This window comes from Lemur catta, chromosome 4 (genome assembly GCF_020740605.2).
Source record: "Lemur catta isolate mLemCat1 chromosome 4, mLemCat1.pri, whole genome shotgun sequence".
Taxonomy (NCBI): domain Eukaryota; kingdom Metazoa; phylum Chordata; class Mammalia; order Primates; family Lemuridae; genus Lemur; species Lemur catta.
In genome coordinates, this window is record NC_059131.1 from 83,084,595 (window position 1) to 83,228,773 (window position 144,179).

Below are 144,179 nucleotides of genomic sequence, written 5' to 3' on the forward strand. Positions count from 1 at the left end.
TAGTTGCTGTGTGAAGGTTATTTCCCTGTCTCTAAGCTTTCTCCTTCTTGGAGCTATGATTTAGTTTTTCAAAACAGAGTAACGTGATATTGTGTTCCTTTTATTGGAAATCCCAGCATTTCTTTTTCCATGGAAACTTAGTAATTGGTATCATTGGCAGGCAAGCATTATTAAAAATATATATTTGAAAATCATGCTGTGACCGTCAAAAATGTCTAATCCATGTTCCCTCTCAGAATGGTATCATCATTGCAATAGCCCTGCAGCCTGACCCTACATTCTTCTCCAACATCTCCATTGTCCAGGACCTCCCCCTTTCCATAGACATAGCATTTTAATTATGTCCATCTCTGCTAAGATCTGAAATTTCTTTCCCCTGATTTCTGCCCGTGGATTTATCCCTGACTCCTTGGGGACCCGCATAACAAGTCTGACCTCTCCCCCTAGGCCAGCCCTTAGCTGCATCCTCCAGCTAGCCTGCTGCCCGCCCTATTTCATCTCTCAAAGGAAGGCTGTTACTTGCTCTGAGGTTTGGAGCAAATTATTTACTGTCTTTGGGTACTCTGTTTCGTTAGCTAAAAGTACAGATAATAACATCTACTTTCCTTGGCTGTGAGGAATAAATGAAATGATATATACTATTCAAAAATATTTATTAAGCACCAATTACATGTCCAGCATTAGTCCAGAAACCAGAGTTATAACAATGAGCATAATCTACAAATATCCCTCTCTCATGAACTTCCTTTCTTGTGTGGGAGGCAGACAGTACACAGTCTATGGGGTAGGACAGTAAATAAGCAAAATCGATAATAGTAGGTAGTGATACATGGCAAGAAATACAAGCAGAGTAATAGGACACATGTAACAGTGGGTAAAGAAGTATGAAACTTAGAAAAGACATAGAGGGAAGACTTATGAGAAAAGTAGTATTTGAGGAGACCTGGAGCACTAAGGGAAGTAGCTAGATGTATCTGGGATAAAGAATATTCTAGGCAGTTCAAACAGCAAGTATAGGGGCCTTGAAGTAGGACCTTGGCAACCATTTCTGTCCTGAAATAAGAATCAATGTATACTAATATCTATTTTTCTACTGCAATGTTTTGAATTTAACCTAGTACTTTCTATAAAGTTTTCCTCTTTTTCAGAAAAAAAAAGAAAAAACGTTTATTTTCTCACCACAACAGTACCCATAAGGAAACTAGTAGCAATATCATCTTAAGCACAACACCCATATGAAGAATTTGATTTCGCAGTGCTCATAAACAACAGCTTGCATCCCCAAACTCACCAAGTTATTTGAACACTAACCACCCAAATGATTTTTCACAATAAATATTTTTGGATATCTATTTAGCTTTCAGAGACAATCACCATAATCTTTCATCTTCAAGTATCCTGTGTCTTCTAATGTGACAGAAAAGAAATAAAAACAAACAAAAAAAGGAGCAACCACTTCTCTGTTTCCTCCTTGGAGAAATTTTCCCCCTGAGATTAATTGTAAGTGGAATATACTAAGATTGCTTTGCCAGATGATTAACCACCTACTGCTTTTGTTCTGGAATATACACAGATGTGGTTAAACTTTTTCTATGGCACACGGCATTGAAAATGTTAAACATACGTAAAAGAAAATATTAAGGCCCAATTTATTATTAAACCTCAAAGAATACTGTTGTATATTTCCTTTCCTTTTCCTCCATATTGTTCATGAATGTTTTAAAACTCAAAATTTTTAATATTTTCCCAAAGGGCTTAGGATTGTTTAAGGTTGTATAATAAGAGGTGTCCAAGCAAGTTGTATGTTTTTATCATGGGTGATGTATCATACAGGGGCCAAAGTGTGCTACCTCTCCTAGGAAGATACCCTTCTCTCTAAGATTTAGCTAGTGTGCTACATATCAACCCATAATACAGCCAGAATGTCTCACTCTCAAGGGGACTTCAGAGACAGATAGACAGACAGACAAAGTTGCAAATTGCCAATAAAACATTCTTAAATTTGTCTACCTGGGGCTTATGTTACAATGACCCATTAGGTATAAAAAAGCCTCTTTTACTATACTTGTATTTTAGGATTTTACATTTTCTAGGCCATTCTTGCTGTTGGTTGTTGTAGTTACACTGCTGAATGTTCCCTCAGGATTCAGATATCATCAGAAATAAATTCAAAAGTTGCAGGTAATCAAGTAAAATGAAAATGAAAATTGAAAATATAAAACCTTCAAGCCAAAATCTTAGCCTGGATATTGTAGAAATGGCTAGATCCATGATTATGTGTGGATAATTTCAATGAGCTGCAACAGTAGTGTGCAAAACTGCTTAATGTTTCCTAAAAATTTAATTATTTTCTAAAAACTTAATTCTGTCAGAAATCTCTGGGTGAAGAGAGTTTAATTGTCTCCTAAAACTCTGGTAACTTTAACCTGCATATAATGCTACCATGATGATTTTCTTTCCTTTCCTTTTCTTTCTTTTTTCTTTTCTTTTCATTTTCTTTTCTTTTCTCTTTTCTTTTCTCTTATTTTCTTTCTCCTTCCCCCTCTTTCTTTCTCTCTCTCTTTCCCTCTTTCATTCAACAGGTACTGAGGTATAACTAATATCCAAAAAAACTCCACAAAAATCTCTGCACATGTTTAATGTATACAATTTGGTGAGATTGGACATATACATACACCCATGATACTATCACAACAATCAAAGTAATAAATGTATTCGTCACCTCCAAAATTTTCTTTTCACCTTTTTTGTCTTGTGGTAAGAATATTTAACATAAAATCTACCCTTTTAACAAAAATTTAAGTACCCAATACAGTATTGTCAACTATAGTTGACAACATATACTATGTTATACAGCAAATCTCTAGAATTTATTCAGCTTAAATAACTGAAACTTTATGTCTTTGAACAACAACTCTCCCCACCCTAGGCCCTGGTAACCACTGCCCTCTGATTCCATGAGTTTGGCTAATTTAGATACCTCATGTAAGTAGAATCATATGGTATTGGACTTTCTGGGACTGGTTATTAAACTTAGAATGGTGTCTCCCAGATTCATCCATGCTACAGCAAATGGTGGAATGTCTTTCTTTTATAAGACTGAATAACATTCTATTGTATATATGTCAATATTCCTTTATCCATTTATCACATTTGGATTGTTTTTCATACCTTGGCTGCTATGAATAGTCATGAACTTGGGCATTCTATTATAGCAGCTGTCTGAGATCCTGATTTCAGTTCTTCTAGATATTACATATATGCCCAGCAAGGGGACTGCTAGATCATATGGTAGTTTTATTTTTAATTTTTGGAAAATCACTATATTATCTTTCATAGTAGCTGTGCCATTTAGCATTCCCACCAATATAGTGCAACTGTTACAATTTTTCCATATCCTCACCAACACAGTCTGTTAATTTTTTTGTAAGAGCCATACTGACAGGTGAGAGGTGATACCTCATTGTGCCTTTAATTTGCATTTTCTTCATTAGTGATGTTGAGAATTTTTTTCATATACCTATTAGCCATTTGTATTAATATATTTTATTTTGAGAAATGTCTATTCAGATCTTTTGCCATTTTAAAATCAGGTTGTTTTATTGCTATAGATTTGTTTGACTTTCTGATCTGTTTTAGGTACAAACCCCTTATTAAATGTATACCTTGCAAATATTTTTCTCATTCTGTAGATTGTTCGCTCTGTTGTATCCTTTGCTGTGCAGAAACTTTTTAGTCTTATATAATCACACTTGTCTTTTTGTTTTTGTTGCATGAGCTTTTGCAGTCAATTCTAAAAAATCATTGCCAATGTCATATGGCTTTTTCCGTATGTTTTCTTATAGTAGTTTTACAGTTTTGTGTTTTATGTTTATGTATTTAATCCATCTTAAGTTGATTTTTTAGTATAGTATATGTTAAGGTTCCAATTTTATTCTCTGGGATGTAGATACTCAGTTTTTCCAAAACAATTTGTTAAAGAGACTATACTTTCCCTATTGTGTGTTTTTGGCACCCTTGCTAAAGATCAGTTGACTGAATATGCATAGATTCATTTCTGGACACCAGAAACATTCATATATTATGCTAAGTATCAAATTTAGAACATGTATTCTAAGGAATTTTATTATGAAATTTTTACTTGTTTATAAATTATATAGGTACTATCACCAATATATTATATACAACATAAAATAAAAGCAAAGCAAAATAGAAATAAAAGAATAAGTAAACAAATATATATTGTAAATATGTAATATTTTATTGCAAACTCAGAAACATGTACTCTAAATGCCAAATTGTAGCTCATTGTGTGTAATTAAATTCTTATTTTACCACCTTTGCCTTTTTCTATCTTTTCATGTTTTAAAATAATTTTTACACATTTTTCTTTCCCTACATTTCTTAAGATTAATTTTCAGAAATGGGGAAACTGAAATGTTATCAGACACTCCCTAGATTAAAATTCAATTCTCAATCCTTTACTTTTCTTCTCCTGAAATACAAAACAGAACACCATATAAAGAGTGAGTCTTGCCTTCAAGACAGGATTTTTGAATTAGATTATTTAATACAGTCAACCTTTATTCTACTTATTGGAACTCCATGTGCATGAGATACCTAGGTAAATGGTACAGAAAGGACATCTTGTTTTCTCTTCACTATCAAGTATAATAGAATTAGATATAAAGTTGATGTTTCTCTTGTCAGATTACTTGATGGCAGGAATTGTGAATTCCTGTTTCAGGAAGAGTGACAAAATATGGATAAACCAGCTTTTTCCCAAGGTCACCTTTTGAGTCAGTAATAAAATCCAGGTGTATGGATTTACTGGTCTGTGTTTTAACCCTCCAAATAGATAGTTTTATAGAAATACTATCTGCAGATAGCCAGTAAATTTAAAGAAGTAAATTCTTGTATTAATGGCTAACTTGAAAATTGTTTCTTTTTTAAAACTTGTAAAACATGTCAGAGAAGAAATTGAGAGACACTGAGAAAAGATCCTCCCAAGTACCCTCGTGGTGGGGATGAAGTTCACTAGGAGGGCATTTCTCCTTGGGCACTCCTGCTATCCATCTTGTAACCAGACCATGACTATACACTTATTCCCCCAAATGTTCTGATCTTATTTTTATCAAATTGGGAATAACTAACTGAAAAATTTAAATGTAAATTATTTCTATGCTTTGAGATTCACATATAAAAGATCAGAACTACTTTTCTATCTCAGAATTGATAGACAGAAATAAGAGGCTAACAATTTCTGATTACTGGCACCAAGCCTATTGCATGTGTAAATTCTTTTAACCATCCAAACAAATTTGAAAGTAAAATTTTATTATACATACTTAGAGATGAGAAAACTAAGTCCAAAAACTGATGTGCATTGTGCTCACATTCAGATAATGACTATGTGGTTTCATGCCCAATGGTCTCTTTGTGTCCAAAGTATTTATACAAATAGATCTACCTATTCTTATTTTTCTCATATATGCCATACTCCTTTTTAATGGTGTGTATTTAGAGTATACAACAAGATGTTTTGATATACATATACATAGTGAAATGATTACTATAGTGGAGCATATTAACATAGCCATCTCTTCACATAGTTACTATTGTGTGTGTGTATGTGTGGTCAGACAATCTAAAATTTATTCTGTTAGCTACTTTTCAGTATACAATACAATAATATTAACTGTGTTCCTCATGCTGTACATTCAATGTCTAGACTCACACATCCTACATAGCTGCAACTTTGTATCCCTTGACCTACACTCTCCATTTTCCCTATTGCCCTCCCCTGGTAACCACCATTCTACTCTGCCAATATGAATTTGACTTTTTTATATTCTACATATAAGGAAGATAGATCATACAGTATTTGTCTTTCTGTGACTGGATAATTTCACTTAATGTGACGTCTTCAGTGTTCATCCCTGTTGTCACGAATTCCATAATCTCCTCCTTTTATAAGGCTGAAAAACATTTCATTGTATACATATACCACTAATTTTTATCTATTGATCTATGCTACTTTTTAATTTAACATCTTTATTTAAAACTCCACCTCTTCCTGATAATATTTTTTAAAAACTGGCTGCCAAATAACTTCTCATTTTTGGATATTTCAGATGAAGTATTTCTCCCAAGCTTGAACTGATCACTACCAAACATTTAAGTATGATTTGCTATAGAAACAGCTCACAAACAGGAGACGGACATACCATTTTGCTAAATAAATTATATTTTAGGCTCCATTTTACTTTCGCCACTGTCCCGTAATAGAGTTCATCAGAGTAACCCAGTTGACATACTGAGATATAATTTAAATTGTTAATTTGTAATTCAAATTACCAAACATTTAAAAATCATAACATGTAATTGTCACCTTTGAACATGTACATATTATAAATTATGAATATTTTTTCTAAACTAATATATATTAGTTGCCCTAAAAACTCCTTATCATCCAAATGACAAATATTTGTTTATGGTTTATCATTTTAATAACATATGACTAGCATTCAACAACTCTCTCAAAAGCCACCATAAATGTCTATGCAAATAAAATCAACATGTATTGGTGTGTTAAGATACTATTCTATAGCAACAATTTGTTCAGCATGCAATAGTTTGCTTAGGCCAGAAAGATAAATTGTTTACCCATCAAATTCCTTTCTTCATTCTGTATTTTGGTGGGTAGGTTTACAAACCTGGAGTATAGATTTTCAAGAGATAAATTCTGGAATTGCTTGTCAGAGATTCACGAATTGTCAGTCTATAAAAGGAGTATGGCAATAGACACTTCAAAGTATGATAGCGAATAAAGTATCATTGACCCCAGAGCTGTGGTCCCCAACCCCTGAGCCATGGCCCAGTACCAGCCCACAGCCTGTTAGGAAACCGGTGGTGCGTCACCACCTGAGCTTTGCACTCCCCACCTCCACCCCCAACCCCCATCCCTGGTCCATGGAAAAACTGTCTTCCATGAAATTGGTCCCTGGTGCCAAAAATGTTGGGGAATGCTGGCCCAGAGAAATGAATGGTTTTCCAATGAATGGTATAGGTGGTCATTAAAGTAACTGCATTGATTTACTGGGACTATTTAATAAAGTTTCACACAGTGAATGAGTTAAACCATCGACATTTATTTTATCATGGTTCTGGAGCCTGGAAATCCAAGATCAGGGTGTTGGTGAGGATAGTTTCTTCAGAGGACTGTGAGGAAGAGTCTGTTCCATGGCCATCACATAGTTCCCAGTAGGTTGATAACAATGTTTGGTATTCCTTGCTGTGTGGGAGTATCACTCTGATTTCTGCCTTCATCTTCATATAGTGTGTACCTCACATATGTGTGTATCTTTATGTCCAATTTTTCCCCTTTCTATGAGGATGCCAGTCTTATTGGATTAGGAGGGCATCTTACCCCACTATGACCTCTTCTTAACCTTCCTAATTACATCTCCAATGATCCTATTTTCAAATAAGGGCACATTTTGATGTCATGGCCGTTAGGACTTCAATAAATGAATTTTGAGGGGAGACAATTCAACCTACTACAGTAACTTAATGTTTTACTCTATGGATGGCACTAGATTGGGCACTCCAGGGAATACAAATATAACAGAGGAGGCTTTCTTGCTGTCAATGGAAAAGAACCCAAATTCTGTAAAATAATTTAAAGAAATTTATTTTGAGCCAAATATGTGACCATGGCCTGAAAAGCCACGCCCAGTAATCCTTGAGCGAATGGTCTCACTGTCATTGGGTTACACTTTGATTTTGTACATTTCAGAGAGGCAAGAATTACATGTAAAGTCATAAATCAATACATGGAAGATATACATTGGTTTGGCCCCAAAAGGCAGGACATATCAAAGCAAGACATTACAGATGATAGATGGGTTTAAAGATTCTTTGATTTGTAATTGGTTAAAGAAATAAAGCTTTGTCTAAAGTGTTGGAATGTTTTAAGTCAAGATAAGGAAGTCTGTTAATCAGAGACAATCCATTGGACATATATGTGCAGATGTGGTTTAAGCTTTGTCTTGTAGAGCCTTAGGCCTGTTAATGAGCTACAAAGGACATCTCCAAGAAAGGAGGCGGGCATGATGAGGCAGGTGTGACCTCCCTTCTCATAGCCAGCAGAGGAGGTCCATTCAGTCATCAGGAGGGCTTAAGATTTTATTTTAGTTCTTATTGCTCTCAAGGAGGTTGTGTTGAGTTCAAGAACATAGAGTGATTACTTGGGAAGATGTAGGTTTACATGCAAAAGGAGAGTGGCTTTCATGTAGAAAGTCAAGGATTTAGAAACAGTTCTGACAATAGCTTCTTGTGACCTTGAACAGTTTACTTTACCAGACTTTGGTTTTCTCATATATTAGATAAAATTTTTCAATTGGCTGCCAAACCGTAATAAGCATTAGGCTGGAGTCTTGGAGATATGCTGTAATAGATGATTCCTGAGGTCTCTTTCTATTCTAAGAGGTTGTGACTTGGGTCTGGAAGACCCTGAGAATGCTTTCGGGCTATCTGTCAAGCTTGACACCAAATATCGACAAACTGGGCTGTGTCCCTCTTTCCTTGCTTCACTCCCTCTTTATATCATATGTGTCCCTGATACTGCATGCTTTTATAACATAATTGTTCTAGGCTTATTCCTCCAATTTTGATTTCTGTGAATCCTAATCTATATGAGTTGACTGATGCTCAGGAGATGAAGTTGTGTTCCAGAAATTATATTTTTAAAAAGTAGTAAAAATGGGGCTTATATTTAAGTATATTTTATTCTAAAATTACTGTTTTCTCCTCTACTATGCTGTCAAATATCTATAGTTTTTAGAAAATGCAATCTTTCTAATTTTTTTTCAGTTTGATTTGGAGTGTTTTAAATTTTACTATAGCTTCATTTTTTAAATTTTAATTATTCTCATGTTTCCTAACGGCGGCATGGAACATAATAAAATTTTGAAGTACTTTGTTTCCTCCTCATGCAGCTGGATCAGGACAGTTGCCTATAAAGTCTTTGGAGGAGAAAGAACAATTAGGTTGTCCCTATAACCTCTTGGTGTCAAAGGACAGTTTTATCCTACTGTTAAGTGCTGACGTTTTTGGTGTTAACTGTGGAACATTAAGGAGTTCTCACTGCTGGAGGCCTGAGAATATTAAATGTTACATTCTTGTCAGCCTCCCTAATCATAAGCAGCTTAAATGAGGGGAAAAAAATCCGGTGCTTCCAAATCTGAATCAAGTCTGCTATTTAAAGTGGGAAGACATGGTAATGACACTTGTCAAAGAAATATTCTAGTCAACAGTGATACAGTGCCCTGGATAATGAGTTTAAGCAATCACCTAGCTTGGGGAGTCATCCTAAATATAAAATAGGAAGATAAAAAAGAAACAAACAACAACCTTTAAATTATTGAAAAAAGCAATAGATAAAATGATATGAGGGCTATCTTTAGATCTTCCAATTCTGAGCTAAGCCTTTCTCTGCCCTGGTGTCAGGTCAGGCCGACAAGTTATACCAGATGACATCAAAGTCCTCATATGTTTATTCTGTTCTCACTGTGCAAAATAACTACTCTGAAGTAAATTGGATCCTTCATCAACAGATAGTATTAGTTGCACTAGGCTTTATATGTATGTATATCTGTATGTATCATATAACGTAAAGATGCAGTATATGATTTGGTTAGATATATGTGTGTATGTGCATATGTAATCATACACAATTAATGACATATATATAAAGTTTTGATTTAGAATGGCTCCCAATGGCTAATCAAATGATTTCTCTGTTAGAAATTCAACTTGCATGGGGCAAGCCACATGCCTGCTTTACTTCTCAATTTTCTCATCGTGGTATCTATTTGTCTCTCAGCTCTTAAATGCATTTTATAACATGAATTGCAAAGTGAATACACATATATCCAACAGCAGAAACACATCAGGACCCTCTTAAGTATCCACAATGTAATCGGTATTCTTTAAGTTGCAGGCAACAGAAACCCAATGCAATAAAATTAATCAAGACATGGGATTTCACCAGTTCACATCACTGAGAAGGATGTGGTAGATCTTATCTCAGGCACAGATGAGTACATAGATTTCAATGAAAGTGGTGTTGGGTCACCACTTTCTTATAGCTCTGCATTTTTTTTCCTGTTCTGGGATCTTGGTCACCTACTTCAGGCTGATACTCTTTGCATAATAGAGAATATATCCAAACACTGCCTGGCTTCATAATTTCCTAATTCCCAATGCAAGAGACTTTAGAACTGCTGTCAGTCCTGGGAAGAACTTGGATTGATCTGACTTGGGTCATGTGGCAATCTCTACACCAAGCACTAGGGCTGTATGGACAATGTTCTGTGAAAGTCTAGACCAGAACACCCCATCCGCTCCTGGAACTACCAGGATCCACCTGTGGAAAGAATTGGTATGAAGCCAGATCGGTCATGCTTCACACAGATTTATTCCTAGATACTGCAAGGAAGTAAGCCATTTTGCTTAATCCAATACAAATTGAGCTACATTGCTTAAAGAGATGTGATATAATGTCTTGAAGGCTTATTTCCCCTAAATCTTCAACATGAATCTTTACTTTAACTATTGTAATTCACTTTGAATTTCCTGGGTTTTCATACATTCTCATACATGCTTATCTTTTCAATTTTCTCTTCTTCCTAGAACCCTTTAGCATGCCTATCCTGTATCCTTCTCCACCCACATCTCCAGACTCTTGCCACACACAAAAAGTTAAAATAAATAAATACACCAAAAACCAAACCAAACAAAAAATAATATTTCATCCATCTCTCTGGTTAATATTTCCCCCCCAATGCTGGAATAGGGAATTATATTCTAAACTCCCACAGCACCCTAGGTTTCTCTCTATTATTGCACTTACTACAAGATACAGTGCATTTTCTTGCATAATAGACTCTTGTATAAATAAGGCATATTTTGATTAAAAATGGCAGAAACCAAAATTGAAGTATTTTATTTTAAAAAAGGGAAACATTTTGGAAATGTCCTAGAAATTCCAGAAATACCAGAGATTTGTCTAGTTACATCTCTCTTTGCTGACTTTGCATATCTCTTTTATGTTCTCCCTTTCCAGACGTGCTTGGATATATGAAAACTTCCAGCTCCCAAGTCACATGCCATGTAGCTGTCACTACTGCAAAGGGCTTGACTTTCTGTCCTTGGACCCACTTTGAAAATCAATGTGAGATCTTTTGGGTCAGATCATTAAGAATCAACTCCTGCCCCAAAGAGTCTGGCTAGTGGGATTAAGGATCATGTAGAAAAGAGATGGATGTTGGGGGTTCTATGTCATGTATTTGAAACAGTAGCTGGCACATAATATGCACGCAGGATATGAATACATGCAAAAAAGATATTATCACACTGATACTCTCTAAAGCTTAAACAGTGAAAAGAAGTTTCCATTTCAGACTCATCTAATCGTTCCCAGTTGGTGCAAAGCATTGGCTCCTCTGTCCTTTAGAGAATCCTTAGGAATAATTGACTTTTTCAGATTTCAGCTTCCTGCACTTTTCATCTGTATAAAAACGGTATGTATATTAAGGATATGTGGGCAAAAGGCCCAGATTCCAGATTAATAACACAAAGCTTTCTTGTGGGTTAACACTATAATTATTAAACTTTTTTTTCCCCTAAGGCTGTATTTTTTTTCCTGATATTTTTCTCCACAGCCAAAAAAGAGGTTTAAGACATTAAAGGCCAGCTTGAATGTGGAAACTGAACTATAACTACAGGGCAAAAAACTAATTCTTGTCATAATATTCATGAGTGGTTATTAATAATGAGGACTTGCAACACTTTTATCTAAATTATCTTGGCCATGGAATTAAAAATATACAGATTACTTTTCCATTAACATTAAGATACCATGAATAAAAGACCAAGTTTGTAATAATTAAAATAGGTTTCAAATGTTGTCCTGCATTCGACTTGCTACATTTCATTTTATTTTCTTTTTTTACTGTTGCAACCTCTATGCCTCCATTTCTTATTTATACAATGAGAATTTTAATAGTTTTCCTGCATAAGTCAAGGGAGTAATGTGAAAGCAACATACATTTTCTGCTGCTTTAATGCATACATTAACATAGTGCCAGGTCTCCTGTGTTAATTTATTTTCTCATCTTCAAGAAATGGTGGTTCCAGGATTTCTTTATAGCAGAAGCTAAGACTAAGCATTTAGCTGGACCAAAATTTGGGGAACTTATCTTGAAACTCTATGTGCATATGAAACACATTGCTTTAACTTATAATGTGAGTTATAGAAAAAAATATCAAAGTATTCTAAGCATATCTTTATGACCTCTACTCATAATTAAGAAATTGTTAGGTTTTTCTGTCAAAGGGTAAGTACAACAAGGAAAATTTCTGGATGGGTAAAGGGAGATTTGAGGGGCATGGCTAGAGCCTCAAAACCTTCTTCAGGATGAACATGAATCCCATATTTCCCTGTAGCTTCTGGTCCAAATTGTTGGGCTCTATCCTTGCAAAACTTTTGGAAAGAGTTGCTGCAGTTCTGATGTTCATTTTTTTCTCACTTCAGAACAATGATGCCCTTTCCAGCTAAATCATCTTCGTTAAACAGATGATACTTGAGCTAGACCTTAAAGAACAGGTAAATTTTGTCTTGGAAAAGCAGTGGGACATGAACATTCAATAAATGCTATTTGTGAACATAAAGGCATGGAATATAGATGTCTCTGACAAGGATAGAGAACAAGGTAAGTTTTGGTATGGAATAGATTAATTTACTAACTACCTTAATAGATACCATGTTTAGACACTAGAAATACAACAGTGGATTACACATGGTCTTGACCTCATAAGGTTCAGAGAAGGTTATGTTCCCTAGTCCAGTGATCCCCAACCTTTTTGGAACCAGGGACAAGTTTTGTGGAAGACAATTTTTCAATGGACCAGAGGTGAGGGGATGGCTTTGGGATGATTCAAGTGTATTAAATTCATTTTGCAGTCACATCTTTCTGCTACTGATAATCTGTATTTGCAGCCGCTCCCCAGCACTAGCATCACCACCTCAGCTCCACCTCAGATTATCAGGCATTAGATTCTCATAAGGAGTGCACAGCCTAGATCCCTCTCATGCACAGTTTCCAGTAGGGTTGAGCTCCTATGAGAATCTAATGCCTCTGCTGATCTGATAGGAGGTGGAGTTTAAGCAGTGATGTGAGTGAGGGGGAGCAGCTGTAAATACAGATGAAGCTTCTCTTGCATGCCCACTGCTCACCTCCTACTGTGCACCCTGGTTCCTAGCAGGTCATGGATGGGTACCTGGTACTGGTCTGCAGCCAGAGGTTGGGGACCTCAGCCCTAGGGTATACATGTGGTGGACATTGAGAGGTGTATTAATTCATTAATGTGAAGAGTCTTCAACGGCAAACAAAAGATTTTAGGCTTCATCTTGCCTTTTACATGTAAAGCCAAATGACAACCCTTGTATGATACTAATTGTATGTAAGGCACAATTCTGATAACTTTACATTCATTCACTTATTTTTTTTATTGTAATAACTTTATGATATAGGAATACACTTGTTATCTCCATTTTATTGATAAAGAAACTGAGGCATAGAGTAGTTTCTTAACTTGGCTAAGGACTCAGAGCTAATAAGAGACAGAGCTATGACTTTAGCCCAGGTAGAGTGGCTTCAGAGTCTATGGTCTTACTGTTTGCAATCACAGATATGAGGCTAAAGTGATGCTTTTATATATTAAAAAATCCTGCTGCTTAAAGATGGTAGGGAACTAACTTGAAGATATTGTAGTATGTGCCATAATCCAGACTAAACTTCAGAAGGCTGCAAGCCCAGCACTCCTTTTGCTATACATAGAGAGCACATCAGTATTGTGATATATTAATACAAAATAGTTTTAGTGAGATGCCTGGCTGAATTAAGAGAAATAGGTTTATAATAAAAGAGGTGATAATGCTGCTTTTCTTTGTACTGGTCAGACCAGTAGAAAAACATAAGAGGACCCAATCACCTGAAGTTCAGTGTGTTCACAAAAAGAAATAGTTTCTTATTGCTCCAAGTGAGTTTAAAATTTGGCAACAAAGGCATTGATTGATAAGGATGGCTTATATATTTACATGTGCTTTCACTAGGTATGATTCATGAAGTTGTATAGTCACAGGATATTCCACCATGAACTGCTTCATGGGGACAAACTTTTAATTTCTCCAGGATGTGATCTGTAGGAAAACACATACAGGGATAGGAAATATCAATGAATTCAGGAATCATTTCTCACTAAATGGCAGCTTGAGGTGATGTCACCCTTACAAACTCCAACAATTCAGTCCCATTGCCAGCATTGCCTCATTTCAGCCTGACACACAGGGACAATTGATGCTGACTCAGAGCTATTTCCAGACTGAAAGAGCATTCTGAATTATCACAGCCCACATGATCCTGGCCCCATTTCCACTCTGTTCTCTTTCCTTACTGTCCTGCAGATAGGATACATGCATTTCAGATGACAAGACTGGACTAATTTGGGGCCCTTTTCCTTCTTTGTAGGATCCTGAAATGCCTCCTATCCTATGGCTATGTATACTGGTGCAGATGAAATAATTCTCAAACATAAACTGGTTAATCATTAGGTGGAAGCAAAATATTACCTTTATTAATAACACAGCATACTTTGGAGGACACAGTGCATTTCTCAGGCAGGTAGACTCTGACCCCCTCGTCTGAATTAGAAAGACTTGTTGTTCCCTCTATAGGTATCCCTAGACTCCGACAAGCCTCTGCTCTCAGGGAGAGAAAATTGAACAACATATGACAGAAAGGAGCAGAGGAGAATTCAGACTCTCCCGTAAGGAAAGGGAGTTGTGTCAAGCATGTACAGTTTATTATTTCCCAAATTTCCAAGTTTAGTTACTAACTTTTCGGTGATGTAATAAGTAATGGCACAGAGAGAATCTAGGAGTGTTTGACTAATTGATCTCAACCCATGAGAGAGAAGTATTCTCCTGCCTTCCTCCATATTGTGTTCTCTCAGCACTGTGCTTTCCCTGCCCAGGAAGGAGAACAAAAGTTTAAACAAGCCAGTTCTTCCTGTTCCCAGATGGGGCCTGACCCTCATTGCTAACACTGGCCCTTGGAATGCCCTTCAGGAGTACCAATGATCAGTGCTGACTTCCCCCTAATTCCCAAGACTATAAAATGAGTCAGAAAGCAAATGAGTTAAAAAAAAAAAAAAACTCCAAGGCTGAAAATTTAATCTCTATTGGATTTTCTAGCTCATAATATTTTCCCCAGTAACATTGCCCAACATAACCCATTATGGGATCTCTTTTGAGCTTGAGTGATGACATAATGATATGCCAACAACAAAATGTCGATAGAGAGATGGCTCAAATTTAAATATAATTTCTATGTCACTATAACATTACTAGGGAAATATTAAAATAGAGAGATTAAATTCTTTCACAAGTAAAATATATTATTTCCATAGAATTAAGGTCAAAAATAATTTTTTCTAGGGCTTGTCAGTTGAAATTCCAAAGATTTTAAAGTCCCCCTCCTTTTTTTTGTCCACTCAGTCTCAACTGGAAATGTTTCTCTACATGTTGGTAGAGAAAGTGTTCTTTCATCATTTGAAGATTGGGCTCTTTCTCATCGGAAGGGTATATTTCCTTCTCCATGGCCTCAGAGGTTGTATTTGTTCAACACTGAATCTCTGATGTTCCTCACTATTTTAAAGATTCCAATGAGTTATTATGAAAGACAAGATTGTCACAGCACTGTCATTGTATTCTAAGAATTAGGAAAAAAAATCACTGCTCCTAAAAGAGTTATCTCAGAGAAAATTATTTCCAACCCAATCATTTGTGTTTCCAAAGACCATATTAGAGACTTAGCACTATCCTGAGAAAAAGATGAATATCTTGATCAGGACCTTGCTGGTATGCCAGTCAATGTATGCCAATGTCTGCAATGTAAGAATTTAAATTCAGTTGGCAAGAGTTAATTTTGGCATTATTTGCTGTGTCAATAAAATTCACTTATGAATGCCAACTGACAAATCAGAATGGGATTTGCTTGCTTTCCCACCCATTCTACGTACAACCTCGTGATTTCCTTGTTTGCATTCAGCCTTATGATTCGGACAAATGGTACGTAATTGAATGGAGGCTCTTCTATGTGACGTGGAGTCCACCACACCCTCTTATGAGAAACCATTTTTAGTCCTGAGATACTAAGGCCGTCTCTTCTTCATTTATCTTTGGAATTTTTAAAACCTAAAAAATCTTACTTCTTAGACAGAGTTTCGCCCATTATAAGTAACTAAGACGTACAGAGTCTAATTAACACCAGATGTTATTGAGAATGGGAGGATGCGCTGGTTGATACTTGACCCTGTGGAAAAGCCAGTGCTAGCTCCAGCCCTGAAATTTCCTTCCTTAGCTTGAATCTTTATTGAACTTGGAAACAGCCAATTCAGCCTCTTCCCTAGGCCTGGTGCTAACACTTTTAACCTAGAACTACCCTTGTGCTCTGTAACACATTCATAATTCACTCCTTTTCAGACTAAACACAGCACATACTCTTCATCCACTGATGCCTAAAAGTTCTATAGTGACAATATGCTATTTCCAACCAAATTCTTGCCTTAGCTCACCCTTTTTACTGAAGTCTCAGGGGCCAGCCCCTATTTGCACCATCCCTGCTTTTCATACATGTAAACTAAATACAGGTCAAGGTTGAGGTGTTATAATTTATACCTATACCCAGATCCAGTCTACAAATTTACTGGATTTCCAGAAGCCTTCTGCACATTTGCTGGGGCATCCTTCTAGATAAACTGTCTCAGAACCCTAATCACCACCACAGTAACCTGCAGTAACCTGACATGGTCAAAATAATCCAAAGGTTCAAGCCACACATTCATCAAACCAACTTTACAACTGAAAAATCAGCTGCATTGTGCAATGCAAGCTATAAATCACTAAAATTAAAATTTTTTAAAAGTCAGCATGGCCTATCCTTAGGAAATTACAATTTACAGGCATCTTTTTAAGCCATGCCAAAAGCCAAAATTATTCCATGCATACCTTGTTTTCCAAAATTTTACACCTTGCTCATTTCTCAAGGTCTATAGTTTACGCATTAAAGTTATTAATACTTGAAAGGGGCTAAATAAACAACACTCTTCCTTGCCCTAATCTGGGTCATAAAGTAACTGAAAAATAAAGTTTCCAGCAAATAAGAGCCAAAGCATTCATTCCCTTTATTAGTAATAAAGAGTAGATTAGAGGACAAAGCTTCAACATGTGCACAATTGGCTGTATTATCATTAGACTTCTGAATTAGATGTACTTACTGATCTAACCATAGATCACCTTATATAGTAGCAGACCCCAGACAAGGAGCAATGCATTATGAATGCATCAGCCACTGGATGCTCTTTGAAGGCACGCTGGTTGCACACAGAAAAACACTAGTTCTTCTTAGATGGGGGATGATGGTTGTTGAACTCTTAGAGAGAGATGGAAGAAAGATTATTGTTTGAGTTGGTTTATAAGGATGACTAAGAACTTTCCAGGTGAGAAAATGAATGAGTGGCAATCCCAGGATTAAAAGACACACTATAGAAAAACAAAGACACATGGTATTTTGGGGCAAGAGTAGGTAATTTTTCGTTATTGGAGCATAAAGCATGAGGAGAGAAGTGGAAGGCTACAAGGTTAAAGAGATAAGAAGATAAGCTCCTGAAACTCCACATTCATTAGTTCACAGTTAATTTACCCCTTGACCCAATAAACAGCTCAACTGGATATTTCAAAGCACGTCAAACTTAATCTGATGTATAGAGCACATTGTTGTGTGCTGCCCAGATGTCCCCTCAGGATGGAAATATTCATTATCCAATGCTCTCAGCTGAATCCCTCTCTAGAAGTGACCCTTAACTGAAGAGAATCCTTAGTGAGATCTGTCTTTACTTAGCTAATATATATTGATCTTTCAGGTATCAGACTACAAACCACTAAATCATAGAGTCCATTTCAAAACTCTCCAGACTATTTATGTCCCCTGGTTGTTCACCAATGGTTATTAGATATTTACCAACAGCATCACTTAGAATCCTTTATCTGATGTCTCTCCATGCTTATAGTTATAGGGGTGACACCTGTCACCCACTTACTTTGCATATAGGGGAGAAAAGCACACCAGCGTGGTTTATCACTGTGTCCCTAAGATGCAGCACTGTGCTCAGTATATACTAGAAATTTAGTAAGCATTTGTTGAACAAATGGAACCACAAAATTATTGCAGTGCTTGAATTCTAGGAAATTTTATCTTTGTTAGTTTTCCATTGAATGGAAGACTCCATTCACTACCATCTCATACCAAGTTGGGTCAAAAAACTCTTCACAGTTTTTATACTAAGCCCTCTTAGGGATGACAGAAAACAAACAAATGAAATAAAAACCAAAGAGTAAAAAACCTGACATCATCTATAGTAGTACTTTCCAATAGCAATACGATATGTGCATTAAAAATGGAAGCCTCATGTGTATTGTTCAGTTTTCTTGGAGCTCCAGTAAAAAAGTTTTAAAAGGTAAAAACTAATTTTACTAATATATTTTATTTAATCCAAAAAATTCAAAATACCGTCATTTCAACATATAATCAATAAAAACATTATAAGATACTGTACATTCTGTTTTCTATACAGTCTTCAAAATCAAATGTGTATTTTATACTTACCACACATCTTAATTTACACTACTAATATTTTCAGTGTCAAACGGTCACATATGCCTAGTGGCTACTATATCAGATAGGGTAGGTGTGTAAGATAATCCAATAGGGAATTCTAAGATACCTTTACCCAAACCTCACAGTATTATCTACTATCTTTCATATATACATGATGTTTTGTTTTCCAAAACGTGTTTTGTATTTCCAGCTGACAACAGTATCTGGGCCTCAGATTTCCATTTAGTTGCTTTGAGGTAACTAAAATGTTCTCCTGCATATATTAAAGAAATCTTTGTAGACAATGAAGCTATAAGCACTGGCTAATGTTTTATTACAGTCTTGCACGGGAGATTTTTTTTTTAAAGCCCCTAATGGGCCAATTCAATGATTTACTATACTCTTGGTAGGTATTTTTTAGGGCAAGAGAAGGAAAAGGTAACCTTGTTAGATTACCTATTAAACATAGATAATCATGTTAGATACAGGAAGAGAAGAAAATCTCCTTAAAGGTCACTGGATTCTTGACTGACAGTCAGCTGGCAGTCAACTGGGTGGGAGAAGTTTCCAGAATACAGCTTAATCCTATTAAATTTCAGCAGAAAATCACTTACCATTTTGTCGGGAATACTGATTTCTCCCCAGAAGGAGGGTGTTGTGAACTACATTGCTCAAAAGTGTTTTCTTTTTCTTTTCTACAGCATTGCCTCTTTTTCTTCTATAGTAATTGTGTCATTACATTCTATACATTGTTTTTATTCCAGATTAAATTTGGACAATATATATATTTTTTTCCAAATAGGACTACGGAAAAGTTTTAACTGTGAAAGCATGGGATGTGGGTGAGAAAGTTTTAGGAAATGAGGTGAGAAAAGGAGGCTGGGCTTATAAATTTTATATACTATTCTTAGAAGTTTGGATTACATGTTTAGTCTCTGGAGAGCCATGTCTACATCTGAAGAAGCTGAGCTAATTGAGGGCAATACTATGACAAACTCAGAGTGGAAATGTTGAGATTGCTACCCAAGTGTCAGATTCCTGGACATCCCCAACCTTTCAAGACTGGGTTTACCTTGAATGATGATACTTAAATAAAAATGAATCGAGTTTTATATACAAATGGTGGACAACCCAGCATTACTCACCATTTCCCAACATTTTCTGGCATTCTTCCAAATCTTGTATTTCTCATAAGCGGTTTGTACTCTAAGATTCCGCTTTCATTCAATTCTTCATATTTCTCCCCTCTTGTTCCTTGTAGCTCTTCCCTTTTTCTGAGTATAATATTGACCTAAATTTTAAACAAACATCCTTTGACCATGATTTCCTCAAGGCACTGCTCAGAGAGGAAAATTCCATTTTTCCCCAGTAGAATTTAACTGAATTTGGAAGTTAATGCTAACTGGGTAACAACAAAGAGCCATTCAACAAACAAATTATCATTAAACATTAGGTAGCTGAATCCTTCAAAGAATTCAACCCAAAGATCTAACTCTTAGATGACTTGTCTTCCAGAGTTCCTGTGTCTCATCTCAAGCACGGCCATTTCTATCACAAACTTTCTCATCTCTTTATTTTTGCGTACTCTTACTCTTCCCTCCTGGGCTGCCTGTAGCATCCCAAAATTCTACCTATGTTTATACAAAAATTAATCAAGTTCTTCTTATCTTAATCTTAGGCCACCTGGATCTTAGTCTAAAGATTCTCTTTCTGCATCAAGTGTTCCATCAAAGTGTCTGTTAAGCCACAGTTATATTCATCCAGAGGACTTGTACAGTTGGCTATTAAACCATCTCTTCCTCCCACAATTACCCCATGAAAACATTTCAACTGCCTCAAATATAATGCTAGAAAGTGTAATGTATAATTCTAATTAAGCTAAAAGGATAGACTACTCCACCCCCAGAAATGGAGGACTCATGTTGGAGCTGGACACAGCAAGCACTTTTCTCACACTTAAGACCAAGGATAGAAAATGAAAAATAAATAGTGGGCATCTCTTCTGCGGGAGACTGATGAGGCCATTCTAAGTCTTCCCAGTAAATGCAAATCATAATGCAAAATCACTGCATTTGTCAAGGAATTCTCTGAATGCCTTTTAGGTTCTAGTCCAATTATCCAAAAAGACCCCTCAAAACTACATCTCCCACTTATAAACAAAAACAAAAACACTGTAATTAAGTGATTCACTTAAAAGAGTTGCACCTTCAGAAGAGAGATTTCATTTATTACCTGTAGAATAGTCTGTTTCAAGAATTTTTTCATGGTTATTACGGCCCCAGTGTGAGAAAATGCAATTTAGACTGGCAGGTTCATCCAAATGCTGTCATCCTGCCTTTGTGCTCACAGCATGGAGACACTGCACAGTGTGGGGTGAGTGCACACTATCTATAAACAGGGTACAGCTAAGCAAGGGGCTCCTAAAAGCTGTAACCTGGGTTCTGGCACACACACAGTTCAAACTTCGTGTAATTAGTATCGTGGCACCTTCTCTTTGCAGCTGAGCTCTCTGTGAGCCTAAAATGAAATACTGTTTGAAAAGCCTTTCATATATTTTGGCTACTAGTCTTCTTTGTTATTCCCAAAGTCAGAAAGAAGAAAGTGAAACAAACAAAATCCCCTTCCAGTCAATCAATTCAAAATAATATGCCTGTGCATATTAATGTGTGTCTGAAATGCCCCATCCTGTTCTGCGTTTTATCACCACCTAACAAAATGGAAGGTGAAAGTGCTACAAAAATGTTTTTCTTCAAGTTGAGATGTTTTTTTCGGAAGCTTTTAGACAAGGGTAAAGAGTTTCCTATGTTGTAACAAAGGAGTGATATATACAGTATATAAATATAGCTAAATATCTTGACATTTCTTCTTTAAGATGGGTGGACATTGGCTGCAACTTTTTATTATACAGCACTTATCATTTGTTAGATTAACAAAATTATTCAAAAAGTTATAATATGCCAAATATGTTATTAGAAGAAGGAAAGAAGAGTGGGAAAATGATAATTAACATATATTGGACACGCATTTTGCCCAAACACAAGAATAGATACTTGACATGCTTTATGCATAGAAGCATGTAAAGCATGCTTCTATGACCTCATGACATACAAGTTATGTGCCCACTTCAGGGGTAAGATAAATAAAGTCTTAAACTTATAATTCCATGGAAATGGTACAGGAAGTTTAGACTATATTTTGTCAAGAAGGGGAATTATTATGTCCTATTCTCATTCAACAGGGATCTTCTAGGAGAAGGATAAAAATAAGAGAGAAAAGTAAATGTGCTTCCCACAATTATATATTATTCTGTGTAGCCAAAGGAGGCAATTAAGAAGAGATTTCATATGCATTTGCTCAAAGCATGTTGTGAACTCTGCGTTTGGCCCTGACTTCAGAAACAGGTTAGAAGCCGCAGAGAAAAATAAAGTCTCATTATGTTGTAGTCACACCGTGTCATTGATTCCAAGCCGTGTCCACAGTTCCCCACCAGCCATCTTCATTAGTATTGATTCCAAACGCTTTTGGCAGTTTCAGGATATTCAGTCAACTCTCAAAGGACCAAGATTTTGCCAAGAGTTGTCACTGGTTAGCACAGGGAAGAGTCAGCACCAAAGGCAGTTCCCCAAAACAGCGGTTTCAGAGATGTTTTCAGCAATGACAGCCTCATGGGTAGGAATGCAAAGCTCCTATAGGGACATTTAGAAAAGGGTTGCAATTTGAGTGCAAATGCTCATGCAAGTTGGTTAAAAATAGCGCTTTCTTCAATTGTGTATACTTGTGTATGAATAGATGTATCAATATATGTGTTTATTTCTGGAGTTTATTTTCATATGATTAAAATATAATTTAAACATCAAGTGATCATACTCAGTAATAGTTATAGATATAGATATACCATATAATAGTATCATACAAAAACATGAAATATGGATGTATATATGTGTGTATATATATGGATAAATATACATTTTTTGTGTGTATTTAGGTATCAGGTTTTAAACATGTGTGTATGCATAATGGGCATGTATGTGTTTCTCAAAGCCAGATGGTTATAATTCCAGTGATGGAGAGATAATATATCAATTAATTTGGCACTATAGCCCAAGGGAAGGAAATAAACAGAAGTCACAGCTCTATAGGGAAGGAAAAAGAATATTTAAAAACTTCTGTTTAAAATAGAAAGGTGAGATGATCAATTAAGGTGCCAGGAGTTCAGGAAGTTAATTGAGATCCAGTCCACTAAGAGCTTTCAATGTCAAAGTAATATCTTAATTATAAACCTAATACAACTTTCATCTGTTTGATATCTGCTGCCAAGGACAAGCAGTGTGTATAATTTTGTCTCATCAAAATACGCCAATTCAGGAATCAGAGGCGTATGTTATAGCTCAAAGAAGATTATTGTCTATAGAGGGGACACAATTTAGCTATTTGGTTTGTTTTTGAATAGGCATTTTTATCAGCAATGTGTCCTGTTTGTCTTTCTTCTTTTTTTAAAAAATTATTGCACATAGGCACTCCACATCAATGAAGAAATAGCAAAGTCACATAGCAAAAGCATGGAATTAAGCCAAGCTAAAGATTTGGATGCAATAAAACAACCAATCATTATCATCCCAATGGTAACTGTGTCTGATTTAAACTAATATTTTGATTTTGCCCAAGAGAGTAAATTGACTTTTTAAAAATTAACTTTGTTGAGGTAAAAGTTACATACAATTAACTTCACTCATTTTAAATGGTCAGTAAGTTTTTATAATGTATACATCTGTGCAACTGCTACATATGTATACATGTATATACATATATACACTATATATGTATACATATATGCACAAACACTACATAATAACATAAATATATACTACATATACACTATATATACAAATTGTTTATGTATTTGGTTATGTAATGAGTAGTAGAACTCTAGTTTTCAAATGACATTGTGATGTAGTAGGAAACATATTCGACCAGAAATCAGGAAATCTAAATATCGGTGTTTGAGAGAGCCTGTTAAATAGCACTCTTTCTCTCTAACCGGGTTCTGCACTTATTGAGGAATGAGGTAAAAAACTAAAGTAGGAAAAAGACAGTGATGAGCTGAATCTGTAGGCTGCAAGTTTACAAGAGTCTGTTGTGTACGTCTCTCGCCAACTCTTCATTCAATGATTTTCATGGTCGTAGCTGACATAAACTTAGGTGGAGTTATTTATATCACAGAAATCTTTAGATGCTATAAATCTGTTTTTTTTTTCCTTTTGGAATGGCATGCTAGTTGTTAAACATTTACCAGCATGCCCCTATTAAAAGATAAAAATATTATTACTAATAGAGTATGGGTGAAATGGGGCTTCCTAGTGCTGAAGTTTGGTCTTAGATTTCCCATTCTTAACCAGGCAGCCCTGGGGCAGTGCAGTCCATCCCTAGAGTAGCTGGGCTCTCGGATGAGTTCGTTGCACAGGCAAGAGTTTTAAAAGCTCATGTTGCAAACAGGCTTCCTCCAAAGAAGAAAAAAGGGGGTATCTTGGCTACACATGCCCTGTCCTTGCTTCTGCATGCACGAGTCAGATATGCAACTCATCTGCCAAGGGAGAAAAGAAAAGAAAAAGGAGTGAACAGGGGCAGAGGACTTATACTGATGGGCCCCCTTCACTTTGAAGAAAATCTCAAATATAGGGAAGAATCCTCTTCACCCTTCAGTGCACCCAACACTGGATCTAGGCCAGTTCTCTTTCTCAATAGTTCTTGGGCCCATCATTAATGCTTTTGTAAGAATAGTTTCTATCTCTTTAAAATAATTCTAAAAAATAGCCTCAGATAATTTCAAAGGGCCCACTGATGCCACTTTTCTATTATTTACAATTCTAGGTCTCTATATCCGTACTGTGCAGCGACAAAAGCTTGAATTCTATTTCAGTGCATTTATAAATTCTAAAGAACTGATCCTTTCCACTCTGCAACCCCACCTTTCATCAGGTCACTTATGAAAGCTTTTAACAGAGGGCAGATGGGAAGAGTGCTCTGACCTTCTTCTATATGAGACCAAAGTCAGGGTGAACAAATCAGCTGTTATCCTAAAATATATGTATAATGGATCCATTTCATCTGACCATCTAGCGGCTGAAGTAAAGCTCTCATTTCCCTTCTTAGTTGATTGTTGGAAATATTTGTCTTTTCACCTAAAGGAATATCTAGCTACAGATTCTTGTAGATTCTATATTATTCAGCGATTGGTTAGAAGTTCAGAGACCCCCTGGGCATGTGAGTGTCCATGTTCTGTGCTTCCACTTCTTTTATGGTCCTTAGGACTCTCTAATGTGACTTGTCATCAACCTGTGGGTTCCTTAAGGCAAGGGTGTGTCTTTCAACTGTATCCTTAAAGTCCAGTAGAGTGCTTGAGATGACAAGAGTTTGTAATTTTCACTAGAAGACCCAGAAAATGCATGACAAGTCAAGACTGTTCTGAAACACTTGCCTAACTCATGGTCTAAAATATATATGCATACCAAGACTAAGCCACATAGTTTCCATGCCTAGATGTCCAGGTGTTTCAGATGAAAAATCTGACAACATGAAACCAGTTGTCTTAATTTTGTTTTGCGTTGTTATCACAGGGTACCTGAGACTGGGTAGTTTATAGAGAAAAGAGGTTTACTTGGCTCATGATTCTGGCACCTGGACAGTTCAGGACTGGGCATCTCCATCTGTCAAGGGCCTCAGGCTGCTTCAATTCATGGCAGAAAGTGGAATGGGAGCTCAAGTGTGCAAAGACAGCACATGGCAAGAGAGGAAGCAAAAGAAAGAAACCCTGAAAGCCTGACTCTTTTTAACAACTGGCTCATTTGTTAAAATAATCCATTCCCAGTGAGAATGAGAACTCACTCCCATGGGAGGGCATTAATCTGTTCATGAGGGATTCATCCCCACGATCCAAACACCTCCCTCTAGGCCCTACCCCCCAACACGACCACATTGGGCATCAATTTTCTTTGCCAGAAGCAAACCAAAACATAGCACCAATCAAAAAACCAGTCATTGTGTGTTTTCACCAAAGATAACCCAATCCTTTGATCCCAACTCAGTTCCCTACTATGGTGTACCACCATGTATCCTATTAATGGAATTACTTCTGACATCAAGAGAAAACCAGAACTCAGATGAGCATGATTGCAAAAAACTGATGTGGAAGTCGTTTTGTTTGATCTTGTAAAGCTCCAGAGTAGGAGAGGAAATCCCCTCTGCAGGAGGCAGGACCTCTTTGCACGGGGGAAACTGCTGATGTTTGTACCTGCTATCAAGTGAGAGCAACCAGAGACAGACAGCACAGGGCCAAGTTTGAATTAGAAAAAGAAAGCCACATTGGAATGGTGATGCTTTTGTTATTCTAATGTCTTTTTAGAAACACTTTTAGAAGCAGTGTTAATTTAAAAAAATATTTGTTTATAAAATTACTCAACAAATGTTTGTAAATTGTCTTTTAAACGTTCAAATGTGTCAGCAGGGGGCGGGGGAGCTACACAAGATGGCTCATGTAAAAGAACAATTTTGCATTAATTAAAAACAGTAAGACAATTTTTTTTTATTTCAGCATATTACGGGGTACAGATTTTATTCAGGCTGTTGTAGTAGGAAAGATAGACTTCAGAGTAAACTGAGCTCAACTCCATTGAAACAAAAGACAAGTGGCTTTTTAAATGCTGATGGTCAGTGTGATTCAGGGAGCTGCGTTTGCTAACTGGTGCTTACTGAAGTTAGCTCCAACCCTAAGTAGGCTCCATCACAGAGACCCATTCTCCTAGTGGTTGGAGGGAGAAGTGAAGATGGACGGAGTTGTTTATGTGAAGAGTTTTGCAGTTTTCGCTAATAAGAAAGACAGTCAAAGATATGATCTCTTCTGTAAATTATACATGTTTTTTTTTAAGAAAAAATAGTTGCCACATTCATTCAGAATGATTGTAGAGAAGAAACCAGGAATGGAGCTGACACATAAGCATACTGTTTTCATCATGATTCTATGCATGTCTGTGCTAACAGTGATTTCTCTAAGGTCTTTGGCTTTACTCATACCTACTTGGGAATATGTATGATTTTAATAATTACTATTTTTATAGCAGCTTCAGATATGGACCTTCTTCTTATTTTAACACCATATGGAGTATGTTGGAGCTTGTCATTTCCCTTCCCTTGCAATAAATGGACAATCTGCATGATCCTGCCTGTGAAATGTTTTTTTGGGTTGAGAGCCCAGCCCTGTAGTCACTACCCCTCCCTGAGCACAGGCTCTGCTCTGTTCGATTGTTCCTGTTTTTTTTTTTATACCACTAGGAGCTAGTATGAGCTTTGTAGAGTTTAGCTTCAATTAAACTCTCTTGTGGTTCCCCATTACCTGAGAGGTCAGAGGATTCATTTATAAATCCTTCATTGAGCACCTGTTACATGCTAGATACTATACAATGCCCCTGAAATCCACACTGATGTAGCATAGCAATCTAATTCCAGACTATGTTTCCAATTATATTTTTTTGACAGTCTCAGCCACTATTGACCCTATTCTCTATTTACACTGGAATACTAATAATTTCCTGTATGCACTGAACCCCATCTCACTTAAATGTCTGCATATTCCAATTAAGCTGCTGAAGATGCAATTATCTAGTTTTTATCTGGTGAAATCTTACTCAGCTTTATGGCCCAACTCAGATATCAACTTTTCTCTATGAATCTATCTGACTACCTGTAGACTAACTTAATGGTTATATTTTCCAGGTTCCTGCAACCATTTGTACTAATCAGTGTAAAAGGACATATCTAATTACATAAGAAATAGAGATTCATGCCCCACCCCCCGCAAAAATAAACTAGAGTTCCTTTACAGTAGTCTTATCTGATTATATTTTTAATTTTACTATTTTATAATATCACTGAAATTAATTTCTTCTTTACCTTGCTTCTTCATGCAAAAAATGTTTACCAAATATGCCAGAGTAGACACTCAACCCATCTACTCTTCCTTGAATGTAGCATGTGAAAGAAAAAAATATAGTTCCTGGAACTCAGTAAGGATAAAGTTGGCTTTAAATAGCCTCGTTTAATTCTGATCTTGCCATATTCTAGCATCCTTTACCATGGAGAGCTTTTCTAGCCTAACATAGAGTTTCTTTGTTTGGTTTGCTTTTTAGCTAAACTATATAACCAATGCAAAACGTAGCCTTGTGCCTGACATGAAATAGGAACTTTGAAATATTGATGACTGAGTGGAGGATTTAACAAACTCTAGCCCACCAATTCTATGACTATGTCATCTTGAAAAGCCAAGTCTGATAAGCTACATTGTTTCATGTTTATCTCAAATACTTACAAGGAAAGCAAGCTGGTATCACTATACAAATTTTAGTTCCCCTCAGAAAGGAAAGAGAAGAGTAGATTGAGTAAACAATTAATATGAAAAGGGGATATTTTTCAGATGGAGTAGGCAATGGCTTGAATGAATGTGAGCCACCTGTCTACTCCCATATGGGGATGTTATAAACGATTCACTTAATTTTGTTTTTCTGTCAGGACTGCGCTAATTTAAAGGATAAAACCAGGTTGTGTTGCCCTCCAAAAACCACTGATTTGGTGTGTGGTCTGGTTTTCCTCCTTGCACAGTTTTCTCTTTTATGTCCAAAGGAAATGGATATGGACATTGGATCAGCATTGATTCCAGATAGCCAAGGGTGGATCTTACCACAGTGGAAGAGATTTACTAAACTCCTGGTTACAAATCAAAATATTTATTACTGTTTGACTGGGGTAAAGGTGTGGTGGCTTTATCACACTATTGCAGGCTTCCTGTGACTAGGGAGAAGGAAGCATTCTTCTGCATTTACTGTTATCATTAACTTTCTCTTTTTTTCTATGTGTGTGTGTGTGTGTGTGTGTGTGTGTGTGTGTGTGTGTGTGTGTGTTTTCTGCAGAAATACCAGAAATAAGTTGACCAGGCTTGCTACTCCTGGTTGATAGAGATCACTGTTTGCTTTAATATATCTTGAGGTCACTATAGTACATGACTCAGAATCACTGAACAAATATTTATTGAGTATCTTCTACATTCCAATACTGTACTGTGTTGTGTGTGGTTGAAATAGCAAATGTTAATGCAATATTTCTTACAGTCAAGAAATAATTGCTTTTATAGAGGAGAAACTATACACTGATAGAACATTACAATAGAACTTGAAAAAAGGATAGGATGTCCAAGAAAGGATAGAAAACATATACTCTGGAAATTCAGAAGAGATTTTTGTCACTTGGATTATAGTCTTTGATTAAAAAAAAAAACAGAAAAATTTAGCTCATACTGAATATTGACTTACAATCTAATGGAGTCTGGAGTGTCACATATTTCTTTGCAATTGAAATTTTAAAATAAAATAATACAAAGGGCAAGTTAAGCTTAAAGCAACTGTAAGAAAAAAATCAGAGCAGAAATAAATGAAATTGAAAACAGTAAAACAATGGAGGAAATGAATCTAATGAAAAGTTGCTTTTTAAAAAAGATCAATAAAAAATTTTTATTGACTACACTATTTTATTGACTGTTACCAGTATCAGAAACGAGAGAAGAGATCATCTCTACTGATCCCCTGGACATTAAAGGATCAAAAAAAAAGATACTATAAGGAACCCTATGCCCACAAATTTGGTAATAAAATAGGCTAATTCCTTTAAAGGTGCAAACTACAAAAATTCATAAGGAGAAATAGGTGATTTGAATAGGCCTGTTTATTATAATAAAATTGAATTAATAATAACCTTCCAAAAAAAGAAAGCACCAGGTCCAGATGCTTTCAAATTAAACCAAATGTCTAAAGAAGAAAATATACCAATACTCCACAACCTTTTCCAGAAAATTGAATTATAGAGAACACTTTCTCACTCATTCTATGAAGTCAGCATTACATTAATACCAAAATTAGATTAAGACATTGGAAAGAAAAAATGCAGACTAATATCTCCCATAAACATAAATGCAAAAATCCTCAAAAAATGTTGATTTCTGGAATCCAACCTTGTATAAAAAAATTATGCACCATGACCAAGTGAGTTTTATCTTGGATATGCAATGCTGTTTCAACACCTGAAAATTAATCAATGAAATTAACTTCATGGACATGCTAAAAAAGAAAAATCAGATGATCATATCAGTTGACTTAGAAAATACATGGGAGAACAGCCATTTATTATAAAAATTCTCAACAGCTTAAAAATAGAAGGGAACTTCCTTAACTTACTAAAGAAAATCTACAAAAGGGGTATAGCTAACATCTTACTTAAGGACGAGAAACTTAAATTCTTTCTCCCAAGATGGGGAATAAGGCAAGGATGTCCCCCTCGTCACTCCTACTTAACATGGTCCTGCAAGTTCTAGCTAGTGCAATAAAATGAGAAAAGAAAAGATAAGCAGATTTAAAAGGAAGGAATAAAAAATATTCACAGATGACATGATTATCTATGTAGGCAATTCCAAAAAATGGAAAAAAAAAAAAAAACTCCTTCAACTAAGAGGCAAATATAGTCAGGTTGCAAAATACAAAAGAAAAAAAAAGTTAATATAAATAATTTAATTGATTGCCTATATGTCAGCAAAGAATTATTTTGAAGTTCAATTAAGTTTGAATATGATTTTTAAAGAAGCCAGTACCAATGCCAATATCTAGAGCAATTTGAGCAACAAAATAAAGTAACATTGAATTCTAGCCCAAAGTATAAAATAAATATCTGTGAGTTCTCACTGATATAAATAAATGACTGACTAAATAAATAAACAGATAAGAAGCCAAATATCTCACACAGCAAAGTTCCAAATAATTTACATAACTATTTCATCTTGGTTGTAGGGGGAATATAACTCCCTGCTCTTTAAGTGCAGTTGCTCATCATCACTTCCTTCCAAAGTGCAAGGAAGAGAAAGGGAGAACAAAGATAGGACCTCAGCCAGGTGACCAAGGTCAACATCAACAGTCAAAAGTCCTGCTGAAGTCTGAGAATGTGTTATATAGCCTAGAGGAGCCCTAGGAGACTAAGTATAAGGCATTCTGGAACAAAAAAAGGACCTTAAGTAAAAACTAAGAAAATCTGAATAAAATGTGGACTGTAGTTAATAATAAATAACGTATCAATATCAGTTCAACATTTGTAATGAATTTCCAGGCAAATGTAAGATAATAAGGAAAATGTGTGGAGAGAGTATATAACAAACCCTCTGTATTACATTCCCAATTTTTCTGTAAATGTAAAGCTGTTCTAAATATAAAATAAAGTTTAAAGAAATATCACATGTTTCTGAGACATAATCATGGCTTAATGCTGCAAATGAGGTTTTGAAAGAATCCTTCATTTTGCAGTAAAGATATTCAGGTTCTTTTCCCTTTTTTGCTCCTTAGAAGCTCAATGACCTTGAAAAGTTATTTAACATTTGAAACACTGCTTTCCTCATCTCAGAAATAACTACAGCACTTCCTCCCAACCCCCACTGCACCAGATTGTTGTGAGGATTAACTTATTCAGTACACAGGGAAAAGCTAGATATTGTCATGTGCAGACAGAGAGATATGACAGAATACAAAACATTCAAGGAGAATTAAAAGATAAGGATATAAATAAAGCACAAAAGAATAAACAGGAATTAAGTAGAGAGGCACCCTAGTCTCCTAAAAGGGAAACAGAAAGAAAGTTCCATGCTGTTGGTTATATTTAAAAATCACTGAACTGCTTGGTGAGTGAGCTTGTTCTAATTTAACTTCTGCTCCAGACAAGGATTTATGACCTTCAGCAAATCACTTGCCTTCTTTTACTATGCTTTTCTCACCTGTAAATGAGACATGATAATATTTTCTCCCTAAGTTTGCTGTCAAAGAGCCAACCACATAGCATTTAGGTAGCAATGGTAGATCTTCACCCAACAGTTAGGTCTGTCCCCTCTTTTCTTACAAAAAGCTTCTTATCAACCCAAGTCTCTTAATTCCTGATAAATCGTACTCACTTCTTCAAGGTTATCTTTACTATACTTCAGTTGGTTGATAGATGTGGATCACCAAAGACTTTGCTACCAATTGTGGAGGAGTTGTAAAAATTATCTTTGACCCATAAACTTAAACAAAACTCTCTACCTTATTCCATTTAATCAAAATGCCCATGTTTTTCAGATGAATTATTAAATTTTAAAAACTTTTAAAAATAATATGATCTTACAACCTATTGCTTAGTGAAATTACAAGCCAAGAATATTCTCCTGTTTCTCTAGTGAATAAAACTCCATTTATCCTTTCCTGTTAAGCTTAAATATCTTATTCAGGAAGTATTTATCAACTACCCCAGTAAATTAAGACTTCCTTATTCACTGCCCATTGCCACCACATTTAATTTTCTAACCTGCTGCTGTATGCTGCAATGCATTGTCTGAGCTCTCCCCACTAGGTGGCAATTCAATAGCAGGGTGTTAGAACTATTTCTACAATCTCTTTAACCTCCCTTCCTCAGAAAAACAATGCCTACCACAATGCTTTCCCCATATTGGGTGTTGTGTATGTGACCTAAGTGCTTGTTGAATTTTATTATCTCATCACTACTAGACTGTCAGTCCTCCATAAAACTCAGTGACAGGAATCGTGCTTTCTTATATGTTTGTGTGTTTTATTTACCTATTGTCTTTTAGACTAGCTGACATATAGAAATCCCTGAACATACATCAAAGACATATAAGGAGATAAAAAGGAGGGAAGGGAGTAAAGAAGAAGACTGAAAAGCAAGGGAAGGTGATTACATTGGAGATGATCTTTCTTCTTCTGAGATAGGCATGACATTGAGGCATGGAGAACTAAGCAGAGGGGTCTGTTTTAATCCCCAGTTGGGATGAGGCTGCAAAACACTGACTTTCTGAATGTGAAGCTATAGTGGAAGAATTAATCTAAGAAAAAAAACAAGATTTAGGGCCAGGCATAGTGACTCACGCCTTAATCCTATGAATTTGGGAGGCTGAGGTGATAGGCTCTCTTGAGAACAGGAGTTAGGGACCAGCCTGAGCAACACAGCAAGACCCCTCTCTACAAAAAAAAAAAAAAAAAATTAGCCAGGCACATTGGCACATGTCTGTAGTCCCAGCTACACTGGAGGCTGAGGATCATTTGAGCCCAGGAGTTTGAGGTTGCAGTGAGCTATGATGATGGCACTGCACTCCAGCCTGGGCAACAGAGGAAGACTCTGTCTCAAAATGTACACACACTCCAAGATTTGGGAAATAAATCAAATAAGCAGGGCTGACCTTCAAAATGACTTGAAAAGCAAAACTGTCACACAAAAAGCTATACCCAAACGAAGCCATGATCCAGAAAAGCCAAGGAAGAGTGAATATTCTGACAGATTATATGGTACAAGGTCTGTGATGGCCCTGATCTGGTATACACAACCCTGCAATGGCACTTGCCATGACTCTTAAGGCCTGGGACAGGATGCCTTAAATTTAGTGGTACCGGGTGGGAAACAGCAGGGACATTGACGGAGCAGAATGTCAAGAGTGAGTGCACAGGAAGTGTATGAAGTAGTGGTTAAGGTGATTGGGGTTGGACTACCCATGGGGCCTTCCGGGCAGGGTAGCATATCACCACATAACTACATCATAGCCACGTGAGGATTGTAAAGAACATAACCTTCAAACAACTGATAATAAAATTTGAAGGTGATATGTCTCAAAGGTGATATATGTTTCATAGTTTGAGAAACAATACCTGAGGACATATGCACCTGTATCAAGCTGAAATAACTGCCCTTCCCTTCATCCCTGGAAAGTTTTCCAAGCTATATCTGCTATCTTCTAGGGGGATCTAAAATCAAATGAACATTCTAAACTGAAGTAGGGAAGTAAGGAAAGCCAAGAAGCTGAAGAATTCACAGGATCTAAATGTTTGATGTGTGGTGTTTGGAACCCCCGTTGAGCATGGGCAGGGTTTGTGTAGGAACTGGACAACTAGTTTCTCCACACTCTCAGACGCATCTGCCTGTGGACAACAGAAGCTGACAGATGGAAATTTAGCTTTGTGCCCTTAGTGGTTTTGAGACAAATTGTTTATGCATAAAATACTCATTGAACTCACCATGAAAACAGAGAAAACAGGAATGGTCTTGGGCCAGAAGATTTACCATCTGAATGCATTCATTCTGCTAATTAAATACTCATCACCAAAGTCTATGGAGATTACGCTTGGCAAGACTCTTGAAATATGCAAATAATCACTCACCCATAGTTAAAATGTTTACCCCACCCCAGCTTCAGCAGTGAAACCCTCTAAAAAGATAGTTCTAAGACATTCTTCCATTGTTTTCTCTATTTTTACATTCCAACAAATGAACAAATTATTCTGAGACATAATTCATCATGCTTGTGCAGATGTCCAAAATACAAGGCTTGTCTTTTCTACAGGTTGCTATGAAAAGCTTTACTTTATCTTCTTGTTTTTTTTCTTTTCAGCTTGATGAACACCTGTTTTCTGAGTCCCGAATCTGTAAGTCATAATATTCAGTCCTATTCCCTTCCAAATTTTAGACTTCAACATACAAATCAGAGTACAATCGTAGAAATTGACAAACAGATTCTTGGGCCCAAGGTGCAGAAAGATTATTAATTATTTCCCTATGTCTTAAATAAAATACCAAACACAGTTTTTAACCATTACGAAAAATTTATTTATTGCATGACAGCTTTGAATAAAAGTATTTTTGTGTGAGTTTAAATATTATGGCTATTTTTCTTCTTTGGACTGGTTTTATATTTGAAAGAAATCTTTTGGTGTTGTAAGAATGCAGGGGAAACTATAACACTAATAGAAAAAAATATAAACAATTTTTTTTCCACTGAGCTCAGTTTAAATAACAAAGCTGCCTCAGAAAATAGGAGCAGCATGTTATAACTCTCCTATTGTTATATGCACTGCTGTAAAATCCTTCTTACATAATTCAAAACACATGACACACAATTGACAGAGAGATATAAAACAGGCTAATAACAAGGGGATCACTAACAATAACAGGAAATATGGAAATCTCTCTCTCAAGCTTATCAAGGCACTTCTTTACTTTAGTATTAAGAGACTCCCTTGGAAATAACTGCAAAGAATTTTCAAGAAAACAAGCTTCAAAGCATAAAGTTGTAGGTTGTAGGTGATTTAATAAAGTGTGAGGCTCATAAAAAAGAGAAAGTAAAAAAGTAAATGTTTTAAGTAAATCATGGAAATTATTTTTCTGGACATGCTAGTGTCCTCTCATTTTACATGAAAAATAATTATCTGAGAAATATTTTTGACTGTTATATTAGCAGCATTCAGCAGCAAAATAAAGCTGGTAATATTTATTCAAAAATATTTACAGAACATCTACTGTGCACTAAGGCTCTCTCTAGACTCTGAGGATGCAAATGGGGAGAAATGTTAAATAACAAGACAAATGAATTAGGGATCATTTGTCCCTTTACATTCAACTCAAACCATTCAGTTGTTCCTGGTTAATTCTTACCCAATCCCCTTCCCTTTTTTAAAAAATCATGTGGGACATTTAGTGCATTGAAAGACAGATATTCAAATGCTTTTACACAAATGTTCAGAGTAGCACTACTCACAATATTTAAAAGGTGGAAACCACCCAAATGTCCATCGACGGATGGATGAACAGAATGTTCTAAATACATACAATGGAATATTATTCCGCCATGAAAATGAATGAAGTACACATGCTACACATGCATGAACCTTGGAAACATTATGCTAAGTGAAAAAAGCCACACACAAAAAGGCACATACTGCATGATTTCATTTACATGAAGTATCCGGAAGACACAAATCCACGGAGACAGAAAGCGGATTAGTACTTACCCGGGGCTAGAGGTGCGGGTGAGGTGTGGAGAGCGACTGCTTAATGGGTATGGGGTTTTCTTTTGGGATGAAGAAAGTGCTTTGCAAGCTGACAGAGGGTGGTTGCACAATGGTTGTGAGTGTGATAAGCAATAAGCTGTACGCTCTGGTGTTTTACTGCACAGCACAGTAACTGTAGTTAATAATAATGTGTTACATATTTCAAAATAGCTAAAATCGAGGATTTGAAATGTTCTTACCTCAAAAAAGTAATAAATATTTGAGGTGATGAATATCTTTAACCTGATTTGATCTTTCTACCATGTATACATGTATTGAAACATAACACTGAACCCCATAAATATATACAATTACTAGTAAAAAAAAATGAACTGCTTCCCCCCGAAATAAATAAAAAAAGAAAAAGAAAATGGTTAATTTCATGTGATGTGAATTTTGCCTTAATAAAAACATGTATTAAAAGTAATAGTGTTATCCTAATGTCTAAATGAGCTGAGAATATAAATTATTTTCTCAACTAAAGTAGATCATCAGATCATCACACAATTGATTTGACTGGGGCGACTGTCAAGAGGGCAGAAATCATTGAAACAGGCAAGCCGGGTTGAGTAACCTTGTCTAGACACAGTCCCAGTCCGAGGTTTCTTTACTTCAAAATCATTACCATGGCAGTGGTTTTAGGGTGTTGGACCTGACCGTCTGTTGACTAAATTTGCATGGTGAGGAGAGTATTGTACAGCAGCCGGGAGACAGCAGTTCAATTCTAATTTACCTGAAGACTTCAGCTTGACTTAGAGCTTGGTGAAAAGCAGCAATTGAAAGAGAGAAAGAAAGAAAGAAAGAGAGAGAGAGAGAGAGAGAGGGAGGGAGGGGAAAGAAAGAGCAAGCTATACCATAATCTAGGAGGTCTTCAAATCCTTAGTTTGAAGTAAATCAGTAAGTTATTCATCCTACGTAATAAATGGATATATATAAGAGATAAATAATCTTTAATTGCAAATTAAAAAAATCTGTCATTATCCACAGGAATCACATCAATTGTTGTTTCTTTTTAATGTGTAGAATTATAATGTCTACAAAATGGAGATAGTCGCCTTCCTCAAAGAGATTGGATGTATGTATGATAGAAATGAGTAAATTCTGTAAGAAGATATATTTTTGTAAATCCAGAATATGATACTTAAATTTTAAGTCTTGTAAGAGATAGCAAATAGGAGAAGGGAGGAACCATAGAAGTCAAATAAAATTTGAGAAGTAAAACAGAAATAGACCTCACTCTATTTATCTCTCCATTTTATTTCTGTTAGTTTTATCTAGCTAGAAATTCTATTTAAAATCCGTTTTTCCAGGCACCTAAGATCACAATGTAAGCATTCTCCTTAATCCCTTTTTCTTGAATACTCACTCTCATCTACCCAGAAAATCAATTCTAAAGTCGATATTTTTTAATTTCCCAAATGCATCTGTCATCCACTCCTATCTTTCTAATTTTGTTATCATCCTGGTAGGTAAACAATCTCTAATTGTAAATTAAAAAGTCAGGATGAAACATGTCATAATTCATATAAGTCACATCATCTATTGCTATATTTCATAATACATAAATTCATTTTGTCTGTAAACTGGTGGTACATGCTTCCTTCACAGGAAATTTGTACTAATATAATGCTAAAGTTCTTATAGCTTATAATCATGAAGTTTTTGGAAAATGACGCATATTATTAATTCCATGTCAGTACTAGCAAAAAAGTAAGTTTCTAGAACAGCAGTGGCTATTGTATTGCTGTGTTACAAATTTCCCCAGTCACAGCCACTGAGAAACAAAAAATTTTATTATTCAGTTTCTATGGATCAGGAATTTGAGAGTGGCTTAGCTGGATGGTTCTGGCTTAGGGTCTCTCATGAGTTTGCAATCAAGATATCCATCCTAGCTGGATGTGGTGGTGTGTGTTTATGGTCCCAGCTACTCAGGAGGCTGAGGGGAGAGGATCACTTGAGCCTAGGAGTTTGAGACCAGCCTGGGCAAGATAGCAAGACTCCACCTAAAAAAAAAAAAAAATTAAAGATATCAGCGCTAGCTACAGTCATCTCAAGCCTCCACTGGAAAAGATTCTCTTTCTGTGGTGCAAACTCCCTCACTTGGCTGGTAGAACGTCTCAGCAGATCTGCTTCCGAGTTCATTCATATGGGCCTCTCTATATCGCTCTCTCATGATAGGGCAGCTGGCTTCCCCCGGAGCAAGCATTCTGTGAGACCAAAAAAGAGCATCCGATATAAAAGCTATAGTCTTGTATAATCTGTTTAAGATGAGAATGCATCATTTATGCCATATTCTTTCTATTCATGAGAAGTGAGTTACTTAGTCTAGCCCACGCTGGAGGAGGAGATTGCACAACGGTGTAACTGTCGGGAGGCAGGGACCACTGGGGAGTATCTTGTAGGATACCTGCGGGAAATAGCAAATTCTCCTGATTCTCATAGCTCACAGTGAAAAGAAGCTGGGCTGTCTGTATAAGATATGGCCTCTTAGTGTCTTCTGAAAACTTGGGTAATGTTGTTAAACTCTTAGAACTTCAGTGTTCTTCTTCTCTTGTAAAATAGTATAAACATGCAAACGTTATAAGGTTGTTGGAAAATCAAATGATGATCTTCAAGGCAGATGCCAAGAAGTGATGGCAGGGGGTAATCTGAGCCAATCATCGCCAAACAGGACAGAGGCATCTGTTTACTGGAATCCCTTGGATATTTCCAATATGCAATAGCATCCTCCGGAGTAGAAGTGCAGAAAGCTGCCGCTGCCATTAGCTACTGGCTGCTGAATTATATAAGCCTTGAGGGGCTTCAATTCTCATTATTTTCCTTGATCCAGTCTCAGTGGATGCCCTTAATCTCCATTTCACTCAGTGGCTGAGGCATTCAGATGGGCCACTGATGGGCATAAAGATACACACTACGTGCGCACATACTGACAAATTCCCAAATTTGAAGCAAAGGATACAAGAGACATAGGTGTTGGTGGAAGAATCACCTTTAAAGATATGAAAAAAGCAACTGAATTTGTACTATATCATGACCTTTTTAAACTCAGAGTTTAGATCATTCTCCCGAAAACCTAACCATTGAATTAGTTATTTTAAAGGAATGTTTACAAACTCTATGTCTGCAAAGGCATGTCTTCATCTAGGTGGAAACCTTGTAGGGAAATGTGTGAAGAAACCTAGTTTGTAGGTAGCGCCGAAGTCAATTTAATAATATATGTCATTTTCTTTAAAGAATATCCTGCCTCTAACTTTTTCCCTATCACTAAAAAAAGCATCATGTTTTGAATTTCTCCTTATTCCCATATCCCTATCTCCATGTGATTTGGAGAGCTTATTTCCAAATAGCAGCCTTACATTTCAGAGATACTGTTTCCCAAAACTCTCCCACTTTTCCATGAACTTTAAAGGATTGCTATGCAGGTCCTTGATCCATATTCTGCCCAGCTTTTTGAAAAAATGCCTTGGCCTTGCCCAGAGAAGTAACACTTGTGATCCTAGTTTATGTGAACTATGAATCTCTGGGGCAGACTTCCAGTGAATCTGTAGATAAGGCTTGAGGTGGGGAGGTTTTTCTGCTCTTACTATTGTATTGATTCAACTGTTCCTGCAGGCAGGGGCAGCATGAGGAATCTCAGGCTATGTTGTTAGTGTACCTCTCTCTCCTAGAATCCAAACCTTCCTGCTCCAAAGTCTATGCTAATTCATCTCTAGATTCCCCATGATGGGCACTTAAGAAATGCTCAGAAAATGTTTTACTGAATGTAAATGTGTATTGAATACAATATGGCAAGTGAATAAGGAAGTACATAGAGAATTTTGAAATAAGGAAGATCATAGTAGGAATCATAAGTAAGGCACATAAAGACTTCCATGGGGACCAAACAGAAAATAATGAACATGCACCTGCCTACCACACAGAATTGTTGTAAAGATCAGTAAATGAATGCAGGAATGAGTGAGTCTAAAATTTGAAAATCAATGCCGTTAGTGATTTTTGAACATCAAAACTTGCAAGAGTTTCTCAACTAACATTTCCCAATATGACAAACAATATTAAGCCACATTAAACATCCACATTTATTTTATTTTTATAATTATTTTCCATTAATCAAAACACAAATGTTTGCAAGCACCCAATGATGCTTATAAATTCTCCTAGTGGAATAATAGACAAGAAGCATACATATAATGTAGTATCTGTGCTCAGGAAACATTATGTTGAGAAAGGATCACTCTTATCTCTACTGTAAAGACCAATGATGATGATGACAATGATGACAATAAGAAAAGGAGAGGAAGAAGGGAAAGATGGAGAGGAAGAAGAGGAAGAGGAAGAAGAAGAAGAAGAAGAGGAAACAAAATTTGTGGTAGCAACTGATTACTTGCATATATTGAGCTATATTGAATACTGTGTTAAGAAATTTATATGAATAAACTCATAGTTATTCTATGTGAAAGATACTAATTTTTGTTATAATTTATATTCTATAAAGTGAGTGAGAAAAGGATGGAGTATGGGCGAGAAGTAACAGAGGGGCCTAATCTCATCTGATCTCCTAAAAGCCACTACACTCTCAGGATTTGAGGCGGATGGCCTTTTTTACTGGGTTTTGGGGTTTTTACATGTTGGTTTTATTACTCTGTTTGTTTGTTCCTGACTAATAAATTCAGTGGTTTCTGGATAAACAACAATAATTGAAAACTTTCTCAGTAGAGAAGAATATCTTCTTCATACACAGCATTCTTTTTTTTTTTTCTCTGTTAGCAATGATTTTTTTTTAATTGACACATAGTAGTTGTACATATTTTGGAGGTATATGTGATATTTTAATACATACATACAATTTGTAATAATCATATCAGGGTAATTGGGGTATCTATTGCCTAACACATTTTTTTCTTTATGTTAAGAACATTATAAATTTTCTCTTTTAGCGACTTAGAACTATAAAATATATTACTGTTAACTTTGGCCTCCTATTGTACTATCAAACATTAGATATTATTCTTCTAACTGTATTTTTGTACCCATTAACCAATCTCTCTTCATTACCTCTCCCCACAACCTGTCCCAACCTCTAGTAATCATCAATCAACTTGCTATCTCCATGAGATCCACTTTTTTAACTCCCACATATGAGTGTGGGTATCTGTCTTTCTGTGCTTGGCTTATTTCACTGAAAGATAAGGACCTCCAATTCCATCCATGTTGCTGCAAATGACAAAATTTCATTCTTTTTTATGATGTAATAATATTCCACTGTGGATTGCATTTTCTTTATCCATTCATTTACTGAGGGATACTTAGGTTGCTGCCATACCTTGTCTATCGTGAACAATGCTGCAATAAACACGGTAGTACAGATTATCTCTTTGATATACCAGTTTCCTTTCTTTTGTATATATACCCATAGTGGGATTGCTGGATCTTATGGTAGTTCTATCTTTAGTTTTTTTGAGGAACATCCAAGCTATTTTCCATAGTGATTTGTACCCAGCATTTCTGTAAAAAAATAAAAATAAATTAATAAACATTTTACTTTTTTAGAGCAGTTCTTAGGTTAACAGCAAAACTGAAAGGAAGGTACAGAGATTTTTCATATACCTCTGCCGCCACAAATGCACACCCTCCTCCATTATTCACACCCTCCACCAGAATGCTGCGTGTTTCACAACTGCTGAACCTACATGAACATACTATGTATATATATGTATGTGTATATATATATATCCTTGCTCAGTCCATTCATTCCACCATATTCACCTGTTCCCAATTCCCACCAGCATGCTTCCGACCCAGGGCGCTGGCAGCAAACAAAGGAAGGCCCCATCCTCAGGGAACAGATATTCCCATTAGGCTTATAAATAATAATAAAAAAATACATTTAACATATACAGATGTATAAAAATAAAGAACTAGGAGTGAATGAGGGGTGTGACTTAAATACTAGGTGCCCATAAAGTCCAGTGATCTGTTGAGCCTAAGAATACTGAGTCATAGAAATGCCCCCTGTATTTCTGGAGACAAGATTTGATTTCAGAAGTCACATAAGGCTTTGCCTTAAAGAAAAAAGAAATGTGTTAGTTCAAAAGCTGCCTCGTCTCAGGAGGGCGTCTCCTTGGTCAGTAAAAGCTGCACTTCAAAGAGACAGCTGTAAACTGGGCCTATGGTTCTCACCTGTTTTGAAAGACAAGGCAGGCCTCTTCCTAGAGCCATGGGTTGCCAGAGCTGGCAAGGACTCCCGGAGATGAGAGCTGATCAGAGAGATATGCTAATGCCCAAGCTGGGCCCAGAAGGAGCCATGCGGTTAAAGTAATTAACACAAAGCACAGCTCATGTTGACTTCTGAGATCATCTCTGTCTCCAGAAATACAGGGGGCACTTCTATGACTCAGTATACTTAGGCTCAACAGTGATCCAAACATTATTTCATCATGTGTTGAGATATAATATTGAAATAAACCATTTTTGACATTTTCCTCTGTTACATATTTTTCTCTGTTTCCAGCCTTGGTGACCATCCTGTAGAATTGCCAGCTAAGATTTTTCTAGAAAGATGACAGTTGGATGGAAAAAGACTGTGCACAAAGTGATTATATGGGGGGAGGAGGGAGAGTAGGCCATTCAGAAGAAGCAGTAAATGCACAGATACAAGGAGTTTTGCAAAAAGATGTGTTTCTATGGCTGGAGAGTGGGGGGCTGGATAAAGGGGGCTGAGAAGAGTGCAGCATGAGTTCAAACAGCTGCATGAGCCCCAGCTGGGAGTAATGGGAAGTCACTGAAGGGTTTTGAGCAGGGGAATGGCATGATCTTATGTTTTGTTTTGTTTTTTCAATAAATGGTGATGGAAAAATTGGATAGCCACATGCAAAAGAATGAAACAGGATCCATATCTCTCACCACTCACAGAAAGCAATTCAAGATGGATAAAGGACTTAAATGTAAAGCATGAAACTAAAAGAATACTAGAAGAAAATGTTGCAAAAACTCTTCTAGATATTGGCCTAGGCAAAGAATTTATGAAGAAGATCCCAAGGGCATTCAAAGCAACAACAAAATAAATAAATGGGATATGAATAAATTAAAAAGCTTCTGCATAGCCAAGGAAATAATCAACAGAACAAATAGACAACTACAGAGTAGAAGAAAATATTTGCAAGCTATACATTTGATATAAGGCTAATAACCAGAATCTACAAAGAACTCAAGCAGACAAGCAAGGAAAAACAAACAAACAATCCCATAAAAAGTGAGTAAAAGAAATGAACAGAAGTTTTTCAAAAGAAGATAGACAAATGGCCAATAAACATATGAAAAAATGTGCAACATCACTAATGCAAATTAGTGCATCAGGGAAATGCAAATTAAAACTACAATGAGATATCACCTCAGAATGATAGGGGCTTGCTTTGCTTGCTTAGAATGGCCTTTATTAAAAAGTTCAAAAATAATAGATGCTGGCATGGATGCAGAGAGAAAGGAATACTTCTATACTGTTGGTGAGACTGCAATTAGTACAATCTCTATGGAAAACATTATGGAGATACCTCAAAGAACTAAAAATAGACTTACCATTTGATCCAGCAATCCTGCTACTGGGTATTTACCCAAAGGAAAATAATTTATTTTGTCAAAAAGACACTTGCACTTGAATGTTTATTGCAGTACAATTCACAATTGCAAAGACAAGGAATCAACCCAAGTGCCCATCAGTTCATGAGTGGATTAACAAAATGTGGTATATGTATGTGTACCATGGAATACTACTCAGCCATGAGGAAGGATGACTTAATGCCTTTTGCAACAATTTGGATGCAACTGGAGACCATTATCCTAAGTGAAGTATCACAAGAATGGAAAAATAAACACCACATGTAATCACTATTAAACTGAAGCTAACCAATGAACACACATGTGCATACAGGGAAGAAAAACTCAATGGAAATCAAGCAGCGGGAGGGGGCAGGAGGAGGTGGGCAATAATAACCTACTTAATGGGTACTATCTGGGTGATGGGGACACTTATAACTATGATTCAAGCATTATAAAAACAATTCATATAACCAAAAATATTTGTACCCCCATAATACTTTGAAATTTTAAAAAAGTGACATTTTACATGGAGATTGTTACCACCTATATTGGTAGAATCCATGCAATGATTATTTGAGATCAACTATGAAAAAAATGCACCAGTTACCAAAGTAGATTTCCACAAATATTAGCTCCTACCTGCTTCCTTTCCTCATTTAATACAGAGGCTTAGATTTCTGCAGCCAAGAGGAGGCATTCTTAGAAAGAGGACTCTGAGTAGTGCTGTTTCCTTGGAAAGTAATTCACTCTTCTTTGTTCTTTGGCTGCCAATTGAGCCTGGGTCTGAAAGAGTGGTCTTTAAATACTGGCTCTTGCAACATCTTTGGGGAGCAAACCCAGGGACAGAATAAGAACTAAGGATTTGATCCAAGTGGCAGGCAGGTAAATGAGTGGATGAACTCAGGTCAAGGGAAGAAAAAAGTGAGGGAGAAAAATAGGTGAAGTGGATGCATATTGGAATAACAAATACCTGAATGTGAACTTTCCTGCTGCAGATGGCACAGACAGCTAACATGGCGCTTTGCAGCAGGTGAGAAATCCTCCTGAAACTGCAAATCTCTCAGGAGGAAGGTGAGAGGGGCTTCGAATGCTGAGCACAGAGAGGTCTGCTCGGTCCTCCTATAAACAGCTGATGAGTAGCAAAACTTGCTTTCAGAGCTGTTAAAAACACCCCCAAGGGAGCTGATGGCTTATAGAATTACTTCCAAGAGGAAACTCACTCAAGTGATTGTAAATTGCATCAACCTGAACTTCACAAGCATCCTGCACTTAAAAAAGTAATTTTGCTCAGATAAGAACATTGCTTAGATCACAGTTTGCAAATTCATTAATTGTTTTATTTATTCTTTGAGAAACTACTATGTGTCATGAAACATTTTAGGTTCTAAGGAATAAATATTGATAAAAAATATCTGTTTTCTTACAATGGAATTTATATACTTTTAGGGGTGAGGGGGCAAATGATAAACAAAAAGTATGCTAAAGTATTCCGGGTGGTGGTACATGTTGACAAAAATATAAAGGGTATTAAGAAGATGCAGTGTGCAGGGTGCAGGGGAGTTGGAGAGGGCACAGGAAGGTGCTGTCTGAGGAGGTGACAAAAGAGCAGGGTGGGAGGGGGTTAGTCTCACGCTATCTGGAAAGAAACTTTCCTGGAATAGGGCAGAACAGGAAAGCCGCACACTGAGATGAGATGCACAAAGGTGGGAAGGTAGTGGAGGTCAGAGAGGGAAGAACCACAGGTCCTGAGGCCGGGTGGTGAGCTGGGAGTCCACCTCACAGTTGTGAGCAAAGCAGTGACAAGACATGACCTGCACCTGTTTAAAGGATCATTCTGGCTGTTGTGCAGAGAATAGACTACATGGGTTTAAGGGCAGCAACAGGGAGCTCAGTTATAGCACTCTGGGCTGGTGATGGTGAAAACTTGGACTCAGGAGTTGCAGTGGAAGCTGTGGAAAGTGGGGAAGATTCTGAATCTCTTTTAAATTTATAAGAAAAGGCAAAGAGTTATTGGTTTGAGACATCTATCAGACAGCAGAGTGGAAGTGTGCTGAAGGCAGGGTGGTATTCAGGAGAATTTCTTCTCTTATGCTGACTCTCATGCACAGGTAGTGGCTGATGACAGTGCTGGGGTGCAGGATTCTGAAGACCCAGCTTGGCTAAGAAGAGAGATCACTAAAATTGATTAGTGATGCTGATCACAGCTGGAGCAGTAGAGAATATGTGAAAACAGCACCCCTATGTTAAGCAATTTTGGTAAGTGCTGCTGTTTGCATGTGTTCCTCCAAAATTTATGTTTAAAGTTAATCCCCAGTGCAACAGTATTAAGAGCTAGGGCCTTTGCGCAGTAATTAAATCATGAGGGCTTCACCCTCATAAATGGGATTAGCAGCCTTATAAAAGGGTTCCAGTTTAAAGGGAGCTCTCTCTTGGTCTTCTGCCATTGAGGACACACTGTTGCTCCCCTCCTGATAATGTAGCAACAAAGCGTCATCTTGGAAGCTGAGAACAGCCCTCCCCAGACACCAGTTCTGCTGGTGCCTTATTCTTGGACTTCCTAGATTTCAGAACTGTGACAAATTTCTATTGTTGATAAATTACCCAGTGTGTGGTATTTTGTTATGACAGCACAAAAGGACTAACACAATTGGTTGTTTTTACACTCTTTTCTGTAGATTAGCTGTCTCCTATATGGTAAATTTCGAGTTTAATTTTGAGCTTGCTGTAATCAGAGGCCCAAGGTTAGCCTGTCTCTCCTAGCTGGCTTCAATAGTTCCCATAGCTGGGTTTAAAGGAGATCAGAGAGCTCTTTTCTCTTGCCAAGCAGGTTGCATGATGAACTCAGCATCTCCGATTCTTCCACAGGGTGTGCCCGTGGCTCCCTCACAGCACTGAAGGCGTTGGCCTCACACAGCACATAGAGACTTTGCTCACGAAGAAATCTATAATAACTGATTATTTATTTTTCCCTTAATAGAGGGTTAGGATAGACCCCATCAAGCTTATATTTGGGTTGATCTCAGATCAAACAGTAACCTCTCATTTCTCCTGCTCTTTGCCCTAGAGCTGTGGACATCTGTGGATCAGACTCAACCCCTCCTTAATTCTTCACTGTCTCATCAACTCTCTTAAGGTGACCTGTAAAAGTTATCATATCTCACTAGAAAAAACAGAAGGGAATTCTCTAATGTGCACATCTCACCTTTACTAGTCTACCTATATCTACAGCAACCTCCTCTCTGACCTATTCCTAACTCTTGTCCTACTGCAGTAGATTGACTATCCTCCCTCCTGTGGAAAGCAAAACCTTGATTTGTGCATGGATCCCACAAACTCTTACTCAGGTTCCTCACTTCTGTGATCACCCCTTTCCTCCTGCAGCACTCAGTTTTCTTTGCTGAAACATCTCTAATATTCCCCATGGAACAGTACAAAATATTTTGTAATATCTGCCTTGGCTTCCTCTATGTCTCTAGCTACTTCCCAATTTTTCTGATTCACTTAAAGAAAATTATGAGAAAAGTTGGCCCTACTCACTGTCCTCACAGCCTCACTTAACTATTCCTTCTTGAACTCATTTCTCTTCACCAAGCCATTGAAATTGCTTTGGTCAAGGTTACTGGTGACCTCCACACAATTAATCCAATGGGCAGTCTCAGTCCTCTTTTTATTTGAGCTCTCTGTACTGTTGAGCAGAACTGAACCCTCTCTTATCTTTAAAAATAGTACTCATTTAATTTCTTCTAAGTTTCCTCATATTTTACTGGCTGAACTTCTTCAGTCTTTTATATTTCCTGTCTCTTATAGACACCTTGCACTTATGAAATTAAAAGAGATGATGTCTCTAAACTTCCTAATAAATACATAACACTGTCAGAGATTCTCTTCCTCCATTCTCCTTTCATCCTATATGTGCATGTGTGTGGGGGGGGACTTGTTTTTTGTCTTTCAGAATCGCTCAACTGATTTATTTAAAGGTACTCCGGTGAGTACTTTTGCAGTAGCCTGGAGCTCATATTTTAAGACAGTTTTCTCGTTCCTATCATTCCCTAGATGATCTTACTGGGTTTCATGGATTTCCAAAACAACTGTGTATTTAGCACTCACAAATCATTTAAACCTATTCTCTTTTGCCTGAGATTCAGACTCAATGTATCACTTGTATGCCCATGAGTTATCTCAAAATTAATATAATCGAAGGAGAACCCTCAATTAAACCCTCCCCACTAGATCTTCTCCACCCCAGTGAATGGCATCACCATTCAGTCAATTGCTCAAACCCCAAACCTGGGAGTCACCTTCAAATCCCTTCTTTTCTTCAGAATCTTATCCAACACATCACCATGTTCTGTTAGCTGTACCTTCATAATATAGCCTATACCCAACCATTTTTTTTTTACAATTTCTGCTATCACACTATTCTTCCTACTAATTTTTCCATTTTCATTCTTACTTTCCTGACTATAACTCTTCATTTTCTCATTTTTTTGTTTGTCATCTTTTTTCAAAAAATGAACTAAAATGCAAGGTCTTTTGATAAAAGAGATGACTGATTTTGATTGTTTTTAATGTTTTAATTTTTGTGGATACATAATAGTTATAAATATTTATGGAGCACATGTTATATTTTGATAAAAGCAAACAATGTGTAATGATCAAATCAGGAAAATTGGGACATCCATCACCTCAAGCATTTATCATTCATTTGTATTGGGAACATTCTAAATCCAATCCTCTAGCTATTTTGAAATATACAATAAATTATTTTTGACTGTAGTCATCTTATGGTGCTGCCAAACACTAGATAGTATTCCTTTTATTTAACTGGATTTTTTTTTTTTTTTTTACCCATTAAACAACCTTCTTTATCCCTCCCATGCCTCATGACCCTTCCCAGCCTCTGGTAACTATCACCCTACTCTCTACCTTCATGAGACCATTTTTTTTAGCTCCCACATATGAATGAGAACATGAGATATTTGACTTTCTGTTTCTGGTTTATTTCACTTAACACAATATCCTCCATTTCCTTCCACTCATGTTGTTGCAAATGACAGGATTTCATTCTTTTTTATGGCTGAATAATATTCCATCATGTATGTACTACGTTTTCTGTATCCATTTATCCACTGATGGACACTTAGGTTGACTCTGTATCTTGGCTATTGTGAATAGTGTTGTAATTAACATGAGATCGCAGCAGATATCTCTTTGATATGCTGATTTCCCTTCTTTTGGATCTATACCCAGCAGTGGGATTGCTGGATTGTGTGTTATTTCTATTTTTAGTTTCTCGAGGAAACTTCATATTGTTTTCCACAGTGGCTGTACTAATTTACATTCCCACCAACAATGTATGAGCATTTCCCTTTCTCCATATCCCTGCCAGCTATTCATTATTTTTTGCCTTTTTGAGAAAAGTCACTTCATCTGGGGTGAGGTGATATAGCATTACGGTTTTGATTTGCCTTTCTCTGATGATTAGTGATGTTGAACATTTTTTCATACACATGTTGGCCATTTGCATTTTTTTTTTTAAGAAATGTCTATGTAGATCTTTTGCCCATTTTAAAATCAGATTATTTGTTTAATTTGTTTGTTTGTTTGTTTTTGCTATTGAGTTGAGTCTGGTTATTAATCCCTTGTCAGATGGGTAGTTTAAAAATATTTTCTGCCATTCTGTAGGTTGTGTCTTCACTTTGTTGATTATTTCCTTTGCTGTTCAGAAGCTTTTAAGCTTGATGTTATCCTATTTGTCCATTTCATTTTGATTTCCTGTGCTTTTGAAATCTTTTTTTTTTTTTTATTTTTCCCACAGCTATCTCAGTGTATATCTTATTCAAGAAATGTTAGTCCAGGCCGGGCACGGTGGCTCAGGCCTGTAATCCTAGCACTCTGGGAGGCCGAGGCGGGTGGATTGCTCAAGGTCAGGAGTTTGAGACCCCGTCTCTACTAAAAAAATAGAAAGAAATTATCTGGCCAACTAACTATATATATAGAAAAAATTAGCCAAGCATGGTGGCACATGCCTGTAGTCCCAGCTACCCGGGAGGCTGAGGCAGTAGGATCCCTGAAGCCCGGGAGTTTGAGGTTGCTGTGAGCTAGGCTGATGCCATGGCACTCACTGTAGCCTGGGCAACAAAGCGAGACTCTGTCTCAAAAAAAAAGAAATGTTAGTCCAGACTAATGTCTTAAAGCATTTCCCCAATTTTTTCTTCTAGTAGTTTCATAGTTTCAGGTTTTACATTTAAATCTTTAATCCATTTCTATTTAATTTTAGCATTTAGTGAGAAATATGAGTCTAGTTTCATTCTTCTGCGTATGAATATCCAGTTTTCTCAGCACCATTTATTGAAGAGACTGTCCTTTCCCCAATGTATGTTCTTGGTGCCTTTGTCTAAAATGTGTGCATTAATTTCTGGGTTCTCTATTCTGTTTCATTGATCTGCAAGTATTTTATGCCAGTACCATATTGTTTTGGTTACTATAGCTTTGCAGAATAATTTGAGGTAAGGTAATGTGTTGCCTCCAGGATTGGACTTTTCTGTTTTGTTTATCAGCATGTGCTCTCCTGCCTGAACTATACGGTTGACACATAGTACATACATAATCTGTAAGTGTTGAATAGATGCACAGTGAGAGAATAAATGCACATGGTTTGAAGACATATTATCAAACTTACCTGAAGAATAAAAGCACAACAGTATTAAGGTAAATGTTATTCTTCTAAGATCCTTTGGTCAATTCTATTCACCTGAGCTGTCTATGCAGTAAACACAGAACTTCCCATATATGTAGAGATTATATTCTTGGATATGGTAGAAACTTGCTCTGTGATAACAGGAAAATTATCTGGTACTCAATGTCTTTCTCTGAAATGGAGGATATAGATTTTATTGCTAAGTTCACATGTAGAGTTGATATCTGAATTTCATATCTAATTTAAAGCATCAACATATTGACTCTAAACAGCTTATATGTTTACATATGAGCTTTTGTCTTATGCCAGATAAATAAGACCAGGTTCCACTTATGGCTTGGAAAAATTCACATCCCTTTTTGTAGAAGCAGCTATGATTTGCTTTAAGGAGTATCTCTATTGTCTGAGGTGTTTTATTTAAATATATATATACACACACACATATCACACACACACACACACACACACACACACACACACACACTGTTTTTTTTTTTTTTCCCCCTAAAGGACTGGTTTACCAGAATACCACTTCCAGTGAAATTTTTATGTCACTACAGCAATTAAGGAAATAATCATGCCTTCTTCAGGGCAAGAAAAAAAAATGAAAGTAAGAGAAGGAAACGAGTAATGAGCAATAGAATGCCTGTAGCAGGTGCTTGCTAGACCCCACCTCCCTTGATTTTCATAACAACATTATACATTTCATGATAATGTGTCCATTATATCAATTGTGGAAACTAAAGGGAGGAGGCATGCCTCATTCCATTTCTTTCTTTCTTTCTTTCTTTCTTTCTTTCTTTCTTTCTTTCTTTCTTTCTTTCTTTCTTTCTTTCTTTCTTTCTTTCTCCTTTTTATCTTTACAGTGCCATTTTGTTTAGATTGGAGATCCACTGGATTTTTGTGAGTATGATGTCTATTAATCTGTAAAATTATAAATATAAAATTGAAAATTTTCAGATCTACAAGTACAAGTGGTAAATGAGGTAAGAAGGGAGCAAGCTCTTAGAAGAGAAGTTTTTGGAAATCAAGTGTGTAAGACAGCAAAATTAAGAACCATGAGGGGAGAGGTGGAGAAGGAGGGGGGATACCCTTATCACCGAGGTATGAACTAAGAAGAGAAGGAATATAATAAAAAGAAAAAAACTTGCTTCAATAGTTTTTATTCATTCATTTATTTATCTATTCATTCAATAATGCAATATTCCATATCTGTGATGGATCATATTGAAGACCTTATGGGACATTTTGAGGTGAATCAGCTTGCAACTTTTTCTTAAGTGAGCATATATAGCTAGAAAATATATTCAGTATGAGACAAACAGTATAAGGCTGTGAAATGTCATTGGATAATGTGATTATACAGGCTGAAAAGTTTGACAATGTGCACTCTGCAAGCTGGTGACCCAGGTGAGCTGGTGGTATAGACTCTGATCTGAGTCTGAAGGCTTGAGAATCAGAAGCACCCACCTCAACCAAGAAGGCAGTGTTTTTTGTTTGTTTGTTTGTTTGTTTTTTATTTCAGCATATTATGGGGGTACAAATGTTTAGGTTACATATATATTCAACTTTCCTCTGCCATTTTTTTTCTTTTAGGTCCTAACAAAATAAATGATGCCTACCCGCATAGGGGAGGGCCATCTGCTTTACTCAGTCCATCAATTTAAATAAAATCTCTCTGGAATACCATCACAGACACACCCAGAAATAATGTTTAACCACATATTTGGGCATTCTGTGGCAAGTCAAGTTGACACAGAAAATTAACTATCACAGATGGGTGATATTCTTTCATGATAATATAATACTGAGGACATTTTGCATGGAAAAAAATAGACTTTCCTAGAATTGGAATTTAGAGATCATATCTCAGAAAAAAGGCATAAAGAACTCTGTGTTATAGGTTTAGAGAAACACCTGATGTGAATTCCAACTGTATGCAAAATCACAGTAAGTGCCATTTTAGAAAAAACAATGGAACTATAATATTCTTGTACACAGGAGGGAGCACATTAAAACAATATATTCATTTTCTACTGCTGCTATACCAAATTATAAAAAAAAATAGCAGATAATACCAACACAGATTTTTTTTTAATCTCATATTTCTGCAGGTCAGAAGTCTAACACAGATTTTACGGGCTAAAATCAAAGTATCAGCAGAGCTGTGGTCCTATGTGGAGGTTATCAGCACAAATCTGTTTCCTTGCTCATTCAGACAGTTGTCAGGATTCAGCTCCTTGGGGTTGTAGACCTGAGGCCACTGTTTCCCTGTACTGTCAGCAGAAAGTTGCTCCCAGACTCTAAAGGACACCTTCACTGCTTATCTCATGGTCTCCTTCTTCCATTTGCAGAGCTAGCAACAGCAGGTTAGTATCTCTTCAAATCTCTCCTGCTATATCTTCTTTGTCACATCTCTCTTGCTTCAACCTGCAAAGATTCTCTGCTTTTAAGGGCTCATATGATTAGATTGAGCCATCTGGATAATCCTGGATAATCTCCTTATCTCAAGGTGCATAATCTTAATCACATCTTCAAATTCTCCTTTGGCATGTGTGAGGGTTAATTGTATGTGTCAGCTTGACTGGGCCTTGGGATGCCCACATGTCTGATTGAACAATATTTCTGGATATATCTGTGGAGGTTTACAGAAGAGATTAGCACTTGAATTGGTGGACTGATTGAAGCAGATGCTGCTTCTCACTAAGGGTAAGGCCTCAGCCAATCAGCTGAGGACCTGAAAGGAAAGTTGGATTAGTCATTTATCTGCCTGACTGCCTGGGGTGGAACAGCAATCTTCTCTTGCCCTAGGTGCTCCTGGTTTTCAGGACTTCAGACTTGGCCTGGAATCTACAACATCAGCTCTCCGGCTTTTGGAACTGCAAACTATATCACCAGCTTTCTTTAGTCTCTACCCAGCTTGCAGAGGACAGAGAGTAGGACATTTTAGCCTTCATAATTATCACATGAACCGATACCTTTCTCTCTCTCTCTCTCTCTCTCTCTCTCTCTCTCTCTATATATATATATATATATATATATTCTGTTTCTCTGGAGATCCCTGACTAATGCAGCATGTAAGGTAACATATTCACAGATATTAAGGATTAGGGTGTGGACATCCTTGAGAAGGGGGCATTTTTTGGGCTACTGCAAAGAGTTATTCACCAAGTTCAGGGGTATACGTTAAAAAGAAAAGAAAACAGACATATTGAGCTGATGTTGGATTTCTGGGAAGCCAAAAGGTTTGCTAATCTGCCCTACAACTATAAGAAATGAAGGAAATGAGACAGAAAAGATAGTAAGATGGCAGGTCCTTCTGTGTTTTCTGAGATGCAGGGAAGGTGTGTTCTACCAGTGATCAGGGAAGCTGAGCAGGTGAAAGTGGGGCTGCAGGTATGCTGGAGACAGCTGCAAACTAGGGAAAACAGGCCATTCAATGCCACAAAGGGCCTCTTATGCCCAGAAGAAACGAGTATGCTTAAATGTTCCACCAACAGGGCTCCCACTCGTGTACACTGGATCGATAGGAGATAAGCTAGAGATGCCAGAGATCATCGTAAAGGAGGCAGATACCTTATCACAACCACCATAGGACTGAGCATGTAAGGGGAGTTATTTTTCCCTTTCAAACATTAAACATAGAGAAAGGTGAGCAGATAGGGTGGATTATGCTCCCATCTATAGTCCAGGCTTTAGGAACTTCAAGTCAAGTCTGCACTGGAAATAAGAGAAAGAGCTTAGAATAGAATTAGTAGCCATTCCATATTTATTCATATTTATGTTACACAGTTTAATCTCCTCAACAAAACTAACTGAAATAGGAAAGAAGTGAGGAAAAGTAGATGGCAAAGGTGCATGAGTAAGAGTAGATTAATAGGACATTAGCAGGCGGAGTTGGAAGTAGTTAATAGAGGACCCAGTTTCTCCAGTTGAAGGAATGTGTGAGGCTGATTCTGTCAGGTACAGCACCCAGGATTGAAATAACTGGAGGAACAACTTTAGAAATAAGCAAACGAATTCCAGGAGGCCTGTGTTCTTTTGAGTTCTACCATAACTTGAGAAACTAGGAGTAAATCATTTTTTTTCTGATGTTTAAATTGCCTCAATTGTAAAAGAAGGAATGGTGTTAATGTGAATGAAAACATTAATACAGTTTCAATGTACATTGCTGAATGAATGAGCAAGTAATTGATGGATGCAGAAAGGGGTAGGGAATTGACTGAAGAGGTAGGTGATGGAGGTCAGAGATGAATTACGGATCCCTTTGCTTTGGTGTAATTTGGAGGAAACAAGCACCCACCCCAGCAGTAGTGACAGCAAGGGGAGGAAACAGTACTGATGGGGTAACTTTGATAATGGTAGCTGGGAATGTACAACATGACTCTGAGATCTAAGTTTTGGGTGCTCTTTTACATAATAATAGAAGTTAAACAACCAGACTTGCCCATTGAAAGCATCTTTAATCTCACTTCACCACCTCATGTGTTGTTAGAGAGACCACTGAATTATATCAGGAAGGAACTTTGCACGTTTTCAAACAGCCTATTTTTAGGAAGCATGAATAATTACACCAGATGGCTGTTTAAATCTGTTGGCATTGTGTCTACTGTACATTCATTGTTTAGAAACCCGTTTTGTTAGATTTCAAAGAGAAGTACAAAGTTGCAATATTCGCTACATTTAGCATTTATCTCTTTTGTAAGCCTTTGTAAAATCTTCCACTGAGAGAAGGTTAACAGAGATGCTGATGTGCAGATTTTTAATAAATTACATTGGCGATGAAGCCAGCGAGCTCCCTCCATAACAAAACAATATTTAACTTCTAATGGTTGCTAGGGTGTGTGTGTGTGTGTGTGTGTGTGTGTGTGTGTGTGTGTGTGTGTGTGTGTGTGTGTGTATGCCCTTCTATGGCTGTCTTGAATTAATTTGTTATGATTTTTCAAAATTACTTAGGATAATATTATCAAGGCAATCTGAGAAAGAGTCACTGGCCTTTTTATTTTCTTCAGCAAGTGAAACTATGTTGTTTTCTTTTTCTTGGTTTTCTTATGCTTTTTTCTTTCTTTATTTCATCTATCCATTGGTTTTCCATTGTTCATTCATTTATTTTTTTTAAGCTTCTCTCTTTCATACATTCTGATTATCAAACTGCAAAGAAAAGTACATCTCTGGTAAACTATTAAGTATATCACAGAAAGCAGGAAAGGCAGAATAGTTATGTCTTCCTAACTTATCACATGTATATACAATTCAAAAGAGTGAATCCCTATGCATTCTTTCTTCATTTTGAATTTTTGAGGGCACTTGTAACTTAGTGCAGATGTAGAAATAGTTATCATATTACAAGATCAATCTTGATACAAGATCTATCTTGAAAACAATGTTTCTCAGCTATCATCTACATGGAACCTCTAAGTTGTCTCTGCTCATATAATCACCTGTCCATTTGCCTGATGGTTGCACATCTGAGAAACATATCCACCAATACCGTAGCAGCAAATTAAGTTTAATTTATAAAGAATTAATATGAGCAGCAAATAGCTTTCAAATGTTCATACACTTGACTCTACATTAGGAGAGAGTCACCTTTACCTAGATAATTATTTGAAAGGGTTTAGAAGCAGCATAAAGAAATCACAGTAGGATTGTGACAGGTGATATTAAGTGGAGGAAAGAGTAATAAGTTTTCAAAGCAAAAAAGAAAAAAGATTACAAACTTACAAATTTGGAGACATTTAGTACAAAGCAAAGAGCTATATAGTCCTCAAAAAATAAAAACCCTGCAGATTTTAACAAATTGTGTGTATAATCTAGAACATGAATCAATAATAAAGTATTTCTGTATAATTCTGATCAGAAATGAATCTTTAAAAATGATACAAAATAAGACCGAATTAACAATTATAAAGGAAACCAGCTATTACCTCTGTTATTCAGCAGTTTTTCTTAAAAATTTAAGACAAACCATTTGAAAATAATATAAATACTTACCAGGAAAATACAATAGATTCAATTTTAAAAAGCTTGCACTGGCCAGGCGCTTTGGCTCATGCCTGTAATCCTAGCACTCTGGGAGGTCGAGGCAGGAGGATTGCTTGAGCTCATGAGTTCAAGACCAGACTGACAAGAGCAAGACCCCGTCTCTACTAAGAATAGAAAAAATTAGCCATGCGTGGTGGCATGCGCCTGTAATCTCAGCTACTCGAGAGGCTGAGGCAGGAGGATTGCTTGATTGAGCCCAGGAGTTTGAGGTTGCTGTGAGCTAGGTTGTTGCCATGGCACTCTAGCCTGGGTGACAGAGCAAGAATCTGTCTCAAAAAAAAAAAAAAGCTTGTACTAATAAGTAGTAATGATAAAATGACTAAGGTTTGAGCAAAAAGTAGTATTTCCTTCATTACATTATAGCCATTTCACAAAATAAGATTTTATATCCAGTGGAAACAAAAATTGAAAATAAATTGATCAAGAAATTTCCAGGAACACTATGACTATAATTTAAATATATAATATTAATAGAGATTTAGATTATAAACCTCAGTCAGAAGAATTAATGTACAAAATTTTCAATTCTACCATAATTAATAACAGTTAAAAATAGAATCACAATTTTAATGTCAATGGAATTATTGGACAAGTTTGACAAAAATATCTTCAAGCTTATCTGGAAGAGTCAGCATAGCATAAATGCAAAGAAATGTTGTAGAATTCCCTGTCTTACTATTGTTAACACTTGTAAAGTTAAAATAACTAAAATTAAATGATAATCTAGAAATAAATAAGTAAAATGATCCAATAGAAAGAACACTCAGAGACTGAACCATATTTGGAATAATGAGATTGCTTTTAGAAAAATAAGATTTAGTCAGTATCTCACTGTCTATACCAAAATAATGTACAAATGGATTAACATGTTAATGAAAAATATGTAAAACAACTCTAGGAGAAAATATAGACATGTATGAATATTGAGTCATAGGAAAGGATTTCATAAGTAGGACTCTAAATTTGGAAAGCAAAAAATAAAAATACTAATAAATTTCACAAGTAAAAATTTATGAAATATTGTATCACATAAATCATTACTAAAAAGTTTAAGGTAAATGACTATTTATGAGATATTTAAAAGAAATGTCTTGAAGAGTTAGTATTGCCTATATGAGAGTTCTTATAAGTAGAGGGAGGAAAACATGAATATCCAGTAGAATAATGGACTAAAGTTATGACCAGACAATGTACTACAGCGGGAACAAAAATGAAATGTATTTATTACAGAAGGGACTTATAGTTAAAAAAACAATTTTTCTAATATGTAATAAAAGTAGTTCATTCAATAATTCAGCAAGTGTTTGTTAATTGTCTGTGATGTGGCAGGAGTGATCAGGGTACCAGGGATGAAGCAGAACAGAGAACACGGACAAAGTCCCAGGGATTCATTTACAAAAGCGAAACAAATACAAATACAAGATAATGTCAGATAACAGTATGTGCTATTAATGCAACAACACAGGATGATCTGACAGAGTCACTGGAATTGGAGCAGAGGCTCCCTTGGTTGGGATTCTCAGGGAGGTTGTCTCTGGGGTGTTGATATGTAAGCTAAGACCTGAATCAGGAGAAGGGGCCAGTCATGCAACTCTCTCAAGAACAGCGTTCCAGGCAGGGATGAGAGGTGGGAAACAACCATAAGGAACCCAAGGAACAAAAAAGAACAACCTTATAGGAAAAAGTTAAGAGTACGGGATGGGGAAGCAGTGAGAAGGGGCTAATAATCAGAGTAAGAAATTAGATCAGGCAGGAAGGAAGGAACCCTAGCTAATAGGACCAATTAGGTTTTATTCTAATAGCAAGAAGACCTTATTGAAAGATTTTAGATGGAAGCAGTAATAGGATAGATACACTTTTTTAGGAATCCCTTGGCTGCTTTGTAGAAAATGGATTGTCAATGAAAAGAACTAAAGAGAAAGAGCTGGGAGAGTAACATTGGACCAGACAGGAGATGATTGTGACAAAATAGAGCAACATTGACATTATCTACTTAAGATGTTGACAAAGAGTAAAATAAATAATATAGAAATTGTAATAATGAACATTCATATACATAGGTATGTATATATTCATATTATTGCCATATTTTATAGACCTTTTTATTTGGCAACATTTAATATTTATCAAAATCTTGTTAAATAAGTGTATATACTTTGACCCAGCAATTTAACTTAATAAAGAATTAGATAACTGAGTTGATTCCCAAAGATTTTATACTATAAATTCATCTCAGATTTATTTATTATATGGAAAAGTGGAAGTGCCTGAACTAACCTTCAAGGGATAATTGGCACATTAATCATACTTTGTTCATATCCTAGAATGATTACTCAGAAGCCATTAAAAATAATGTTGCAAACATCCACTTAATAAAATGAACTAGCATTGAGTGATCAATTTGGTAATACATATATCTATACATACATGTAAAAACTATGAAACAGTACAAACTATAATATGAATAATTATAATTCATAAGTGTGAAATTATTATATAATTTTGGCACATTTGCATTTTGTTATGTTTCTATCCTGTAATAAAATAATAATTATAAAAAATATTTTAAAACAGACAAGCAAAGATACAAGCTGTGTTTAATAACATGGTATTATATTATTAAAGCCATATAACATTGCCACTAAAACTATTTGTATTTTATATATACTATGACCTTTTATAATGACTGCATTTAATAAAAATATAAGCTCATATTATTGGAAAACTAACTTAGATTGAATAGCTGTCATTTTTGTTCAGGTATCCTTAATATTAGTCTATGTTGACCCGTCCATCATCATCTCTCAGTGCATAGTTGACATGACATCACGACTGAAATATACTTGCAGTTTTGCACAAAGACCAGGCAGAAAAACCCAGGGCTCTACCTCACTCCATCAGCTGATAAACTCCTCTGGTTTATTTTAACTCAGATCTAGAATCCTTACCTTAGAAAGTTCTCTGATCCCATTAAGAAAGAGTTTGATATTGCTCCTGAGGGCCTAGCTCCTGCATTTCCTATTATTAAAGGTCTGTTTATGCATCTTCCCTTCCTGATAGACCATGAACTCCTAGCAGGAAGGGAGATTCTGTCTGAATCCCCTCTGTTTCCTTAGTGCCCGACCAAGACACCAGAACACAGTATGTGCTGAATGTATACTGGATGAACTGAAAGAATGGAACATCATCGTAGTTACATTTATTATGTGGTTGTATATTAGATAATATTATAAAAATGAGTCATTTATACATTATTCTTTTAAAACAAATGGATAGAAAATTACTCAAATTATTAGGGAGTTACAAATTAAAACAATGGAATACTGCTGCACATCTATCAGAATGGCTGAAATCTCAAAATACTAAATGTTGGTTAGTATGTGAAGCAACAAGAACTCTTTTACCACTTGATGATATGAATACAAATGGTACAGCCACTTTAGAAGACAGTTTGACAGTTCCTTACAAAGCTACATATACTCTTAATATAATTTAGGAATCATGCTCCTAGATATTTATCCAAATGTGTTGAAAACTTATATCCACACAAGCACTACACATGAATGTTCATAGCATCTTTATTCATAATTGCCCCAACATAGAAGCAACTAAGATGCACTTCAAAAGTGAGTGGAAAAACAAGCTGTAGTGCATCCATATAATGGAATAATTTTTCAGTGATAAAAAATATGAGCTGTCAAGGTACAAAAAAAAAAATAGAGAAATCTTCATTGTGTATTACTTAGTGAAGGAAGACAGCCTGAAAAGGCTACATACTGTATGATTTAAACTCTATGCCATTCTGAAAAAGGCAAAGCTGTAGAGACAGCAGCAAGATCTGTGGTTAGCAGAGGTTTGTGGATAGGGAAGGAAGGATATATAGGTAAAGCATAGGGAAATTTTAGGGCTATTTTGTATGATAATATGATGGTGGATACATGACATTCTGCATTTGTCAAAACCTGTAAACTGTACCACACAAAGTATGAACTTTAATGGTAATAATTATGGTAATAAACTGTACACGTTTGTTAATAATAATGTATCAATATTGATTCATTAATTCTAACAAATGTGCCAAGATGTTAATGGAAGATGTTAATAAGAACAGAAACTGGGAGGGGAGTATATTAGAGTTCTTTGTAGTGTGTGCTCAATTCTGTAAACCTAAGACTGCTCAACATGATGAAGTGTATTAATTAAAAGAAAAGACAAACCAACAACAAGTAGATTGATTGTTCAACTGAGGTTTGTTCTTCAGGTTTCCTGACCTCACCACTAATTTGAATAGGAACTTGAGTAATATTTTAACTGAATACAGAAGCTGGTATGAGGTGTTTTCTATAGTATCTGCTACTAGAATGCTCTGTAGCCTGAAAAATTACATGTCTTAGAATAGACTATGCACAATTAGGTGCTTAACAATCAGAGTCTATTGCTGCCTTGGGTAAATTCCTCCAATGTTTTCTGATTGCACTTAAAATAAAATCCAACTCACCAGGTCTTGCTTGAGCTGGCCACCTTCCACCTCTCTCTTCCTACTGTATTTTGCCATCTCCTTCCTCAACGGGTTGCAGCTATTTCATCCTTCTATTTATCTTCCTCTCTAAGCTCACGTAGACCTCACACTTGCTCTTTCTCCTACCTGGAAATATTTTTGGTGGCTTCTTTCCATAGTTGTTAGGAGTATGAACAGAAATGGCACATCTTTTCCTCTTAACCCTACCAAAAATAGCTGCCTCAGTCCAGGCACTCTCTACAACATTATCCCGTTGTATTTGTTTCATTGTACTTGTCTCTGGTTAAATGTATTTCATTTCTCTCTGACACTGACATTGCAAGGTAAGCCCCTTCAAAAGCAGGGATCTCGCTTGTCTTTTCACCACTGTTTACCCAATGCCTCCTACAGTTCCTGCCAGGTAGTAGGTGCTCAATACATTGAGCAATACATTGGATCCATTGAAATGAAGGAATACATAAAAATTGAATTAAGGTCACAGAGGATAGATGTCAGGTTAGGGTAGCCCTGAGGGCCAGATTCGAGTCTCAATTTTGCCACACATAGGTTGAAAAGCTCACATAACACAGCTTATCTCTCTGAGCCTTAACTTCTTCTTGCATAAAATGAGATTTTTCAGACTACGTGGGAACTAAAGTCCCTTCTAGCTCAACAATCTTACATTCTTTATGGTTCAAAGTGATTGAGGTCCCACTGGAGAGCCACTAATTCAGATATATTCTATTAGCAGTGCAATTTCTATGATGATATATGTCAGTTCAGCATACTGAAACCACCTTTCAGAGTGACATTGTTGCACATCTGGTCAAATAAATTAATATTTCCATCTGGATCAATGCTTTTGGCAGGAACACCCAGTCCTAATGCCACATGACCTCTCCATCATAAAACAGAAAATGTGTCATCATTTTGTGCCATCAAGCAATGAAACTGTTGGCTTTCCATTTTCCTTTTGTTTTTTTTCCATGAAATCATCCATTAACCTACACCTGGAATTCTATGTCATAAAGAGATGCAAAATCTCATGTCTTCATGGGGCTGTATGTGTCTTTTGGTTTATCCTGTTTCTGTGGAAACATCAGCATAGAGTAGATCCATAACTATTTAGGAAAAAATAGGTTCCAATATTACAAAAGCCAATGTCTGCGAATTGAAACCCTTGCAAATATTCTTGTTGGGAGGAGTCAGGAAGCAGAGAAGACACCAGCATAACTCCAAAGTTTTGCTGCCTCCAGGAAAAGGCTGCCTTCCTGCAGTTCTGCTTTCTATGGGGTGTGTAAACTTCCCAAAGGAGGATTATAGACTCATTTTTCTTTCTCTCACAAAAGCAAGTTTTGCTAGTAATGAGAAGATAACTGATCATGTCTAACAATCCCCTGCTTTGTATATATATGCTTCCTGCTTTGAAATTCAGCTTAGTTGATCATGATGGATCATGATGTTTGAGCTGGCACTTAAAACTGTCACATCTCAAGGACTCTACCCTTCACTCGTCACTCTATTACTGGAGGGAAAACAGTTTGTGGCAAATGAGTCACTGGTAGCAAAGTAATGGACACTTCATAAATGCAGTCTTAACTGTCGTTAAAGCCCCAGAAAACCCACACACCAGAGTGACAAATGGCATTTTAGGGACCTTTCTAACAATGCTGTGAGATCATGCTGTTCTTTGTCAACCAGAGCCCAGTAAAGAAAATGTTAATGGTGAAAAAAATGAAAGGATGGAATTGGAGAAGAAAGATTAACTGTTAATATTAACCCAAGTCAACCTAAATGCCAACAGAATAATTTACATTTCCCAAATATATGTGAAGAAAAGAAACGCCTGCTGGGAAATAAATAACACATTTCAAAGGGCCTGACACTTAGTATTTGCTTGATAAATATTGATTTTCTTCTTTATTACAAAATGAACTTCATATTGTATTTGCTAAACTCCAAGAGGAGTGTGTTTTGGGGGGAGTTTTCTGTACATATACCACCTTGGAGAAACTGAAATGAATGAGCCACTGTCTCTCATTTCATAGAACTTTTAGTCTGCTGGGGGAGGCACACATGCAAACATGCTAAAGAGAGATTTGGCAGCGTTGAAAGCCTAGGTGCGCGTGATTAATTTGAGCGAGAAAATTGAAAAGGTATCATATAAGAGTTGTTATTTGAGCTGAACTTTGCAGAATTCTAAGATTGTGAGGAGCAGACAAAATGAGAGGACAATATGAGTCAAGACTTGATGGTGGAAACACTCAGGTTATTGCAAGTAAGGTACCTGGAGTACAGAAGGGGTTGGTATAACTGAACAAAAAGGAAACAGAAAAAGGAGGAGTGGAGAATGAATGGTATGTATAGTATTAGGTAAACCTGAAAAGGTAGATGAAGGTTAGAATCATAAAAGAAATTAATGCTGAACTGAGAAGTTCCATTTTATTCTAGACTTAAGGGAGAAATAAATGTCTTTTTATCTATTGGGTTGTGCTTGCTTGTTTAATAAGGAAAGTGACTACAGTGTAAAAGAGAAAACTTTATTTTCCAAAATTGACCACAAAAAAGCACATACACATACATACCACAAACAGACACACAAGCAAATTAGCAAGATGTGTCTATTAAATTAATTCATTCTGCTAACATTTACTGTCATGACTTGAGTAGCCCTAGTTATATGTTTCCAAATGGAGACTTCTAGATGGTAGTATGTAAGCCACCAAATGGTGGATGTCAGTATAGTGAATTGAAGGACACAATTTGTAGTAGACACTAGCTCTGTGGCCAGGAAGAACAACCGTTATGGAATGAGTTGATAAAGTAAGCTTCGGTGGTAGCAGGAAGCCACCATGCGAAGTAGAAAGCAGGGTCAGGTTGCCGGGTCATGGTGTCTGACCCCTGTGATGGGGCTAGGAAGAGAAGGCAGCAAGTCAATAGACACTTGGAGCCTAGAAACTTCTGCATGCCTCTTTCACTGACATGGGAGTGAATGACTCTTCCCAGTCTTGCCGGATCATTCACTAATGGGAATTTTGGAAGGTGTGATTTTGCTGGGTTCAGGGACTGAATGCAACTGAGTAAGTTCATCAGAATTCTACACGGGGGAGACCGTGCTGGAGGTGAGGGTCAACTTTGAGTAACAGAGTTCGAGTTATAGTCCACACTCTATGAGCTCTTACACACAAGCTCTCTCACACACAGAAGCTCAAGACAACTAGTGTATACACATAACTGAAATTCTTCCCCTTTGTTTCACACCTCCCCCAAACCTTTCCCTCATGTTTTCCACAAGGCCCTGATACTTATTTACTACTTACTCCATCTTAACATATTAATAGTTAAAAAATAATAAAATTTTGTTAACACTGTTAAAAAATATAATGTAGTTACACACAGGTGAGGGTCCTATTGCTAGGGTACTTGAGAATGATGTTTGCAGTTTTAGTAAAGTACTTTAATGCTTCCTACTCATATTCACTACTATTTTTTATCTCACTCTTATCATCAGAAAAAATATAAACCTCATTCTTTGTATTTCCCCATGTTCTAGTAGATTCATACAATTTCTCCTGAATTGACTGGCTTAATTATTTTTTTTTCATGTGATAATTTTTTTAAGCTTCCTTCCCCTGTTCCTATATTATATATACCCCCTCAGAACCATGTTGGCTTATTGACTGTCAACTTGGTCAGTCACCTCTTTTTTTTTTTCTTATTTCAGCATATTATGGGGGTACAAAAGTTTAGGTTACGTATATTGCCCTTGCCCCCCGACCCCCCGAGTCAGAGCTTCAAACGTGTCCATCCCCTAGACAGTGCGCATTGCACTCATTATGTATGTATGCACCCATCCCCTCCCCCACTCACATCTGTCTGACACCTGATCAATGTTATTCCTAAATGTGTTCTTAGGTGATGATCAGTGAAACCAACTTGATGGTGAGTACATGTGGCGCTTATTTTTCCATTCTTGGGATACTTCACTTAGTAGAATGGGTTCCAACTCTTTCCAGGAAAATACAAGAGGTGCTATATCACCATTGTTTCTTATAGCTGAGTAGTACTCCATGGCATACATATACCACATTTTATTAATCACTCATGTATTGATGGGCACTTGGGTTGTTTCCACATCTTCACAATTGTAAATTGTGCTGCTACAAACATTTGGGTGCAGATATCTTTGTTATAAATGACATAAACCTCAGAGCTGGTAATTTCATATGAATGTATAGATTTCAAAGGTTAATGTATATCAAATTAATCTTAATATAGAAGATCAGTAAATAATTTTGATTTATGATCAAAGTAGAGTGATCTTGGTATAGTATAAAGGGAGTTTTTATTGGTTTTGTTTTTATTTATACCTAACAAATTGACCAAAATGTACAGATGTCATCGTATTTAATATGCAGTCATATGTCACTTGATGATAGATATATGTTCTGAGAAATTGTCATTAAGCAATATTGTCCTTGTACAAACATCATAGGGTGTATTTATACAAACTCAGATGGTATAACCTACTACACACCTATGCTATATGGTATAGTCTATTGCCTCAGTTGCAAATCTGTAGAGCATGTTTTGTACTGAATACTGTAGGCAATTGTACACAGTGGTATTTGTGTATATACACATATCTAAACATAGAAAAAGTAGAGTAAAAATATGGTACCTTAATCTTATGAGACCATTATATATGCTGTCTATTGTTGACCAAAACGTTGTTATGTGACACACGACTGTACAAGATACTGGTGCAGATGTGGTCAAATGAAAATTAAATTTTATCACTGGAAAATTGGAACAACTTTTTTTCAGAAAATTTAGCAACATGCCTTTAAAGTTGATTTTTTGATTTGCTAATCTGATTTCTATCAATTAATCCTTTAAAAAGATAAAAACAATTTTTAGACCCAAGAATGCTCCTAACAGCATTATCTGTAATTAGCAAGTATTTATTGAGCACATACTATGATCTGGACACCTCTCTAGGATTTTCAGAGCAGCAACCATTCTCCTACAGACCTTGCATTCTAGCCGGGGGTCTGACAGTGATAAGTGCTAACATAGAGTATTATAGACAGAGCCATTTCAGATGTCAAGGAAAACTTTTCCAAAGAGGTGACATTTGAGCAGAAATTGAATAAAATGAGGAAATGAGTCATGAGAAATCTGGAGGCAAAAAGCATTTGTAATAGCAAAAATCTGTAAACCATGCCAATATCCACAAATAATGGAACGGTAAAATAAAATTTGATAAGGCCATATGATATTGGTTTGCCCAGGAAAGTTGTGGTTTACATTTCTTGGCCCAGAATAAGTATAATAGCATCCTACTTTACTTTTATAAATGGCCTGATGTGGGCAATAAATTTTATGGTCATCTCCCATACAATGGATTCATATGTAATAAGTTAGGGAACTCTCTTTCTGCCAAACCATATTTTCTTACTTATAATGTCCTTGGCTTCTCTCTTCTTGATATAAATCTAGGTTTTTACCAAGGTTCAGAACACATTCAATTATTTTTCTATACTCTCTCTATTTATGACTTCATTCACCTTTTTTTTTGGCTTTAAAAATACCATATTATGTATATTCAAGTCACAACAGTTTTACTGAATGCTCACTCCACTCTCTCTGACAAGTGCTGAGGATATATCAAAGGAAAACATGAATGACCCCTGTTCCCACAAAGCATACAGCGCAAAATGAATGGATGATGAATGAATAGATAAACAGGAACTCATTGTGTTATGCATTCCATATTGTATTATGTAGACAAAAGTCTATGGCCTGCAGACAACTCCACAGGACCATTAGGGCAAGTGTTTCTAAATTGGGCTGTGGGCTCTGAAAGGAGGTCACCTGGGTAATATTTGGATTCTGTTTTGAAGGACAAGTGCAATTACTAGGTGAAGAAAGAGGAGGGAAAACAATTCCAAGAAGCGTGTGAGTTGCTAAGGTCTAAAGTGTAGAAGATTTCATGGCGTGTAAAAGCAAAGGCAAGTATTTTTACGACTCGAGAAACTGGTGGAGAGAAATGGCTGGAGATCAAGCAGGAAATTTAGGTAAAGGTTAGATAGATAATAAAGAACTTGTGTGTGTACCCCATGCATTTGAATTTTATTCTATCAGAGAAACTGTTATCCTAAACTGGTGAATGACACAATCAGAGTTTGGTTTTGAAAATATTTTTTTAGCAGTCAATCAAATAAGTCACTAAGTTGTTTTTATTGAGATATAATTCATATATCAATAAACTCATCTTTTAAAAGTGTACAACTCAATGGTTTTTAGCATGATCACAAGAATATGCAGCCATCACTATCTAATTTCAGAATGTTTTCTTCACTCCAGAATAAAATCCCATATCCATTTGTAGCCATTCCCCATTCTCCCTATGACCCCTGGCAACCTCTAATCTAATTTTTATCTCTATGAATTTCCTAATTCTGGAAACTTCATGTAAATGTCATCATGCATTATGTGGCCTATTGTATCAGTCTTCCTTCACTTAGTATGTTTTTAAAGTTTACTCACGTTGTTGCCATGTATAAGTAGTTTATTACTTTTTATGGCTGAATAGCATTTCGTTGTGTGGGTATACCACATTATGATTATTCATTCGTCACTTGATGGACATTTGACTTGTTTGCACCTTTTGGCTAAGAATGTTGATATCATGAACATTTATGTACACATTTTTGCATAAACAAATGTTTTCAGTTCTCTTGGGTGTATATCTAGGAGTGGAATTACTAGGTTATATGGTGACTCTTTGTTTAATTTTTATATGACTTGCTACTAAATTGGGTCATGTTCCTTCTTTAATTGTTCAAGTGACTATTTGCATGTCAACGCAGAGTATTACAGTTATTTCACTATTAAAAGATTCCCTACCCATATCACTGTCTATCCTACTATTCTATTTTAGCACTTATAATTATCTAAAATTTTCATACTTATTTGTTTGTGTTTGCACTTGTTTTCCCCAACTACAAGATCCCAAAGTAGGAATTACTGTGTATTATTATTATTCAGTGCTATATTAAGTGTACCCATTTTAATGTTTGTCACATGAATAAGATAAATATTTGTTGAATAAAAAAATTAAACTCTATTATTTTTTATTTTATTAGATTTACCATATTGCTTTATCCATTACATATATTTAAAATTATGGATGTTATTATTCAAAATATTAGTACTTTTTCTGACAGATTTTCTATCAAGGGACATGGGCTACCTATACCTTTCTTTGCCCACCTCAGTGAAATTTCTAATGACTTTAAAAAGGGCTAAAGTCAGACATCAAGAAGAAGATGTGGCTGTAAAAGACTGAATAATTCACAGCATGGATATCAATGCCTGAATAATGTAGAGAAACTCTACATAAAGTCAAAGGAAATAAAAATGAGTTATTTATAATAGCCCTCCCTTTGAATGAATTTATTTAGGTACCTGTAGTGCTATTCTCTGGAAATCAGCTGACAATGTGGAGTTTTGGGAGAATGAGGGACATGATTCTTACCGGGGTCAGGAGGCATAGCCAACTGCAAATTTTTATACTTTGCTCAGCCTCCCATATGGCTAAAATACAAACCCTTCATACTGTGACACAGATATCTATTTTTAATAGTATTCTAAAATACCATTAATATTTTCTAGAGTCTGTTCATTTTCATAAATAAAATTGGCCACTTTTAAATCTGAAAGAACTCAACAATGAAGATGTTACCTGAGGCCATATGGCTTGTTTGTATAGGTACCCCTTTACCCTTTTTCCTACATATACTATATAATTTGCAACTCTTCGTAGCAAATGTCTGTTGAATTATAAGTTAACACCAATACGTTGCTGGCCTGTATTTTTTTTTTTATAACATTTGAGTTTTGTTTGAGGGAAAGCATATTAATTAGATTAAGAAGGAAAGAATCTCTCTATCCAGACCTGGCAGATTGTACAAATGATAGTCCATGTTCAATCAATATTTGCCAAGGTGGAGGTAAGAAGTTGAGTTAAATTGGTTGGCCTACACCTGCTGGAATAAGTAAATAGAGGTAGTTTTTTAAAATGATAAAAGAATAGCATTGAAAAAAATTCAGAATCAAAGAAAGATTCTCTCATTCAGCTTTCGTTTGGCAAATGTATGCTGTGTCTGCTATATGTATGACGGTGTACAATGTAACACACGACTAAGAGGAAATGAAAGAGTTAAATATTAGTATCTCAGCAAGAGAGAAAACAGAAAGCTTTCATTCCTGCTGCTGAAGTTAGAATAATCAAGTGAAGGTTGGAATACAATAAAATAATTGTAGCTTGGGTACAAGCAGTGGGAGAATACCACTCAGTGGGCATCCAGTGGGAAAAGGGGGAGTCACCCTTTACAGTGGCTTAATAAGAAAGAAAGCCTTGGGTAGCAAGCAGTTGCATTCAGTGGGTTTGTCTGAGATGAGAGTAAAGCATTGGGAAAACTCTGTATTTCAGCAAAAATATTAAATATAACTGACACTGTGGGAATACAATTAATGATAGCTTTCTTTCTAAGCACAAGTATTGGAAATGTGTTACAAGAGAGGAAAATGGTTTCTTAATGAACATGGACAAAGGAATCTTCACTATCTAAACTTGGATATGCCTCTCCTGTGCCATGATAGGAACATTGATATTATAGCAAAGCTATACTGTGCTTCTATGTAAGTAGCATTTACAAGGTATATACCAACAAGGAATGGGAGGAGTGAGTGACTTCATTGGGTTCAGAGAGCAAGGCAGAAGGCTGCTAACACAAAGAGTTCTAGGACAGGTCTGAGAGAAAGTCTGTGTCAGGACCTTCCGATTGGCTGGAAAGAAGGAAGGGAAATGTTTCTGGATTTGAGACGGAGGAATTGAGAAGTCAAGCACTGTATGGCTCACAGGTCATGGCATCTAGCCTTTGTAGAAATAACTATTGTATTGGTGGGAAATTTTCATATTACTAATAGAACAGCTCAGACATTAACATCCTAAGCAGCCCTGAGTCAGTTAATAAGTCAATTTACCTATTCAGCAAATGTTTTTGAGCCCACACGACACTTTTGGAACTTTTCTAAGCACTATAAATACAGTGAAGAAAGCAAAGTCCATGTCCAAAAGGAGTTGACATCCTAATTATCAAGAAAAATTATAAACTAAAGCACAAACTAAACTAAAACTCATAGGTGGTCACACATGAAAAAATTATAAAAAGAGGGGGTGAGAAAAGAAAAGGAAAAAAAAGTAAGACAAAGGGAGATTAAGGGGTCATTATTTTACACTAAGATTTGGCAAAGTCCTTCTCTCCTCTACTGTCACCTAAGACATGTTCTTTTTTTGTTATTTTTTCAAAAGCTGGCTTGTAACTAAGATCCTGAGCAGATAAACGCTGGCTGAAGTTGGTGATGACTCTGATCATGCTCTCTTCTCATTCTGGATGGTGTAATAATGAAATATGTATTTCTGTGATATCTTAAAGTCTGCCATTCCTATTCAGCTATAAGCTTTGTAAGAGCAGTTTCCATCTCTCCGTTATTATATACTCATTGTTGATTAAACTAACAATAAATAAGTGGAGGAACTAATGAATAAATGAATGAATGAAATAAGTATCAGTGGCATCAATTCTATGATCATCATACCATAAATGCTATATTTTTGAAATTAAAAAAATGATAAAATTCAATTTGTCTGCTATCTCCATCTTCCCAAGGATCAAAAGAAGTTCAAAACCAGACATTTGTTTGAGCCTTCGTCCATTCCTTGATTTACCTCTCCCAGGAAAATGAGGACAGACCCTTGCTTATACTTTGATAATACATTCCTTAGATCCCAGCACTTGGTGTCTCCAGTCCTTTTTTTCTACCGTGGCCATAGAGACATTCACTTAGGTTCTCATGGCCTCAATGCTAGTGCTCAGTGTTTAGAGTCATTTACAGCTCATGCCAGGCTAGTTTGGATCTAAGCTGTTCATGTGCAGTCAGTTCACTATTTTCCTTGGAAATTGCTAAGACCTTCCCCCCTGAAGGGATTGAACAAACTTTGCAAACCTTGTGCATCTTTCCCTCTTTGAGACAACACAGGCTAATGCTATCTAAAGCCCTATGTATTCAGAACATTAGGCTACTCCATATATATATATATACACACACACACACACACACACACACACATACATATACCTGTGTGTGTGTGTGTGTGTGTGTGTATTTTCTAACTTTTAAACAAGACAATAGATAAGAATGGGGGAAGAGTTAAGGAGAGGGTTTTCTCCCTTTGCTAGTGAGCCCAGTCAGTGGCTGGAGAGAAGACACTACCAAGCACAGATGTGAGTAGGCTTGCCTTTAGGTGCTTGAAACCACATTTATTTTAATTTATACTTGCATAACTAATCTTATTATAAAAGTATATACAATTCTTGTAATTCAAAGTAAATTTAACAAAGTTGAGGGAAGCAAATAGTGCTAAAAACCAATCTAATATTATGTTAAATTAACACATTTTGAAAAGGATCATATAAAGAAAAACTCAAACATTAACTCATGCTTTGTCTGAATAAACAATGATAGTAAATCAGAAAAACACAGAAAAATGTCTGAGATGAAGTAGGGAGGAATTTAACATGAATTTCCTTTTTGTGGTACGTGGGGACAAACATATTACTTCAGAAAAAGATGAACATATAATTTGCAAATGGAAAAGAAAAATAAATCATTTGAAATGTTATGTCCAATGCTTCAACAGAGCTATTGCACTTTTAGAAACCTTTCCTAAGGCAGTAATTTAGCAGTGCTACAGAGATGAATGTACAAAGGCATTCATCTCACTTTTGTTAATCAAAGCAATGGAAACAAGCTAAATGCTCATCAATATTAGATAGGTTAGATAAATGATAGTTATTCAAGTAATGGAATGCTCTCTAGCCTGTACGAAATTTGATGCATATTAGTTTTTTATATTGAGTTGGAAAGATGCCTATACCATATTTTTGAGTGAAAAAAACTACAGAATAATCTTCCTTATAAAATTTATCTGTTTGTGACAGGAGAAACAAAAAATACGAGGAAATAAGAATATGAGTATGTTCCCAAAAGAGAAATCAAGCAGATTGTGGAAGAGAATGCTTATGTTAGATGACCTAGATAACTTAAAACCTGTCATTGATGATTTTGTGGCTTTGACGCAATTTCTATAATTAACAGTTACTACTTATGTGTCTATTCAAATGATAAAATTTTTCTTATATTGGCATAGATTGAAGTATGCCCACCCCCCACCTCCAAATTAAAATGTTGAAGCCCTTACCTCCAATAGAAAAGTGTTTCGAGATGGAGTTTGCGAGGGTGATTTGTTTTAGATAAGATCATGTGGGTGGGTCTTCATGATGAAGTTAGTACTCTCATAAGAAGAGACACCAGAGAGCTTGCTTCCTCTCTGCTCTTTCTGCCAAGTGAGGACACGGTGGGAAGGTGGCTGTCTGGGAGATAGGAAGAGAGCTCTTGCCAGAGAGCCAAATTAGCCAGCGCCTTCATCTTGGACTCTCCAGCCTGCAGAGTTGTTAGAAATAAATTCATGTTGCTTAAGCCATCCAGTCTATAGCATTTTGTTATGACAGGTCAAGCTCAGACACAAAACAATGCATCAATTATCTACTGTCATATTAAAAAAATCACTCCAAAACTTAGTATCTTAAAACAACAAACCTTTATCTCACAGTTTTTAGGGGTCAGGGACTCAGAAACAGCTTAGCTTGGTGGTTCTAGCTCAGAATCTCTTTCTATTGTGACACAATCAGATGAAGACTGGACTGGGCCCTAAGAATCTACTTCTAGCATTAATCACGCAGCTGTTCACCAGAGCTCCTCTTTCTTCGGTGACTGTTGGCTCTGGAGGCCTCAGTTACTCACCAAATAAGCATCTCCTTACACCACGCCAGCGTATCCTTTGTATCCTTAGTATCTGTTTTGTATTTTGCATCTCCTTGTTTCTCTTCCTGTACTTTAAGAAAAAGTAATTATTAAATAAAATTATTTTTCCAATTTTACTGAAGTATAATTTATAAATAAAATTGTATATATTTAAGGTGTACAACTTCATGATTTTATATTTGTATATACTGTGAAATAATAACCACAGTGGCTGAGTAATACATCCATTACTTCACACAGTTACTATTTTTTTTTCTTTTTCTTAATTTTTTCATGGTAAGAACACTTAAGATCTACCCTCTTAGCAAATTTTAAATATATAGTTATACCCTTTTACTACCATCACTCTTTTTTTTCCTGTCCCCAGCCCTTGGCAACAGCCATTTTACTCTCTGCTTGTGTGAGTTTGACTCTATTAGCTTAAACATATAAGTGAGGTTATACAGTATTTGTCTTTCTATGTCCTGTTTGTTTTACTTAGCATAATGCCCCCGGGTTCATCCATGTTGTTGCAAATGGAAGGATCTCCTTCTTTTTTAAGGCTGAATATTATCCCATTTGTGTGTGTGTGTGTATGTGTGTGTATGTATGTATGTAAGCACAATTTCAACAAGCATACTACCATGAATGCACTTGATCTCATTTAATCTTGATTTTTCTCTTTAGCTATGTCTCATCTGCTGCTAAACCTACATGAAGTTTGTCGTATCTCTAATTTTATTTTACTTTTTTATTTTCAGGAGTTCCATTTGGATTATATTTATATTTGCCTGACATTTTGATTGTCTCATTTTCTTTACTCATATTTTTACTTCCAATTTATTATTTTTTATCTATTCAACATATTAGTTATTCCATATTTTATGAGAATTTGGATCTGTAAATTCCTCAGGGAGGCTTAAATATGTTCTTTATTATTTTTGCTTACTGTCACTCATGAAGACCAATTTTTTCACCTGTTTGGCAATATTTAGTTGTAACCTTATATTTTGTTTAAGTTAATCGGTAGACATCAAATGTGTAATGTTTTAAGAAATAGAGATTTAAAATAATATAAGAACTAGAAATATAAGGACATTTTACACAAATCATAATTATAAAGATAACTAACATGCAAGCCTACCAAGAATCAGGTAAAAAACCAACTAAAAAAAAAGCAAAACAAGAAGAAAGGCCTCATTTAAAGTGTATAAAATCAGAAGCTTAGTACATAACAAACTCACAGAACTAAAACTTAGCATATATGTACATTTATAAATATCAATGAACTAAATTCATTTTAAGAAAATTTATATGTTATAGTGAAGCAAAACTCAACTGTAAGATGATTATAAGAGATATACATAAATTAAATATTCAGACATGTTGAAAATAAATGCATGGTACTTCGATTTCTAACAGTATGTTACACTGGTATCTCTGAAACACTTTCCTGTTAAAATATACTTAGAATATACAAAATTATAAAAGTATGATATAGAGAGTACTATTTGGTTCATTAGAAATTAAACAAAATCTATGAGGATCAGATAAAAAAATAAATAAAGCAATAACAACAATGACAACTACAACAATAAACCAATGAACAAAAACAAGAACAGGGATAAGAAAACATATATGGCAAGATTTTCTTGAATGCAAATACTGATATGAGTGTTTGATATACTTTGGGCAAAGTAGGAAGGTGAACCTGAGATTCTTAAATTAAACTCAAGAGGGATAAAGTGGCCTCTGGTTGGTGTTGACAAGTGAGGCCCAGCAGAAGCAAATCAAATCTTCGGTAAGAGAAAAATAAGAGGCTAAATAAACATGCAATCCTTTGGTGGGATTCAAGAAAGACAAATAAGAACTATTAGGAATAAAAAGGAAACCATAAGAAGAGATACATCAAATTAAAAAAAATCTATACCAGTATTTTTAAAACTCAGAAGAAATTCTGGAAGTTACAAAAAACTGGAAAAAACTATAACCATGAAAGTAATGAAATTGGTAATTGACTGAAGTTGCATGGGGAAGGAACTACAAAAGCACAATAAACATGCACAGCAAAGAAAAGCATATGAAAATGCTCCACTTCATTATTAAGTAGGGAAATCTAAATTAAGACCACAACTAGATATCATTTTATACCACATGTTTGGCAAAAATTAATATTTGATAATATCAAATATTGGTTGTGAATAGTCATTAAATTGAACCTAAGACTGCTAATGAAACTATAAACTAATGCAAGCATTTTGAAAATAAACAATTGAAAGTGATAAAGTTGAACAGATGTGTAATACAAAGCAGCAGTTCTATTTATAGGAATATTTTGTAGATAAACTTTAGAGTATCAGAAGAAAAGGGAAAAAATATTTATAGTAGTACTGCTCATACTAGCAAGAAACTGCTAACAATCCAATGTGTGGGATATTGTACAGCAATGAAAATGAATAAATTACAACCACACACACAAGGGCAAATTTAGAAAAAAGTTGAATTAAAATATCACAAATGACCACAAAAAGTGTGATTCCATTCATATAAATTATAAAAATAAGAAAAACAAAATGTTATATAGTTTAAAGAGATATAGTGTAATTTTTTTATTGTTTTCAAGTTAGGTGTAAATTACTTCCAGATAGATTACATATATTGGATAGCTAGATAAACAGAAAGACATATAAATATGGTTCGCTATTTCATGAGAGAAACTCTCATTTGTAAAATACAAAATTACCAACATATATTATTTCAGATAGAAAAATTGACAGATATATGTACAAATATAGTTCACTATTTCATAGAAATTTAAAAAATCTTTTATATAAAATAACAAATACCCTGTGCTAAGATACAAATTTATCTTTGAGTATTAAATGTAACTAACTGTTTCAAGTCAGCCACATAAAATTTTCCTAACTACTGTATAAACACATTTAGAATCCCAAGGTATGCCTTCCAACTGAATTAAACTAACTATACCTTTAAAACAGAGATAATTCTAATGCTATTTAAATTGTTTCAGAGCTTTATATGAAGTGTACATAACTTGACACTATACTCCAACAAAAAAGGCAAACACAGAAAAATCTCCATTTATTGAATGAAGAAATCAACTTATTTTTTTGAACAACTGCAATGTATTAAGCACAATTTTAGGTGCCAGAATTTTTATGAGAAAACAAAAGTGTTAGAAGTACTAGTGTGTAGCCATTAAAAAAATGAATTAATTCCTTTTGTAACAATCTGGATGGAACTGGAGACCACTTTCCTTAGTGAAGTATTACAAGAATGGAAAAACAAACACCATGTATATGCACTTTTAAATTGGAACTAACTGAACAGCACTCAGGTGCACAGATGGAAGTAAAACTCAATGAAATTAAGCAGGTGAAGGGGGTAGAGGGGATGGGTAAAATCATACCTAACGGGTACAATGTACAGTACCTGGGTGATCAGCACCCTTGTAACTTTGTCTCTAGCAATACAAAAGCAATCCATGTAACTAAAATATTTGTAGCCCTGTAATATTCTGAAATTAAAAAAACAAAACAAAACAAAAGTGATAAACAGAATTTGTCCTTACAGACCTTTTATTGAAATGGGAGGAAACAGACAGCAAAAATTAATTAAATGAGAAAGAATTTGATGCAAAATTATAAATACAATTTTAGCAAGCAGAGTCTAACAGCATATTAAAAAAATAGTGGACTATTACTACACAATATTCAGCATGATAGAAATGATTCGAAATTAAGAAATGTTTTATTGTAATTAATCACATACTAGGTCTCAGGAAAATATGATTATATCTATAGACATTAAAGTAGCCTTTGATACAATTCAAATTCTATGATTAATTAAAAAATAATCGAGAAATATAAATATTCCTAGATTTTAAAAATCTCATCTCAGTCCTTAAGCTAGCAAACACAGAAACAAAACAATAAAATATTATTACTAACATCAAGAACAAGATTGCCTACTGTTAACTATCATGTTTCTGAACAAGGGCAAATATAAATGGATAAGGAAAATCAATTATAAGTATAAAAATGGGAAGGTAGGAATTAAAATGACCAGTACCGCCAGGGAAAATTATTGCTTATCTGGAACTCAAGATAATCAACTGAAAAATCACTTAAGCAAATGACAGAATTCAGTAAGTTAGTTGGGTACAAAACAGATATACATAAATGGCTAGAAACAATAGCAAATATTGTAATATTTGATAGAAATATTAAATATTGTAAATCAGTCAAATTTATCTGATTTGAACCACAGATGTAATATTATACCTACAAAAATGACAGTGTTTTTTTATTTAATTATAGAAGATGATTCCAAATTTTTTTAATGAAAAACAAATTAATCAAGAATTTCCAGAAAAATGTCTGAATAAAAAATAGTAATGAGACTACCCCTGCCAGATATTAAAACTGTTACAAAACCACCATTATTAAAACAGTATTGAACTACAACATGGGTGTAAAACAAGTTAAATAATTAGAATAAGAAACCTAGAAATAGACCCATATCCATACAGAAATTTAGTTATAACAAAAGTAAAGTCTAAAATAATTGAAAGAAATATTGATTCTTTAAGCAAACATCTTAGCATAATTAGATAGATGTCTGAAAGGAATTGAAAATGATTATGCCTATGCTTCAGATATTAACCAAGGAAAATTACAAATAGGAAAAAATAAATTTACAAAATAAATATAAAATGTAATCAAAGAAACAGTGGAAGAATTACCATTTAACCTCTGAAATGAGAGGGCTTTTCTTACTATGAAAATAAAATGCCATAAAGGGTTCAACTTCTAAAACTAAATAAGTTTTAAAAAACCAATTATGGTAGTTTTGATATATTAAACAGTTATAATTCATTCACAGATAAAAAACTAATTTATATAATACATAAAAGATCCAACAAATTGATATAGAAAAGAATAACAACTTAATAGAAAAATATACAAAGACTATGACTAGATAGTTCATTACTTAAAAATAAAGATTTTCATTTTTAACATATTACAAAGTTTCAACTTGAGATAATAATAAGATAAATACACATTCAAAGTACACTAAGATGCCAGTTTTTTCACCTATCAAATGAAAAAAGATCAAAAATTTAATAACACACTATGTTGGCCACTGTGGAGGGAAATAGACATTCTTTCTCAGTTTGGGTGGAAATGGAAATTGAAACAACCACTATAGAGAGCAAGTCAGAAATTTCAAATAAATATCAAGTTAACACACCAGTGGAACAGAACAGAAAATCCAAATATAAAACCATCCTCATACAGCCATCTAATCTTTGACAAAGCAGATAAAAACATACTCTGGGGAAAAGAATACTTATTCAATAAATGGTGCTGGGAAAACTGGATAGCCACATGTAGAAGACTGAAACAAGACCCACAGCTTTCACCTCTCACAAAAATCAAATCACGGTGGATAACAGACTTAAACCTTAGGTGCGAAACTATTAGAATTCTAGAAGAAAATGTAGGAAAGACTCTTACAGACATTGGCCTAGGCAAAGAATTTATGAAGAAGACCCCTAAGGCAATCACAGTAACAACAAAAATAACTAAATGGGACCTGATCAAATTAAAAAGCTACAAGAGTAAACAGACAACTTATAGAATGGGAAAAAATTTTCACATGCTACACATCAGATAAAGGACTGATAACAAGAATCTATTTAGGAAAGTGGGCAAACGACATGAATAGAAATTTTTCAGAAGAAGATATAAGAATGGCTAACAAACATATGAAAAAATGCTCAACATCTCTAATCATCAGGGAAATGCAAATCAAAACCACAATGAGATATCACTTAACTCCAGTGAGAATGGCCTTTATCAAAAAGTCCCAAAACAACACATGTTGGTGTGGATGTCGAGAGACAGGAACACTCATTCACTGCTGGTGGGACTGCAAACTAGTGCAAACTCTGTGGAAAGCAATATGGAAATACCTTAAACAGATTCAAGAAGACCTACCATTTGATCCAGCAATCCCATTACTGGGCATCTACCCAAAAGAACAAAAGACATTCTATGACAAAGACACCTGTACCCGAATGTTTATAGCAGCACAATTCACAATTGCAAAGATGTGGAAACAACCCAAATGCCCATCGATTCATGAGTGGATTAGTAAAATGTGGTATATGTATACCATGGAGTATTACTCAGCTATAAGAAATAACAGTGATATAGAATCTCTTTTGTTCTCCTGGAGAGAGTTGGAACTCATTCAATTAAGTGAAGTATCTCAAGAATGGAAAAATAAGCACCACATGTACTCACCAGCAAATTAGTTTCCCTGATCATCACCTAAGTGCACATTTAGGAATAACACCAATTCGGTAGGGTGGGGGAGGGGATGGGTGTATACCTACATGATGAGTGCGATGCTCACTGTCTGGGGGGTGGACACTCTTGAAGCTCTGACTCGGGGGGATGGGGGGAGCATGGGCAATATATATAGCCTGAACTTTTGTACCCCTATAATAAGCTGAAATTAAAAAAATGTATGCAACAACAGACCAATAAATTTGAATACTCCAAGATCCAACTGTTTATTGTACATATGAGAAAATCACCATAAGTGGCTGCAAGTTACTAATGTCTTTTTGCTTTTTTGTGCATCTTGTCTACATGGATTTTGTGACCTGAATCTCCCAGAAGTATAAAACTAAGTCAGAGAGATCAACACTACACTTCTACATGTGTAAACATTTCTGATGCCCTCAGCTGCTATGTATTTGGTGGAATAATGGTAAGATTTAAGAATAAAACTTTTGACAAAACAAAAAAAAATCAAGTTAACAAATGAACAGAGTTTTTAACCCAATAGTCTTATTTCTAGAAACTAATTCTGAACACGTACTTGAATATCTGTGAGTGAACTGATGTATGATGTACAAGATTATTCATTGTAGCATTATTTTGATTAAAAGAAAAAAACTTGAAATTGTCTGAAGGTCCTATGTAGAGTTTAATTTAAAAACAGCATGGTATATATATATAGTATGGTATACATGGTATACATATATATATATACACACACATATATACATAAGATATAAGATATATATGTGTATATATATGTATATATATGTATATGTATGTGTATATATATATATATACACACATATATATAAGAAGTTCCTATATAGTTGATGGAAAGATCTTGAATATTTAGGTAGTAAAACTGTAAGGTACAGGGGAACATCTATAGTGAGATACCATATATTTCTTTACATATTTTTATTTTATCTACTTGTTTATAATTTGGAATTTTTTAAATGTATGAGCATAGTACCTAGAAGAGAAAATGAAATGAATACACCAATGATTTTCCCAAGACGCATGATAATAACAACCCTCAAAGAACATGAGGAAACTCAGGCTTAGATGATGGCCTGAAATGTCCAGTGTCTCCCAGCCAATGTCAAAGGGAGGTCTGTTTGACTTACTAAATCTACAGGGTGTGCTCTTATGAGGCTGGCGTTGCACGGAGTCCAGCTGGGAACCTGGGACCATGACAATCTTGGGCACATAACCAACTCTCCCTTTCTCTCAATTATGCTTTTGAAAGAGCTTCTCAACTGAACAGGAAACTACTTATTTAATAACTTATTTTTCTAGCAATATTAAGCAAACTAAAATGACTTTTTAATAAGATAGTCCTTGTTGCCAGAAAATTGAGTATTTAGGGGATTTTCAGAACATGCATTTACTTTAACTGATAGAGCAGAACAGCTCTTATAATGTGTATTCTCTGTATGGAAAAATATGCATTTACACAAATGAATGTTTACAAGCTCAGGATTGAAAATGAGTCTTAAGCACATATTACTCATTTTAAAGACCTTCCTTTCCCTCACCACCTGCAAATCTGGCTAGGGGGAAAAAAAACAGCTTTAACTGGGTCCACATTTAATTTGAAATTAGTGACATGAAGTTTTTCCTCCCATAAACATGTTTTAACTTGCCAAATGCAGTGTGAAAAGTTAAAGCAGAAAAGTTTTTTTTTCTTTACTTTTTATGGAAAGGCACTTCAATAATTGGTGGTAAGGATTTTCATGACTCAGGATCAAAAATAATACATAAATCACCTTTTGCTTTATAAAAATTAAAGAACAAAGGGAACGGTACAGTAACTTCTCTTGGAAACAGAGGGGGTTTTGAACAGATGAGGAAAAGGAACATAGTATGATAAAACTGTAGAGCTGGAAGAAATATAACAATTTCTCCCTTTAGCCTTTCTGCCAATTTCAAAAGATAGAAACCGTCATTAAGTGAAGAATATCTCCAGGCTCAGATGGATCAAAGTTTATCTACCTGGGTTCGAAATTATTCTCTGCAGAACTTTTATGTCCATGCCAATTTGAAATCCATCAAATCAAGTTAGGAAGAAATATCCAGAGGTAATCTACACAACAGTAAGTCATACTCATATACAGGACACTATTTTCTTTCGGTACTGGATCTTGCTTTAAAGATCACAAAATTGTGAAGCTGAAAAAGACCTTGGAAGTTACCTGATGAACCTTCTCATCTTATACAAAAGAAAGTGAGACTCACCCTAAGGTTGGCCCCAGCTGACCTGGTCACTGAGCTGAACACAGGTCTGGACGCAGACATTCTGGTCCCCAGGTCCTCATTCCCACTCTCCACACCAGAAGTTTTTCAGACTAGCTCCATCAAAGTGCTAGTGCTAATGCACTGCAAGGCATTAGGGGTATGGCAAGGAGGCAGAGAACAAACAGTTTTTGTTCCCAGAACTCACTCTCACTCATCTTCTCTTCAATACAGGAAAACACTTATATTTTACCTTTTTAATATAGTGGATTCATAAGTAAGTATTTATTTGAAGGTAAAATACTAGAGTTATTATTTTTAATAGACTTTCTAATAACATTCTATTAGATTAGAACACACGAAATTGCTGATAGTCAACCAGTTGACCTTTAAAGGAAACAAAAAAGAGAGAGAAAGGAAAAAATAAGCAGTGAAATAGGGTTCAAGTTATTAATAAAAATACATCTTCGAGTCTTGAAACTTAGGTGAAAGACTCTGAAGCATTTGAAGTTGAACTTTAATTATTTTCTTTAGTAATGTAACATTGCCTTAATGTCATCACTAGTTTAGCTGTTTGTTAATTCACTGATGCTTTCCTTCCTGTTCAAATCCCTTTAAATCGCAATATAGCCTTACTTTCTGCATCTATTTAAAGAGCATTAACCATTCTCAGCAACTCATCCCAGGCCCATCTACCTTTACTGCACCCCTTCCATTTCATTAAATTATGTAAAATATATATGTGTCCATATATAAGTGTGTGTGTGTGTGTGTGTGTGTGTGTGTGTGTGTGTGTGTGTGTATGGATGGATTTAATGATCATTATCTCAAAGCTTCTCTCTCCTTATCTTAAATGGAAATAAATAAATTAACTTTTCCTTGGCTTGGCATCTCCCATACCCTGAAGCTAATGTTAATGAAAATAAAATAACAAGGTTTATACTTTGGAAAAAGAAGGGCTTTTTTTTTCTCATAAGGGGTAGTAGCCCATTGGCTGGCCATTCCAACAGGCTGGAAAGCAGAGCACCAGCCAGAAGCCAGGCCCATTGCTTCAAAGGACAGACAAAAGGAACAAAATTTTATACTGAGCAGGATGGCTAAAAATACATACTCAACGAGCTGTAGGAGGAGTCATGAATATTTATGAAGAGAAATCATGTGCATTTATAATTGTGTTTATCTCTCCCATCCTGTCCTGGCTGGGAACTCAGTTTTAAGGTGTTTCTGGGGTCCCCTTGGCTGAGAGGAGCCCATTCTGTTAGCGGAGGGCTTAGGATTTTATTTTTAGTTCACAGTCCCACCTTTTGACCAAAATATGTCAGAGGCAGTAACGATGGCCAGGCTTTATATTGTCTCATCGTTGATGGGGTGGAGCGGCTGTTTGCCCTAGGTCTGTCTAAACCCTCGGCCGGACCCCTTTGGCCAAGGAGAGGTTTAGAGCCATAAAAGCTTATAGCCAATTAAACATTTTGGGCCAGACTGGAATGGTTTTAACTCCTTAAAACCTTTTAAGCAATATAGTTGAAAACCAAAGGACAAAAACAGGCAACAAAATGAACTTATCTATAAGGATCGAGTTACTGTAGCCTTGGTCTTAGTTACAGACTTATAGCAATTAGTTATATAAACATAAGTATTCTGTTAAGACCATTCTGTCCCTCAGACTGGCCCTTACAATCTCCTGTGCAGCCCTCTTCCGTGATAGTCCCCGGGGCTAGAGAGAGGAAGCTCTGTCTGCAGTAAGAAAGCATCATTAAAACAAATTACAGTAGGACTGGCTTATCGTAAAATAAATTTTATCTCATTATACTTGGTTTGATTATTTGCATAAAGTACAGTAAGAATAATCACTGGCCACAGTTTTTTTTTTTTTAATTGGCTTTGCTGGAACCCTGCCCCTCACCTTATTTTTTTAAAGGAGTTTTAGGTTACTTAAAGATCTCTTTAGCCAACTCAAGTATTTAACTGCCTATAGATGCCTGTATGAATTGGGTAAATATCTCTTATTCGAAGTCCTTTACTAACTTGAGATTCCTGGACCTGGCAGAAAGTGACATTCTTTACTTATAACAAGTCATGAAATTTTATAGATGAGGTATCCGGTTAGCATTTTTTTTCCCAGAGCTTTTATTGGCCCACTGAAGTCAACCTGATGCCTCAAAGCAGTGTAGGGATATTTGAAAATTTGTCATTTCAGTAGAAGCCTTGGTGAAATAATCAGTATCTCTAATTCTGTCCTGTTATAAAAGAGAAACAGAACTTATTGAACTTATTCAAATAACTATACTACTATAAAATCAGAATACTTATGAATAGTTTCTAAATTTTGGAGAAATCAAATAGAAAGAAAAATAAATGTTTCAAATTATTTATAAAATATACTCTACCAATTTGTTGTTAGCTATAAGTAGCTCAAAAGAAGGAAGAAAAGGTTTTCTTCTCTTCTTGAAAACAAAACATAAAAGAATTAGCAATGTTTTAAACAAAAAGTCAAAAGCTAGTTTAGTCCCATGTATTTAATTCTTGTTCTGTTTGAGGTTGGGTTAGCAATCCTCATGAATGCATCTGTTTTTTTTTGTTGTTGTTTGTTTGTTTTTAATTAAGTAAACCAGTTTCTTTAGAGTCTGGAGCGCATCTAGTTGAGGCATTTAGATGTTAAACTGGAAGCATCTTCAGTTAAAGTAGAAGTAGCTTTCATACAGAAAAGCAAATGTTAACATTTGGAACAGTTTCTCCTGGAGTTTGTATGTCACAGGTGTACATCTAGGACCTCAGGAAAAAGGTGGTGGCAGTTTGATTGAGTCCAAGTCAGAAAAATAGAAGAGTTTGAAAACATTATTTGAAGACTTGTAGCCTGGAAAGAATTCAGGATTCAGCCTAAATTGTAAGATCTCTAAAGTTAGTAGAAAACTGCTTTTTTGAGAAGAATGAAGTAAAATAACAATTGTCCGTGGATGACAAAAAGTCTTAGAATAGCTATGACTAAAGAGACAATTGACAAAGAAATTTGGTTATTTTGTGGCATACAATAATTGAACATAATAACTATAATTATTATTGATATCATATATAAAAACATTTCATAATTTTAGGAATCCCATACAATTTTGGAATACAACTAATACATGTTTATGTAAACAGAACCCAAAGGAAGTTAAACACCATTTTTTATTTGACAATTTTGCTTCCTGTATAGTTTTAATGTATTGAATAAGTCAAATGTGTTTCCCTTAGAAACTTCCCCCTATCAAAATTTCTAAATTGTCTTTTTGACCTCAAACTAGTCTGGAGGCAAAGCTGGGGAAGGGAAGAAGTGGCCCTTTTAGGCTTGAGTGTATCTTGTAACTGTTGGTTGAGGACACGTCCCGAGGCATCACCATTTACAAAACTGAAAATGTATGCTTACTGTTGTTGCCACCTAACCAGGTTCACCTGCCCACTGCCCAAAAGGAAGCCAATACGCTGAGATAGCAGGGTTTACGGCAGAGAAAGAGTTTATTCTGCATGGTGCTAAGTGCAGAGATGGGAGAAATTTCTCAAATCTGCCTCCTTTAGAATTTGGGAGACAGGGTTTTTAAAGACAGTTTGGCGTTCTTGTGAACCCTTGGAGTTCACAAGACCGGTTGAGTCAGTTCTTTAGTACTGGTCACTGTCTTGGTGCCTCAGCCATTCCACTGGAATGTGGAACCTGGAAGATATCTCAGGAACTACCCCTAGGTTTCAAAAAGGTGATGTTAACTATGGAGAAATCTAAGAATCTGAGAATCTTTATGACTGCCAGCTATGGGACCAAAGAGTGGCAATTATAGAGAAGCAAACAGGGGGACAGTGGCTAGTTGTTATCATCATTTTTAGCTAGGCCTGTACCTTATTTTTAGCTAGGCCCTTACCATAGTTCTCACCTTGCACCCCTTTTTATTAATTTGTAAGGGTGGTTTCACAGTCAAATCCAGCAAGTATTAAAATAGTATAGAAGCAATAGTTTTATGACCTTAAAACGTTTAGCAGAGATAGTATCTGGCCTGCCTGACCAACAGGTGCATGTGAAAATGTCTAGCCATGAGACTAGCAAAAGTTCCATCTAAAAGGACTGCTGGATTTAAAACATGTCATTGAGAATGGAACAAGTGAGAGGCCTGAGCCCTTTACGTACAAAAAGCCTCATGTAACTCTCCTAGGTGAAAGAAGACAGGGAATTGAAGGTTGTTTATGGTGTGAAAAGCAGAAAAAAAGGCTTTGGGGGAGAGAGAGGAAAAGGCTTGACTAGTTAGCAAAATGTGGTCTGGTTATGCAAATGAAGCCCTCTGGGTAATGACTGTCAGAGAGAATAGATGGCAAATGCCTCTTTTCAGATCTATAAAGGTGGAGACTTAGTTAAATATTTTTCTTTTTTTTTTTTAGATCATGAAGGGCCAGGCCTGGTTTTACACACACACACACACACACACACACACACACACAAACACACACATATTTTTTTTTCCTTCACAAAAGGCAGTTTGGCAGCAGTCATTTCAAAATATGTTAAAGAAATATACAAAACACTTTTAATCTCCTTAGTCTATTTTAAGGCTAAAAAGTTTCACATATTAAAAGCCAAATTGATAGTTTTGGAGAAATTTGGGTTAGAGGTTGCTAGAGATAGACAAAAGAGTGAGAGAAAAAATTTAAAAAAAAAAAACAAATTAGTATAACAAGGAAAAAAAGCAATATTTAAACATATCATTCCATATCTTCTTTAATGGATTTTTTTAGTTCTGTGAATAAATCAGTTTAGTTATTCAGGTGTGTCCATTACAGAAGCTAGTATCACAGGATTTTCAATCAGAATTAAAAAACAAAGGTGAACATTTGGAGCAATTTTTTTTAACTAGTTGAGAAGAAAAAGCAATTGTTTAAGAGTGGAAGTGGAAAGAGAGGTAAGAAAGAAGGAGAGAGTCAACTCTAAATATTTTGCATGAGGCTTTTTTTTTTTTAATAGTCTCTTTAACTTTAAATCATTAAGGGAGGCTATGAGAGACTCTTGATCACCTTTGGAAAACTTGAAACCCCAATTGGAGAATTATCTTCACTGTTTTGGGAGGTTTGATGGCTTCTTTGTTTTAATTGGGCATGTAGATAAGCTAGAGGTCTCCTAAGATTTTACTGTGGCCAGCAGAGCTTTAAATCATTTCAGGTTAGGTTTCAACATTTACCAGAATTTCCTTAGAACTAAGGTTTTCGGAGCTGCACTTACCTTATGAGAGCATCCCTCAGTCCTTAGACATGAGTGTCCCCACAAACCTTATGGACCAGCTGAGTCTGACTAGGTCCCCCCCAAACCCAGGATGTACAAAAACATTCCCTCTGGGGTCTGGAATGGAGGTAGCTGGGGCTGGGGAGAAATGAAGGGAAGGGGTGGAGTGAAGTAAATTATCTGAGGTCTACAACCTAAAAACGGGAGATCTTGGATCCAAGGAAGCTTGCTTGAGCTTCTCCCACTGAGCCTGGGGAGACAACTGGGCTGTCAATGAGCTCTTGCAGGTATGGGTGCATCACGCTGGGGGCTCTCCCTCCTTGCCTTCATGGCTGCCATTTTGTTAGCTTAAAAAAAAGAAAAATGAGGTTTGTACTTTGGAAAAAGAAGAGCTTTATTCCTCATAAAGGGTAGCAGCCTATTGGGTGGCCATTCCAGCAGGCTGGAAAGCAGAACACTAGCCAGAAGCCAAGCACATGTCCTTTCAAAATGACAGACAAAAGGAGCAAGATTTTATACTGAGAGGGGTGGCTAAATATACATATTCAACAAGCTATAGGAGGAGTCATGAATATTTATGAAGGGACATCAAGTGCATTTGTAATTGTGTTTATTTCTCCCATTCTGTCCTGGCTGGTAACTTAGTTTTAAGGTGTTTCTGGGGTCCCCTTGGCCAAGAGGAGTCCATCCAGTTAGCAGAGGGCTTAAAGAATTTATTTTTAGTTCACACTATTATTGAGTTTCTCTGCTTTCCTCTCAAGAGATCTTTTTGAAGCATAGTCTCTGACACATAGGATGCATTTGTTCATTTAATAAACTCTTATTAGATGCCAGATATGTGCCAACTGTTATATTAAGGTCAGCATATACAGAAGTTTTTTTTTTTTCTTGAGACAGAGTCTCGCTTTGTTGCCTGGGCTAGAGTGAGTGCTGTGGCATCAGCCTAGCTCACAGCAACCTCAAACTCCTGGGGTTAAGCGATCCTACTGCCTCAGCCTCCCAAGTAGCTGGGACTACAGGCATGTGTCACCATGCCCGGCTAATTTTTTTCTATATATATTTTTAGTTGTCCAGATAATTTTTATTTCTATTTTTAGTAGAGACGGGGTCTCCCTCAGGCTAGTCTCGAACTCCTGACCTCCAGCAATTCACCTGCCTCAGCCTCCCAGAGGGCTAGGATTACAGGCGTGAGCCACTGCACCCGGCCTACAGAAGTTTTTTGTTTGTTTTTTCTTTTTTTTTTTTTTAAGCATTTTTTACTTAAAGTGTGGAGAGGACAAATGAAAATTTTTGCAAAAGAAAAAAATTTAAAAATTCAACAGAATTGGAGTTTACAAATAATTGATTTACAGACTATTGTTAATAAGGTCATTGTTAAAAAGGATTCTGAAAAGTGACTTTTGGTATTATATTTTGCGTCGATGACTTTAAGATTCTAGGATTAAGTTCAGAGTCATATATAAGCTTCAGGAAAATAGTCACAACATGGCATTATTGAAATACTATTGGATGTACAGTGAAACAGACATGGGAATTCTATCCCAAACTTTTCATTTCCTAGGTTGGTAATTTAGGAAACTTACTGTATTTACCTGACCTCAGTGTTTGTTTGTTTATTCCTTCTTTGTAAAATACATAGCATTGATAAATGTATAAGGATTCAATACAATAATGAATACATGTTGTCCCCACACAAAGCAAGAAATAAATAGTAAATATGATAAATAAGACAGGATGATTTAGCTTTGAACAATGCAATAACTAATGATAACATGTCCTTCATAGGGCGTTTCTTAAAATTTTCCAGGCTGAGTTTCTTCCTCTTTAGGAGAATTTGAGAGAGCAAGAGGCAATGCAGACTAACTCTAGTACTTATCACAATTATTTTTTGGCCAAAAAAAATCACACTTGAAAGAAGATTAACAATTTTTTTTTATATCTTTGGCATTAAGTACTTAACATCCTACTCTGTTCCAAATTGATTCTTCAAGTGTCTCGGTGGGTATTTTGAGAACTTAGATAGAGGAGCCACCCCTGAAAGTGCTACTGAAAGGATATTCCAACGAGCCAGGACCAGCTCGTCAGAAAACTTCATTATCATAGTGGGATATGGCTGCACAGATTTTCAAATATACTTAAAAACTCACCAGCAAAACACGGTTCATGCTAAATGTCATGGCCTTCTTTTGTGGAAAAGAAAGGCAGTGCTATTTCTGAACACTCTTTTTCAGTATTATAATTTGCAGGTCAGGTCTCTCTTCCTAGCCTGATGGCAGCGGTTGAGATGGACTGAAAAGAACATTGACTTTGAGGTCAGAAAGACCTAGATGTGAAACCCTATATTTATCAATATCCTACTACTTTTATGATTTGGATTAAGTTATTTGTACTTTCTGAATTTGAATTTTTGCATGTATTTATTGTATCTTGTCTGTAAAATACAAGTAGTACCTATTTCAACAGGTTGGTATGAAAATTAAGAGATGTAATTCATGTATCAAATGAAGTATTTGGCAAATAATATTTGCTTTTTTTGTTTTGAATTTATTATTTGCTTTAAGAATTAAATATTATTTAATATTAACAATTAAATATCTTAGATATGACCAATTATTCAATTATATTTATGCTCAATATTGATTCAATGAATTACTACATAGTACTTAATTTATTTGTTTTTAATTTACTATTTATGTTTATAAATAATAATCAATAGATGTTCCCTTGTCAAAAGATAAAACTTAATATTTTTCACCCAGGGACTCCCAGATTGGGAGATTTTCATGCCACTGCCCCCTCATTCCCACCCCACACACATTAATTAAGTGAATAATGCTCTCTCACTCTCTCCCTTCCCCTCTCTCCCTCTCTTTCCTTCTCTCTCTTTCTCTCTGTCTCTAGCTCTCTCAGACTCTCTCTGTTTCTGACAGCTTTTACAATTCATTCACTTAAAGTGCACTTTTAACTATTTTGTCTTTTTTAGAAGGGATTTCCCCAGCACACAGCAGCTCAGGAGGGTAAAGGAATTTTCCCAAGTACCTTTTCAGCCCAACCATTCCAAGTGCATTTTGCCTAAGATTCAGAAGAAAATTGTACAATGACAATACACTTGGGATACCACTGAGAAGTGGTAACCATTGTTTTGTTCCATACCCCTTATTTACTGTATCCATTGTCTCAATGAAATTTGTAATCAAAGAGCAAAATAGTTCACATAATGACTTTTGAGTTCCTAAAGCAGACATTCTGGCTCATACAACAGAATTGGAGTATTTCCTGAGCCAGCTTTTCTTCTCTTGCCCAAGAAGAAGGCTTTCCAGAGAAACGAGAATGGAGATAGTCAGACGGGAGAACTACAGGGTCAGATTCTCATGGGAAGTCTGCAGAACGGTCCCATGCTCTGCTCATCCTACTCGTACCCCACATTCAGCTCCACAGGGCAGGGAAGCGGAAGAGAATCCCCAGAAAGGACCATGCCATGTTGCCACCTTCCTACACAAGTCTCCTTACCACCACAGTCTGGGAGCAGACCAGGAGTAACGCAGAGGCCAAAAGGCAGCTGTGCTTTGTATCCTGCATTCCTAGAAATGTCAAGACCATGATTGGCTTTTCCATGTGTTTGGGGAAGGGGCAAAAATTAACTGAGAGAGGGAGTCTGTGGCTTTTCAGGGGTCTTCGGATTCCACTGAAATGTCCACATGCACCCTGAGACCAGAAATTAGATGGAACACAGATATTTCAGGTGATGCCAGCATGGATAGGTGGAGGAGAGACAGGGCCAGACAGGATGGCTCAATTCAGCAGGTGCCACAGGAAAAAAGATGACAACTGCTGGCCAGACACATGCCCATTGTCCATGCCACAATGCTATTTAACACCCCCTCCTCATCTACTTGAGAGTTCAGACTAAATCTTGAGAACAACAGGAAAATGAGACCATCTAAGATTGAGTTTTTCTTGAAATTTAAGTCTTTGACCTGAAAAAGAGAAAAAGCTGAATTTTAAAATATGACAGTTATAAAATGTGAAAACACTGCTGAGTATGACATTCTTAGAAAATTTTACCCACTCATTTACTTGGGATTTGGTGATTATTGGTTTTAACTGAGTCTGGAAGATCAGCTTTTACTGTACAGTCTAATAGAAGCTAAGTTCTTCCAGGGGGCTTTTTTCTTTTCTTCTAGATAATAACTTAGGGGTTTGAAATCTCAGAGAACAAAGGCAAGGCCTTTCACCTCTGTGCATCTTTATAAAGGGACTGCTCATCTACTTCAGTGATTTTCAGAGAGTGTTTCTAGTTCCTCTTTTAGTGAGAATTTCTATTTTTACTGTAAGATTCAGATAATAGCTGGGATTGCCAAATAAATCTATTTCTTTAAATGAAGACCTCCAGAAAGCATACCTAAAAAAACCAAAAACAAAAATAACACACACATGTACACTTGAAATTAAGAATCTCAGAGCAGGACATAAACAGAAAGATCAACTCCAATTTCCTCATTTTACAGAAAATGAAATCTAGGTTCAATGAGACATACGAATTGCTGGAGAATGCCAAGCAGGTTTAACCTCGGGCCAGACTCAAATGCCCCCTCACTTGAACTCTAGTTCACTTTCCCCTACAACACGATGGGGTTCAAAGGAGGCTCTAACTTAGGATCTTGGCAAATAGGAGTGATTTTTCCTGCTACAGTAAGATAGACATGTGGGAGATAGCAACTTCTCTGAATACAGGAGATACATTTAGACTACATTTGCATAAGCTTCAAAATGCTGTGGGCGTTGTGTGCTCTATATAAATTATAAACAGTAAATGAAGACTTTGGAAGAATACCAATAGCTCCAAATGAGTACTCAGCCCATTAGAATCCATGCTTCATACCTTTTCTTTTTAAAAATGTGACTTGAGTATTGCAAGATTGATCTGCGGCTGACAATGAGCACGCCCATGCATGTGTAAATGTGAAAAAGGAAAAAGGAAATCTTTTCACGTGTAAAGGAGCTATTTACTTTCTAACATGTAATTTTACATGGGTGGAAACTGAGGCTCAGTGACATTGTCACAGGCTAATAAGTGTCAGAGCCAGGACTTGAATCTAAATTTAGTAATTTTAATGGGTTCCTCCAACTTGACCCCCAAACAGCTTTCTTTTGCCAGACACGTGTCATGCAGCCTCTCGAGGAATCACATCAGTGCAATTAATGGGTTTATTCTCATATAATTGCATGAGCATAGGGTTTGGATTTCAAGTCTTGGTTCAACCACCTACTCTCTTTGTGACTGTGGGAAAATACTTAATCTTCTATAATTTAATTTGCTAATTCATTAATTCATTCAGCTTTTATTATGTGCTTTCTCTATGCTAGACATAGCCAGGTGATAAAGATGTATCCAGAGAAAGAGGGAAAATAACAACTAGCCCTGCGTACCTAAAGGTCCTTGTTTTCCAACGGGTAGAATGGGACTTACTAGTTATTGTCATGATTACCTGAGAAGTCTATTGCATGAATCAAGATATTGTAAATGCTTTGTAAAACATAATATGAGATACAAACCTAAGGGGTTATTATGAGTATACTTCACCTAAGGGTAGAGAGGAACATTCTGTATGCTCTTCTTTATTTTCTTACCCTGTTTCTCTATATCCCTAAGAAGGCCTTAAATCCTCCTGGCAACAAGTTAAATAGGAACTGAATTGATCTTAAGAAAATGCAAAGTAGGTCACTGCTTCTCAATGGTACTTAGGTATTAGGTCTCCTTTTGTCTAAATTGCCTCCAGAAGGCCCCAGAAAGAATATAGATTTCTTACCTGGGATGGTATATGATTTCAGTGTAGGAAACAAAAAAACCACTAAAGTATTGACCGGGAAAGGGTTCGATACAGGGGATCAATCAGGTGCTTACAAACCTGAAAAGCCTGAAGGACAAGTTAAAAGCTGGTAAGTTCCTTTGCAATGCCTAACCTGTGCAGGAGGGGAGCTACTGCCTCAGCCAGCCCACCAGAGCTCTCCTGAAAGGAGGCTGACACCTGTAAGCCGAGAATGGTGGCTGGCAACAAAATCTTAAGAGCAGGAAGTCATATCAGGAACTTGGCTTCAACTTCTCAACACTCAAAAAGCTGGAGTATGAGCACAGAAAAGTTGCTGCACGAAAACCTCATCCACTAGGTTGTGAGTCAGCACTCACAGCCAAGGCCCCGGGGCAAAGGCCTCCAACCCACTCCTGCCTTCCAAATAGCTCCTGACTTCACCTCGACCTCTAGCAGCAAGGGAGGCTGTACAAATGAAATTTATAGCCTTCTAATCTTTCCAACTTGAAAGACAATAGAATAGGTGATGAATGGGCCAATCCTAAATGTTTTCCTTTGCCATTTCTAGTTTCAATTGTGCTACTTAAAATGTATGAAGCCTTAGATAAAGACGTTTAACCTGGCTTACCCTCTGTTTCTTCCACTGTGAGTAGGAAAATATACACCTTTTTATCTTACTAGATTGTTATATGTGGTCCAAGAAACTGGCAAATATGAATATGCTTTTAAAAAGGCTACACACACAAAAAAAATTATGTGTGTCTATGTGTGTGTGACACTTTATTTATTTTGCATTGTTTGTATATGCATTATTATTTTTTTCCTTGGGTGTATGTGAATGTATAGATCTTTCTTTTTCCTCTCTTTCATCTATGCAAATTGGAAAAAGGCTCAAAGATCAACATGTACCCTATAAACATACACAACTTTTAGGTACCTATAATAATTAATTTTTTTTTTAATTTAAAAAGAACGAAAAAGCTTCCTGAGGAGGATTGGTGGAGACTGGGGAGTCTCACATTAACGGAAAGGGAGACTTTCTGAACTTCAAACAACCCAAGTGCCCCTCAATACATGAGTGGATTAAGAAAATGTGGTATATGTATACCATGGGGTTCTACTCAGCCACAAAAAACAATGCTGATCTAGCACCTCTTGTATTATCCTGGAGAGAGCTAGAGCCCATTCTACTAAATGAAGTATCACAAGAATGGAAAAACAAGCACCACATGTACTCACTATCAAATTGGTATTAACTGATCAACACTTATGGTACATTTGGTAATAACATTCATCAGGGAGGTGTCAGGGAGATGGGATTAGGGAGAAGGGGATGGGTATATTCACACCTAATGCAGTGCACACTGTCTGGGGGATGGACACACCTGAAGCTCTGACTCGGGTGGGGCAAAGGCAATATATGTAACCTAAACATTTGTACCTCTATAATATGCTGAAATAAAAAAAAAGAAAAGAAAGAAAAAGGGAGGCTGCCTCTCCAACTCTGTCTGCTGCAGCACCTATCATAGCCTCTAATATCTAATGGGCAAAGACAATTACAGAGACATTTTAGCATGTTGGCTACTATTTCAAATTGTGACAAAAAAGATTCAAAATCCAGTATCACTTCTCCTTAGTGGTTGTTTATACAAGTAACTTACATTGTAAGCATCAGTTTTCTTCTTTACATATAGGGTAGCAATGTTTTCCTTCCTCGGATCCTTTTGACGCTGAAATAAGATGTCATTACAAAAAAATATTTTTAAGTCCAATCCTAACCACATGCAAAGACATATTACTATTTGTTGAAAAAAATCTGGCATGAGAACACTGGATTGCTAGGGGAACAAAAACATAAAAAATAAAAAAAGGAGCTGCTCAAAAGAGAAGGAAAGGTGTGTTAGGCTCAGATTGCCTGTTTTTTATTTTTTTTTTCCTCAAGTGCAATCTTTGAATAGCAGTTATTGGCTTGCTTAGGTCCATCTGAGACCCCTTGGATAATGGTGAGGAAAGATGTCAAAAGGAAAGGGCACTTATCAGACCTCTTAAGTACCTGGAACTATGATTTTATAACTAATCTTTTATTCTTGAAGTAGATGTATGAGGTAGGTATAATTATCTTCAATTTTTGGTTGCAGAAACTGAAGCTTTGAAATGTTAAGTGGTGCAAGGTCACATAGTCAGTGAGCAGTGAAGTCAGATTCAATCAGGATTTGTCTGACCTTGAAATCTGGGTCCTGCACATACACAACACTGCCTCCATGTCATGAAATAATCTCCTTTGGAAGAGCCAAAATATCTTAGCAAATTGTCAATGAGAGTTTTCTAAAGGAAGATGCTAACTTCTCCTCCAAAGTAGAAGTGTAGTGGGTCGTTGGGAGAGCTGGCTTTGAGACAGATGACCTGGTTATGAATCCTAGTTCTCCCACTTATGTGGCCTTGGGCCCTAGTTTGTCACTGTGCCTCAATTCCTTTATTTTTAAAAATGGATTCGAGATTGCTAACTACTCCATAGGATTACTTTGAGGATTAAATGAGTTAATATATAGAAGATCTGAGAATAGATTTTGCCATATTACAAGCCCTCAATAAAAGTTTGATATTACTATAGAAAGAATAACAAGAAAACTAAGTGACATGATGAGCCCTCATTTCAATCCCCAGCATGTTTTCATCAACTTTCACAAGAAAATCACTTTCTAGAGAATCTCTGAAGTTTAAAATCAAATTGCTTAAACAGAAATCTTGTCCACACTGTGAAATGCCAAATGACTGTGACTGGAGACAAGAATGGATTTATTTGCTCACTGCACTTTTAGCAAGCACACATTAGGAGACATCATCCTCACTTGTTCACTAAAGGAAAAGGGTAGTAGCTGCAGACAAAGCAAAAATTCACTGAATCCAGTAATAATAGGCTTTGAAAGGAGATAAATAACCATCAGAAGGAGATTCATATTTATTGCAGTCCAGCAAAAGCCACAAACCTTAACCCTTGCACCAATCCTTATATAAAGTAGGAACGTTTATTCCTACTTTCGAAAAGTTTTCACTGTGGCTGTAAAAATTAAGTGATTTGTCAAAGGTCATAGAGTATCAAGTGAAAGCACTAAGACTTCAGCTTATGTTATTTAGATACTACAGTTCATTCTTTCCATTATTCTGGCTTATCCCAATGGATATTCTTCAGCACAATAGCTTTGCAAGATTTTCAAACAGAACAAATAAAATAGTTCATAATGAAATGAGTGGTTAAATCTCAGTAGTTTCTCCCTATTAGAGATTTATACTTCCCAGCCCAGAGGTTGGCAAATTGGTGCTTGTTTTTACAAATAAAGTTTTATGAGACACAACCATGCCCTTTCCTTTACATATCATTTATGATTGATTTAGTACTTCAATGACAGTGTTGAGTAGCTACAACAGAGACTATCTGACCTAAAAAGCCCAAACCATTTTCTGTCTGGCTTTTTCTCAGAAACGTGGGTTAACCTTTGCTCTAGACTCTTCTAGGATCTGATATGGCCAAAGTATTTTTGAAAAAAAAAAAAAAAAAAGTTTAACACATCATTTCTACCATTTGTGCATGTACCTCCTCTTCTTTATTTTTGTGACATCTACTGAGGTCCCACATGCCACTGCTTGAGGAATGCCACTCTGAACTGTCGTGCTTACATCAGGACTGCCACATATTTCCCCACTATGTGAATACAAATCAAGGTCCAAATTCAGTGCAAAAATACAATTTTTCCTGAACATGAACTATAGATATGCTTGAGAAACTGGAAAGTTCTGTTAAGACTCAAACTCTCCAATATATTGAGAACATCTTTAGAGATTCAGACTATTCTAATACATCTATAGTTCCTTTTTAAATTCAAGGTATTCTGGAAGTTGAACTCCATGGAACTCTAGCAAGGCCTTAGCAACTGGAAAAAGTTCCCCAAAGCAATTGGAAACCTTCCTAAAAGCTATTTTAGAAATTGAAGCAAAAGCATTTAGACATTCAGAAAACCATTGATCATTGCAACTTGTGGCAAAAAATTTTCCTACTCTTTAAATTTAAAATAAATAAATAAATTAATTAATTAATTAATTACAATAAGACTAAACCAATCCATGTCTAAGAAGGAGTTCTGAAATAGCAATATGGAACAAGATTAGAGCCCTAATTTATCACAATTGCTAAGGGACCATGCAAGTGTAAACCACAACCCTTACCAAACCTATATTGATATCCCCCAAAAGTAGAGGACTCCATTCAAAAGAAATAAAATTGATGCTCAGTCAACATTTTTATTTCTCTCACTTTCACTTGCAAATTTGGTAACTGGAGATAAACCAAACTGATCGGTTAAGATGACTTTGTTCTGATTAATTTTACGGTAATTCTGAGTGCTTCAGTTTTAAATGAATTGTTTGAATACTAAATTATGCAGCTTTATGATCCAGGAGATACGCAGCAGCTCTAAAGATGCCTCTGAGACTTAAAAGAAACAGCATTAGAAGCTCATTATTGCCGGCACATTTAACATGGTTAAAGTAGGAGAAAATAGCCATTAAGTTAATGTAATAGTTAAACTGCATTAATTTGAAAAACTGTCCCGTGAAACACAGCAGAGGATGCGTTTTCCCCCTCACATGGAGACGTTCTTGAAAAATAAAAAAATAAAAAAATAAATTTGAAGATTATTTTCTCTTCTCCTCAATTGGCTCGGCGATTTTAAATTCTAGGCTATTCCATTGTAGATGTGCTGAAGAATACAGTGGATCCAGCCATACGCTGGTGAACAGAGGAGGATCTGGACCCATTTGTAACTGATGATCTTAAGGATCCCTGTTCAGCTGGGTGGTCCATTCAAAGAAGGGAAAAGCACCATCAGTGTACCAGTGGGAAAATCCAGGAAACACTCAGCATGTGACTTGGGAGTTCTTATCCTGGGGAGCAGTAGAGGCTTTTACATTTTCTGCAATCTGGGTATTTTCCTGAAAAGTTAATAGAGGTTGGGTTAAAAAATACTTATTGATAATTCCCAGTCATCCACATTGAATGATATCTTCTCAGTTATCTTTCTTCTTGGAAAAAAAAAAAAATCAAACTTTGGCCACTGAAGGTATTTCTCTCCATTAGCTTTCATGTCAGTGCATTGTTTTTCCTCAGCCACTTTTCTGACTATTGCTACTTTTTATTATCCAGTTTGTTTTGTTTCTTCAGAGTCCACCGTTTTCTTTGTCAGTACTTCTTTGATATGTGGGAGATTTGTGAAAATGTCACCATGCTTATTATCACTGTTATGTTTGAATACTTATGATGGAGTATTTGATCACATGACGTCAATTATGTCCTCGAAGTGGAATAGTCTCCTCTTTCTATCTATGGATTTCTTAAGTTCAGGCCATTTATCCAACAGTTCATGAGAATATCAACCTGCATACATTACCAAAAATCTAGTGGTCTGAAAGCTAAATGAATAACATAAAATGAAAACTTATTGCTATCCCAAATTGCTATCCCAAATTTACTCCTTCTCAATTCTCTCTTTCAGGAAATAGTACTATTTTGTGATATATATTTGTATATATAGGTATATTAATGGAATTATCTTTTGTTCTTTTCTTTCTCTCCCCTTTTATGTTCTCTTACTCACAGAGACCTGCTGGAAGAACACTGTTTAAGAGGGCAGCATGGTACCATTACATGAAACTCTTTCAACCAACAAACATCTAACTTTAAGGCTTAAGACAAAATGTATTTCAAACTATGACTATCTGCATTAAAGCTCTGCTAATGGTAACTAAAAACCATAAACCAGAGATTAGGAAGATTTCTGCCAACTACAAATAGAATGGGATTGGTTGATGAAATATTACTCTATATTATATCTGTACTTCATTCTGGTCCAAAACATCAAGGTTTCTCAGGATACAGCAAATGCTGTAGCTCAACTTTCCTCCCTACCCCTACAAGTCTAAAGTTGTAGGTTGTGTGCTAACTTGATAATGAGGAGCCACCTTCTCAGAGTATAGAAATGAATTCTTTAAGTCTAAACTAATTGATCATTAAGTGTGTTCTCTTCCCTGCACCCTTTTCTCTTCATTGTGTTCTATCATTTAACATCTAATAATAAATTCAATTCTTGTTGCATAAAATATCTGGGCTATAAGAATAGACTCTATATCCTGGAAAGAATTGGTCTTTTTGATGCAGAGAGGAAAATCCCTAAGGCTGTGCATACAGTAGTGTATTGCATTTACTATGCACACCTGTGCAATGGACAAGAATTAGAGATTGCTTCAGATTCGCAGCAGCTCAAATCTTAGACATCTTTTGAGAAACTGTGATAAATGCTAATTCTCTCTCTCCCCCCCCCATCCCGCCCCTGTGATTCTGATACTGTATATCTGGACTGATGCCTTTAAATCTAGAGTTGTAATGAATTCTCACATAATTCAGATGGTGGTGGACAGCAGATGTTTACTTGAGAGATACATTAAGAAACCCTAATTTTTGGGAAACATAAAAGAAGAGGATGACTGCATGATAGGCAAAGGGAATCACCAACTTACTCTCTAATTTCTCAACAGTAGAGGATGTTTTGTCATTGCCTAAGTGAATGATGTAGTTGAGTGTATGGTAACTGACCAGGCGACTTATTATTCAAAATGAGTAATTTTTGAGATTGAAGGTGAGTTCAAATATATTTTCATATATTTCTTAATTAACAAAAAGGTTTATTACAGTGGTGGACTTAGAAAACTGGTATTTTCAAATATTTTTTTCAAATATAAGATCTTTTTTTAAAAATAAAATAACATATATAATAACTGTGTACACTAACTACAGCAAAATAAATTCTTTATTATCTGGTGAAAAATAACTTAAAGTGGTTATTCTTGGTACATATCCACTACTTGAATTAGTTTTTTTAGCCATGTGTGTCTATAACACCATGTCACTGGTATTTTTCTGGAAAAAAAAAAAAAAAGTGTTTCTTTTTCAATATGGTCTTATTATTTTAAACATTTTTAAATATAACCACATGTAAGTATCTTCAAGTTTTATGATTAATAAATATGAAATTATTCACACTTCTAAATGATTCTGTGCAGATAAGACTATTTTTTAATTAAGGAAAAATATAAGGTACCTTCTATAGAGACTACATAAATTGAATATATCCTCAGTTCTTTAAATTTAAATATAAATTAAAATAAATTCAAAGATACTGTCTTTGTTTCCTCCTCAGTGAGAGTTCTATTATTTGGCAGACATTTTAACAAGAAAAAAATAGTTAAAAAAAAATTCCTATTTTCTTTTGCTTCATCAAATTTAGCTGCAGCAAAATCATAGGTTTTCTCAATTTTATTCCACTTGGTAGAGAATATAAATTTACCCAATTAAATATAAGACTTCTATCAAAATATTCTTCCCCTAAGTTGAAATATTCAGTGTGCAATTATTTAACATCAAAATTAAATATTAGACTCCATGTTTTGTTCAGTCCTTCCCTTACTATCGTAAAAATAAATTCAAGGTTTTCTTGTTTGCAAAGTAACAACTGGATGAAAACTTCAAAAGTTGAAGATTTTATTTTAAGTTCCATTTATTAAATACTGTGAAAAAAATTTCTAATTGATTTTGGAAAACATGCAAAAAAATTAAATAATTCATTTTAAACATCTTGATTTTGACCTTTGGATACTTCGACTGATTTATAAATTGAATCTTCAAGGATTCAAATATTTCTAAAATCAGGTTGATGATGGACAGCAGAAAGAAATCATATACTACTATGCTTGAGCATATATTTGTTTTATTCCACACCAGTTTCATAACAAAAATTTTATAGTGCAGTTACTTTAACTTTGTAGACAAGTGCCACTTCAATTTCAACTGATAGAATGTTACTGTATTTTTGGATACAATTATAACAAACAAGTACACCATAAACAATTCCAATTATATTTCTGTTTTATAGGTGTCTAAATTAAGTAAAAACATCATTCTATTATGATGAGGTGCCCTACCAAAATTTATGTTAACATTACTACCATGGGAAAAAGAATAGTCATTTTCACTGCTGATTTTTTAACTGAATTTACAATAGCATTTACAAAAATGTTAGGTGCTTGATCTTCAACAAAGAATTATTTCAAAGCTTTACTTGATTCCTAATGTGGATTAAGTTCATTGAACTGGAGTTAGCTGAGTTTCTATTCGAAGTCTTTCGATGCATTTTTTAAAAAACAAAACAATTGTCCTGTGTGGTGGTTCACACCTGTAATCCTAGCACTCTGGGAAGCCAAGGCAGGAGGATCGCTTGAGCTCAGGAGTTCGAGACTGGTGTGAACAAGAGTGAGTGTTGTCGCGGCCCTAAAACTCCCCTGTGTTCTGCCTATTCATCCTTCCTTTCCTACAACCTCTGGCAACCACAGATCTTTTTACTGTCACTATAGATTTTTCTCTTCCAGAATGTTACATAGTTGCAATCATACAGTATATAGCCTTTTGAGATTGGCTTCTTTCACTTAGTAATGTATTTAAGCTTCCTTCATGTCTCTTCATGTCTTGATAGCTCATTTCTTTTTAGTGTTTAACATTCCATTGTCTGGATATACCACAGTTTATTTACCTGTTCACCTACCTAACGACATCTTGGTTCCTTCCAAGTTTTGGCAATTATGAATAAAGTTGCTATAAACATATACATACAGCTTTCGTGTAGACATGATTTTCAACTAGTTTGGGTAAACGCCAAAGAGTTTGATTGCTGGATTGTATGATGGGATTATGTTTAGTTTTGTAACAAACAGCCTAATCATCTTCCAAAGTGGCTGTACTAGTGTGCATTCCTATCAGCAGTTAATGAGAGTTCTTGTTGCCCCACCTCCTTGCCAAAATTCATGCAAGTATCAATAATAATACCTTATAAAAATGAAAAATCTGGGACAAATTCTAAACTAGATGGGATGCCACAATAACAGGAATAAATGGATCTGAGTAAGCAGAACAGGATATGTGGTCACTGGAGTAACAAGCAGTCAAACTGTTGGTACTGACATGTTTGTAAACACACGTCCATGAAAGATGAGAATAAGAGAAAATCAAACAAAAAAAAATGGTGGAATGGGCACTATGAAACAGAAGCAAACAACTCAAAAGAAGGCTGAGAGGAACACAAGGCAAGTAGCAAAAATGTATTACAGAAAACTGATAAAAGGTTTTTTTTTTAACTGTCTGTCTGCAGTCATTAATAAGGTGCATCAAGGTAGTTCTATTAAAAAAGAAATAAAACTATATGTTTATTCTAAAACAAAAATTCAGAGTCAGGTTATAAGCAAGCATGAGATAAAATAACAATTGAGATAAAGACTGAGATAAAAAATGATATAGATATAATTAAGTAAAAACTGCAAGGAAATCCACCATGTTATAGGTACAGCAAATGTAAAATTCATATGGAAGCCAAGTCAATACCAAACAATATAGACTTAGTAATGTTAATGGAAAATGCAGGTATTTTTCTCCAGTATACACAAAACAAGAGAAAAATGATACTGAGAAAACTCATAGGTACAGAGGACAGAGAGCAGATGTCCAAAGTACCTGTGGCAGACATTCCAAAGCTGGAGGTGGTATAGTGGAAACAGAAGCAATAATTCTCCTTGTAAGATGAGATGCTTTAATTTCTAGAAGAGAAAATAATGTGTGGCTATGTAACACACTGGCTCACCATATTTTAGGAGAAATTATTGAAAATATAAGTTGTCTATTTTATAGGTTTAATTATAATTACAAATAATGTTACACTATCTATTTCAAATCTTAAAAAAATGATGCTAATTTTCACCTGAATAGAGAGGTCACAGTACAGAAAACTACCAAGAAGAGAATGTTAGTAGTGCTAGCAGTTAACTCACATTATAAAGCAATGATATTTAAATAAGTTTGGTTCTGATAGAGGAATAGATTTGTAGGTCAAAATAGCAGAGTGGATTAAAAATAAAACCTGCCTCAAAAAAGAATGCAATATATAGAAAGAAACATACAAAACAGTGTGGAATGGAAGAGCTATTCATAAATAAATGTGGATGATTATTTAGCTATTTGAAGAAAAATTTTGATTTATATCTTTACCTCACAACATAAACCAAATTACATACATACCAGATAACAAAACTGGAAAGATAATAAATTACAAAATGCTTAGAAAAAACATAAGCAAATAACTATCCAGTCTACAAATAGAGGCAGATTTTTAATAACTAAGTAAATTAATCACAATAGAAAATATCAATATGCCTGGCCATTTAAAATGAAAAGAAACTTCTCTACATTGAAATGAGGAGTAATTTAAAAAGACAAAGACATATTTGAAGTAAATAAACTACATAAAATAATAATGTGCCTAATATATAGATTGCATCAAAATGATAAGGAAAATACAAACAGCTAATAGAAAAGTGGACAAGGGTTCATGCACAGAAAATTCATAGAGGAAAAATGCAAATTTCAGGCAAAAACTTGCTACATTATTGAAACTCATTATTCATTACTGATGGAATGTAGACTGCCAAACCATTTTGGAAAGAGTTTGCATTTGCTTGTAACATTGCACATTCATATACCTTATGGCTAAGCAATTGCATCCCACCAAATAGAGCTCTGCACATCTACAGAGGGAGATACGTAAATGTTGTTAATCACAGCACTACTAACTGCTAGCTGAAATCTGGACGGAGGAAGAAACTACACATACATAGGCAAGGTTTTGAGAAAAGAGTTTAGAGAGAGATAAAAGATAAAAGATTTGGTAGAGTAGCTACCATCTATGTGAAATATAGTTAAATACCAGAGATCAGAAGGTTTTTAAGATTTTGAGGGTACATTAGATGGAATTTTCTTAATAGGCTGTCTATTAGTTTCCTAGAACTGCAGTAATAAACCACTATAAACAGGGCCACTTAAGCAACAGAAAGGTATTCTTTCACAGTTCTGGAGTCTACACATCTGACATAAGATGTATGCAGGGTTGGTTTCTTCTAAGGTTCTGAGGGAGAATCTGATCCATGCTGCTCTCCTGGCTTCTGGTGGTTGCTGGCAATCCTTGTTCCTTGGCTTGTAGACTCACCATTCCAATCTCTGCCTCCATCTTCCACATGGCTTTTTCTTTGTAAGGCTATCTGTGTTTCTTGTCCTCATAGAAAGACATCAGCAATATCGGATTAAAGGCCTCCATTAATTCAGTATAACTTCATCTTAACTAATTACATCTTCAATGATCCTATTTCCAATTAAAGCCACATTCTGAGATACTTGAGGTTATAACTTCAACATATTTTTGTGGGGAAGAGCATAATTCAACCCATAATAGTGATTTCTGTTCCTACTTGAAGTATCTTGACCTTTGAGTAAATTTAGGTGACTCTTTTTATCTTCCTCCTATCTCTCTCTCTCTTTTTTTCCCTCCCTCCTTCTCTCCCCTATCTGTTTCTTTCACTGTTTTTTTTTTTTGACATGTGTTTCTTTGATTATACACTCCACAGAAACAGGCTTCACATGACTTTGGTTACACCATATTATATGAATGCTGAGTGTACTCCCCGAGAATGGTTTCTATGTGATCTATTCAGGCAGGTGCATTAGTTTGCTAGAGCTACCTTAACAAAATACCACAGACTGAATGACTTGAACATCAGAAGTGTGTTTTCTCAGACTTCTGGAGGCTAGAAGTCTAACATCGAGGTGTTGGAAAATTTGGTTTCTGCTGAGGCCTCTCTTCCTGGCTTGTAGATGGCAACCTTTTGCCTGTGTCCTCACAGGGTCTTTCCTGTCTGTCTGTATCCTTATCTCCTCTTCTTATATAGATAAGAGGGTCAGGACTCACCTATATAACCTCATTTTATCTTACTTACTTCATTGCAGACCCTTTAATAAAGTCATATTCTGAGGTACTGATGATGGCACTTCAATATATAAATTTTGGGAGAAACGCAATTTATTTAGCCTATAAGGATAAAGGGTGACAAGAAATTGTCAGTAAAAGTTGTGAAAAGATAATTCCTAAGTAGACTAGTAAAAAGATTGTACCTCCTCTAGCTAAACAGAGAAACAAATGTCAAGATGTTCTCTTATATATTTGTCATTGTATCTGAAGCTACATTCTGAGCACGCCAGGGTGCAACTTATATAAAATGCTAAAAGAAAGTGTCAAAAATCAATCTGAGATAAAATAAATGGAAAGAATGAATGCCAAATAAAAGAAAGTTGAAGGTTATCTGTAGCAGCTGGATGAGCCTGTGGTCATTCCATGCCTGCGGTACTCCCAATTCATTTTCAGCCATGCAGCTCATGCATCTGGTTTTATGCCAAAGCAAGTGATTTTGTGAAGTGGCCTTATCTTTGCAAAGGGTGGGCAATAAATATGCAGTGGAAATTAGGCCCTAACATTGGGCTTAAAAGACTTTGAAATATTAATATTATTCTTTTAAATATTCACTCTATTACTAAGTCAATCCATTTGTAAGCGAATTAATATATTTATTACTCCACTTGTGGAATTCCCTCCTTCAACTAAGGGAAGTAGCCCAAGACAATCAAAAGACAATGAGACATTTATCACACGGTCTGGCTCTAGGGAAAAAATTTTTTCCAGTGAAGTTTATATTCATTCACAGGAACAAAATAGCCACTCGGTCCACAAAACAACCAAATAAATAAAAACTAAACAAACACTTTATTAAGAATCAACTATAGTTATAGCCCATGGCCAAGGGTCATAGTGTCAGTTGTTTTACTGCACACAATCATGGTATCACCTGCTTCACAGACAGGGGACTACAGGGCTCTAATTTATAATCCTTGAGGCCTTGGGGGGTGTTTCTGAATTCCTGCTCCCCACTGAAATGTTTCCCTTAGTTGCACTAAAAGCAAAATTCCATTTACTGGTAATTACAATATTAAACATGGACTAGACCATCTCTCAGAGTTGAGTTTGAATTCAAGTCCTTTATTTTAGGTGTAAGGGGACTCAAGTCCAGAAGAAGAAAATGGTTTCCCCACAATCACACAGCACCTTAGTGACAGATCTGAAACTATGCTGTGTAGAAGAATTAGTGTCAAAATTCCCCCATGAAGAATAATTACTTGATTTTCCCTATCAGGTGTTAAAGAGACTCTAAGTTAGAAAAAGATCTCTATAGTTCCTTTTACTAAATGACTAAAAACACAGTATATTAAGCAAATGATATTTTTAAAAAACCTGCCTAAGTAGATTTAATGATCTAACTTTTTATTTTCTATCATGTAAAAAGTGAGAGTTCCATGCTAGGATGCAGTGTGGTTTATATTTCATGTGGAAAATCCCTGAGTTAAATTTAGAAAGAGATGAGGGAAAAAAAAGACACAATTAACTCTAAATTCTTTTATTTTCCTCAAGAACATAGTAAAATCCCTCCTAACATGGCTTTCACGTACCCTCACAATCCGGCCTCAATTGACATTTCTTCATCAACTTTTTGCATTCTCCTTCATGTGCTTTGCCTTAAATGCACTCAAACTACTTGTCATTTCCCCAAATATACCATATCACTTTCTACTTCTGAAACTTTATGTGTGATAATCTTTTAATTTCTCCTTAGTTTCCCTTTGTGAGAAAGTCATTAACATGTACTGAGGGCCCATTTTGTAAGAGGCACTTGACCTTATTTTCTAATCACACTGTCTGAGGAAAACCACAACCTCTCTGAGTATTGACTACAGAATTTGGCTGTGTGATCTACCTCAGTGGTGGATATGCTCCTGTATAGAAGAGTGAAAGAAGAGGTAGATTGGGCATCGCATTGCCCTGCTGATGGCCCTGCTGAAGCTCTCCCTCACCTTCAGACTGTCTGAATCTGTGCCATACACCTGCTGGTTCATTCCCTTATATCTGCCACCATGGTTGGAACAAAACCCATCTGTCTGCCCTAACTGTCCTATCACCAGTTTCAGAGACCTCCTTAGAGAGCTCCTAGACGTAGGAAAAGATCTCACTCACATTTGCAAATATCAGAAAGCCACTTCACACTGGTATAAGAAAAAGAATGAGACATTTTAACTCACCTACATGAGAATTTCTCTCAGCGGTCTGGCTTCAGACAGCACCATATCCAGTGGTGTTAAAGGATTTAGTGTTTTTCTAACTACCAGTCCCAATGGACTGATTTGGTGTCAGGAGAGAAGTCACTTGCATCGTTAAGAGCGTTCATATTCAAGGTCAATGGAAAGACTGTTTCTCTGTGGAATTGAATCTGTTTTTGAAATGATTTCTGTCAAGTACTTCTTCCTTCTTGGCCAGGAGATAGACATGCTTATTGTCCAGGCTGGAGTTTCATGCTCCTCCTGGAGCTTCATTATATGAGGAACAAATCCATTTGGATTACCTGAAATAAGAGAGGTAGAGGGAAAATCTATGTAAGGAAATATAGGGTATAGAAGGCAGAAGAAAAACAAATATATTTCAGAAAGGCAAACACAACAGATATTCATGAATTCAACTATTATTTGCCTTGTTCTTAGTCATTTTCTACTTATGGCAATTCCATTCAAATATCCCAAATATCCCATGCCTGGTCATCAACTTTATCTGTCAGCAGGTTCTGCCCCACTCCTTACTTGGGCTTATCTCAAATGTGTGCTTTCTAACAGAACTAAAGACCAAGGGGAAGGAAACCCACTCTAAGCTAATGACCTGAAAAGGTAAAGGTGACCCTAAGAGTATCATGGTCTTAAATTATTATAGAAATACTATTAAAATCAAGACCTTGTCAATTGATTTGTTAACAGCCAACCTGAAAGTGTTTGTCAGCTGGCCATTAAAGTGATGCAAATAGATTTATATAGCCAAGCCCTGGTGACCTGCAGTTTCCATCTGTCCCAGCTTCTATTTCTTTCTTTTAAGGAGACTACACGCTGTGTGATGTAGAATAAGGCACTTTTTAAATTCTGGGTCTCAGTTTAATTTATTGTAGAAGGATGGGTTCAATATGAGTATTTATTCATTAGTCACTTACTAACTTCCAAACATTGGGTATGTGACAAGAACAGAATCTCTTGTTCATTGTCTTGAAAAGTGAGAATGTATTTGTCAAAATATCAATAACGGCGGCAGAGATCATGTTATAGGCAACAGGCAGATTATAAGCAAAGGTGTAGATTGTGAAATAACCTGGCAATTTTAAGTACGTAACAGAACTTCAGAATGTCATAGTATGGGCTATGAAGAAGTGGAGGATGATAATAATGGATTTTAGATACAATGTTAATCCCATATTGTCTTTCATTTTGGATTTCCAAAGATGAATTTTTCAAGTTGTCTCTCAACTTTATATTGAAGGAGCTTGGGTCCAAGTTAACAAGGAGATGAGAGCACATCAACTGGCTGGAGGAAATACTCCTGATATCACTGCCATCTGTGTTTGGTCTGTGGTTGAAAAGATCTCATAGGGAAATATCTGATTTAGGCTGGATGGGGATTTGGGTTATTGTTCAGCAAATATTCACTTCCATTCTTATCCCACCGTAACGGAGTAGTTTTTTTCTACCTTTTAATGTTGGAATCTTGGGCTCTGGTAATTGTCCAAGAGAAGTATGTGCCTGTTCTCCCTGCTAACACAAGGAAGTAAAGGAACATGTAGAGTGGACCTGAATACATCATACAGTCTGGAATCAAGCTCGGTTGACCCACTGTCTAAAGATGAGTGACTCAGCATACATCAGTCAACCATTGTTGACATGAACATCCATGAACATGAGAACAAAAGCTTGTTATTGAAAGCTGCTGAATTTGGGGGTAGTTTGTTATATTACATTATTGTGGCAATATTTTGTTATGTTGCCTTGTGGCAATAGCTAACTAATATGATTTCTTCTAAGAATAATTAGGATAACTACTGTATTTCTCTCTCCACTTCCTGTCCCAGTCATCCCTCTTTTTTTTTCCAATCCACAAAGACCAGAGTGCTCTTAAGTAAAACTAGGTGTCGTTAAATAAAACTCTGTGAAATGACAGTTCCTAGGGACAAATTCTATAGTTAAATTTCTTCCAATTCATCCATGTCCAGACATTTCCATAGGTCCTGTGTGGTGGGGCACCAGACACAAAATAGCATCCTAGAAAATAATTCATACTAATGGCAATGTCATGAACAATAGCACAATGATAATGATCAGAGAGGATGTAAAAGGGAGTAACATTACTCTCTGGCCCCTTCTCCTTCCAGCAGAGTGGAGGCTGTAACAAAAGCACTCAGGAACTGTATTATTAGAATTCTGGAAGACATTTTGAGTTCTTGGCAGCAATGTTTTGTGGTCTATATAATTGGATATAAAACAGGTGATGGTAAATAATATTTTAAACACTTCATTTTATTCTGTGACAAAACTCAATCTTAAGATCTCTGCTTCCAAATCTTGCCTTTTTATATTCTACACTGAGGAGGAATATTAAACACACACACACACACACACACACACACACACACACACACACACACACCTCTCACACACACATACACACGCAGATGTAAATGAAGCACTTTGGTGGTTTCCCAAAGCCCTAACTCACATAGTACAAAAGAGCTTTCATAATTGAGTCTCTGACTTTTTGTTTTTCCCTGCCTGATACCATTTTATCCCTTTTCTTGAATCTGTCAGGCTTTCTTTGACTTGGGGCCTCTGCACCTGCTGCTCCTGCTCCTTGGAGCCCTCTTCATTCTCCTTGCTCATTTAAATTAATGTCTATTCTTATTTTTTTCTATTATTTTAAACCTTCAAATAAAAAATTTCCCTGAATCCCAAGCCTACATTGGATTTCCCTGGTAAACTTTCTCAGAGATCCCCATTCATTTCTTTTGTAGTCCTCATCAGAGTTCGTCATTATATTTTCATGTAATTCATTGATTAACACATTCTTGTCTCCTCTGCTATAAGATCTATATGAACTTGCCACGATGGCAACTCACTATTCTATATGCAATGTGCTTTGTATGAGACCTGCCACAAAAATCAGATGAATACACATCCCGGTTTGCCGGTTTGCAAGAACAGGCCTGGTTTGTGCAGATTTGGTGAAAACCAGTGAAACCACATGTGTGTAGCATATGGCTTAAAAGCAAAGGACCCAGAATCTTATTCTCATGGAATGGTGGCATAAGGAGCTCACCAATGCAACAATCATAACTGGTAAAAAAGATTTTAAAAAATAAAAGCAACTATTTAGAGTGTCTAGAAATTATCCTAAACTCATACAAAAAACAAATCAACACTAATTAAAAAAAAAAATCTACGAAATAACAGCAAAAGTGTATGGCATTTGAACCACAACCTGCTTCTTCCCTCCCCAGTTCCCCTGGCTCAGTGTGGTAGAAGCTCTATTCTAGGCAGATGTAAACAAAAAAGATCGGGCTATGATGTCTACCTGGGAGGAGCAGGCTGCCAGCAGTTCTCACTTCTCCATGATCCATATTACAAAGGCTAATTTCCAGGTGAGGGCACCTGGGAGTCTGGAGACTCCCTTCTACCACACAATCCTCCCTCACAGATTGGAGGCTCTACTCTGCAAGTAGCAGGCTGACAATACTGGTGTTCCAATCAGCCTCATCACAGCCGTTCATATGGCAGAAGTCCCACACCAGGAGAGACAAGCTGAGAAGACGAAAGGCTAGTATCACAATCCAGCATCTTGCTCACTAAACAAAGCTGTCACTCTAAGAGAAGCAGGCCACTTTCCATACCACCAGCACCAGAGTAACGGCTGGAGATTTTTTCCTTGAACACAGAGGCAAGCCATATAAACAGAGATCTACAAAATATTCACCAAAGGAACTGCTTGTGTTTGGAAAAGAGTGAGGGAAATCTCAAGCCTAAATGTACTCTCAAAAGCAAGGAGAATTAAATGCTAAGCAATTAAGAAGAGGTGAGTAGTTCCATGAGAATAAGCTAAACTTTAGGTTGGCTAGTTTGCAAGAGAGAACCAGGGAAAGAGACAGCTAAGAACTCTCCTGGGGTCGAACAAACCTCAAAGGACAGGCCTCATCTGCAAAGGGCCTGAAATTAATTAGAGCTGACTGTGGAGCGATTTATGCCTCAGGTCATTGTCAGAAAGAGTAGAGCACACAGCCAGCAATTAGTGGAGCCTAACAGTTGAGTGTGATATCAATAGAGACAAACAGCTTATCAGGGAGATTAGGAGAAAGGAGAGTCCAAGAAGGCCTGTTAAACCCCTGGGCTCTCAGGGTGACTGTGCACATGCTAAAGGCTGCACACTCTTAGGGGTCGCATCAGAGCTTTCACACTCTAAAGATACTTCACAAAAATCATGCATCCAAGTCACTAAACCAATAAACAAGCAAACAAAAACAATAGCACAGTCAGAGAGAGAGGAACATGGATCAGTGTCCAGAGTTGCAACAGTATATTACCTAATATGTGCGATTTTCAACAAAAATTTGTATGAAACATGCAAAGAAACAGGAAATTTTGATCTATACGCAGGAAAAAAGCAGGAAATAGAAATTGCCTAGAGGGGGCCCAGAGAGCAGACTTGACAACGATTTCCAAGGAGTCGTTATAAATATATTCAAAGAACCGAAGTAAAACATGATTAAAGAAGTAAAGTATGAAGATAATGCTTCATTAAAGAGACAACATCAATAAAGGTAAATGGATAGTAGAAAAACAAATGGAAATTCTGTTATTGGAGATTACAATAACTGAAATGAAAAATTCAATAGAATAGTCAAAAAGTAGATTTGAACTGGAAGAAGAAAGCATCAGGAAGCTGAAGATAGATTGTTACAGATTATGCAATTTGAAGAAAAGGGAAAAAAAAAGATATTCATATGGATGTGAGACACTAGTAAGTGCAATAGGATATATGCAGTAGGGCCAGGAAGAAAAGAGAAAGCAAAAGGAACATAAAAATATTTAAAAAAATAATGTCTAAACTTTCCCCAAATTTGATGAAAATCTTTAATGTATATATCCAAGAAGTTCAACAGACTTCAAAATGAATCAAAACAAAGAGATCCACAACCAGGCACTGCATCACCAAAATGATGAAAGCCAAGACAAAAAGAAAATGTTTAAATCATCAATAGAAAAATGACTTACATACAAATCTTACATAAGGCACAAGAAACCTCAGAGAGAATAACAGCTGAATTCTCATCAGAAACAACGGATGCCAGAAGTCAGGAGGATGACATACTCAAAGTGATGAAAGAAAGAAAAAAAAAATCAATGAAGAATCTTATACGTAAGAAAATTATTATTAAACATGAAGGCAAAATAAGCAGATAAACAAAACTGAGCATTTTCAGCTAGCAGATATACCATAGAGGAAATGCTAAAGGAAATTCTTCAGACTGAAAGCAAGTGACACGAGAAATAATTTGAATCCACACAAAGAAAAATAAGAGTGTGGTAAAGGTAATTATGTGATGATAGAAGACAGCTTAAATGGATTTCTTCTCATTTATTATTTGAACTAATTTTAAAAGTGTATAAAACAATATGTATACATTAAATTGTTGGGTCTATAAATTATAAAAATGTAATATATGTATGACATAAACACAACACAGGATATAGGGTATATTGAAGTTAGAAAATAACACTTTAGGGTAACTTGAATTCATAGGAACAAGTCAAAGGAGCAAGAAATGATCAATAAGAAGGTGAATAGAACATTCTGTAATATAATCTTGCTCTTCTTTCTTCTCACAGCTTCTTTAAAAGATATAAAATTATATAAAGTAATAACTATAACAACATAGTGTTATGAATGTAATATACAACATATATGTTATCTATACAGGAATAAAATGTGAATAACAACAATAGCACAAAAGGAAAAGGAAATACGGATGTACAGCAGTTATGTTTCCATCTTACTGGAATAAAATTGGTATAAATCCAAAGTAGACACTGATAAGGAAATAACTCAAAATATACTGAATAAATTATTAAAGGAATTAGAATGTTACACTAGAAATTCTTAAGTGATGTAAAAGAAAGCAATAAAGGAGGAATAAGGGAACAAAAAATATGAGACGTTTACAATACAAAAGTGACAGGAAGACACAAATTCAACTACACCAATAATAGTAAATGCAATTGCATTAAACTATGCAATCAAAAGACAAAGATTGTCAGACTGGATTAAACAATAACATCCAATTAAATGCTTTCAACAGGAGACACACATTATATTCAAAGATACAAATAGTCTGAAATTAAAGTATGGAAAAAGATATCTCATGCAAATAATAATCTTAAGAAATCTGAAATGGCTACACTAGCATCACAATAAATAGACTTCAAAACAAAAGTTATAATTAGAGATAAAAAGAAACATTTTGTAATAATAAAATGAGAAATCCATCATAAAGATAAAATATTTATAACAAAACCAAAAGAATTTGTGGAAAAAATATACACTTCTCTAATAATAGTTGGAGATTTTAATACCTCACCTTCAATAATGGATAGAACAACTAGACAGAAGATCAGCAAAGAAATAGAAGACTTGAACAACATTAGAACAAAGTGTTGAACAAACAAAGTAGACCAAACAGACACACATCTATAAAACACTCTACAACAGCAAAATACACATTCTTCTCAAGTGCACATAGAACATTCTCCAGAATAGATCATATCCTGAGAAGAGACCAATCTTAAGTCATAAAACATGCCTCAGTGAATTTAAAATAATTGAAATCATAAAAAGAATGATTTACAACCACAGTGACATGAAATTAGAGATCAGTAGCAGAAAGAAAATGGAGAAATGCACAAACATGAAAATTAATCCACACACTCCTAAATAATCAGATCAAAGAAAAAAACCACAAAAAATTAAAAAATACTTTGAATTGGTAAACAATGACACAATGTGTCAAAACTTATGAGATGATGCTAGAGTAGTGATTAGAGGAAAGTTTATACCTGTCAATATTTATGTTTTGAAGGAATTATCTCAAATCAATAACCTGGCCTTCTTCCTTAAGACACCAAAAAAAGAAGCACAAACTGAACTTAAAGCAAGCAGAATGTTTGAACTAATAAAGATTTGAGTGGGTGTTAATAAAAAGTAATAGACAAATAATAAAGGAAAACAATAAAAAGAAAATTATTATTTTTATAAAGATCAACAACCTTGACAAACATTTAGGTAGACTGACCAAGAAATAAAGAACGAAGACTGAATTTACTAAAATCAAAAATGAAAGAATGGCCATGACTACTGGTCTTAAACTTATAAAAAAGTATCAGAGAATATTATGAGCAACTATGTACCCAAAATTAAATAATATAGATAAAATGGAAAATTTCTTAGAAAGATGCAGACCACTAAAACTGATTCAAGAAGAAATAGAAGATATTTATGGACCTATATAACATAATGAGGTTACATTTATAATTAGAAAACTTCACAAAGAAAAGCCCAGGCCCGGGTTGATTAAAAAATTAAAAAAATTAAAAAAAAACCCAAAAGCTAAAATTAAAAGGGAACTTTCAATCGAAAGAAAAGGAACTTTCTCATTATGATTAAGAATATCTATAAACAATAGTTAACATCAAGACAAATGCTGAAATTCTGAATGCTTTCATCTTAAGATCGTGTGAAGATGTTTATTTTTAATACTTTTATTCAACTTTGTACTTGATATTCTAGCCAGGGCAACAGCACAAAAATAAAAATGAGACATAAAATTGTATCCAGCTTGGAAAATCAGAAATAAATCTATATATATTTGCATATGGTAAAACCTGGCTTATAGAAAATTCTAAGGTTATTAGAACCAATAAACATGTTCAACAAAGTTTCATGGTATATCAATAAACAGAAATCAATTGTATTTCTCTACTTATGAAAAATCCAAAAATAACGTTAAGGACACAATTCCATTTAAAATAGTACAGAAAAGAATAGAATATTCTAAGAAATATATATATACACATACATATATGTTTAAGACTTGTACACCAGAAACTACAAGACATAGTTTAAAGAAATTACAAGCTACCTAAAGAAATGGAAAGACATACTAATTTTATAGAATAGAAGATGTAATATTGTTAAGATGGCAATATGCCTCAAATTATTCCACAGATTCAACACAATCTTTATCAATCCCAGCAGGCTTCCTTGTGAAAATCAACAAACTTATTCTAAAATTGATATGCAAATCAAAGGGACTCAAAATAACCAATATAATCTTGAAAAAAAACAAAGGTGGAAGATCCTTACTTCTTGATTTTAAACCTGCTATAAAGCTACAGTAACCAAGACTGTGCTGTTGATTAAATAGATATATAGATCATAGAAATAGAATTAAAAATGCAGACATAAGCTTATTTAAGATCAATTGATTTTTAACAAAGGTGCCAAAATAAGTCAATGCAGATAAATTATCTTTTCAACAAATGGCTCTGGAGCAATGAGATATTTATTTGCAAAAGAATGAAGTTGGAAGCCTTCTTTATACTTCACACAAAAAATTAATGCTAAATGGATCATAAACCTAAATAGAAGAGCTAAAACTATGAAATTCTAGAAGAAAATGTAAGAGTCAGTATGACCTTTAGTTAGGTAAGAATTTTACATATATGACATCAATAGCATAACTGACCAAAAAGAAAAAGTAGTAACATGAACATAGTCAAAATTAAATGCTTTTACAATTCTAAAGGATACCATCAGGAAAGAGAAAAGACATCCCACAGAATGAGAGAAAATATTTGAAAATCATGTATCTGATAAATAACTTCTAGAATATATAAAGAACTCTTAAAACTCAATAATCAATCAACCAATCCAACTAATAAGGGGCAAAAACTCTCAATAGACATTTCTCCAGAGGAAATATACAAATAGCCAACAAGCACCTGAAAAGATGCTTAAAATCATTATTCATTAGGGAAAAACAAACCAAAATCACAGTGAGATACCACTTCACATTCACCAGGATGATGATTAAAAAAAGAGACAAAAATAAGTATTGAGGAAGATGTGTAGAAAATATAGGTCCTGTTTATGAGTATGAAATTTCTTTTTGTAGTGATGTAAATGTTTTAAAATTGATTGGTATGATATTTGCACTGTGAATATACTAAACACCACTGAATGGTATAGTTTAAATGGGGGGATTGTATGGTATGTGAATTATATCTCAATAAAGCTATTTTACATAAAATAAAACAATATATAAGAAACTCGGTGTGTGTGTATATACACATAAACACATCTTTTTTAAGTGTATAGACTCTGGAACTCTGGAGTGGATGGGCTAAGTCTAAATCCTGGCTTTGCTTATTCCTAGATGTATAATTTTTGGCTTTGGTACCTCATTAACGCATATGTAGAAATGTTGTTATATCATGAAATTATTGTGAATATTAAAATTGATTTATTCTAGGTACAGCTCTTAGAACAAGGATCAGCAGAAATTTTCTAAAGGAGCTAGATAATAAATATTGTAGGCTTCATAGGCGATGTGGTCTCAGTTGCAACTACTCTGTTGTTTTAGAGCAAAACAGACACAGGAAATATATAAAACAAATGGGCATGAGTGTATTTCAATAAAATTTATTTATGAAAATAGGCAGCAGGCTGGATTTAGCCTGAGAGCATTAGTTTGCCCCTGTCAGACAAAATAACAAATGTAAAAAGCCGTGTTTGCTCATTTCTGTTTGCCAACATGATTTCACAAAGCCCCAGACTCTGTAATGACATACAGTTCTCTAAAAAAATATTTTAAAGACAAACAAAGTAAAACACATGCCCCCCAACATCTGGTGCCTGAGTCCCTATATTCACTAAAAAATAAATGACCCCAGTCCTTACCTTTTCCTACACATAAGATAATGTCTGAGGAGGTTAGTGATTATGCCTCTATGATCCATAACCAGATGTAGTCTTACACCCAGACCTTGATGTGATTCTACTTGAATATAACTTCTGAACAAGTTTGATATAAGTTTATACATACTGAACTCCCACCACCTATATGTAAGCAGTGGGCTAAATTACTGTGCCAGAGCAGTCTGAGAGACCTGCTCCTATGCTATAAGGCTCGGTCTGTAGTCCTCAGTAAGACTTCTAAATAAAATCGGAGCAGCTGCTATGGAACACAATATGGCAGTACCTCAAAAATTAAGGATAGAATTAATTTACAACACAGTAATTCCGCTTCCGGGTATATACTGAAAAGAACTGAAAGCAGAGACTTGAACACCTATGTTCATGGCACCATTATTCACTGTGCCAAAAGGTGGAAGTAACACAAGTGTCCACTGACAGATGAGTAGATAAATAAAATGTGGTCAATCCACACAGTGAAATATTATTCAGCCTTAAAAATGAGTAAATTCTGACATATATAACAACACGGATGAAACTTGAGTCATCATGCTAAGTGAAACAACCCAGGCACACAAGGACAAATACAGTATGCTCTACTTATGAGGTACCTAGAGTAGTTTCCAGGGGCTGAAGGGAGAGAAAATAGGAAGTGGGCGTTTAATGAGTACAGAGTTCCACTTGGAGCAGATGAAAGAAATTCTGGAGATGGATGGTGGTGATGGTTATGCAACAATGTGCATGTGGTTCATGCCACTGAAGTGTGCACTTAAAAATAGTTAAAATGGTGAAAATAAATAAATTTTAATTAATTAACTTAAATTTTTAAAAGCTCACTATTTTTGATTTAGTCAGCACTACGGCGACCACAGAGGGACTCAGAACAGACTGCCCAGGGTCACCTGGGACATTGTGGGGACCCAGCACCACAGTACCAGCCCCAGCACATGTACTTTGAGCTCTCCATGGTTGCAGAAAACAGAGTGAGTCTTTCCGGAGTCTCGGATCTCCCACATGGTTGACAGTTTTGAATTTTATTAGGCTAGTTATTTTCACTCCTTGATGAAGGGATAAGTTCTTCCTTGAGACATTTTGTTTCTTGAGATGGGAATTCTCTAGTTTATTTATCTCTTATTTAATATATGTATTCTCTTATTTAATAAAATATATAAAATATTGTCAAATAATAAGTAATACTATATCTTCTTTCCATTATATTTGTAAATATATCATTGATATAAATATTATAAAAATGTATAAATTCATAAAAATCTAGTATATTACTCATAATTTTAATTATATTAATCTTTTCTAAAATTATATTTATATAAATATATTTATTAATATGAATATTCTAAGTATGCAGAATTTATAAAAGTCTGATAGTTCTAATATAATAGTCATAATTCTATTTATTATCTTAAAATACTACATATAATAAAAATAGCTAAATTTCCTTTTCAATTAAAAAACTTTCATCAAATTATAACCATGACTATTCTAAGTTTTTGTCATCCACAGTCATTATTCTAAGTTTTTCTAAAATAATTTACAATCAGCTCTATTTTAAAATTACTTTTCATAGAAAAGAATTTAATATATATAGATACAAAAATGCAATTAATGAAAAATATACAAATATATATTCCTATTTTATTAAATAATTATCACATTTTCCCCCATCACTCACTACAATACCATTAAATATATACCACTATATATAACCTATAATATTCTTATACTAATCCTATTAAAATATTATATTAAATATAAAAAGGCAACATCAATATAACCTCAAATTTTATTATGAAATAATAATTTTTAAAAAGTAGATATTATTCTAAACATATTTCCAATTAATAGTTAAGTATATATATGCTGGGCCCAATGCTCATTCCTTATAGCTAAACTAAGAACCTATCTACATTCTTTAAAAAAAAAAGCCTTTCTAGCTATGCAGGGCAGTTAGCGTTGCTCGTATAAACACAACTGGATGGTTGATTTACAACCAAAAGGAAAAACTCATAAGGCAAAATAACAAACATAGAAAGCCATATTTATTTTCTCTTGCCCCTGATAATTTCACAAAGCCCCAGATGACATACAGCTCTCCAAAAAATATTTTAAAGACAAAACAAAATAAAATACATACCCCCCCACCTCTTGCCTGAGTCACAATATTCCTTAAAAAACAAATGACCCTAGTCCTTGCCTTTTCCTACATATAAGATAATGCTTGCCAGTATTAATGATTATGCCTCTCTATAACCAAATATAGTGTTATACTCAAACTTTGATATAATTCTGCTTCAATATAATTTCTAAACAAGTTTAGTATATTTTGCACATACTAAACCCCTACACCTATATATAAGCAGTAGACTTAGGTATTATGCCAAAACAGTCTGACAGAACTCCTCCCGAGTACAGGCCTCAGGCTACAGTCCTCAGTAAGAATTCTAAATAAAATTAAATGTAATTCTTTAAAAATTTATTTTTTGTTTTAATGAATACTTCTAACTTTGAATATAATCTAGCATTTGTTCAGTCTTTAGGACATGTTCACTTGTTACTTACTGTGTGCTAAGGGGATCCAAATATAATCCTCCTGTCGTGGGGACTTGAACTTTCCCCATCAATAGTCAAATGATAAAAATCCCCTTTACCACTTTGCTAATATACTGGGTAGTGATTCGAGCCCAGACGAACACCCAGCTACTGAACGGAGACATGAACGGGAGATTTGGTAACAGGAATAGATCCTGAATTGAATGGCTGGAGCTGATGTCAAAGGCCAAAAACCAGAAAATGCACTGCTTTGGTGCTGAATCCTCCTAGTGACTGGACCACTGTTGCGTAAATTTCTTCTGACCCAATGGTTGAAATCCAGAGCCTGAAACAAAGCTACAATGATAGGTTGTAGTCAAGTGGGACCAGATTTGTGGATAAACAAGGCATAGGGTTCTTCTTCTAGTGAGGAAACTGCTAGTTTCCATGCATTAACAGATGATGTTATATTTCTATCTAGTTTTTTTTTTTTTCTGAGAACGAAAAGCCCAAAACCTTTAACCCAGCATTCTAGTGTCTCTAGAATATTGCTTCTAACCACATTACCTTTTTAAAGTCTAAACTCCTTTTTCTCCTAAAGTCAAAATCGCACACCCCATCACTCATGCTATTACACAACATTACATTCCTTCCTAGTCATAAAGTGTTAACATACGGTATTTTTTCATCCAAACCTGAAGTCTTTGCTGGCCCATGATCCTCTCTGAGGTATGTGAAGGAACATCAGGCATGAAGCAGTGGGGAAACACCTTGGGTTCTTTTTTCCCCTCTGCCTTCCCACACTGCTCTGCCCCCACCACTTGCTCCCAGTCTTGGTCCTGAAATAACCACTTAGTGTATTTACTCTTAGCAACAGTAAAAGTTTATTGTGCAGCTTATAGTACATATTTTTGCATACGGTGTGCTTCCTGTACGTGTATTTGTTGAAAGAAATAATGCATGTGCCCTGGACATGGTGAGAAAAGATCTGTTTCCAAAAAACACACTGTAGGTAAACAGAAAAGCAAAAACAAACACAATCTTCTATAACCTCAGTCTTTTCATCTGTAACATAAGATTGCTGTATGAGAAACTGTTGTGAGTCCTTTTTTTATTTCAAGATTCAATAATTTGAAGACACAATATCATTTCAACACATTTTTAACAAGATGCATATTACATGTTATTTGTTCATACATACGCACTGGAAGTTTTCCTGCATACCATACATTCTTATATATCTCTGCAAGGATGAGCTATTTGCAGATTATAGCTGCTTTCCCTTCTTAATAAAAAAGTGCACTCCAGGGAGGTGACAAAGTTGACAGTGATCAAGCTTTGCTTGTCAAGGCCAGGCTGAGGACATTGGGTTTTAGTTCCAGTGAAATCTGGGTGTCTCTCAGGATTATCCACAAGTTTTGTACTATAACCTTGGTCTTGTGATGCCTAGAGAGGATGATGACCTTCTAATTTATATCAGATGTATTTTGAGAAGGAAAATAAGGCTGGCCCGTTCTGAGATGTATATGGTTAATTTGCCAAACACGTTAAGCCTGGGTCTATCAGTAAAATCACTGGGCCTGGATCACAGCTGGATGTGGAATCTAGGGTATATTATAAGAAATTAACCAGAAGTGATTGCACATGTGCACTTATGGAGACGCCACATTACTCACCTTTTGATGACTACAAGGGAATTATTTCTTCTCAAAAAATAACTCAAAACTGTTGGGAGAGTTTAACCTATCTTCTCTCTAAAAGTGCACCATTGCAGAACATTGTTACTTATTAGCCTATTATCATTCTTTTAGTTATGAGTAAATACTCATGCTTCATTATGTATTAAAAAAGGGAATGCAGTACTTGCTATTCTAAAGACGTGTCCTGGCCTTATTGCTCCCTTTCCTTTCAGGTTCTGGAGATGACAGTGGGGCCTGGTGTAGGCAAGCCCACCAGGTGCCCATAGGGCATCTTTAGGCAGACTACAAAAACAAAACAAAACAAAGCACCCTTTTCTTCTGGAGGAGGTAGCTCCCTGTCGGGCACGTGACTTGGCAAGCAAGCTGGAGGCTGAATTTCATCCCCGACTCATCCCCTTCCAGGTGCCCACTGTATATAGTGGAACTGGATTTAGGTGTTTCATTCTAGCTTCATTTGAGCTTGTCCACAAAAACCTCCTCTGAACTCCAAAGGTTGCAGGTGAGAACCCATGCCATTGCATGATACCATGACTATGTTTTTATTGGTCTCCTGTAATGCTCCCTATGCTATGTACCTACCTTTCAACTGCATGTGCTTATTTATTCATCCCTTTGTTTCTCCTCTCCTAGGTCATTATCTCTCCTGCCCTACCCCAGGCACACATGTAAACACACACAAATGTATACCCACAAACTTACATATACTCACACAGCCACATCCACTCACAATCTCACTCCTTCACATGAACACACACATACAAACACACCCATACACAAATACACTCATATACGTCCACACACACTCACATCCCATCTTATTCTAGCTTACCCATCCTCTATGCTGTTTTTAGTGTCAAATAGTCTCTCCACCACACATGCTTGAAGTTCACTGCACTTCCAGTAAAGCTTGCATTTGTTTGCTTTATTCTTTATTTGCCTAATTTTAACTCCAAGACACCAACACATGTGCAAAAACTCGCTGTAGAACTTAAAATTCTCCAAACCTATTCTTTCCAAATCAGTTATGAGTAAAATTGTGTGTCTTCCAAAATTTATGTGTTAAAATCCTAGCTCCCAGTAACTCAGATTATGACTGTACTTAGAGAAAGGGCCTTTAAAGAGGTAATCAAAGTAAAATGAGGTTATCTGAGTGGGCCCTAATCTGATATGACTCCTGTCCTTTTAAGAAGAGGAGATTGGGACACAGACATTCACAAATGGAAGACAGCGTGAGGACACAGGGAGAAGATGGCCTTTTATAAGCCAAGGAGAGAGGTTTCAAAAGAAACCAAAGATGGCTGCACCTTGATTTAGGGCTTCTAGTCTCCATAATTTTGAGCAAATAAAACTCTGTTGTTTTAGCCCCTCCATCTGCAGTATTTTGACATGGCAACCCTAGCAAACTGACACAGTATTCAATAATACCTCAGCAATGGTGGCTTCCCTTATCTCATCTCATTCTAACAAAGAGGTGATTTTCATTGAATGATTATTGGAACCATAATTATTTACCTTTATCATCTCACTTGATCTTTAAATGTTCAAACAAGACAGCATTATTATTCTGAGTTTGCAAATCAGGAACTGAGGCTCAAGAAGCCTACGTGACTTAATGAGGGTCCTATAGCTCGTAATTTTTAGACACACAAGCTCAATAAATAATTTTTTAATTTCAAAACTCATGCTCTTTTCCCAACATTAATCTGTCATAATGAAGACTATTTAAACAAAGCTACATATGGTCAAGTAAAATCTACAACCAAGTTAGCCTGGTTCATAAATATAGCTGTTTTTATTTTGTTGCATAACAAAATAGGCATAAGAGTTAAACAATTCATAGCAATGGCTATAATTAATATTACAACTAAATCTACCATATCCTTGACCGAACATTAAGAAGAGAGGACAATAGTGTACTGATGATATGTTCATTTTATATAATTGCAGTGAACTAAAACCTCCTTTTTCTTTTTCTTGTTTCTACACCTTCTTTACCTGTCTGCCCAATTTTTGTAAAGCAGAATGTTCTTTTCTGGCTTCTCTCTCAAAAGTCTTTATCTACAAAGTCATGAACACATAACAATGAGTTAAAGATAAAACTATATTCTGTTTTTGTCTATTCCTATATTTCAGATATTGATATAAACGTAAAAGCAGATCAGGAATGGGGGAAAACAAAGGCTTCCAAAAATAACTTGTGCAAAAAGAAAGAGCTTGACTACTGTGGATTAAAGCTGGTCACCTACTGGAAAATTGAAAGGGAAAAAAATGTGAAACAAAAACAGAACATTCTTACTGAATGCCAAATCTAATGAGTATTTGAATCTATGTGTGGTGACTGGGGCTTTCTTGACACACTCTCCTTTAGAGAAGTCAGACATTTTTGGAACTATTTTATCAATTGGGCGTAAACCTGACTCCATAAAAAAATGTCTCTTCTTAATTCTGTCTCGGGAATTGTAGAAAATAAGTGTTAAATCCCTTTCATATGTAATCACTCATAGAAAATGACAATAAAAAACATCCAAATGCATGATCATCTATATTTAAGAATTAAAATAAGACAGAATTTTATCTATGTTTATTGAATCCCTAGCCAAAGGAGAAAAGACGATCAATAGCTTTTTTCCTCCTCTTTCCCTACATATTAGAAGAATCCATTTTCTAATCTGTTTCTCCCCACACCTTATGCTGAACCCATAATGAACAATATCACCATCCTCTGTGCACTCTCTTCACTCTTCAACTTTTGTACCATAAATATTATGGTATCCTTAGCCTGTAGTGCCCTTCTAAGCACCCTGGGATATCAAAAGTCTATTCATTTTTTAAAAGCTCACTTAAAATATCATCTAATAGGCAATAAAACATAAAAGCATGGGCTTTGGAGAAAGACAGGGTTTAAGTTTGAAGCTTACTAGACATGAATTGTTGAGCAAACTATTTTTCTTCTCTAAGCCCCTAATCCTGTTGTTAGTCAGGATTCTCCAGAGAAGTAGAACCAATAGGAGGTGTGTGTGTGTGTGTGTGTGTGTGTGTGTGTGTGTGTGTGTGTGTGTAAAGGTGATTCATTATGAGGAGTTGGCTTATGGGATTGTGGGGGCTGACAAGTCCCACTATCTGCTGCCTTTGAGTTGTAGACCCAGGAAAGCCAGGGCTGTAATTCAGTTTGAGTCTGAAGGCCCAAGAATTAGGGGAGCCAATGGTGTAAATCCTAGTCATGGTACAGGAGAGGATTAGATGAGATATTCCAGCTCAAGCAGTGAGTTGGAAAAAAAGGGGCAAATTCCTCCTTCCCCTGCCTTCTTCTGTATTCAGCCCTCAATCAGTTGGGTGATGCCCACACGTATTGCGGAGAGCCATGGACTTTTGAACCCACTGATTCAAATACTAATCTCACCAGAATTACTTTCACAGACATACCCAGAAATAATGCTTAACCAGACCTCTGGGCATCCCTTGATCCAGTCAGGATAACACATAAAATGCCTCTGGCTTAGTTTTTGGTTTTTTTTTTTCTCTCTCTCTCTCTTTTTTTTTTCACTATACAAACTCTCCCCTTAGGTGATCTCACATGGGCCCATGTTTTTAAATGGCGTTAATAAACTGAAGACCCACATTGATATCTGCAAGACAAACATCTTGAGTTTCAAACACATATACCCAATTGTCTATTTGATATCTTCATTTTTATATTTCAAACAATATGCCCAAATGAAACAGTTACTCTCTCCTGTCCCACCTAAAAAAAGGCCAAAGCAAACAAAACCTGTCATGTCCAGAGTTTTTCTTATCGGTAAATGAAACTCTCTTTAATCCAAGTGTTAAAGAGAAAATCCATAATTTATCTGTTTTACTCATCCTCCCATATCTAAAATCACATCAATCCTGTTTCTAGAACCTACCCAGTCCCATGCCTGTCTCTGATACCACTACCCTGGGATAAGCTGACATCACCTCTCTCTGGACCACCTTAGTAGCATCTTCAGTGGTTTCTCTGCTTCCACTCTTCCCTTCTATTGTCCATTTTCTAGAGAATAATAGCCAAATATAATTTTAAAAATAATTAAATAACCACCCTGCTTCAAATCTTTTATTACTTCTCCATTATTCTTGGAACAAAATTGAAACTCTTTGTCATTGTCTACAGAGTTTTCCAGGGTCTGGCCCCACCTACACCTGTCTGAGCCTGACTCCCACTGGGCTCCCCTTGTTTGCTTCTGTCATATTTACCTCCTTTGTTTCTTCACTCCCTTGTCTAGGTCTTTGCCCTTGCTTCTTGCTCTGGAATTCTCTTCCCCAGAATCTGCGCATCTTTGCCTTCTCTTTAGCCATTAGTGTATAATGCAATTCACAGTTATCTGCCTCCTCATGCATTTAATTTTGTATGATCTGTTTGCAACACTAGCGTAATAGTAGATTGATAATAGAGTGTCTGTTGACAGATATACCCCCCTGTGCCCAGCACAGTGCCTGCCATACAGGAGGCTCCAATAAATATTTATACTTGAATGAATGAATGTATTTCATTTTTGTCCTTGCTAATAAAGATAGTCTCTCCTTTAAGATGCTGTGTGTTAGTGAGATAATGGGGCTTGTTAAACTATTTTAGGGTTTATATTATCTTTTATTTTGCTCTTCAAAAATTAACATAGTTTCTGGGACAGTGTGTGAGCTCAATATAATCTGGATAAATATTTTTTAATACTTAGAAATAAATTGTGCTTTGTTTCTGAAATTACACCACATGTCTGAACATGAAATTCAAAGTCCAAGCCTCTGTAGAATTTTTATTGTATTTAAACAACTTCTAATTTTAGCCATATTTCTAAATGGCATCATTTTTGTTGGTTTTAATTTCAAAGCCTGAAGCTTGCAATAAGCAGAGAAGGAGCTCAATTAAGCATAGCCTCCAGTGCAAATATTTAATTCCATTCTCATCACTCTGCCATTAATAAGGCAATCACCCAGAAATGGGGGATTGATCATCAACACATGGACTAATAATTGTGAAATGATGAAGAAAAGATATTGCAAGAATATTAGAGTTTATGAATTTGCATTCATTTCCAACAGTTACAGCTGCTTTAAAAAATTTGTTCTTCTCTCTGCTAGCATCTACAGTTCTTAAGAACAGACTAGATAAGCACTATATTGTTCTCTAATATGTAAAAATAATTATGAATTATAAAATGAAAGGCCATGAATAAATGAATAAATATAGTTGAAAAGCACTAGGTAATTTAGTGCATGACATTAATTGCTCATTCTTTATATTTATTTATGGAGTTAAAATAATTTAATTAATGATAGTAATACTTAGCATCCATATGGTATTTTTTGAGCTGTTTTTTCTCCAGTATACTAATTATTTCAAGGGGTTAATCTCATTTGATGCTGTGAAGTAGACATAGCAGATATTACTTAAATGTTTTTAATGGAAAGAATGTGAGGCATACCTAGGGAGAGGAGAACAAACTACTATTGCAGGTTGCTCTGCAGTATTTTTTCTACTTCATCCTCCCTATGAAACTTCTAGCTAAGACAGATTTGACCCCACCGTATACATGTGAGACTCAGAGATTTTGAAAGAGGTATTTAGAGTTGTGTAGTTTGTTAAGAGGCAGGACTGGGATAAATTTATGTGGAATCTGTGATCTAGGTATCAGACCACATGGAGGTTGAGGTGTTTTCTATGCACTGCCTCATAAAATCTTCCCCAGTTGCCTGCATCTTGTAAAATCCATCATTGCAAGCAAAATGTTAGTAGCATGATTATTTCACAAATAAGGAAGATGAAGACACAGAGAGGCTAAGCTCTTTGCCTGACATCACACAACTGGCAAAGTACAGAAATGATCATGAGATTGATATATTATTGGCTCCAATTCCAGTGTTTTTGGCAACTAGCTTGAGTTGAAGGGGTTATAGTTATATTAAGAGCAAAGATTTTGGATGTGATGGCCTGAGTTTGAATCCCTCTCTATGACTTGTCAGCTGTGTGATTTCACACCAGTTTCCTAATCTCTCTGAGCTATTTCTTTACCTGTAAAAATAGAGAAAATAAACAGCCTTTCTCTTAAAGGGTCACCAGGAAGCTAAATAACATAATGTCTCTAAAGCTCTTAGCTTGGTGCCTATCTCATTGAGTGTTCAATATATGGAAATATTACACTACTGACACCAAGTCCCTGCTTCTTGGTTGATCTCCCCAAGGTGTTGGAGTAAGGGCATGATCTCCATAAGACACCATCTGCTTTCAACCCTAGCACTTCTTCACCAACCATGTAACAGTGTCGATATCATTTGGTCCCACCTCTCTGCTCTGGCAAAGAGCTGTGATAATGGTTATAATAAAGAAGTATAATAGAAGCAGCTCCCAAATTCCTTACAAAGAACACTGGAATAGTCTTAAGCCGCTGAATATTCCCCAAGAGACACAGACATGAGCAAAGCTGAGGAACTACGTCAGTACATCTGGGAAGAGCGGAACAGGCCCTGAATCAGAAAGATCCGACGTGGTGGGTTCTGGGGCAGTTTGCCACTATATGAGAAAGAGGAGAGGTTTTGCCAGTTATTTCCTAACAGCTTCATATTATTTTGAACTTTTGCTCCAGCTGGTCTGTGGGGAGGAGAGAATGAAGAATGAAGGCAAGTATTTATTCTCCTGTCTTTCTCATTGTCTTCAGAGCCGCCTCTCTCTGAGGTGAGCCTTTTAGGCACTGACATAAAAATAAAGCGGGTGAAGCTGGCAGCACTTCCCAACCTCAGTGACAAAGGGGACACATCAGCGGTCTGTGGAGGGGAAGGAAGAGTGAGGAGAGGAGCGCAGGACCAGACAGTTTTCTTGCTCTTCCCTTCCTGTCTAAACCCCAGGCACCACCCTGGTACTCACCACCACTGTCTCATGGCTGGACTGCAAACCCAGCCTCCTGCTTGTCCCCCTGGCTGCCAGTCTTGCAGCCTCCATGGCAGTTACTTGCCTTTACAAAGCACAGATCAGATGAGGTCACTAACCGGACCCTCCCTGATTAAAACCCTTCTATGGAACCCCATATATTATAGGAGAAAGACCTACACTTGGCCTACAAGACCCAGAATGATTGACCAGTGCTTCTGCCACCCCTGCTCCTTCTCCATGCTCAGAATCTGATGCTTTCTGTTCTGTTACTTGAAAGCCCCGACTCCCTTTTGGCATAGACCCTTCACAGACACCATTTCCTTTGCCTCAGAAGCTCACCTCCCTTGCTATCCCTCTCCTCTCCTCTTTGTGGCTCCCTCTTGAAAACTAACAAGTCACTGCTTTGGGAAACCTTTTACCTGGACAGTTCCATTGGGCCCGGAGGGCCTTGTTATGTCGTTTCACGGCTACTGTGTCATCCAGGAAGAGCACTTAGCATGACGGCACATCAATCAGAGTCTAAGCAAAAAAGAGAAATCCTAATGAACATTCCCAAATGCCTTCAGGTTTCAAAGGAGAAAATACAATGAAGACAATTGATTCCACAGATGATGGAGGAGTTTAGAAACAAATGGTAGAAAGTGAGGCAACCCAGGCATTATCACCAACAAAGAACCACTAGAAAGCCATCCAGAGAAGAGGTGGTTTCACAGAATTTGCAACCACTTCCTGGGCAGGCATTAGGTATTGAGCAACTTCTACATGCTGGACACAGTAAACAAAGCAGGCCACATCCCTGCCCTCACGGGCCTTGCAGGTTAGAGGACAGTGAGAAACATAGACAAATAAATACATGAGGTAAGTAGCAGGTCAAATGGTAAAAAGTGCCATGGAGAAAAATAAGAAAGAAAGTGGGCACAGGGCATTCTGGGTGAGAAGGAAATTCCAGACTGAATTAGAACTCTTAGAAGGCAACTAGACATGGTGGCTGGAACAGAGCAAATGAGGGGACATTAGATAAGATCAGAGAAGTGATTTAGGGGAGGAGGAGGATGCAGATTGCTTTAGGAGTTACAGCCACAATAAAGATGTTTACTTTCACTTTGAATGAGAATGGAAGTCTCTGAATGCATGAAAAATGCAAATGAGTGGATAAATGCTAGCTTGATGCCCATCCCTACAGAGCTCCTGGAAGTTTTAGGAACACTCACCCAGCTCAGCTCACCTCATCCCTTAACTCTTGATGTCTCCTTACATTATGTGTTGAGTCCCCAAAACATTTAGAAATATCTGCTGAGACAGCTAAAGAGAAATAGTGTTTCCTGACAGTCCAGAGACAGAAAAATGAGAAAAAGAAATGAAAAGGGAGAGGAAACCAATAACTTGTGTTATGTGGTAGGCAGTTTTCTATCCACTGATTTTTAAACTTTGCTATATAACCGCAAGGAGTATATTATGAGATTAGGACGTTGAGGTTCAGCAAGTTTATGTGACTTGTCTAAGAAAACTCGAATTGCTGATTAGTGATCACCACAGACCACGCATTGTGTTTGACACTCTACTACATCTTATTGAATCTTGACAACATCCCTTGGGAGAGGTTGAATGAAACAACCAGGGAGAAACACTAGACTTTGAAACAGATAGACTTTGAAAGTAGAAAATAACTAAAGGTGAGAAAGGAGGAAAAGTGAGACTTTCCACATTATCAGTATTTAAAAAGAATGCATCCATTCGCCAAAGTCTAAAAATACCTCTCTCATGCAAAATATTTGCAGCACCTGTATGTACCAACAAATAGTCACTGCTAGCATTATTTAAAGCATTATTAAGTGCTTACTGTACACCCACATTTCCATGGTAAATTGTAAACTTAAATATTCTTCAAAGTTAACAGTCATTATGTTCATTGCATATATGAGAAAATGCAGGTGAAGAGAGGGTAAGTAGCTTGTCATTGGTTTGCACAGCTAGCAAAGAAATACCGGAGTTCTGATATAGTCTGTCTGACCCCAGAGGTCTTCTTGAACCCTGCCCAAATCAGATGTAGGAGGTCAGAAGAGCAGGTAAGATTGAATGAAGAGGCAGTCCCCTTGAGAAAGCAGAGCTTGCACTAGGGCTCAAACACCGAATTCTTAGCGAATACCTTGGTTCTGGGTGATTAACCATCTCTCCTTCATTATCCATCATCCTACCTTATTCTTAGTAAAGGGGAAATGTGGCCTTATTACTTTTTTATGTGGGGGACTTAATAATTGTTGCCAATTTTCCCCATTTGCAATATTGCACAAATTTTTGAGAAAGAGTGAAAAGGTATTTATTATTTTTTACAAGGACTTTCCTATTTTCTGGGGTACAGCATCCTTAGCATGGGCTTTAATCCACTCAGGTATTAAGAGAGACTGGCAGCATGTCCATATTTATTATAAGAATCATCAACCATAAAATATTTAGAGGGCTTATTCAATACCAGGCACTGTCTAAGCCCTTTACACACTTATTTGATTCATAAAACGAATTTTTGCAATTGAGGCAAAGTGAGGATAAATAAATTCTCTAGAAACAAATAGCCAGAATGCCCAGAATTGATATTCAAAACCAGGAGTTTTACTCTAATGTTTTTGTTCTTTACTTCTTGGTATTTCTGTCTCTTTGTAAAGAGACAACACATGCAAAAGGCTATCACTCCACAGCCCCTTCCTGAAAGGTAAGCATTGTGAGCACAACATTTCTTTCTATGGAAGAACATCTTGGATTTTGCCTAAAGACTTCTTGAAAATCTTGAGTTTCAAGTCTTGTTCACCATGATATCATTTATGCAAGATCCAATTCATAAAATTCTTTCTCAATGAACCAGTCCATGATAACTGTTCTATGGAATCCCTTAGCATTTTCTCAATAACTTTATTTTGGCACTGAGCATCCCTTACTTGTTTTGCAGCTATATCCATAGTTGGTAAATTAGTCAGTCAACTGTCAACAACAGCCATTTAGGGAATACCTACGATGCAGTTGATACTTTGCACGATGAGGATATGGCAGAGAATAAGAGGCACAGAATTCCTGTCTATAATTGAAAATGCTTATTATGAAAAGGCCTCAATATGAAGGGAAATTTAGTTGACTTCTAAATAATGAAAGGCAGTTATCTATACAAAAATCTATGATAAAAATATACAATATAGAGAGACAGTAATCACAAACATCGCGAGTCAAGGACTAGCTTGGATTGTTTGATAGACAGGAATCACGTCTAGCGTGGTAGCATGGGGTGGAGAAGGTGGGGGTTAGTGAGAGGTTACCTAGGGGAGATAGGGGAAGGAGCATGCACAGCTTTTCTGGTCATGACAAAGATTTTGGATTTTACTCCAATGGGAAGCCATTAAAGGGTTTTGTGTGAAGGAGAAACATGGTTAGAGCCATAACACTATAAAACCACTCTGGCTGCTGGATGGATTACAGCTTAGGGAATCTGGGAGAGCATGAGCAGGCTATTGCAATGTTTCAGATGAAGGATTGACTATGGCTTGTGTTAAGGTGTTACTGCCAGACTTGACAAATTCATGGTTATCCATTTCTTCTAGAAGATTGTACTACAATATTTGATACTCCTCAACTTATCCCCAATGCAACTGGCACTCAACTTTGCATGTAGTAGGTGTGAATTTTTTTATATAAATTAAGTAATGCATATTGTGGAAGGTCAAACTGGAAACACAGGTGAAAAGGAGCAAGACACCTGCTCTTTCTTAAGATCAAAATATTCCAGAGAAAGAAGAATAAACAAACCACTTAGTAACTCTTAACTGCTTCTATATTTATCATTGCAAAAAATGTGTGCACATCAAACATAAAATATGCTTGTCAGCAAATCTATCACATTTTCAACTTTTTCACGAGCAGCCGATGTATAAAGCAGTTGGTCACGTGCCAGAAAGATGCTTAAATGACTGACTTTTGGCAAAGGCCACGAAAGTAATCACATGAACCCTGTTGTCTTCCAAAGATCAAGTCTGCTTTATGCCAGCTTGGAGAGAAAATTAAATATATAGCCAGAAATTTGATATTCTCTAGGAAGTAGAAATTTAAGTGGAAAATATCCTGGGGTGAAGATATAGAAATCCACATTTCAACTCATTATTTTTCCTCCCAAAAGGCTCTTCTTTTTGTGTTTCTTGTTGCATGGTGATTAAGAGTACAGTTTGGGAGTCAAAGGCCTGAATGCCATTTTACTATCTATGTGACCTTGGCCAAGTTAATTGGCTTCTCTAAGCCTCGGGTTCATAATGTGTAAACTTGACAAAATATTAATTGTAATGATCATAGCTAACATTTGTTTAATGCATACTCTCTTCCAGATGTCATCTTAATACTTAACATGTGTTAACTCCTTGGTAGTTACAACTATCTTATGAGGCTGTACTATACTTATAATATAACCAGTTTCACATATAATAAAACCTAGATACTGAAGCAAGAGGAGTTATAGCACTTGCTCAAGGCATCACATCTAGTAAGTGGCAGAGTCAGGATTCAAATCTATGTGTTACAGTTTGAAATCCTGAGATTTTCCCTGCTGTGCTATATCCCTAACTCCTGCCTTTGGCCACTATGGTGCACTGCTATGGAAAGGTGCATGCTACAAAATTCTTGTAAGAATTCAATGAGATTGTGCATGCAAAATAAGAAGAACCATTTCTAATATAAAATGAACATTTATAATAATAACTGTTAGTTTTTAAAACATAAAGAACAAGAGCTAATGGCATCTATGCAACCATACAATGAAAATTTGGTATTTTTAAACAAATATGTATTGAACTTCTAATATATATTGGGCATTTTTTGGGTGCTCTGATACATCACTGGACAAAACGTGTTAAGATGGCTAACATTCTAAGTGGGAAGGGAGAGATTGTACAATGAATAACCATTATAATAAATAAATAAATTATATTGTATATTATAATGAAATAAAGGCCATAGGAAAAACAAAGAAAGAAGAATAGATGATAAGAATATTGAATGCCAGTTGGATGGCGACCATAGTTTAAAATTACCAATAGGGTAGCTGAAGTTGAGTTCATTGAGTGGGTACGATTAGAGCAAAGACTTGAAGGAGGTAAAAGAATTAGGCATTTAAATATCTGTGGGGAAGAGTGTCCTGGGCAGATGGATCAACCAGGACCAAGGACCTAAGCAGTAGTGTTGGAAAAAAACATAGTCAAGGTGTCAGAAGTGGAGTGAGCAAAAGAGAATTGCAGATGGTGAAGCTGGCACGTAACGGGGCATCAGTCATGCAGTTCAAGTACTTTGGCTATTATTCTTAGTAAAATGAGAAGCTATTGCAAAATTTTGAACAAAGAAACAGCACAATTTGACCTAATGCTTAAGCACTCTGGCTGCTGTGTTGAGAATGGACAACAGGGAACAAGAGTGAAAGCAGGAGGCCAATTAGAACAGGGTTCGCCACAATCCACCAGGATGATGGCAGCTCAGGCCAGGGGCCAATGGTGGAAGAGGTGAGCAATGGCAGGAAGTCAGATGTGTTTTGAATATGTTTGGTTGCCAGGAGGAATCCCCAAAGAATTGAATATGGAATGTGAGAGAAAGAGAAGTCAATGGTGGCAAAAGTTTTTGTTCTGAGCAACTGGAAGTAAGGAGTTGTCATCACCTGAGATAAGCAAGTTAATGGGTAGAGCAGATTGGGGGGAATTCTTGATCTTTTGCCTTCAGCATTATCTTCAACCTGTCATAGTACGTAATAATAATAAAACCATCAGTGAAATCAAAATAATAAAGGCATTCCCTAAATGCATATTATGTTCTTTTTTTTCTTTTTCTCTTTTTTGCTAAACACTTTTACTATGGTGGTTACTGTTAGGTTTCAACTTGACTGGATTGAGGGAGGCTGGATGGCTGGTGAAGCGTTGCTTCTGGGTGTGTCTGTGAGGGTGTTTCCAGAGGGGATTGACATGTGAGTCAGTGGGCTGAGAGAGGCGGACTTGTCTTCAATGTGGGCTGGCACCATGTGATCTACCACTAGCATGACTAGAACAAAGCAGGCAGAAGAAGGGGGACATTCAGTTTGCTTAGTTTCCTTTTTGTGTGTTGCTGCTCTCTGTCACTTCTGGAGCAGTATGCCTTTTTCTCCTCTTGTTCTCAGACATTGGAGACCAGGATCTCTGGCATTCAGACTCTGGGACTTGCACCAGAAGCCTCCCGGGGGCTCTCAGTTCTTCAGCTTCAGAACTGGGGTTGCACTGTCAGCTTCTCTGGTTTTGAGGGTTTTGGATTTGGACTGAGCTATGCTACAAGCTTCCTGGGGTGTCACACTATAAAGGCTTCTCTCATTATCCACTTTGCAAAGGCTTATCATGGGACTTGCCTTTGTAATCCTGTGAGCCAATTCTCCCTAATAAATTTCCATTCTCTCTCTCTCTCTCTCTCTCTCTCTCTCTCTAACTCACACACACACACACACACACACACACACACACACACACACACACACACATCCTGTCCCTGTCTCTCTGGAGAACACTGACAAGTACAGACCTTATTCAATGCCAATAATAAATCACATAGTTTTATTATCTCCATGTTTACAGATAAGGAAACTAAGTGCAGAAAGATAAAGAAACTTGCTCAAGGTGACACAGAACATTTTATAGCAAAGCCAGAATATAACACTGAACATTTCAATTCCAAAGTCTGAAATGTTGATGACTATGACAAATAAACATGCATAAATAATTCTCTTACATGTTTCCAAATTCCTTCTGCTGTTGTTTAGGTTCATACTTCTGCATAATTCTCTAACACATATAATGTCGCAGCTTCATATCTGATATCCCATCTTCTAACTTTGCCAGTCAGCACTTAACCAGAAAAGAGATCTTTATAAAAACTTCCAAAGTAATTACATCATTTCTTTTCTTAAGTCCTTCAATTCTTTCACATCATCTACAAAATAGAATAAAACCACCTTACCAATTTACACAGACCCAGTGGCTGACACAGTTGGGTTTTCGTATAACACCCTGTCCCTCCCAACCTTGCTAACAACACCTCTAATATAGCAATGTGCCCAGGCTCAGGGAACTAAGTTCAAATGGCACCTACATTAGTATTTACCCCTGACTAGTCTAGGGATGAATATATAACCCTGCTCTTTCTAGTGAAATAAGAGTATTGTTGCCAGATAAAATAGTGTTCAGTTAAAGCCTAATTTCAGATAAATAGCAAACTTCTTTTTAAGTAAGAGTATGCCCTGAATGTTATACTAAATGGTATTATTGTTTACCTGAAATTCAAATTAAATTGAACATCTTGCATTTTTATGAATTTGGCAGCCCTAAAAAAACAAAATGAAAAGGCTACTGAGCACTTCTGGAATACTTGTCTCCCTTACAGAAATGGAGAGCTTAAAAGGAAGGGGCTTTTTCTCTCGCTCTCTCCCTCCATATATAGGACAGTTCTCTGGACACTCTAATGATACCTGTTGCTATGGCAGTCACCTTGCAACAATTACGGAAAAGACAAGAGAACGTCAGAAATTCAAACCCAGAGCCCTAATATCTTTGAGATAGTGAATCAAATCCAGGACTGTTTACTCCCAGACACTGATTAAAACCTGTATTTCTTAAGTGGGTTAGGTTAAGTATTATTTGCCTCTAATGGCATCTTAAATGCTACAGGTAGTCTATGATCTAGTTTCCATTTGTCTCTTAGTCTCACTTTCACCATCACCAGCTATGGGAATGTATCTTCCAGTCTTTTCAAAATATCTGTAATCCCTGAAACTATAAGGTTCCATCACCAAGACTTTTACAAAAGATGTTCCCTTCTCCTAATATCTTGATCCCTCTGAAAATTTGCCTTTAAAATTATGATTGATCAAAGAGTGATATTTCATTAATGTGTTTATTTATTTATTAATCCATTAACTCATTCAACATGTATTTAGTGAACATGTACAATGTGTATAGCAAACAGTGAATAATATAAATAATGCTATTGCTCTTCATAAGTTCACAATCTGGTGGAGTTCCAAAACTTCAAAGAAATAATTATGCTGGGATTTATTTAAGTTCAACTGTGAAACATGTACAATAGAAAAATATAGGAGGATATGAGAGAATAAATTAGGGTTCATTTAACTTAAAAGGGATTAAGAAGGTCAAATAAGGTTTCTCTGAAGAAGGAACATGCACACTATAAATAATATGTTAAGTGAGATCAGGACAAAGACAAAGTAGAAGAAAGAAAACTCCAGAGAGAGGGAATATCACATACAGGCAGTTTGGAGGAGGAGGAGGACATAACTGCTTTGGGTAACAAAGCGAAACCCCAAGTGTCAGGAGACTGAAAATTGAGACATAGTGTGATTTTCAGAGTAAACCCCCCCCCAAAAAAAAATCCATGTTAAATCCCCACAACCAGTGATTATGTTACCTTCACAGCTAAGGAACATCGCAGGTGTGATTAAGTGAAGACTCTTGGAATGGGGGTGGAGGGGGTGGTCCTGTGTTATCCAGGTGGCCTAATGTAAGTAAAGGGTCCTTACAAGAGCCAAGAGAACTGGAATAAGAGAAAGAGATGTGACACTGGAAGCAGAAGTCACAATGATGTGATTGCTGGCTAAGGGCCACAAGTCAAGGAATGTGGGGCTGCTAGAAACTGGACAAGGCTTAGAAATGATTTGTCCCCTCGAGCCTCCAGAAAGAACACTGCCCTGCAACCTTGATTTTAGCTTCATGAGAATCATTTCAGACTTCTGATATCTAGAATGCTAAGATGATAAATTTAGCATGCTAATTTGGTGATAATTTGTTTTAGCAGCAATAGGAAACTAATACACATAGGTATGAGCTAAGGGTATAGTGTGGGTAAGAAGGATATCTTGTTATTCTTACTTACGAATGTTGCTTCTAATTCTAGAACCCAAAGAATCTTTTGCAAAGATTAAAGCAGGAATGGTTGTGATCAGAGGTCTTATTAAAAATACTGCTCTAGCTGCTGGGTATAAAATGGATTAGAGGAGCATAAGGGTAGATTCTGGGAGACCTATTTCACAGGCATTAGTGTGGTTGTAATATTATGAGATATATTTTTTTTTTCCACAGTTCCTGGCTCATAACTCCCATAGCCCTTGTTACGGTAAACAGCATCTCTCTCTCGCTGACCTTTTCCTGCCCTCTTTTCACTTCTAAGGTTGAACTCTAATCTGAGAGTGGGTCATAAAACCCTCATTCCAGAAATAATCCTGCCCCCTTCTCTGGAGGAAGAAATGCCACACAGAGAGGCCAAAAAGATTATGTCTGAACGGATAGGCCTTGGAGATTCAGATCATACCCTTTTTGTCCAATCACATTTCAACGTGGTTGTTCATGCTTTTATCATGCCTACCCAATAAAATTGCCATAAAAGACCTACAGGGACAGGGTTTGAGGGTTTCTGGAAAGCTGAACACGTGGAGGTCGACAGGAAGGTGAACAAGAACTCATCCCTCATCTGAGTGCAGGGAGGGTGGCATATCCCAAATCCACAGAGACAGGAGCTCCTGCACCCAGGACCCTCCCAGGCCACATCCTATGTATCTATTCATCTGGCTTTTATCTGTATCCTTTAAAATGTCCTTTGTAATAAACCAGTAAATGTAAGTTAGTGTTTCCCTGAGTTCTGTGAGCCACGCTAGCAAATTAATGGAACACAGAGAAGGGGTTGTGGGAACTCCAACTTGAAGCTGGTTGGTCAGAAGTTCTGAAGGCCCAGATTTACAACTGGTATCTGAAGGTGTGGGGCAGTCTTGGGGATTGAGCCCTCAACCTTGGCATCTGATTCTATCTCCAGGTAGATAGAGTGTCTGAACTAAATTAGAGGACAGGTGTCCATGAAGAATTCAATGCTTGCTTGCTGGTGGGCAAAATCCCTACATATTTTGGGGCCACAGAAGTCTTCTGTGTTGACTGTTGTTATGGTGTGAGAGCAGAGGAAAACATAGTTTGAGTTTTTCCAAACAGTGGTTCATGCCAGGAGTGATGGTAACTTGGACCAGGGTTGCAGCATTGGTGATGGAGAGAGGGGATCACAGTTGAAAGCTGTTTTAGGACTATACTTAGGTCAATGTGAAGACTGAATATGGTGAGACATGGAGAAGGGTGTGGTATGTTTGGCTCCCAGTTTTCTGGCTTAAGAAAATAGATGGATGGAAATACTATTTATGGAAAGAGAGAAAGCTGCTCAGAGCAAGGTCTGGCCTAGAGGCTTAGTGGAGATCATGAGACAAAATCCCATACTTTTTATAGAACTGTGAGATAGTCTAGGGAAAAATGTTCACTGGGTACCTAGATAAATAGATCTGGACTTTAGAAGATCAATCAAGCCTGAAGACACACATTTGATATATCTTGGCAAAATGGATGGCATTTGAGATCATACAAGTAGATGACAACACCTTAGGAGAGAATATAGAATTAGAAGAGAAAAATACCAAAACTGAGAACATCAACATTTAAATTCATGTACAACAGGGGTAGGTATACTATAGCCCATGGATAAAATCCAGGCTGCCACCTGGTTTATAAATAAAGTTTTATTGGAAGACAGTTAGGCTCATTTGCTTACCTAATATCTGTGGCTACTTTGGCCCTGCAATGGAAGAATTGAGTAGTTCCAATAGAGGCCCTATGGCCAACAGAGCCTAAAATGTTTACTATCTGACTCTTTACAGAAAATCTGCCGACCACTGATGTAGATGAGGAGTAAATAAAGAGAATTTAGGAATGCTCAGATGGTAAAATAAAATTCCCTTTGTTAATCCCTATAATACTGGTCTCTACTTTAGAATTAATTGTTTCCGATTCCTTCATTCTCAAAGTGATTTTCAGATATCAACATTGTTTGTCACTATTCTAATTATACTTTTATTTGTCTCCTTTCAATAGATCATGAGCTTCTTGGGGCAGAGTGCATCTTGTTTATATGTACACTCACAGGACCTATTAGCACCCACAGCACATGGTAGCTGGTTTACTTATTGAGTGAATTTACAGAGAAAGTTCAGTCAGTCCATCATTTATTCAAGGATTTTTGGAAGGCCAAGAGGAGCATGCTTTTCTTAACTAATTACAGGAGAGAATTTAGTAGGGCTCATGTCTAATGCTGGTAAAATAAGATAACATATTCAGCCAACTACTGAGAGGTTTTTTTTTATCATAAAAAAAGAAAGATTTTAGAAACATCCGGTGTTTTGTTTTTCTCTCTATCTCTGGTCAGTTGGTAAAGAATTCAGAATTTTAGGAAACTTTCAAAGCCTAAAGGGAGGATTTATTTGGGCATTTTTCCCAGGGCAACAATTTTTGGAGAAAATAATTACTTTTTAAGGTGAAAAATCATGCAGAAGTAGAATAATATTTTGAATCCTGTACTTATAACTAATATATTTATCACAAATGTGTGAAGCTAACACTCAAAATATAGCCATGTGTGAATTAGTATTTGGTAGAAGTAACTTGTCCTTTGTAAAATTTGAAATCATACATCCATTTGTTTTACACAGTCAGAGCTACTTAAAGTCAACATATAACAAATTTTTTTTGTATTTTTTTTATTTCAGAATATTATGGGGGTACAAAATTTTAGGTTACGTATATTGTCCTTGCCCCTACTGCCGCCCCGAATCAGAGCTTCAAGCGTGTCCATCCCCCAGATGGTGAGCATCACACTCATTATGTAGGTATACATCCATCCCCTCTCCCCCACATCTCCCGAACACCCAATTAGAGTTATTCCTAAATATGCTTTTAGGTGATGATCAGTGAAACCAATTTGATGGTGAGTACTTGTGGTGCTTAGTTTTCCATTCTTGGAATACTTCACTTAGTAGAATGGGTTCCAGCTCTATGTATCCAGGAAAATACAAGGGGTGCTATATCATCACTGTTTCTTATACCTGAGTAGTACTCCGTGGTATACATATACAACATTTTATTAGTCCACTCATGTATTGATGGGCACTTGAGTTGTTTACACTCTTTGTAATTGTGAATTGTGCTGCTATAAACATTCGAGTGCAGATATCTTTTTCATAGAATGTCTTTTGTTCTTTTGGGTAGATGTCTGATAATGGGATTGCTGGATCAAATGGCAGGTCTACTTGTATCTGTTTAAGGTATCTCCATATTGCTTTCCACAGAGGTTGAACTAGTTTGCAGTCCTACCAGCAGTGTATGAGTGCTCCTATCTCTCCGCATCCATGCCGACATTTATTGTTTTGGGACTTTTTGATAAAGGCGATTCTCACCGGAGATAAATGATATCTCATTGTGGTTTTGATTTGCATTTCCCTGATGATTAGAGATGTTGAGCATTTTTTCATATGTTTGTTGGCCATTCTTCTGTCTTCTTTTGAAAAGTTTCAGTTCATGTCCTTTGCTCACTTTTTAATAGGGTTGTTTGATTTTTTTCTTGCTGATTTTCCTGAGTTCTACATAGATTCTAGTTATCAGCCCTTTATCAGATGTGTAGCATGCGAAAAAGTTTTCCTATTCTATAGGTTGTCTGTTTGCCCTCATGACAGTTTCTTTGGCTGTGCAGAAGCTTTTTAATTCAATCAGGTCCCATTTATTTATTTATTTTTGTTGTTGCTGTGATTGCCTTTGGGGTCATCTTCATAAATTCTTTACCTAGACCAATGTCTTTAAGAGTTTTTCCCACATTTTCTTCTAGACTTCTAATAGTTTCACATCTTAAGTTTAAGTCTGTTATCCACCATGATTTATTTTTGTGAGAGGTGAAAGGTGTGGGTCTTGTTTCAGTCTTCTATATGTGGCTATCCGGTTTTCCCAGCACCATTTATTGAATGGGGAAAAATTGAGATCATTCCCACTCAGAACTGGAACCAGACAAGGTTTCCCACTGTCCCCACTGCTATTCAACATAGTGCTGGAAGTCCTTGCAAGAACAATCAGGCAAGAGAGCAGAATCAAAGGTATTCAAGTGGGGACAGAAGAAATCAAACTCTCACTCTTTGCTGATGATACGATATTATATCTAGAAAACCCCAAAGATTCCTGGAATTGATAAATGAATTCAGTAAAATCTCAGGATACAAAATCAATACACACAAATCAGAGGCATTCATATACGCCAATAAGAGTCAAACTGAGAACCAAATCAAAAACTCAATACCCTTCACAATAGCAACAAAGAAAATAAAGTACCTAGGAATATATTTAACTAAGGAGGAAAAAGACCTCTATAGGGAGAACTATGAAACATTGAGGAAAGAGATAGCAGAGCACATAAACAGGTGGAAAACCATACCATGCTCGTGGATCAGAAGAATCAATATTGTTAAAATGTCTATACTACCCAAAGTGCTCTAGTGCTCTACAGATTCAATGTAATCCCTATTAAATTACCAACATTATTTTTCTCAGATACAAAAAAAATAATTTCAAGCTTTGTATGGAACCAGAGAACACCCCATTTAGCAAAAGCAATTTTAGGCAATAAAAACAAAATCAAAGGTACTAATTTACCAGACTTTAAACTATACTACAAGGCCATGGTTATTAAATCAGCTTGGAATTGGCACAAGAACAGAGACACAGACCAGTGGAACAGAACTGAGAACCCAGATATTAAAGGATCCTCATACAGTCATCTAAGCTTTGACAAAGCAGACAAAAACATACACTGGGGAAAAGATTCCTTATTCAGTAACAAATATTTTTGAAAATTACTCACTTCCCATATTTTTTCCTCCCCATTAAAAATGTGGGAGGAGGAGAGGATGAGTATATTCACACCTAATGAGTGTGTTGCACTCAGTCTGGGGTATGGACATGCTTGTAACTCTTACTTGGGTGGGGCAAAAGCACTGTATGTAACCTAAACATTTGTATCCCAATAATATTCTGAAATAAAAACAAATATATATATTAAAAAGAAACAGTCACGAGAATAAACAGACAACCTACAGAATGGGAAAAATTTTTTGCATACTACACATGAGATAAAGGACTGATAACAAGCATCTATTTAGAACTCAGGAAAATCAGCAATAAAAAATCAAACAACCCTATCAAAAAGTGGGCAAAGGATATGAATAGAAATTTTTCAAAAGAAGATGTAAGTATGGCTAACAAACATATGAAAAAAGGCTCAACATCCCTAATCATCAGGGAAATGCAAATCAAAACCACAATGAGATATCACTTAACTCCAGTGAGAATAGCCTTTATGAAAAAGTCCCAAAACAACACACGTTGGTGTGGATGAGGACAGACAGGAACACTCATACACTGCTGGTGGGACTGCAAACTAGTGCAACCCCTTTGGAAAGCATTATGAAGATACCTTAAACAGATTCAAGTAGACCTACCATTCGATCCAGCAATCCCATTATTGGGCATCTACCCAAAGGAACAAAAGTCATTCTATGACAAAGACACCTGCACTCGAATGTTTATAGCAGCACAATTCACAATTGAAAAGATGTGGAAACAACCCAAATGCCCATCAATTCATGAATGGATTAGTAAATTGTGGTATATGTATACCATGGAGTATTGTTACTCACCTATAAGAAATAATGGTGATACGACATCTCTTTGGTTCTCCTGGAGAGAGTTGGAACCCATTATATTAAGTGAAGTATCCCAAGAATGGAAAAACAAGCCTCACATGTACTCACCAGAAAATTGGTTTCCCTGATCATCACCTAAATGCACATGGGGGAAGGATACCAATTGAATATCAGACTGAGGCGGGGGGTGGGGAGAGGGGATGGGTGTATGCCTACATGATGAGTGCGTTGTGCACCATGTGGGGAATGGTCATGCTTGAAGGTGCTGACTCAGGGAGGTGGGGGGTGGAGGGAGAGGATGGAAGTATAACTACATGGTGAGTGCCAGGCGCACTATCTGGGGAATGGACACGCTGACTCAGAGGGATGGGCGGGACATGGGCAATATATATAACCTGAACTTTTGTACCCCCATAATAAGCTGAAATTAAAAAAAGGAAAATATATATATATTAAAAAATAAAAATACAAAAATAAAATATAAATGAAAACTTTCATCTTAGAGTTTGCATAGTGAACTCTCTTTACTGCCTTGAAAGTAGGATTAGATGTGTTACACTTGAAATTGCATGCAACTTTTCAAACACATGACTGCTGCAAATAGGATGGTCCAGTTATACTGGATATCTCTGGATATAAAAAATATTTCCCTCATGAAAAATATTTTCTTTTTGAAAATTACTTCTCCAAGACTGAATTTATGTTAATCCTTCAGGATCCCTTCACTAAGTATCAACTCTGGATTAAGTTGTCTTTCCCAAAGTTCACTAACCATCTCCCCATGCTCCCATGGCATCCTGTGCTTTGCTTATCATTGTGTTTCTATCAAACTAAATTGTCTGAAACTCTGTTGGTATTAGCTATTTCCATGTCCATGCAACTGTCCCATAATAACCTCAAGTCCTCATTGGCATGCAACAGTAAATGTTTATTAAGTTCACAATATCTTACAGAGTTTACCTAATCTGTTCTGAGCCCACTCATGCATTTGTGGTCAGTTGCAGGTAAACTAGGAGGCTCTGCTGTTCCTGGTTGGGGATGACCGGCTTTAAGCTCATCTAGAGTGGCCTTTGCCCAAATGACTGGGATAACTCAATTGTGTTCCATATATTTCCAACATAATGAGCCAATCCCAGGCATGTTCTCATGTGCATGGCAGAAGAATGAAAACAAATAAGCCCCATCAGGCAAGTTCTCTTTGAGTTTCTACTTGCATGAATTTTTAAAGACTCATTGGCCAAAGCTAATCATATGGCTGGACCCAGAGTCAAGGATAAAGCAGTTCCCACCTCTGATGGTGGGAGGAAACTACAGGATCATATGGAAAACAGCATAGAGGCAGAGAGGGGTGAATAATTAGAGCTATCAGTCCAATCAACTATAGAATTCTACTAATGATGAAATCTTCAAGGACAGAGAATGTATTTAAACACAGGTTTTGGAGCAAAACCACCTGGATTCAAATCTCACCTCTTACTTAAGTGTTATGCAACTTTTGATTAATCACTTCACTCCTGTGAATCTTGGTTATCTCATTTACAAAATGAAGATAATAATATTGTATAACACATAGATTTGCTATAAGGATGAAATGAGTTATGTAAAAATGCTCAAAATAGTGCATCTATCCCTTCAAACATTGCTCTTTTCTTTGTATTAGAAACATTCCAATTGCATTCTTCTAGTTATTTTGAAATATACATGAAATTATTTTTAACTACAGTCACCCTATTGTGCTTCCAAACACTAGCACTTCCAAACACTCATAGCAATTCATGAAGAACACCTTGCAACTTTTCCAATACACTCTAACTTTACAACAGTTAGGAAGATGGTAATTTTTAATCTCTGAAACCACGCTGCATTTGACAGAGCCTTGCACATAGTGGATGCTTGCTGAATAAACTGGTGACTGACTGTATTAATTAACTAATGAACAAATGAACATAGGATTCTAACTCATAAACTATTTTTTACCTTAATGATTCTTTGAAGTATAAAATTATGTACAGATACTGAAATCAAAATACTAAAACAATGACAGTGTAGAGTCTGCCTGGCTCCCAAGAAATCCTCAGCTATTAAACAACAGCATGATTTTAGAAAAGGAATTGCAAAAAGGGTGAATTGGTAACAATACTGAACTTATGAAAGCAAGATCATGTAATAAACAAGCACTTAAGGAAGCAATTATGCCAAATCGCAAAAGGCCGTTTTGACATGCTACTTGAGAGTACTATTTCATGTTGACCTTTTCGTTGGAAGATGTGGCTGCCTGAAGCTGCGCATTTAAAGATTATGAATGTTAAGTGGAAAGGCCAGTGAGACCGTGAGCAGTTCCTGCTGGGCCTATATGTGGATTTCCATTGCTAG